Here is a 144,179-nt window from a genome sequence, read left to right as displayed (position 1 = left end):
TAGCTCAGCACATAAGAGGGACTCCATGAGTACAGAATGAATGAACAAATGAGAGAAAGAGATATGAGATTTGTCTTCAATAATAATACAGTGATAATAGCTAGCAAATAAGCACTTCACATATACTTTCTTACATAATATTTGTAACCACTGTATGACTTAGGTTTTAGCATCAGAACTAGATCAGAATCCAAACTCCTTGACTCACAAGTTGTGTAAACTTCAGCAAGGCACTTAACTTCCCTAAGCTTCAATTTCCTCATCAACAAAATAAATATAATAAAGCACTTACCTCATAATTTTTATGAAGATTAAATGAGATGTTTAAAGTGCTTGCCATAGTGCCTGACATAGCTAGCCATTTTTTATCATCATTCCCTTTTTGTAGTTGCAAGCCTAACTATTAAATGGTAGAGCTGGGGATCTCATTCTGATCTGTTATCCAAAGTCATTTCCGCTGCTGTTTGTCCACTCTGTCCTGCTGGACTCATAGTCCACAGTTTGATTCATAAAAGTGGGCAGAGTTTACCTTCATGGTGTTAGGGATGATTCAACTAAAATCTGAAATAGCGTCCTAGGTTTGGAATAGTTGGTGAAAAAACATCACATGCATAGGGACCCAAAAGAAAGATAAAGGGTCAGTAACCTTGCTGCAACAATCCCAAGAAGACAAATTCGAGAAGACAAATCTGAGACAAGTGTGGAAAGAATCCTGTATATATCAATGTATAGGAGGAAGGATTTTATAGGAACACTATGACTTTACCCAAGTGTGGGAAGGAAGCTGAGAAGGGCACTCTGAAACCCAGACTATACTGGTCCCATCAACCCACCATCTGGATTCACCATGCCCTAGAAGTCACACTGTACCCTCCAGACTGAACTTCCTCCCAGCGTATGTGATTCAATCTGATACCTCAGTGTTTGTCTCATCCTAGGGGTCAGGGCCTTCCAACCCTCCATTCTTGTACCAGAATCTGGACCACTGTTGATGACAACTCTAATACTATAACTATTCCTCTACTAATCTTTTAATTTCTTGGGTCATGGGGTCAGTGCATGGATAAGTACAGAAACAGGATTCTAAGACAGGCTATTTTGCCACTTACTGGTAGTGAAGTGTCTCCTATTGTATCTTCTTTTTCTGAAAATTATTTTCTCTCAGGAAAATATCGGACAACAACATAAAGGAGGGAAGGGTGGAGTTGTATAGGAGCAAAATTTCTACATGGTATTGAAGTTAAGGTCGTATCAACTGAAATAGACTGTTACAAATTTAGGATGCTAAATGGTAATCATAAAGAAATGGAATCATAAAGAAAATATCTAAAAAAGATACACAAAAAGAAATGAGAAAAAAATCAAAGCAGTTCACTACAAAACACAAACTAAACAGAAAATAGATAGTAATGGAGGAAATGGAGGACAAAAAAAGGTGTTAAGATATAGAAAACAAGTAGCAAAATGGCAGAAGTAGATTCTTCCTTATCAGTAATCACATTAAATATAACTAAGTTAAACCCTGTAATCATAAGGCATAGATTGGACAAAATAACATGAGACAGCTATATGCTGCCTATAAGAGAGTCGTTTTAGATCCAAAGATACAAAGAGATTGAAAGAAAAAGATGGAAACAAATATGCTGTGTAAACAGTACCCAAAAAAGATCTGGGGTGGCTATTCCAATATCAGACAAAACAGGCAAGTCAAAATTGCTATAAGAAACAAGGAAAGACACGTATACCGATTTTTAAAAGAGTCAATCCAGCAAAAACATATAATAATTATAAACAGATGCACCAAACAACAGAAGCCCAAAATACATGAAACAAACATCAAGAGAATTAAAGGAAGAAATAGACAGTTCTACAATAATAGTTGGAAACTTCAATACACCACTTTCAAATATGTATAAAACATCTAGACCAAATGTCACCAAAGAAATAAAAACTTAACAGTGTAAGCCAACTAGACCTAACAAACAAAAACAGAAGACCACCCATTCTTTTTAGGTGCTCATGGAACATTCTCCAGGATAGAACACTATTAAGCCACAAAATAAGACTCAATACATTTTTAAAAGATTGAAATTACACAAACTATTATCTCTCTTACCACAATGGAATGAAGCTAGAAATAAATAATGGGAGGAAAACTAAAAACAATTTAAATATATGGAATTTAAGCAATGTATTCTCAACAACCAAAAGTCAAAGAAGAAATCACAAAAGAAATTAGAAAATATCTTGAGGTGAATGAAAACAAAAACAAAACAGTAAGACTTAGAGAATGCAGTAAAAGTAGTGTTCAGAAGGAAATTTTTACCATATATGCCTACATTAAAAAGAAGAAAGATCTCAAATTAGTAACCTAATTTTTATACCCTGAGGAGTTATAAAAATAATAAAAATAAAAAGCAAAAGAGCAAACCAAACTAAACCAAAAGCTACCAGAGAAAGGAAATAATAAAGTTTGCAGAAGAAATAAATGAAATAGAAACAGGAAAAACAACACAAAAAAAAAAAATCATTGAAAGCAAAATTGGGTTCTCTGAAAAGATCAACAAAATTGACAAACTGTTAGTTAGACTAGCCAATAAAAAGAGAGAAGACTCTCACTCTTCCCTTCGGAGCACACAGCAACATAGATTAAAAGTAGTATCCAAGAATCAAAGTGCAGCTTGGAGGAAAACCACAAACTTGTCTCAGATAAGAGATGCTCTAGTTTGGATTTTCCCCAAAAACAGACTATGGAACAAGTAATTGTATACAGGTGGTTTAACTAGAAAATGATCCCAGGAAGCACAAGGGAGACAACTGGGAATTGAGAAAAGGGAAAGAAGAAGGCCCAATAAAGAAGTAATGGTATTGATCAGGTTACTGCTTTAGGCAATTGAGGCTTAAACATTTGGGACTTCCTGAGAAATAGTGTTGAATGCACATCAGAATTGTCCCACTGGAGGGCAAGACTAGGGCATCAAGAGTATCAACTCCCCCACACACAGTAGTAGGTGAACTCAGGTGGGTCAAGGGATACAGGGGATGCTATTAGCGGTATCTGCCAGTCACCATTCTTAGCAGTTCCCAGACCTGCTTGGGCCCCACCCTGATTCCACTCTTTTAATGATGCTTAGGGGTAAAAGCTGAAATCCCTGCTGCTGTAGCTAAGAGGGTTAATGGGGAAACCTGAAGTTCTTTTGGCTTCGGCTAGGCCCAAAGCAACTGGTTTTATTTCCTCCTTCCCCTTGCACCCATTCAAGTTTCATCTAACACTCAGTCAGAACTTTTGCCATCCTAGCTTGCTTTTCCTTGAGACAATGCAGACTTTCGTCTTTGACATGTCTGAATCCCTGGTATCCTTGACCTTGTCAATCCTTAGTTGATGAAACTGCCCTTCCTTCAGGCACAGAATTATCAGAGGTTCCCTGAAGGATCTACTGACTTTCAGACCATGCCCACTGTTACAACGAAAACATTAGATTCTCATGATTATCTTATCAATTACCACCACCAGCATGGTAACATTTTTTAGCCTGATGGTGTGTTGACATGAGAGCAACAGTCATAACTTTAGATTCGGTGGAACCCTAATTGTGTCCCCTGGTAGAAGGATTACTTCCTTGAAGATCAGGACCTTTAATTCTGTAGACCCTAAAGTTGTAGGAATAGAAAATAAAAACTCCCTAGTTGGGACAGTGATGGTGAGAGTGAGGGGAGTCACTTCAACTTCCACCCCTTGGTTCCACCCTTGTATTTTAGCTACCAAAGACAAAGCACCATATGATAGCCTATTGGGGACAAAGTACCATGTAACATACTTTAACCTTTAAAAGTGTTATTCTCCAAGCTGGAACCTCATCTGTGCCTTTAAGAAGACATTCTAATTTTTTATCATGCCAGCAGCTTCTAGGTGATGCAATATATGGTAGGACCAATAGATTCCATGGTCATTGCTCACTGTCACACCTCTTTAAGGTAAAGTAAATGTCTTGGTCCCTTGATCCAAGGCAATATAGGCAGGATCCTATATAAATCAGAAATTCTACCTTCAGTTAGTGGTGCTGGCCAAGATATTGTGGGCAGAGATGGCAAAACTGTGCCTGGAATACTTATCAATCTCAAGTAGAAAGAATTACTTTTCCTCTAGGGTGGAAGGGGTCCAATGTAAGCAACTTGCCACCAACTAGTTAGTTAGTGTCCTTGAAGGATAGTATCAGATCAAGTGCACAACATTATTTTCTGTGCTAACATGTTGGACATTGAGCAATGGCAATTACTAGATGAGCCTTAGTGAGAAAGAGCCCAACAACAGTTGGACCCATACAGAATATCTATACTTGACACCCTTGCTAAATTCTTCATGGGCCCATTGCATTGTGTAAGCAGTATGGTGGCAGAGGACAAACTGGCTGATCGCTAATGACTGAGTTGTCATGTCCACTTGTTCAGTATATTTTTTTGTGGTTGATACTCCCTGAGGACCATTTATTCATTGACTCCCATACCCTATCAGTTAAGTTTCCCCTAGAAGTAGTATTCTACCCATACTTTTGGACTGTGCTTGTACACAATCAAGCCAACTCCCATGTTATCAAAGAAGGGCTCCAGGCAGTAAAGAGGAGATGTGTAGGTGCTTGAGAAGGGAAGATGTCAGCATGCCAGGAACTGTCTGCAGCTGCTGGTAACTCAGATGAGAGGAGGGGACATGGGGTAGGGTATTAAAATTACCTTCTATAAATGGAATATGTGTCAAGTCTCATGCTATATTATAGAAAATAGACGTTTTGACAAAAGCTTCCCAGGCATAAGCAAGATTAAAAGAAATACATTAGAAACTATATAGAGATACAACAAAAAGAAGATAAAGAAATATACAAAAAGAGAAAGAAATGTGCAAAAAAACCCAAATGAATTACTAAAAGTGGAATAGACATCAATAAACAGAAGCAGATTCTTTTAGAATGTATACTATAGAAGAATTTAATAAGAGTATTGCTTCAATAAAATAAGAGTGCAAAGACAAGATGATATCACAACATGGCATGGAAAAGGAGGCAGAATGATTAAAGCATACTAAAAATACTCAAAAAAACCCTCACCGTTTATATCAGATAGGTAACCTAGATCTAGCAAAGGATGAAATAGATATACCTGAATTTTAAATTAACAGTAGGAAGGAACACCTTAAGATAAAAAGAGTGAATATATAAGAAAAAGAAAAGAAATGAAATGGATTAAGACAATATGATAGAAAGGACAAAGATAATTCAACCTAAAAATGTTTGTGTCCTTGAAGAAGAAAGAAACAATAGTAGGGAAAAAATGTGTTTGGAGATGTATAATCATATAAAATTTTCCTAAAATGAAGAACAGAATATGTAAACTTGAAAGAGCATACTACATACCAGGTAAAATTGATACTATATGACGCCATTACATATTCAGGAAAAAAGGTATCTCTGAAAGTGTATACCATATTTCATAATAAAATATGTAAATTAAAAAATAAATAAAGGAAGACTACCAGACAGGAAAAAAATGTCACAATAAGGACAAAAATTCAGGATGACCTCAGACTTGTACATAGAAAACTTAATTCCAGAAGACATTGGAATAATGTGCACCAAGTTCACAGATATACTCAGACAAAAAACACAGAAATTTTCAAACATGTAAAATCTTAGGCTTATTTAAAACATATCTTCCAAAAACCTACTTAATGATGAAATCTAGTCATGCAAGTAAGAGATCAAAACAGTTCAGAGCTTAGGAATCTGAAATGGTAAAAGTAAATGTAAAAAAGATTAGTGATATACTCCAAATCTATTTAAAGTAGCTCTAAGCAATTGGATAAATACTTTTGTTTCAGAGAAAAACATAAATATTGATTGAACAATTAAACAAAAGTCAGTAAGGACAAAATGGAGCTGAAAACACTACAAACCAACTTGACCTAATATATATAGAACGTTATATCCTATAATTTCAGAATATGTACTCTTTTCAGCCCATGTGGAATGTTTATGAAGAAAGACCATACACTAGGCTATAAAATAAAGCTCAGTAAAATGAAATGTACTAAGATCATACAGAGTAATATCTGTGGCCATAATGGACATAATTAGATACCATTAAAAGAAGATATATGAAAAATACCCAAATGTTTAGAATTAACATTTCTAAACCCTTAGGTAAAAGAATAAATCACAAAAGAAATTGGAAAATATTTTTTTTAATTTTCTTTTTTAACATTTATTTATTTTTGAGACAGAGACAGAACATGAACAGGGGAGGAGCAGAGAGAGAGGGAGACACAGAATCTGAAACAGGCTCCAGGCTCCGAGCTGTCAGCACAGAGCCGGATGCGGGGCTCGAACTCACGGACCGTGAGATCATGACCTGAGCCAAAGTCGGACGCTTAACCGACCAAGCCACCCAGGCGCCCCTGGAAAATATTTTTAATTCAATGAAAATGAAAAAAATAATACCACAAAATTTGTTGGTTGAAGCTAAAACAGTCTCACAAGATAATTTAAACAATATTAATTGTTTAATTATTTAAAAAAAAACTTCTAAAGTCAATGAGCAAAGCTTTAAGTAAAGCAAGGAAAAGAAGAAGAAATTAAATCCAAAGTAGAAGAAAAGGAATATTAAAGTTAAAAGCAGAAATTAGTGACATTACCAATAGAAAAATAACAGGGAAAAATCAATAAAAACAAAGTCTGATTCTTTGAAAGAGTAAAATTGATAACCCTGTGGCTAGAGACATTATAGCTATTAAAAAGCTAAGAAGGCAATATTACAAATAATTTGGATCCCATAAATTTGACAGATTAAATGAACAAATTCATTGAAATACACAAATTACCAAGACTTAGTCAAGAAAAAGTACAGGAATGCAAATTGGTATAGCCACTATGACAAATAGTATAGAGGTTCCTCAAAAAATTTAAAATAGAACTACCTTATGATCCAGCAATTTAATTTCTGGGTATTTATCTGAAGGAAATGAAAACACCAACTTGAAAAGATATCTGTACCTCCATGTTTATTGCAGCATTATTTACAATAGCCAAGCCATGGAAACAACTAAGTGTCCAACAATAGATGAATAAAGGAAATGTGGCATATACATACACACATATACACAATGGAATATTATCTAGTAATCTAAAAAAAGGAAATCTTGTCCTTTGTGACAACATGGGTATACCTTGAGGGCATTATGCTAAGTGAAATAAATCAGAAGAGAAAGACAAATACCATATGATCTTTATATGTGGGATCTAAAAAAACAAAACAACTCATAGACACAGAGAATGATTGTTGGTTGCCAGAGGCAGAGGACAGGGGGGTGGACAAAATGGGTAAAGGCGGTCAAAAGCTACAAATTTCCAGCTATAAAATAAATAAGTCCTCAGAATGTAATGTACAGCATTACATAATAGTACTGTGTTGTATATTTGAAAGTTGCTGTATTGTATTATATATTTGAAAGAGTCAGTCTTAAAAATTCTCATCACAAGAAAAAAAATTCATAAGTATGTGTGGTGATGGATGTTAATGAGACTTACTGGGGTGATTATTTCTCAATATGTACAAATATCAAATCATCGTGTTGTACAATTGAAGCTAGTAAAACGTTATACCTCAGTTATATCTTGATATTAAATACAAAGATAGATATCATACAAGGTATCTTCTCTGACTACAATAGGATGAAGTCAGACATAAATGAATAACAGAAGGAAAACTGGCAAATTCACAAATTTGTGGAAATTAAAGAGCACTCTCTTAAACAGCCAATGGATCACAGAAGACTTCACAAGAGAAATTAGGAAGTGCTTAGAAATGAATGAAAACAAATACACAATATACCAAAATGTACGAGACACAGCAAGAGCACTGTTAAGGGGACATGTATAGCTATAACTACTTACATTAAAAAACAAGAAAGATTTCAAATCAACAACCTAACTTTATAATTCAAGGAACTAGAAAAATAACAAATGTAGAGCAAAAGCTTCACAACATTGAATCTGACAATACCAAGGCACAGGTAACAGAAGAAAAAAATAAACACACTGGATTTCACGAAAATTTTTAAAATTTGTACCCTAAAAGATATCAACACAGTAAAAAGACAACCCACAGAATGGAAGAAAATGTTTGCAAATCAAATCTAATAAAGGTAATATCCAGAATAAATAGAGAACTTCTAAAACTTAACAACACAAAACAAGCATCTCAATTCAAAGACGGGCAAAGGACTTGAATAGTTCTCCCAAGACGATATACAAATGGCTAATAAGCACATGATAGGATATTCAAGATCACTAATCATTAGGGAAAGGCAAATCAAAACTACACTGAGATATCACCTCACACCAATGGGTGGCTACTATCAAAAACCCTGAAAAATAAGTGTTGAGAAAGATATAGAGTAATTGGAACCATTGTGCACTATTGGTGTGATGTAAAATGGTACAGTGCTATGGAAAACAGGATAGAAGTTCCTCAAAAAATTAAAAATAGGGGCACCTGGGTGGCTCAGTCAGTTGAGCATCCAACTTCGGCTCAGGTCATGATCTCACAGCTTGTGAGTTCAAGCCCCACGTCAGGCTCTGTGCTGACAGCTCGGAGCCTGGAGCCTACTTCTAGATTCTGCATCTCCCCCTCTCTCTACCTCTCCCCTGCTCACACTCTGTGTCTCTCAATAATAAATAAACATTTAAAAAATTTTAAATAAAAAACAAATTAAAAGTAGAGTTACTGTATGATCCAGCAATTCCACTTGTGGATATATACCCAAAGCAACTGAAAGCAAGATCGTAAATAGATATTTGCATACCCATGTTCATAGCAGCATTATTCACAATAGCTAAAACGTGTTAGCAACCTGAATGGCCATCAAAAGATAAATGGATAAAAGGCAACCTACTGAATTGAAGAAGATATTTACAAATGACTTATCCAATAAAGTGTTAGTATTCAAAATATATGAAGAACTTACACAACTCAACACCCAAAAAACAAATAATCCAGTTAAAACCTGGGCAGAAGACATGAATAGACATTTCTCCAAAGAAGATACACGGATGGCCAACAGACACACGAAAAGATGCTCAACATCACTCATCATCAGGGAAATGCAAATCAAAACCACAATGAGATATCACCTTACACCTGTCAGAATGACTAGAATCAAAAAGACAAGAAACAACAAGTGCTGATGAGGATGTAGAGGAAAAGGAATCCTCATGCACTGTTGGTAGGAATGCACACTGGTGCAGCCACTGTGGAAAACAGTATGGAGGTTCCTCAAAAAATTAAAAATAAAACTACCCTGTGGTCCAGTAATCACACTGCTGGGGAATACAAAAACACTAATTCAAAGGGATACATGCACCTCTGTGTTTACTGCAGCATTATTTACAATAGCCAAATTATGGAAGCAGCCCAAGTGTCCATCAATAGACGAATGGATAAAGAAGATATCGTCTATATACAATGGAATATTACTCAGCCGTAAAAACAAATGAAATCTTGCCATTTGCAACAACATGGATGGAGCTAGACAGTATAATGCTAGGTGAAATGAGTCGTTCAGAGAAAGACAAATACCATATGATTTCCCTCATATATGGAATTTAAGAAACAAAAAAAATGAACAAAGGAAAAAAAAAAGAGACGAAGTAAAAAACAGACTCAACTATAGAGAACAAATAGATGGTTATCAGAAGGGAGGTGGTTGGGGAGATGGGTGAAATAGGTGAAGGGGATTAAGAATGCACTTGTCTTGATGAGCACTGAATAATGTACAGATTTGGTGAATCACTATATTGACACCTGAAACTAATATAACACTGGTTTTTTAAATTTTTTTTAATCTTTATTTTTATTTTTGAGAGAGATACAGAGTGTGAGTGGAGGATGAACAGAGAGAGAGGGAGACACAGAATTTGAAGCAGTCTCCAGGCTCTGAGCTGTCAGCACAAAGCCCGACACGGGGCTTGAACTCACGAACTATGAGATCATGACCTGAGCTGAAGTTGGGCGTTTAACCGGCTGAGCTCCACAGGCACCCAACAGTGTATGTTAACTCTACAAGAAAAGAAAAGAAAAGAAAAGAAAAGAAAAGAAAAGAAAAGAAAAGAAAAGAAAAGAAAAGAAAAGAAAAGAAAAAGAAAAAAAGAAAGAAAGGAAGAGAGAGAAGAAGAAAGAAAGAAGAAAGAAAGAAAGAGAGAAAGACAGAAAGAAAGAGAAAGAGAGAGAGGAAGAAAGAAAGTGTTAAAGAATTCATCTTTCCTTTTTCATTCTTTTCACCTTTTTCTTCAAGCCCTTTTCCAATAATAACTTGGATGTAACTACTTCTAAATATTTCACATGACAGTGTTAGTGCTTGGCATGTATTTTCTTCCAGGTGTTAAATGAGTGGCATCCTGCAAGCTAGACAACCTGGTGCCTGCTTAGAATAAGCACAGACCAAGAGAAACCCATGTGTGCCCTCAAAAATTAAATGGTGGAATGAGGACACCTTTTTTATGGCTTGAGTCATGCAATTTTTTCTCCTTACCTAGAAATCTGAAGCAACTATTGTTCAATGTGGCATGAACATAAAAAAGTTTTTGGAAGAATTACAGCTTCTGTTGGCAAATACCTGAAACTCCATTATCTGATTAAAAGCTCCTCAGTTTCTTCCAGGTTTCACCTCTCTTTCTCTCCTGTGAAATCACTAGAAGTTTCTATTCCTTAATTTGTTGTGTCAAAATAAGAACTGTACTTTTTAGCATCTCTGTACCCTGAACATAGATAGCTTCTTGTCATAGTTTCTTCTCTCGACTTTTTCTTTTTCTTTTTTTAATGTTTATTCATTTTTAAGAGAGAATGGGAGAGAGAGCATGAGCAGAGAAGGGGCAGAGAGAGGGGGACAGATGATCTGAAGTGGGTTCTGCACTGACAGCAGAGAGCCCAACACAGGGGCTTGAACTCACAAACTGTGAAATCATGACCTGAACCGAAGTTGGACACTTAACCGAATGAGCCACCCAGGTGCTCCTCTTGACTTTTTCTTCTTTGTTTCTGATTGAAGGAAACTTCCAATATAGATGTGTATAAAGACTTTTTTTTTTTTAATGTTTAGTTAACTTTGAGAGAGAGAGAAAGCGCACAAGCAGGGGAGGGGCAGAGAGAGAGGAAGACACAGAATCAGAAGCAGGCTCCAGGCTCTGAGCTGTCAGCACAGAGCATGATGTGGGGCTCGAACCCACAGATTGTGAGATCGTGACCTGAGCTAAAGTCAGACACTCGACTGACTAAGCCACCCAGGTGCCCCAAAATGTCCATAAAGACTCTAACAAGGTACAAGATTCTCCTCCTCACAAGCCTGGGCCAACCTTTGGCCATTGAGGAACGTCTTCTATTTTGTGAGGTAGAAACAGAATAGGACACAATTCTTATTACTCTTGTCAAAGAAAAGTGGTGGATTTTCTACAGGATTCGGAGAAATAAAATGAACATGCCACAACATGCTAATACTTCAGTGGCTCAGCACCATTTGGAAATAAACTAGTTCACATAAGTACACTTCCCAGATAACTGAACATCGCCACTTTCCGGTGCAATTATTACATTTTGGTAAAATGTAAAGACGATCTCCATGCTCGTGAAGTTTGTGGGGTGAGAGTCCCCTTCAACCAGTAGCCTCACGCTCCACTGTTCCCTCCTTTCCTACTAGAGTCACCTCTCTCTAGCAGCACCCTACCTCCCTGTTCCAATTTGTTTCTATTTCTACTGTAGCATAGAAACCAGATGACCACACTTGTTGAATTGTGACCCAAATAAAAGCCTAGTGAAATTCTGGGACATGTTCCTTAGTTGTCCCCCTGTTATTGCTTTATGAGGTCTAAGGCCTCTTAAAATCTTTTTATCCTGAGTAGGGCTGCATAGGCAAAACACATCAATGTTTCATTCATTCATTCAACAAACAATTATCATATGCCTCCATGCTCCATTTACTATTCCAGCTACTGGACATACAGTAGCATACAGAGCAGACTCCAGTCTTTGGGTACACAGAGTTTAAAATCTAGTCAGGCAAAGGGATACCGTGAAGAGAGCTTCAAAAAACACTGTGAGACCATGGCACAGGGGAATTAATCCACCACACATAACTCAGAATTCAAATTTCAAAAAGAAAAAAACCCTACATTTCGAAAGGACAACTTTACAGCCAGGAAACCATAATAGTCCTATTAGAGGCATGAGTCAGAGGCTCTTCAGGGAATGAGTTGTTTCTGGCAGCAGGGGCCTGTTCTGGAAGCAGGTCTGGTCCCATGCACAGCTTTGCTCTCTGGGGCCCTAACAAGAGACCTACCCCCTGCCCCTCCCCCCCTTCCCAGCCTCCCCCTCAGCTGTTAGTCAAACACTCTACACAAGCCATGGAGTTATGGGGTCAGGATGTGAATAGTTGAGACATTTGGATTTGTATCCACAGCTGGCAGGAGAAAGACGCTCTGACGGGTAGCTTCTCCTCCAAGGAGTTACGGGAGTCGACCAGGAGCCTTGCTTTCAAGAATAAATAAAATGGGGGAATATGGAGCCCCCCTGGAACAGTTTGAAATTTGAAGAGACATTTAAGAAAGAGAAATATGGGCATTTCCATGAGATACGTATTATGGTCGCTGGTAGAAACATCAAGTTCGCAATTTAGTTTAGGAAAATCTGAACCAGTACTTTTATTCTTCTTCCTCTACAGTTCCAAATTTTGTGCCAGCAAAGTGAAAAGCCCCATTCTCCCCACCCTGCACCTCCCCAAACCTCCCACTTTGTGTTTGTGAAAAGAATATAAGCAGTTGGCTGCCTTTAATGATTCTTGACAATAAGCAGGGCAATGGGCTAGATTATTTAAAAATGAAAAAAAAAAATCTGTAAAAACATTTAACTGGTGGTTTCTGATGTGTTCCAAAATGAGAGGCACTAAAAAGAAAGGCCTCTCTGCTTCCCATTCAAGCAGGAACTGGAGATATCAAGTCCCAAACAAGGGCCCCTGGAGCAGTAAGATGAGGTCACAACTGACCACATGAGTGGACTTTATCCAAGAAAACTCTTTGAAGGTATCCCTTCTGGTGACTGAATAGATTGTCCCCTGAGACTGAAGCAAACACAGATTAAAAAAAAAAAAAAAAACACTTGGGAAAAGCCATTGCACATGGCACAGGGCTGATAAATGCCTGCTGGTTTCAGCTACTGACTGCAGGCTTCAGGCTATTTTTCCTCAACTCAGTCCTATACTTATCCAAAACTCCAGAACCTTCCATTGTGAAGAAGAGTCTGATGGTATCAAATGAGTTTGCTTATCAGGAAAATGATATGAAGGCTTCCCTCCACTTCATAAGAACCCAGGAATTGAAAATGCACATATAATCAGAGACTCCCAGCTCTCCATCCATCAGAATCATCTCCCCAAGACGTTGTGTTCACTACCCAATGATAAAAACCCTGCAATGTCTCCCTACCCCTCACATCAGATATAAGTACTTTATAAAGAGCCTCACTGACATGAGCCTTGTCCTGGACATAATACCCGTGTTCACTGGAGGCCAATTTCACACACTCCTTCAGCGTGTATCTTGTTGACCTCCACAGACTATCTACTCTGCTGGGTGCACCTGCTCATCCTCTTTCCACCTCAAGGTGAACTTGAGCCTTGTATTTTTCACACAGCCCTCTCCTCCAGAATTGGTAAACATTTGATTTCTACCCAGTTTTTCATAGATATCTTTACCGCAGGGAGCTAAGAACCTCTGAATCCCAAATAACACCAAGGTCATGGTGTCTGACCTAACAACCTGTAGAAAACTAGTTGCCTGAAACCTTGCCCATGTTTCAAGGTAAAGAGAAGGGGAGAGTATTCTCCACCAAACTTTTCACTCATGGCCAATCTTCTCACCCCTCCTAGAACCTGTGGACATGAGAGATTATTTAAAAATCTAGATCATAGTGTCAGCAATCCAGCTGATTCTTCCACTAAAAGAGGTGGTGAGTTCCCTCCCTCACCTATCCCCCCAGCCTGCCTTTGAAAAGTTTCCACAGCATGGTGATAATATGGCCACCTTTCCACATGGATGTGCCTCTATGAGGGGCTCTACCCTAGGTAATACCTTTGACCCAACCTATATCCACCCCCATACACTGTTACACTTCCCAGGTTTTGCCCTTGTTCTTCCTGGTACTTAGAACTCCCTTGTCCTCCTTTCCAATCCTGTAGACATCTCTCCAGCCTTTTCAAACTTTGGCTCAAATATAACTTCTTTCTTCATTTTCCTTTTCCTGAACTCTTAGACAATATTAACTACTCTCTCTTCCCTTATTCCCAAGGTAGATGATTTTTTGCTCTACTTTAGAACTTAGCAGTTGTATATAGTCAACTGTTTATACATATGTCACTCTTAGCCCATGGAGGGGAAGGAATGTCTTATTTAATTGTTATACCCTCAGTTCCTAACCTTGTGCCAACCACATAGTAGATGTTCCATTAATATGTGAGATCAAATGCAAATGTCTAGAGGTTCTTATTTTTTTTAACGTTTTATTTTTGAGAGACAGCACAAGCAGGGGAGGAGCAGAGAGAGAGAGGGAGACACAGAATCTGAAGCAGGCTCCAGGCTCTGAGCTGTCAGCACAGAACCTGACGCGGGGCTCGAACCCAGGAACCACAAGATCATGACCTGAGCTTAACCTACTGAGACACCCAGACACCCAGAAGCCCAGCCTAGAGCATTATTCTGCTGATTCCAATGCTGGCTAGTGACCCCTCCAATTTTCTCATACCAGCAAGTTATTTCTTCTTATTGCAGCTCTGACCCTCACTTCTGGTTATTCTTCTTCCACAGACCTACAGCAGGCCCACTTCTCCAGCTTTATTTTTGTGAACTGTCTGCACAAGCCAGGTGCTTGCCTGCCACCTCTAAATCTCAGTTTCCTTATCTGATAAACCTACTTGTAGCACTGTTGCATAAAGGAAAATAAAATGTATATGTAAAAAGTGTTTTGGGGGCTCCTGGGTGGCTCAATTGGTTAAGCATTCAACTTCAGCTCAAGTTATGATCTCAGGGTTTGTGGGTTTGAGCCCTGCATCAGGCTCTGATGCTGACAGGTTGGAGCTTACTTGGGATTCTGTGTCTCCCTCTCTCTCTCTGCTCCTCCCCTGCTTGCTCTCTGTCTCTGTCTCTCTCTCAAAAATAAATAAAAATCATTTAAAAAAAATTGTTTTGAACTGAGATATCAAACAATAATGGAAACAAAATATGGAATGCATATTTCACAGTAAAATATATTTCTAATAAAAAAATAGTAATGATACAAAAATAACTCACAGAATATTAATGCAAGGGAGCCAGGAATACATCTATGAGTGGCCAAAAAAAAGAATCAAGAAAATTATAACAATACAAGTATGACTGAAAAAATACACTGGACTGAAAAGTTACTGAGAATTACCAATTGTCAGAAGAAAAAACAAAAACCTTTCTCCTTTATTCGATGCTTAGAAATCTATTATTTTCTCCCCATAGACACCTCAAATCCAATGTGTTCAAAACTAAACTAGAATCTCTTACCTAAACACCTCCCCCACACTGTCCCTCGCTGACTAACTCGTTTCTATTCTTATATTCCTTCTCTTGGCAAGTGCCACCACTATCCATCAGTCTTTCAAGCCTGGGAGACCTCATCCTAACTCCTCCTGAGCCCTATTCCATCTGCCCACCCTCCATCCAAGCCAGTCCCAAGTCCTATGGAGTCTAAGTTCTAAAATAGCTTGTGTATTTCTCTCCTCTTATACAAATTCATTGCCCCCACTTTCAGGCCTTTACAATTTGTCACCTGTTCTTCTTCAGTTGTGTCTCATTAGATCTTCTGTCTACAGTTCATCCTCCGTAATGCCACTAGAGAGAGCTTTCAAAGACACGCACCTTACATGGCACTTACAAATATTCTGTGGCTCCTCATAATTCACACTAAAGATTGAATTCCTTAACATGTCATTCAAATTCTTTTATGACTTAGCCCCTATTTGTCTTTCAAATTATATTTCTGTGCTCTCTTACATATCTTCTAATATAGAAAATCTTCTCAGACCTTCTCCAGGCAAGCTTCCTCCCATATGCACCACAAGAGTGTGTGCTCACCTTAATTAGAGCATCGGGCTCACACATTGTCATCTCAAATTAGGTACCTTCCCTGTCAGACTGTACACTCTTTGCTTGTCACCGAAAATTTTTACAAGAAGATAGTGGAATTCTTCCATTGCCTCCTAATCCAGACAGGCAGTCCATGAGTGGAGTGTTAAAAACTAGAAGAGAACAAGAATGGGGGTGGGTGGAGGAATGAAGAAGAGGTTAGTCCTGACTTTGGAGGGAGAAAAGGAGAGAGCCTTGCAGCCACTGTTAGTGGGTGAAGAATGTAAAATACCGTATCCAGCGTAAGCTTGACAACATGACCCCGGCAAGGATCAAGGAGTTTAACCCTTGATATGAGTCATTATAAAACAATACAGACACCAAGTCTCCCTGCCAGGACTTTTGGGAAAGATGACCAAATACGCTTTTGCCTGATGGATATGGACTAATCCCACAACACAAATGTTTTCCTGTGAATTTTGTCTTGACCACATGCCAACAGGTGATTGCATTTAATGAACTACAGAATTTTTCAGAGTTCTTAAAATGTTCTCATCACTGAAATCTCCAAGGGCAGATAAACATTTCAGAATCAACACAATGGCCCAAACAGAGTAAAAACAGATCACAAAAATAATACTTGGTAAATTAAACTAGTTAAATTTAGTTCTCTGTGTTCCTCTCTCCACACAAACATCTTCATCACTGGTCTCAATATCTAACCAAGCCCAAATTTATAGAAAAAAAATAGGACATTCTAAATTCTACTTCTTTGGGAAAAAGACTTACACAAATTAAATGAGGATTTTGTTCACTTAGTCAATGCATTCTCAACCAAACTTTCTGCCCTAAAAGTATCAGTATTTATGTTCTTTATAAACACAGATAGTTAGTTCTAGTGTTATCGTTGACTTTGCTGTCTGCAGTTTTAGATGTACCTCTTTGGATGTATCTGTTTTGGTGACTTATAGGTCCCTTTTTCCTAATATGGGGTACAAAATAAAACTGTCTTTTTTTAATATTCAAATTAAATAACTGTGCATGCCACTCCTCTATTGTGAAAAAGTATGCCTACCTCTTTAGGTTGTCTCACCTCCCATGCCAAGAGAAAAAACCCAAGGAATCTTACTCGGTCCAGTCATTACCATCTTCACGATGGAAGAAAACTGAAAACCATGAAGAGTCCATCCACTGACAGGTGCCTGGATCTGCCACAGTTGGTGATGATGAAGTGTCTGTAGAAAGCAGGTAGTTTGATAGTGAGATACAATACTTGGTTATTGCTGCAAAAACAGTGGTAGGTCACAGTATCTATGTTGGCCACCAATCCTCTGAAGAAAGAGACCTTGGTCCCCAGTGCACAACTATGCCACTGGTCTGGCAAGAGTTTGTCAAAGGTAGAATATAGACAAATAGATGGATTAAGGTCAGCAGTACTCACTACACAACAAGGATACACTTAACTCATTACCTAGCTCATTCTCAACAATCATGCACAGCTGTTTCTCAGAGGTGCATCCACAGTTCCGGAAGAATGACATGTATATCAGCATTGCTCATCATGCATTTTGCAGACTTATGCCAATCTGTGAATATTTGTGGCTGAGCCACCGTGAGACAAGGACATATTGGAGTATGCATTTAGAAACCTTGAGAGCAATTTGATGCAGCCATAACACTCAAGTACATAATTGTAGACTCAGTTCATTAGAGAGCAAATGGAGCGGTGCAGGGGCTGTTGATCCAGGTGAATTGCAAGTGGCATGAGCTACATTCTAGTGATGATTTAATAGGCTCAGGTTAACACATGAGATATTTTAAGGTTAAGTTTGCCAAGTGTAACCCAAATATTTATACAAGCCTTTTTAAATCTTTAAAACATTTTATTTTTATAACGTATTGTTCTATTTCAATTGTTAATGATATTTATATAACATATTTTTCCTTTATTGGGTGAATTAGGGAATAGTATTTGTATTCCTACTCCCATATCTAATATTGACAAGGTAGCTTGTGTTTTCTACAGATAGTTATGAAAAAAAAAATTTAAACAACCATTTAAAGGCCCTGGAGAGCAATCAAAAGCAGTAGAAACTGGATGGTAGTCAATCTCTGAAAGAGAACTGAATTCAATAAAATCTGTGTTTATATAGTTTTTGCCTGAGACTTCTCCCCAGTCCACACAAGCCTAAAGCAATCACAGCATAAGCAGAAAGTCCCAGTCTTACTGGTTTGAGGAATCAGAGTATGGAGTTTGAAGAAAGGTTTAATGAATTTAACAATGGGTCAATAGAAATTATCCAACATAAAAAGAGAAAAATAAATAAATAAAAGATTTAAAGAAGATGAACAAAACATCAGGGACCTAGAAGACAACGTCAGCCAGACTAATATACTTGTAATTAGAGCCCCCAGAAGAAAATAAAAGAATGATATAAAAGAAAAAAAGACTATTTGAAGAAATAACAGCCAAAGGTTTACCAAATTTTTTGAAAAACAGCATACAGATGCAAAAAGATTAGCAACTCCCCAAGGAAAAATACGGACACACTCAGGCACATCCTAATCGAACAACTGAAAAACCAAAGATAAAAAGAAAATCTTGAAAGCATTAAGATAAAAGAGACATATGACTAAAAAGAGAACAATGATATTGATAATTGTAGACTACTCATCAGAAACAACAGAGGTAATAATATCAATCTTACACAAATTCGATAAAAAACTATGTCATCATCTAGCCACTGCAATACAGCCAGTAAAAGGGGGAAAAAAGACAAAAGGATTCAAAAAGAAGTAAAACTCTTCCCAATCACAGACATCACAAATGTTAAGTTGAAAGTTGTTAGGAAGCTACAAAACTATAAAACTTGTATGTGATTTTATCAAAATCACATGATAAAAAGTCAATATTTAAAACTCTATTGTGTAGGATTTCTACTCTTAGCAGCAAACAATTGAAAAATAAAGTTTAAGAAAACTCAATTTACAATTGCATCAAAAAAACATAAAATACTTAGGAATACATTTAGCAAGAATGTGCAAAACCTCTACACTCATAACCACAAAATACTCTGAGATAAAAATTAAAGACCTACATAAATGGAGAGATATGCTATGTTCATGGATGGGAAAACTCAATATTGTTAAAATGTCAATTCTCTACAAATTGATCTATAGACTCACAGCAATCCCAATTACAATTCCTGCAGGTACTTTTAGAGACATTGACAAGATAATGCTAACTGTATATGGCAAATGAGAAAAAAAAAAAAAAAAAAACTAGTGTAACCAAACTAATCTTAAACAAAAAAGGCACAAAGTTGGAGTACTTACAGTGCCTTATTTTAAGACTTAAATATAAGCTACAATAATCAAGACAGTGTGATAATAGCATATAGACAAATTTCAGTGGGAAAAAAAGAGTCCAGAAATACACTTAAACAATTACTTGATTATCAACACGGACGCCAAAGCAATGCAATGAGGACAAAAGGAAAGCCTTTTCAACATATGTACTAAAACAACTAGATACATGTATGAGGGAGAAATGGCACTTAACTCCTTCCTATTTTATCAGCTGCAAAACTTAATTTGATATAGATCATAGACCTGACAGTAAAAGTTAAAACTATAAAGCTTCTAGGAGAATCTAGGAGAGTATTTTCATGACCTTGTGTATGAAGTTCTAAAGCAGGTAAAACTAAATTCAGGTGGCTTTTAAAAATCAGAAAGGAAAAAAAAAATCACCTTTGAGTATGTGTATTACAGGAAGGACTTAAATGCTATGAAGGGGCAAGAAGAAACTCACTGGAGTGATAGAAATGCTCTTTATCTTGGTAAGGATTGTGTTTCACATGTATATCCATTTGAAAAATTCCATCACATTGTACACTTGAGATCCTACACTTCAGTGGACATATTTTTACCTAATAAAACTATAAATATATATTAAATTCTAGCTAGTCAGTTTGCTTTTCACAGTAGTATGGTTGAGCAATTGTGAAGCTACTTTCTGTATATTCCAGGCATGAACAAATGAGCACTTGTATATTATATAGAGAAGGGAGAAAATTAGAATGTATCCTGTGGTGTTGGATTGAATTGGATATCAGCATAAATTCATGGCTCTATACCCGTACATACAGAGAGAGAGAGAGAAGTTCATACATGTACATGCTTGCGTATACGTGTGTGTGTGTGTGTGTGTGTGTGTGTGTGTATCAGCACTACCATTATAAGCATTGATTCACATGTAACAAGAAGCACAACTAGTTGTCAGATCTTGGTTTATAAATACCACTCTTTACTAAAAAGCCAGGGATGTTTGGAGAAAAGGCTGATTCCAAACCTGAAGCAGTAAGGCTTCCTGTAACACCTCATGCTGAAAATTAAGGAAATGTTTAAAGAATAAGAGATCATCCCAAAAGAATAAGGAGCCATCTAGCTTGAAGGAATCCCATTGGTCCAATCTAGGACAATTAATAGAACCAACTGATACTAAGTATAGCGGGTAAAAATTTGATTTGTATGACCTCCAATTACTTCTTAGAAAATATATCTATGCCTTCAGGGGAGACATCTGCTGGACACCAACTTATCCAAATGATCTAAGTCAGTGTCACTAATATTGGGACAAACTGACACCATGTGCCTTCAGATGTGATGCACTGAGGACATATCACATTATCCCTGCCAAAAATGCATGGTCTGAAATTAATCATACCCAAACTGAGGGACAAAACAGCTAGCTTGTTCTTTTTAAAAATGTCAAGGTTAATTAAGTAGGGCAAAGAAAAACTGAGGAACTATTTCAGATTGAAGGGTACCAAAGAGACCTGACAACTGCTGCTATATGCAGTAACTACGTTGGGTCCTGGATGGGAAGAAAATAGCTACAAGGGACATTACTGAGATAAGAGGTGAACTTTGGATATGAACTATATAGTGTTATAGTAATGTTGAGTTTCCTGAATTCAATATCCTTACTTTCAGTAAAAACCACATGAAATGATTTTGTAGAAAAAGGGCAAGGGTGTCTTAAGCCCTCAAATGGTTCAGGAAAAAAAAAAAAAAAAAGATTTTATGTACACACACTGATAAAGGAGAGAGAAAGAGAAAAGGGAAAATGTTAAAGTAAATGGAACAAAATGGAAACATGAAGGAATGGACCTCCTTGTAATATTCTTGTAACTTTTCTGTAAGTTTGAAGTTATATCCAAATAAAAACTTAAGACAAATAACTAAAATTATATAACATTTTGGAACATTAAGTGACCAACAAACTGGTATTCTTTTATTGGAGAACTTACAAATTATTTTATTAAAATTTCTTCTCAGGGCACATGGGTGACTCAGTTGGTTGAGTGTCTGACTTCAGCTCAGGTCATGGTCTTACAGTTCGTGAGTTCAAGCCAGGTGTTGGGCTCTGTGCTGACAGCTTGGAGCCTGGAGCCTGCTTCAGATTCTGTGTCTCCCTTTCTCCCTGCCCCTCCCCTGCTCGTGCTCTGTCTGTCTCTCTCCCTCTCAAAAATAAACATTAAAAAAAATTATTATCAAAAATAAAATTATTTCTTAAAAAGTTAAAATTAATGTACCTGAGTATATTAGGATAAACTTTAAGTCTGAATGTAAATTATCTGAACATTAAAACTAATAAATGTGAAATAATTATCCTTGGTACACTTTCATGTTTTTAATAAATTTTTTAGCTTTATCTGTCTATAAGACCCTATCACTAGTATTTTTGTAAAGAATTTTTTGATATGTAATTATTATTTTTAATTTTCTCATAAATTTGCCTTCAGTATTATTCACAGTTGAATTTTATGATTAATATATTTGAAATTCATGACAGCTTCAATTGACCCCTTTCTTCTGACCATGTTTTTATCTAAGAGATCTAGATCAATCTCTGTACGGGTGCTGGGCACTCTCTAGGCAACTCTGAGCAAAGTCTGCTAAACAGAGCCTATTCTCAGATTTTAATTTTTGAACATCTGGGTTTTTTTTAAGTTTATTTATTTATTTTGAGAGAGACAGAGGCAGAGCGAGGGGCAGAGAGAGAGGGAGAGAGAGAGAATCCCAAGCAGGCTCTGCACAGTCAGCACGGAGCCTGATGTGGAGTTCAGACTCATCAACCGTGAGATCATGACCTGAGCCAAAACCAAGAGTCAGACGCTTAAGTGACTGAGCCACCCAGGTGCCCCTCAGATTTTAATTTTTAAATTAAGATCTGTTCATATTTCAACTTAAATATTTTTACAGGTACTTTTTTTTCCCCAGAGTATCTTCTTTAACAAATATTTTTTATAAGATAAAGTTCATTTTAAAAGGTGGTTTTTCATGATTTTTCTAAATAGTTCATCAAACATAGATTATACAAAATCACAGGTCCTCTCAGTTTCAATCCATTCCAGAATAGAATATAAACTTACCAAATTAAAAACCAAATCTTTATCAAAAGATTTTATTCTACATGTGGAGCTCTTTCCCCATTGGAGTTTTCTTTAATTAATGTGTTTGCTTCTTCCCTTGCTTTTGTATGGATAAACATCAATATCTCCCTGTTGCAAGCTTTGATTTTAATAATTACCGTTTGCTATAAACTTTAAGAACTAAAGATCTTGGTTGTTCCTTTGTTGAATAATTTGATTAAATACTTCCAACTGATTTTGGATAGAATGCAATCAAAATTTAGAGAAATTCTTCCGCATGGTTGATACTTAAGTTGATTTTGCAAGTAATTTTTCAAAAAGCTCAAACATTCATAAGATTCAATTGATGATGCGTGACTAAGAGAAAATACATACTGCTATGGTGAAGTTCTTGTAGCTTTACTGCACATACACGCAAAAATTGTAATCCATTACTTTGTGTATTTATATAAATATTTGTAAAATGTAACCATTATCAGTTTCTATTTTAACTGGTAAAATATTAAAGTTGGTTTCAATGCAATTAGGATTTGTTCATGGACCAAAATCCATTCCAATTATATTTCTTCTCCCCAGATATCATAATTAGAACACAGTTTTTATCATGTTGATATGCTCTGCAAAAACATATATTCATTAATATCTCCACAGCAAAAAAAAAATTTAATCTTCAATGTTAACTTTTTTACTAAATTTATCACAGTATTCACCATTATATCAGATGTTTTGCCTTCAACAGAAAATCTTCTGGAAGCTTTACTTTGACTTCACGAGTTGTCAGATGGAAAAAGAATTGAATCATTAATGGGAATTTAACTGGTCTGATTTCCTATTTGAAGTATCTGATGACCCTGACAGAAAACTGGAGTTATTTAACTGGTTGCAAAATTCTTCTATTGCTAATAGAGCGACACTTTAACATTGTTTTATAAATACACAAGAGATCTTGAAATTGAAAATGATTGAAATTAATTTAGAAGAACAGACATTTGATCTAAATGAAAAGTCACACTTCAAAGAGTGATGTGGAAACATACCTTTCCGCAACTGCACATGTTAAGTTGTTTTCTTTGGACACAATCCTCTTAAAATAACTTCTAACTTTGAAGTAGGTGCTGTTGCTTCTTCAGCAGATGTGTGTCTTTGCTTTTCATGTGTTTAATGATATCACTATACCCCTGAGGTCAACAAACATTTTGTGCAAGTTTTATATTCATCATCAACAGACTTGAGAAATGAACATTCAGGACCTTATTTTTCCTTAAATATACTCTTTCAGGTTTGGGGGTTTTGTTCTGTTTTATTGTTGTTTTTGTTTTTTAGCTTGTTTCTGCTGAAAGTCTTTATTGCAAAATTTTGAAATAGTTATCAAGTAACAAATGGCAAAATCATGATAGCAAGAGAGTTTATACTATTTTCTGTATATCTGTCTGTGTCAGGACTGTTCAACCTTTACATCCAGCAAGATTTTGCATATACCTAACTTGTAATTTCCTATGTTTCCCACTCATGGACAATTTCATGGCTGTGTGAATCTCGCTGGCCATGGCACACATCTGAGGACACCTGGCTGGTAGCCCCTGGCCAGCAGAGGCAACAGCTTGTCAGAGAGTAAAAGGAGTTAGCTCACATCGGGAACTGTTTCCTGTTAACAGCTAACCCCTCGCATGTTATTCTTGAAAAGGAGGGATTCATTACATCACATCTGGAAACAGTTGGGAAAGGAGATACGGGTTTTCATTAGTCCTCTGTCAGCTTTGGCCACATACTAAGGTAAAAACTCTGTCACTGCACTTACATCTTACATGTGACCATGGCAGAAGCTGAAAACACAAGTCAGGAAGAAAAGAAAAAGCTCAAGGTGGTGGCTGGGGAGGGGCAGGGCAGAGGGAAGCACAAGGTAGAGAATTACTCTGTCACTCTTCTGTGCTGCATAACAAATTTTCCTCATCCATAAAAGTGAAATGATAATAGATCTACTCATAACATTGTTGTAAGGTATAAAAGAGTTAATACATAAATAAGCCTGAGTCAAGGAAACTGTTTTATCAGAATTAGGTATTATTATAATAACCATTATTGCTTTCTAGAAAACAACTCCACTATGGTTCCTTCAGCAATTCCTTGTTGTTGAAATTGTTAGAAACGTATTTTCCAGACCCTTCACTGACACAAATTCTTAGTGTTCTATTCGTCCGTTCCTCCCTGTTATGGTTGTGTTTCTGCAGATTGCTGCAACCACAGCAATTAGCTTTCATGGGCAGCCATGTTATAGATTTGTTGGCTCATATTAAAATTAAATCTAAAAATGAAAAGAAAGAGGTGCACCTGGGTGGCTTAGTTGGTTAAGCATTCGACTCTCGATTTCAGCTCAGGTCATGATCTCATGGTTCGTGGGCCTGAGTCCCACATTGGGCTCTGCGCTGACAGTGTGGAGCCTGCTTGGGATTCTCTCTCTCTCTCTCTCTCTCTCTCTCTCTCTCTCTCTCTCTCTCCCCCTCTCCCTCTCTCCCTCTCTCCCTCTCTCCCTCTCTCCCTCTCTCTCCCTGCCTCTCCTCCACTCCCTCTCTCTCAAAATAAACAAACTTAAAAAAAAAAAGAAAAAAGAAAGGAAAAAGAAAAAAAGAAAAAGAAAACCTAAGCATATATCACATGATCTGTTATTAAGCCATATTTTGTCCATTTCAAACTCAAACAGCTGGTTTTATGAAGGTACATTCAGAATTTTCCATCTATCCCTATTTTATCTACTCCTGTTAGTTTTAGTCCACAGCTCTATTTCTTTTGAGATCTTTTTGATAATCTAAATTATTACCTTTGGATTCTTTGTCATTTAGAATATAGATTTGAATTCAAATAGTTCTAGGTTCTAGGTTTAAATACCAGCTGTACGCTTCATTAACTATGTGGACTTGAGCAATTTCAACCTTCTCATCTGTCAGATGGGAATAATAATAAATATTTTGTATCACAGGATCCTTGAGATAACTAAATGACATCATAGCTGGTATTCTCTCAACATTTTATTATAGAAATAAAATATTACTATAAATATGATATTTATTATAACAATATAACTTTAACATTAAATATTTTATAATTTATTATAATAATAAGCTATTATTATGGAAAACGATTCACCAGGATAAGAATGATTTCTGTGATATCCCAATAGAGACCTCCTTACATGTAGGCATATGACTATTTAACAGCTGCAAACTGACATATCAACCTATTTTATTTTATTTTATTTTTATTTTTATTTTATTTGTGAGAGAAAGGGTGCAAGTAAGTGAGAGGCAGAGAGAAAGAGAGAGAAAGAAGTGGGGCTTGAGCTCACCTGATGCGGGACTTGAACTCACAAACCATGACATCATGACCTGAGCCAAAGTAAGATGCTTAACCAACTGAGCCACCCAGGCACCACGACTTATCAACCAATTTTAAAACCCTACCAATAAGAAATGAGATTGCTCTGTTAAGATAGTAAGCACAAATTTTGGTTGGCTTTTTATGCTCACATCTTTTTTTTTTTAATTTAATTTTGTTTGTTTATTTATTTATTTATTTATTTATTTATTTATTTATTGGGTGGGGGATAGGGGCAGAAGAGAAGAGGAGAGAAAATCCCAAGCAGGCTTCATACTATCAGCAGGGAGCCTGATGGGGGGCTCAATTCCATGAACCATGAGATCATAACTTGAGCCAAAATCAAGTCAAACACAACTGACCGAGCCACCTGGGTGACCCACATCTTTATTTTTTGATGCATTATTTTTTGTGCCTGATTTCTCATTTTATTCTTCAATTCTTTGTGTCCAAATCAGTGCATCCACCCCAGAAAGTAAGTTACCAGGCGAAAAACAGGTCTTCAGTTGAGCACCATAAATAAGCATAAAACGTAGCATCATGGATACATAGGGATTCAGGAACTGTTTGATACGATGATTTTTCTGACAGCACTTAACATTGTTCGAATACCTTCTAAGCACCAGGTATTTTATAACAATGATAGCCAACACTTCATAGTTCTCATCACATGCCAAGCAGTCTCCTCAGTGCCTCACATGTGTAACCTGTCTAACCCTGTAACAGTCCACAGCTGATACTACTGTTATCCCATTTTACAAATGAGGAAACTGAGACCCAGGAAGGTTAAGTTCTCGCCCAAGTGGTAGAACTGGATTACAAATCCAGAGAGTGTAGCACCAGAGTCCATGTTTTTAACTGTTAGCTATGTTGTGATTGTGCTTGCATGAGAGATAGTGCATGCCTTACCCAGTGATATAACCAGGCACCTTCACTACGCTGGACAGAGCATGCTGGGAGACAAGGGAGCAGGCATAGGAAACACATTCTGAGATAACACATCCCAAATCCGGCAAATGCTATTCTGTTAAAAAAAAAAAAAAAAAAAAAAAAAAGCCGCCGATTTCAACTGCAGGCACAGAGCGGGCATTCCGTACATATGGAGATAACAGTCACCGCACTGCTTTGTGGATTCTCTCTCCTGTCCTGGTGCCTTGTGAAAGTGCCTTAGGATATCCTACATTTTCCCTTCTCTGAGCGCACTTCCGTTCCCTTCTGGATTGCTTTCAGAACACTCTACATCAAAATAAATCTCCCGCCTCTGTATCTCTCCCCCTCTCTGTCTGGGTGGACTTTGGGGGGGGGGGGGTGGGATGGAGGGGGGTTGGTGGAGAGGATCTCTTTGGCCTTTGCCATTATGTCTGAATTCTGAACAAAGCCCAACACTTCTCAGGGCATTTCTCCTTCACTGCACAACCCCAAACACTCAACCCAGATGTCTGTTCACTATTGTCCTGGCAACCCCTGCTTGGTTTATCTTTCCCTTGCCCTGCCTTTTTTTTTTTTTTTTTTTTTAAGTCCTTTCAGCATAGCTTTCCCCTTTGGAACACAACAAGGAGGGACAGAGATGGAGGGGTGCTAACCACTATTTGTCACATTCCCCATAGTGCTAGATGACTAGCACTTCAGAAGAAGTCACCCCACCCCCAGACCCTACCCTGCCTAAGTACCCCTTCCCTACTGGCACTTTGGCCAAGTCGGACTGAGATGTGGTCAGCTGGCCCTGTCCTCCTTCCCCTTTGCTCCATTTCCCTCTCCTGTGAGAGCTTTCACCACTGCCACACAGCATTAGGCCCCATGCCAGCAACTGCTCCTGGATGGTGCCCTTCTGCCGATGAGCACAACTCCCTGGTGAATGCCAAAATCTGCCTTAAAAAGTCTACTGGATAAGTCCGTTCTTCAAGACTCTAGTTCATATCCTCCTTCCAGAACCACAGTAATGCTCTAACATGTGCCAAATGCCCTCATACTCACTACTTCATCAATATTCCTTCAGGGGAAAATACTATTCACACATTTAAGATATATAAACAAAGACTAAAAGATTGGTGACCAGAGGAAGGGAGAAAGGAGCATCTTCTTCAGTGTCTGATACATACCCCAGCTCTAGGGGCATTATCTCCAGGTAAGTGTTCCTGGGTCTGTTTACTGATACAGCTATCAGGCAACTTATCCTAGATCCTGAAGCTACCTGTCCACTCTAACTCCAAAGCCAACATTGTTTTCAACAAGCCAGAAAGAACACCCCAGATCTCTCAGGAATAAAATTGCTCTGTCCATAACTTATTATTATTATTTCCATACTTAACTTTCCATACTGACCACTTCCATAGCCACCTTTTCCCATCCCTATTTAGGAGGTAAAGACAATGTCTTGTTCATTTTTGTAGTCAACTTCCCTTCTCTCATCTTGGAATTTCTTGGCAATATTTGCTTTATGGAGATGTTTTAAGATAATAATCTCATATCAAGAGAGCTTTCACTGATACTCAGAATCAGGCTCATACATAAAAGAGATTGGAGACAGGTTGCCTGTTTTCCTGGGTGATCCACTCCTAATCTGACCCACACACTCAGCACCATTAAAAACATAACAGATATCTCCTCCTTCTGTCCTTCCATGGGATTCAGCAATAGCCTCTATTATAGAACTTGTCGCAGTGTGTCAATATAATTGTCCTATTTCCCTACTAGACTGGGAGTTCCTCGAAGACTGGAGACCATTCACCTCTGTGACGGATGAATGGTAGATGTGGGATAAATGCTTCTGGAAAACATGTATTAACCAAAGATTGCACGAACTAAATTCTCCACTTGAAGTAAGAAGTGGAGTCTGTTGATATTAGATATGAGGTTGTCAGAGTCTTAGATTGAAGGATGCTAGCATTTAAAGGAACTTTAGAAGTGGAGTCCAACTCCTCATTTTATCCAAGAGGAAGCCCAGGGAAATTGAGTGACTTTCCCAACGTCACATACTTGGCCAGTGAGCTGTGGACATAGACCTCAGGTCTTCCCAGTTCAGTGAGTCCCAACCCTCTGAGAATTTGAAACAAAAAGGAGGGAAGGCAGAAATGTCCCAAAGGGTCTTCCTCTCTCCTTTAGCCCAGGCTCCTCTAGAAGCCAGCCCCAAGCTGCTCTCCTTTCTCAGAGGCCTTATGTGAGGAGGCTGAGCTGAGATCGATGAAGGAAACTCTACCTCCACTGATGTTCCGTTCCTTTTCCCCATCTATTCCTTCCACTTCCAGGGATTTACCTTCACATGAAAGGGAGACAGGTTTATATTCAAGGGACTTTCATCACAAAATTACTTATAACGCAAAAATCTTACCGAGTATGAATGTCCAAAATAGGGCAACAGTTGAATAAGTCACAATACAGTTATACAATGACATAACACACACTTGTTGAAAAGTCATACTTTGATGATATAATGAATTCATTCATGACATGAAAAAGTATTAGCTAACAGTTAATGAGTGCTTACCATATGTCAGGCACTAGCTAAGAGTGGGATGTATACTATCTTATTTAGTCCTGACAGCAATCTTGTGAAGGAGGTACTATTATCTCCATTTTACAGATGAGGATACTGAGGTTTACCGAGACTAAGTAACTATCCAAGCTAACACAACAAGTAAAAGCAGAGCTAAAATTTTTAGAAAAATGTTCATAATACTAGGCTTTAAAAATTGGATACACAACTTCATGAATTATATTATTCCAGCTATTCCAACTACCTATTTCATTAAAAGGAAATACCATCTAAGATAGTTTCCTAAGGATGCTCAGTAATTTTTAGGTGTTCAACAATGAATAAATATTTCTCTTGTTTATTTTATGACACAATAAAAGTTATTTTAAAGTAGTGCTCTTCAGAAAATAGCAACCACAACACCAGAATTTGGTGGGGGTAGGGGGGAAGAAAAGGAAAAGAGGGGATACCTTAGAAAAAGCAAAAGCTAGAGAGGCTGAGCCACCTTGGTGCCTGCACCCTGCTCCCACCTCCTCCAAGCCTGTTCCCCAAGCTCTAGCTCAGTTCTTGCCTTTATCAGGGAGAGTTTTCCAACTTAGGAAGGACCTAGAGGAGGGAGACAGGAGCTGCTTGCCTCATGTTACCAACCTCCCGAACACCTACCTTAGCGAGTTCATAAAGAATTTCCCCAGAAGCGCTCTGAACGAGAAATGCTGAAGTCTCCTTATTCTAAGCCGCATTTTTAATCTAAGAGTAGGAACCCAGCACACATTTCAGATCTCTTAACTCCGTGAACTCATCCAGCCCCTGTACTCAGATTTTCACATGATTGCACAAGGGGTATTATGGAAGAGGCCAGCAAGGTCAGAGGTAGACACAAGAATCCCTTGCTCATTTTCTTCTCTGAGAAATAGGCATGAAACAATTGTTTTTAGACTGTGGACAACTAGCATCAGAAAACTGTAACTCTTGGGGCACCTGGGTGGCTCACTCGGTTGAGCATCCAACTTCAGCTCAGGTCATGATCTCACAGTAGCTAACCTTAAAGGTATAAGACCAAAGATGTTGAACCTATATTAAATGTATACATACAGGGATGCCTGGGTGGCTCAGTCAGTTGAGCGTCTGACTTCAGCTCTGGTCATGATCTCATGGTTCGTAAGTTCGAGCCCTGAATAGGGCTCTGTGCTGACAGCTCAGAGACTGGAGCCTGCTTTGGAATCTGTGTCTCCCTCTCTCTCTCTGCCCCTCCCCTGCTCATGCTCTGTCTCACTCTCAAAAAATAAATAATCATTAAAAAATAATAATAAACAAGAAAACTGTAACTCCCCAGAGAAGGGAAACAAATGAAATTATTCTGATAATGACCCCTATAATATTTTTCTCTGAAGGCATTTACCAGACTCCAGGCCATGAAAGCAGAAAGCAAGCAGAGCACAGTGGTCTCACTGAGTGGATGAGATCTTCAATGAAGTTCACATAAGATAAGGTGGCTGAAATTTGCAGGGCAATGAAGACAGAACTGTGCAGAGATATAGCTTTAGAAATCTGTGTAGGGGTCTCTGAGTATTTGGCTGAATACCAACCTTGTGCATGCACAGGGTAATACTACATGAGACCAATCAAAGAAAAACAGAAACTTCACTGAATACCTGAGTTTGTTTTTGTTTGTTTGTTTGTTTCTTTGTTTTTCCTCACTCAAGACCCAATAAAGGGCAGGGCATAGAATTAGGGCCAAAATAATCCTAGAAGAAAAAAAAAAAAAGTTACTCTATACTTGTCCCTAACAAAAGCTTAAAAACTAGCCTCAGAATGATGAAGCTACTCTGTAAGTTAACTGCATGACAGAACAAATCTATCCACTCTTCCAGTAAAGAAAGATAAAAAGATCCAGACACTTAAATACACTGTCCAGCATCCAATCAAAAATACTAGGGGTGCCTGGGTGGCTCAGTAGGTTAAGCATCTGACTGCTGGTTTCAGCTCAAGTCATGATCTCACCATTCATGGGTTTGTGCCCCACACAGGGCTCCACACTGACAGCAGACAGCACAGCATGGAGCCTGTTTGGGATTCTCTCTCTCTCCCTCTCTCTCTGTCCTTCCACTGCTTGTGTGCACACACATGTGATCTCTCTCTCTCTCTCTCTCAAATTAAATAAACTAAAAAAAAAAAAAACCACTAAATATTTCAAGAAACAAGGAAATGTGACCCATAATTAGGAGAAAAATTACCCATAGAAATATACCCCTCAAAATGACAGAAATTATGGAATTCATGGATGATGGATTTAAAACAACTCCTTAAAATATCACAAATATGCTCAAGGATTTAGAGAAAAGCATGAACATAATGATTAGAGAAATGGAAGATATAAAAAAGAAACAAATAGAACTTCTACAGATGAAAAATACAATATCCAAAATGAAAAATTTACTGGATGAGATCAGTAACTGATGAACACTACAGAAGAAAAGACCAGTAAACTTGAAAACAGAGCAACAGAAACTACCCAAACTAAAGCACAAGTTAAGAGGGGCTTAAAAATATTATTAGAGCATCAGGGATATGCGGCACAATATCAATAATAGTCTAATATATGTGTAACTTGAGTCCTGGAGAGAATATGGAAGAAATATTTAAAGAAATAATGATCAAAATGTTACCAATTTTGATGAAAAATATAAACTCACACATCCCAGACACCCAACACATCCCAAAAGAATAAACAAAAAGAAAACCATGCCAAGGCACATCATAATAAAACTGCTAAAAATCAATGGAGAGAAAGATTATAAAAGCAGCAGAAGAGGAAATGCCCATTATACACAAGGAAATAAAAATTATCACTTATTTCTCATCAAAAATTATCACTTATCTCTTATTTCACAGAACAAAATGGACCAACATTTTTGAAGGTTTAAAGAGGGTGGTGGGTGGGATGGGGGAACCAGTCTAGAATTCTATATTTTTTTTAAAAATCCTTCAGGGGCTCCTGGGTGGCTCAGTTGGTTAAGTGTCCAACTTCAGCTCAGGTCATGATCTCGCAGTTTGTGAGTTTGAGCCCTACGTCGGGCTCTGTGCTGACAGCTCAGAGCCTGGAGCCTGCTTCACATTCTGGGTCTCCCTCTCTCTCTGCCCCTCCCCCACTCATACTCTGTCTCTCTCTCCCTCAAAAATAAACATTAAAAGAAATCTTTAAAAAAGATTTTTAAAAAATCCTTCAAAAATGAGGTTGAAATAAAGATACTTTCAGACAACAAAAACTGAGAGAATTCATTGCCATAAGCTATGTTTAAAAGTGCTTCAAGGTGAAAGACAATAATATCATATCGAAATTTAAACCCACATAAAATAATGACTATTACCATAAATGTAAATATACAGATAACTATAAAAGACACTCATTTTTCATTTGTTAAAGTGTTTAAACGCTTATTGGCCTTTAATACAAACACACAAACAAAAAAGTACTGTGAGGATTATACCTTACTGAGAAGTAAAACCTATTACAATAATAGACCAAAGAAAGGAGTGGGGGGAAGGAAGTATATCGCCATAAAAATTTTAAATTACACGGGAAGTAGCATAAAATCAACTTTTTACCTCACCCTCTTACACTCTCTGATTGCATCAAATCCGAACGCACCTAATCTTCGTCCTCATCATGATTTCTAATCTCTATTCTTCATCTGTACTAGCATTATTTCCTTGTCTTCTCTCTCACTCAGCAGGACCCTGTGGCCACAACATAGAATCCAGATGCTACAGTACTGACGGTTGGACGTTATCCACTGCACAACCCACACCTTACAGATAAGGAGAATTCAGACCTCCAGCTTCTTTTCCTGGAACAGTGCTCCTACCATGATCCTTCATTTCCATGATCAATGCCGTTCGCCTTGCCAATCCTCACACGATGCAAACATCGCCATTCAATTTCTCCAGCTTCATCTTTTTATACTCATTGCTGCAGCTGATTGCTTAAGAAACTAATTAAGAACATCAAGGGCCTCGATTGCCGTTTTCTGCACCCAGCCAACTTCAGCCAGGCTTTCAGCACTGCTCCTCACTCCTTTGTCCATTTGTAGCTCCTCAGTAGAATTCATAACTTCAATCTCAGATGCTTACCTTTCAGTTTTCCTATATCTTCATTTGTCCTCTTTCTTCCTGTGGTAAACATTTGCATCATTTTTTATTTCCAATACTGGAACTGTCTGCATACCTTCCTATATTTGGGGAATTTCCCATTGTGTTAGCAGACTTCTAAAATAGCCTCCAAGATTCCTAGCCCCTGCTGTACACATACCTCCCAGTTATTCAGACACAAATACTGTGAACTCCTAGTTATTCGAATATTAATTTCAGATGTAATGAAGTCCCCAAATCAATTGACCTTAAAATGGGAGATTATCCAGGTGAGCCTGACCTAATTACACTAGCCCTTTAAATCTGGATCTAGAGATCAGAGACAGAATGTGAGAGAGATTTGAAGCCTAAGAGAGGGATTCAATGAGAGAGAAATTCTCCATTGCTGGCTTTGAAGATGGAGGGGGTTACATGGCAAGAAATGCAGTCTCGTCTCTGAGAGTGACCCTTAGCTGACGGCCAGCAAGGAAACAGACTACAATATTACAACCACAAGGAACTGGATTTTTCCACGACCACATGAGTTTGAAGGAGGACCCTAAGCTCTAGATGAGAATGAAGTCTGACCAACACCTTGATTTGAGATTTACAAGACCCTAAGCAGAGCACCCAAGACTTCTTGCCTATAGAACTATGAGCTAACAAATGAGTGTTGTTTTAAGCCACTAAATTTGTGGTAATTTGTTATGCATCAGGGAAAAAAAAAAAAAAAAACCTGCTACACTCACCTTTTATGTTTGGGTAAAAGCAGAAAATAGTTCCTTGCAGGACCTAGGCATTTGGTTCAGGTATTGTCTCTGTTAAAAACAAGACAATAGGCCCAAAGTGGAATAGCTTATGCTAAGCCCCATGTCACCAAACTGAGACTTAACTTGATTACAGCTTGGGCTCTCCCAGAATGCAATTTAACTCAATCAGGAATCACCTGATCAGCACCAGTTAGGTAATCTGCCTGACAGAACCCTGCTGTTCCCTAAAGGAAAGTAACTTTGCAATAACCAACCCGCTTTTTGCCTCCAGTAACTCCCTTGTTCCTGCTCCCTTCTGCCTATAAGAGTTTTTCATTTTGTACTGCTCCTCGAAGTTCCTTTCTATCTGCTGGATTGGATGCTGCCCAATTCAAATCAATTTTTGCTCAACCTCTTAAAATTTTTAATATGCCTCAGTTTATCTTCTAACAGTTTTGGTATCAGAAGAGGGAACCGAGGAGACCCTAATGGTCCCCTGGAGCAGCAGAGCAACCAAACCTAGGTACCGGTGGAGCCCCTTGGGTTGGCTGCTTCCTCACTACCTCTGGAGGTGGGCTAGGTGGGAAACTGGCCGGAGTCAGACTGGATCCGACTTAGAAACTGGTCTGGGTCAAGCGGGGTCCAACTTAGGAACCAGAGCGGGTTTAGGGTGAGACCGGGTCTGACTTAGAAACCAGACTGGAGGAGCTTACACTAAGCCCCATGTCACCAAACTGAGAATTACAGTTTGAGCTCTCTGAGAAGTAGAATCTTAACTCAGTCAGTCAGGAATCACCTGATCAGCCACCAGGTAGGTAATCTGCCTGAAGGCACCCTGCTGAACCCTAAAGGAAAGTCACTTTGCAATAAACAACCCGCTTTTGTGCTTCATATAACTTCTTTCTTCCTGCTCCCTTCTGCCCTTAAAAGTCTTTCATTTTGTACAGCTCCTTGGAACTCCTTTCTATCTGCCAGATTGGGTGTTGCCCGTTCAAGCAGATTTTTGCAGAGTTTTAAGATAAACTCTTAAAATTATTAATATGCCTCAGTTTATCTTTTAACAGCTCTCAGATCCACTTGTGCCATACTCAGGAGCCAATAGCCCTATAAGAAGGGGATTGTAATGTTCTCACTCCCCCAGTAGTGTTAGTAATGGCTGCTGAAAATTGAGTCGCCCACATAGACATGGTGGCCATACAGGTGGCCAGCTAGTAACAAACAATAAAAGTCAATATTCCCTAGTCTTTATCATGAATAATCTGTGGTACTGAAACATGTTGATTTTTCTCTTCATTCACTTGTTCAACAAACTTTCATTGACCACACCACACACTACTTTTTCCTAAGCATTAGTAATATAGTGGTTTAAAAAAATGGCAGGATTAAGGCCCTGTCCTCACAGAATGTAGTAGCTTAAAACATGTCCACACATTTTTGCACATTCCTCCCATCAAGCCCTGAAATATGATTAGCCTTAGTAACTCACTTCTTTTTTAAAAAATTTTTTTAACATTTATTTATTTTTGAGAGAGCGAGACAGAGCACAAGTGAGGGAGGGGCAGAGAGAGAGGGAGACACAGAATCCAAAGCAGGCTCTAGGCTCTGAGGTGTTAGCACAGAGCCTGATGTGGGGCTCGAAATCATGGACTGCGAGATCGTGACCTAAGCCGAAGTCAGCCGCCCAGTCGACTGAGCCACCCAGGTGCCCCCTTAGTAACTCACTTCTAATGAACTGAATACAGTAGAAATGTTCTGAGTGACTCAGTGATAAACAGTAATACAGCTTCTCCTTGGCTTTCTCTAGGACATGTGTTCTTAGACCCCATTCACTGTGCTGTGAAGAAACCCAAGCCAATAGTCCCAGCTGAAGTCTCAGCTGATAGCCACTATCTACTACCAAGCATGTGAGTGTTTGAGATGATTCCACCTCCTCCCCTTGTCTGGCTTTAACTGAATGAGAGATGCTGAGTGATAATCACCTAGCTAAGTCTAGTCAACCCTCAGACCCATGAAAGATAGTAATAAATGACCTTTTTTGCTTGTTTCATGCCACAAAGTTTGAGATGGTTTTTTATGCAGCTATAGATGAGTTTACAGTCTAGTGGAGGTGAGCAGACATTAAAGAATTATCCAAAAAAATAAAAAATAAATTTAAATATATGGGTACCATGTTCTCTCTCCTTCACTGGCTCATAAGACATTACCCCGTCCTAGCTTTTCTCTCCCCTCTTCCTGGCTTTCCTGTCCTTTTTTTTTTTTTTTTAATGTTTATTTATTTATTTTTAGGAGGGGAGGGACAGAGAGGGGGAGAAAGAGAATCCCAAGCAGGCTCTGCACAGTCAGCGCAAAGCCGGATGTGGGGCTTAAACTCATGAACCGTGAGATCATGACCTAAGCTGAAATCCAGAGTCAGACACTCAATTGACTGAGCCACCAAGGCACCCCTTCCCTGTCCTTTTTAATGGCATCACTGTCCTGACAAAAACAAAGGCTGAGAACTTGGGGTCATTCTTGACCCATTTTCTTCACACCCATATTCAGTGGGTTCCCATATCCTATCAATTCTATTTCCAAAGGTGCCTCCCATCTGACTCTTTTAGCAATCTCACCACCACTTTAGCCCGGTTCAGGCCCTCAAAATCTTATCCCTGGTTTATTTAAATGACTTCTCCAATTGGTCATTCACCTCCTGCCTATTCATTGTTGTCACATACGTTCTTAAAGTACATTGCCTAATTTTCCCTCCCTTACTAAGGAAATCTGTACTATCTCTTCCCTGACTGGGAAAATACAGTACAAATGTCTCAGGCCCTTCATGAGCTACTGCTAACCTATGCTCTGGCTTTGCTTCCCACACAGCTCTGTTATTGCACACTACACCCCAGATAATCCAGACTTCTCAATATACTGTAAACAAATCCCCTCTTTGATGTCTCTGAGCTCTCTATCCCTCCATTAGAATGTTTTTTTTCCTTCTTCTTCTTCTTACCCCTGTGTCCAGGAGTCTACCTCCCATGATCTTCCAAGGCTCCTCCAGCAGTGACTGTCATGAGCCCTGTGAGTAGGTCATAATGATAGCTGTGGCTGGGATGGTTTGTGGCCCACCATCTCACACAACAGAAGTTATGAGTTTTAGCTAAACACATGGCCAACTAGACACTACAGTTCCCACCCTTCTAATGCAGCTTGACACAATCACATGACTAAGTTCTGGCAAATGGAATGTAACAAGAAATAGTGTGTGCCACTTCTGGGTTATACCTTTAAAAGCAATAAGCATACTCTCCTCTGACCTTCTCCTTCTCTTGCTGGCAGGGATGTGGTAAGAGCCAGAGCAACCATCTTGGTCTTGGAGATGAAGCTACATGTCAAAAGTGATAGAGATACCCTTATAGCCCTGCACCTCCCAGCTCTGGACAGAGAAATAAACCTCTACCATGCTATGCTACTGAATTTGGGGTGGGGTTTGTTTTCTGCATCGGCTTAATCGATGCCCTATAAGGCAGCTGATCTTTAGTTTGTTATGTGGCAGACTCTGTGCAGCACATGAGGAAACAAATGTTAGAGGTGAGGAAACTGAAGTTCAGAAAGGGTTTGCAACTTGCCCAAGGCCACACAGCTAGTAGGGAATGTTGACTTCATTCTGAAGACAGTTGACTTCAGAAACTGTACTTTCAATCACTACTTATCCTTTTGCTCTGATCCACATGCCTAAAGGCACAGACAGACCTCCCTGAGGTTTTCCAAGTGACCCCATAAACACTTAGAAACATGCTTTGTATGTAGTAGATACTCGATAAATGTTTGCTGGATGGATGATTGATAGGTGTTAGGAAAACAGGCTTTTTGAAGGTTCCTAACTAGCGTAATAGGATTCAGTTAACTGTTTCTGGTTACCCAGCAGCCCAGCAGTCCTATTTTATACAGAACACTTCTGGGTGCTTAATACCACTTTCCTCCCTGAAGAATATCATATATTGCAGCACATTTGGTCCATGTCTTTATCCATCTACACAATCAGCTGAGAGCCTATATGAGCTTAGCAGGCAGTTGGGGGAAAGCATTCAGCTCATTGCAGTTATCTGTATTTATTTACACAGCTGTTCTCCCCCTTGTTCAAGCAGAAGACTCTGGCCCAGAAATCAGAGATGGAAATAAAATTAGGGGGCTTTTTGAAGACTGCTGTGTAGCATCCTGCGTCCTGGGTTCTCAGCAGGGATGTGGGGTGCAGCGACTTTCAAAGTCTTCCTTTGTGCTGGGTCAAGGGTACTAGTACAAAGTGAATAGTGCTGGGAGCTTCAGGCTGTGGGAGAGGTTATTATAAAGTACTGACATCCTGCTGTGAGGCCTGGATGTGTTCCCTTCTTTGGGGCTGTTATCTGGAGCCCTTCGATAGAAAAGGAGAAGAACAGAACGCCTGAACTGTCCTATGGTTGCCTCCCACCCTCCCCTGGGAAAACTTTGAGCCGTAAACACAAATCAAGAGGAAACTAAAGAATAGTTTTTTAAGGGTCTTCAAATAGCCAGTCTTTATTTTTTCAAGTGGGGGTATGGTACTAAAAGACGAAATTAGAGCCAACTTTCTTTCTAATTAAGTTCCATGGACCTCCCAAACTTCAACACAGATACTGTGATGAACATTAACAAGCTCTTAAGTGGAGTGTGCTTGAACTCAGTAGCACAAAGATAGAGAATGAGTTTTAAAATGAAAGAAAGAAAAGAAAGAAAGAAAGAAAGAAAGAAAGAAAGAAAGAAAGAAAGAAAAGAAAAGAGAAGAAAGGCAAGGAAAGAAAACCACACACACACACACACACACACACACACACACACACACACAAAGGCCATGAAAGCTTTTTGTAATCATGACTTGCATTAGTTCTTTAGGAGGTTATGCAGTAAAGCTGAATTCTTTTTCAGCAGCACATTCAAAAATAAATTCACTCTTCTGATTCCAGTAATGACGTACATTTAAGATGATTCTTTCTCTTCCTATGGGCACCTACCATATTAACATAGCGATTTAAAAGTAAGCAGTATTTTGTTTCAGAACATATGTTTGGGAAGAAAGCCCCTGCTCTGGAATTCCACGGAACCATGTGTCTCAGGGTGGGGCACAAGAGTTGGAGGGCTAAGGGGGATCTACCACCTAGAAGAACATGTGGATTAGGAGGAGCTCAGTGATCCTTGAAGAGACATGTTCCATCCAAAAGGCAGGTCAGTTTTAGTGCAGCCAGATCTCATGGGGTTGTAGAACAGGTGTAGGGTAGATGAATGGCCCTGGATAATTCCAACTTCAAGTTCAGCAAACCAGAAGAGGTGCCAGTCTTCCTCTCCCAGTTTTAGGGTCCACAGCAATAATCCCATAGACACCATCAAGGATAAGAAAAACACTCTATGGAGAGTCACAACACAGCTGACATTGTCTTCTTCACGCGACTCTTACAGCCGTTTCTCTCTGGGCACAATGGCAACTCTTAAGAAAAAACTGATTGCACCAGTCACAGAAGAGGCAACTGTCCCAAACAATAAGATCACTATAGTGGGTGTTGGACAAGTTGGTATAGCATGTGCCATCAGCATTCTGGGAAAGTCTCTGGCTGATGAACTTGCCCTTGTGGATGTTTTGGAAAATAAACTCAAAGGAGAAAGGATGGATCTGCAACATGGGAACTAATTTCTTCAGACACCTAAAATTGTGGCAGATAGAGATTACTCCATGACCACCAATTCTAAGATTGTGGTGGTAACTGCAGGAGTCCACCAGTAGGAGGGAGAGAGCCGGCTCAACCTGGTGCAGAGGAATGTTAACGTCTTCAAATTCATTATTTCTCAGATAGTCAAGTGCAGGCCTGATTGTATCAGAGCTGTGGTCTCCAACCCAGTAGATATTCTTACATATGTTACCTGGAAGCTAAGTGCACTACCCAACCACCATGTGATTGGAAAGGATGTAATCTGGATTCTGCTAGATTTCTCTACCTTATGGCTGAAAAACTTGGCATTCATCCCAGCAGCTCCATAGATGGATTTTGGGAGAACATGGCGACTCAAGTGTGGCTGTGCAGAGTGGCGTGAATGGGGCAGGCATTTCTCTCCAGGAACTGAATCCAAACATGGGAACAGACAATGACAGTGAAAATTGGGGAAGGAAGTGCTTAAGATGGTGCCTACAAAGTCATCAAGCTGAAAAGGATACACCAGCTGGGCTATTGGATTAAGTGTGGCTGATCTCACTGAATCCATGTTGAAAAATCTATCCAGGATTCATCCAGTGTCAACCATGGTGAAGGGAATGGATGGCACTGAGAAGAAAGTCTTCCTGAGCTTTCCATGCATCCTGAACGCTCAGGGATTAACCAGTGTTATCAACCAGAAGCTGACAAATGATGAGGTTGCTCAGCTCAAGAAAAGTGCAAATACTTTGTGAGACATCCAGAAAGACCTAAAAGACCTGTGACTTCTGGCTTCTAAGCCATAGAAATTTAAAACTACAATGTGATTAACCATGAGCCTTTAGTTTTTCATCCATATACATGGATCACAGTTTGCTTTTATCCTCCTAAATATGTGAATCTGAATTGAAGCCATGCTTGGTTTAGTGGTTGCAATATGAGCCCTTGAACAAATAAAATTAACTATCCCAAAAAAATTTTAAAAAGAAAAGCACGATGGAGAGGGAACTATGCATGCAGGTTGGCATCACTTTGGGGTTAGTTAATTTGAGGTGAGTCAGACAGAGCCCAAACTGTGAGATAGCTGCCAAGAAAGATGCTATCTTGAAACAAGTACCCCTGGAAAAAGCTGAATTTAGTGTTGAAATTGCTACTGGAAGCAATTGAAGTTTGAATTAAGGATTATTCATGAGATTATATTAAAGATTATTTCTAAATCATTTCAATGAAGGAAAATACACCCAAAGCAATGGAGAAATTTATCTTTATAATTTCTCTCATATTTATGTTGGGGTGAGAGAATATTCCAAAATAATTAGTGTAGGGGATTTGTCGAAGGCAAGAAGGGCTTTGCCTATGGAATGAACTGAGGTAGAAGATAAAGATGTCTGTGTGACTTCTTAACATCTTATTATGCCTTTCATCTTAAAAAGTGGGATAATAATTTGCTCATACCAGCATCAAATTGTTAGAAAGGAAATCTTCAGTTTCCTTTTCTATGGAGGGGTAACTTTTAAGGTCTTGCTCCAACCCCTTAGTCACTCCTCCTTCTTGTCCTCTGACAAGTTTAAGAAGAATAAAATCGACCTTCTTGGCTGCTTCTTTCCTTCCTTTTTTTTTTTTTTTTTCGTTTTTTGCTTTTGCTTTTGTTTTTGTTTTGTTTTTTTTTTTTTTTTGGAAGTGAACAGACTACAGGAGCATGGTTCCAAAGTCTTACCGGGACAGCTCCCACCTTAAGAGGTAACCTCTGATTCGAGGGGAGCATATCTGTCTAATTCTAAGTTTCAGTTCACAAGCCTATTTGGAAGTATTCTTAGCTATCCAATTCAGCCTTGGTCTCTAATAAAAGTTATACTTTTATTTCCCATACGCCTAACTCTTTACATTTTTTCCCAATTTGTTCAAAACATGGACAGAGGGGGGAAAATGCTATATGTTGGTCTCCTCAGAAATCCCAACAAAATAATTAGATACTGGAATGTGTAAGCTAATTTTAAAGAATATATGGAAACAGGCATGCAAGAATAGCTGAGACAATCATGAAAAACAAGAGCAGTGGGAAAAAAAGGTCTTTATGTTATAAAGCTACAGTAGTTAAAACTGTGGTATTGACACATTGGATATGCAGACATATCAATGGAGCAGAGTAAAAAGGCAAAAAATATATGTGAAAATTTAATAGTTATAAAGACAGCATTTTAAATCAATGGAGAAAAGAAAGATTATTTAATAAATAGTGTTTGGGCAGCCAAATGGAAAAAAAAATTAGGTTGAATCCCTACTTTATGGCAAGATAATTTCAGGTAGATTAAATATTTAAATTCAAAGAATGAAATCATAAAAATCCAAGAAGAAATCATTGCAGTTTTTTATAATCCTGCAGTGGGGAAAACTTTAAAATTTTTTTTTATGTTTATTTATTTTTGACAGAGAAAGAGAGAGAGACAGAGCATGAGCGGGGGAGGGGCAGAGAGAGGGGGAGACACAGAATCCAACGCAGGCTCCAGGCTCCAAGCTGTCAGCACAGGGCCCAACGGCGGGCTGGAACTCACAGACCTCAAGATCATGACCCAAGCGGAAGTGAGACGCTCAACCGACTGAGCCACCCAGGCGCCCCGGGAAAACTGTTTTAAGTACCATAAAAACCTCCCCTACATTATAAAAGGAAATATTGATCATTTCAATTTTATAAATATCAGAATTTATGCACAACAAAACCCATAATAGCCTTAATCAAAAGATAAATGACAAACTGGTCAAAATTTTAGACAGTTAAATCGCAGAAGAAAAGCCAAAATGTCCTAATATATGCACTCTATAAATCAGAGAGAAAAAACTAACAACTCAATAGATGAAGAGGAAAAGTAGAAATGGCTCTTAAAGATATGAGAAAATGCCCAGTATCATTAATCAGAAGAAACATGTAAATAACTCTACAATGACTTGTCATTATTTTACCTATTAAATTGCTGAAAATAAAAATCCACATAGAACAATACATGGAGGAACCAGCACAATCAATACATTATTGGCGGGAGTGTAAATTGATAATCTTCTACTAAGAATAATGTGATCATATCAATTACCAATGTACATATGCTCTTATCCAACAATTCCTCTTCTAGAATTGTATTCTACCAATTGATTGCACATGCGTAAGATGACATATATACAGTATTCACTGCAGCGCTGTTTATAGTGGCAAAAGATTGAAAACCATCCAAATGTCCATTATCAAGAAACTCATTGTATAAATTATGATAGATCTCATTAGAATATAACCTCTGTGAGGGAAAGAATTTTTGTTTGTTTTTTCACTATATATCAGAGCTTAGAAAAGTACTTCATGTTTTCAATAAATATTTGTTGAGTATATCCATACAATAGAATTCTAAGAAGCAAAAGAGAATGAAAAAAAATTTTTTTAATATAGGTATAGAGGGCTCCTGGGTGGCTCAGTCCTTGATTTGTCTGACTCTTGATTTCAGCTCAGGTCATGATCTCATGGTTTATGAGTTCAAGTCCCACCTCGGGCACTGAACTGACAGCATGGAGGCTGCTTGGGATTCTCTCTCTCCCTCTATCTTTGCTCCTCCCACGTGTAAGCACATGCTCCTTCTCTTACTCTGTCTCTCAAAATAAATAAATTAATGTTAACAGATATATAAAATAAATAAATACACATAGGTATGGAATTATGTCCAAAATATATTAGTAAGGCAAAAATAGGAATATGAAAAACAATGTGTATTATATACTATTTTGTGTGTGTGTGTACAATACATACATTTGCTTATATATGCATAAATACTTCTATTTTTGAATAGTAAATCTTTTCCTCACTTACCATATTTTCAGCAACTTTACTAAGGTATAATCGCTATTTAATAATAAACATACCAGACGGAGCGCCCGTCTGGCTCGGTTGGTAGAACATGCGGACTCTTGATCTCAGAGTTGTGAGTTCAAGCTCCACATTGGGGGTAGAGTTTACTTAAAAAATAAGTTAAATTAAAAAAATAATAAATATAGCTATAAATAAACATCTCTATAAGGATACAAAAGAAACTAAAGACACTGATTGCCTCTAGAGAAGGAAATGAGCACTTAAGGCTGGAATTAGGTATGAGTAATGAAACTTTATAATAAAACATTTTATGTCATTAAATTTTCAACTATGTGAATGTGCTAACTATTCAAAAGATAAATAAAATTGAAGATATTAAGAAATAAGAGTAGTTCACTATCTTGATTGTGGTGATGGTTTCATGGGTATACACATATGTCAAAATGTATCCAATTGTATATTTTTAATAAGTTTATTGTATATCAATTATACCTCAGTAAAGCTTCTAAAAAATGGTAAATGAGAAAGAGATTGACTATTCAATAAATGGTTTTGAAACATTTAGCTATCATTGTAGGAGAACAAATTAAAAAGTTAGATCCTTATAGGGGCTCCTGGGTGGCTCAGTCAGTTAAGCGTCCTGACTTTGGCTCAGGTCATTGATCTTGTGGTTTGTGAGTTTGAGCTTTGCACCAAGTCCTGCATCAAGCTCTGTGCTGACAGCTCAGAGCTTTGAACCTGCTTCAGATTCTCTGTCTCCCTCTGTCTCTCTGCCCTACCCCCAATCACGCTGTCTTTCAAAAATGAATAAAAACGTCAAAATTTTTTTTGAAAAAGTTAGATCCTTGTATCTGTCAACCTTAAAAGTAAAACAGCCAGTTATTTTTACCAGCAAAATGGATTTATTTGGGCATAGCAGAGGAATTGCAATACAAGACTTATAGGCCATGGCAAACCATATGTGAGTCTAGAGGTCAAAAGAGAAGAAAGTTATGTTAGAGAGAAAAGGAGGACATTGGGAGAGGCTGCTTTGTATGAAAGTCCATTGGGAAAAAAGAGATAGTCCAGGTGGTGACAGTTTCTCGTTGGCTAAGTTGTAGTATTTTCTTATTGGCCGAACTTGTTACCAGGCAAGGAGAAAGTTTTTCTCCCTCCTGCTGGAGCAGGAAAGTAGGCCTCTTCCTGTTGGGGTCTGCAATTGGCAACAAGTTGCAGGGCATGAGAGTTCCCTCCTCCAACCTCCCTACTCCATTTTCAGTGAGGTTTCCCTTTATTCAGTTTCACACATCGCAACAGACATAAAAACGAATTCCAATTGGATTGAAGTGCTAGATGAAAAACAAAACAAAACCCTATAAAAATGTTGGAAGAAGGGGTGCCTGGGTGGCTCAGTCAGTTGAGCGAGCATTGGACTATTGATCTCAGGTCAGGTTCGAGCCCACGTTGGGCTCTGCATTGACAGTGCTGAGCTTGCTTGGGATTCTCTCTCCCTCTCTCTCTATCCTTTGCTTGCTCTCTCAGTCTCTTTCAAAATAAATAATCTTTTAAGAAAATTTTGGAGAGTACAATACTTTTATAACTTTGGAGTGGGGAAAGTGTCTCCAAGAAATACTCAAAACCTGGAAAAACCTCAAAAGCCATGGAGACAGAAGTAACAGTAGCAGACTTCACTACCTAAAGTGAAGGACTCTTGATTTCAGTTCAGGTCATGATCTCACAATTGTGAGATCGAGCCCCCCATCGGGCTCCATGCTCAGTGTGGAGCCCGCTTAAGATTTTGTCTCTCTCCTTCTCCCTCTGCCCCTCCCTCCACTCCCCCACATGCATTCTCTCCATATATATGACACAAAAATGAAAAATAAATAAAAATAAAATCTCAGATGAGAAAAGACACTGTGAACGAAGATATGTTATGCCCAGAATTCGTGATCCCCAAAGACCACTAGGGAGCCGAGTCCGATGCAAAAGCAAAAGAGCCTTTATTCAAGCTAGCTCGAGCTCAGTCCCCTACCTGCACCAACGCAGCGGTGAGATACCAGGGAGAGAGAGCGAGTTTCAAAAGCACAAAGGTTTTATAGGGGTCTAGGGGCAGTTGGTGAGGTAATGGCTGTGGCCTCAGCCGATTGGCTGGGGAAGGGTCGTGGCCTCAGCCGATTGGCTGGGGAAGGGTCGGAGTCCTGTTACACAGGTCGCTGGGCGTGTTTTGATCAGGAAGTTTGAACGGGTGAGCGGGAGGTTACTCAAGGGGAGGAGGCGTGGTCTAGGTGAAGGACACAGAACAAGATGGAGTCGGCCGGAGTAGGCCCACCCTTTCAGATACTGTCATTGGTCAAATCCCCAAGATAACCAGTAGCATATGATCACACCATCTTTAAGAGTTCTGTGGTGCTGAGAAGTGGGAAGTACATGCAAGGAATGCACCACACAGATCCAGACACCAGAGATACTCCACTTTTCTGCACCATTGTCCCCTTTGGCGGTCTCATAAAGTCCCTCCTCAAAATAAAATAAAAAAACATAAGTACATAAAATAAAAACCAAAAAAATTACAAAGGGAACCAATTATATTGAAATACAATTGCATGTATTTGTGCTTCATTACTAACAGTAAAAAAGATGTAGCATCAGGTCTAATAACTACACAATTTTGAAGTGAGGAGCATAGATGTCTGCAGCTTCTACATCATACCCTGCCAAAATCTCTGGTCGGTGGGCAACACTAATTAGCTGGAAATGTGTAACAGCAAGCATAATTCCAAAATAGTCCTTTGGGAAAGCAACCTTAACATTATTTGCATGACATAATTATTTCCAAAGGCAAGTGTCTATAGTCCTGGAGAAATTTAGAATTAAATTCAGAGACAATGGAAATCGAACCCATGGGACTCTATACTTGTGTTAATTTTAAAAGAACCTGTGACTATGTGATGGGTTAAGTACTTGTAATATTTAAGGTAATTTGGTATATTAGATAATACTTCTGCTTTCTCCTCCCTTACCTTACTGTCTGTCTTCCAATTCCTCCATATATTTTCCATTTCTAGACATTGGAGAGCCCACAGGAACAGTCCTTGATTCTCTTTTCTCTAGCTACACTCACCCCCTTGTAGACAACATCCATTCCTTTACTGCTGAAATAGCTTCAGACCCTATCTAGATGTTGATAACACCAAATTTAATCTCAAACCAGGCCTTTCCCCTGAATTCCTTCTTTTTTATCTAATAACCCATTCAACATCTCCATTTGATTATCTGAAGTTTTGATATCTTGCCCTGACCACACCCCACACAAATCTGTTCTGGATCATTCCCCCCAATCAGTACGTTACAACTACAGTCGTCCAATTTCTCAGGCCAAAAACCTTGGTGTCATCCTTTTTGAGCCAATAAATGCTTAATCAAATTTGGCTAACAATATGAGGGAGCATAATAGAGATTCATTTAGATATAACTCTAGCCTTTGTAATAGTGTTTGGTATACTAGCATGTATAATGTTAAATAAAATAACCTCAACTATTTAATTTTTAGTTATTCCATTCCATTTCAGTTATGAATCTTCTTGTCTTCACGTACTCTCACGCAGTCCCTGGGCATGCTTATGCCGCACTGCAGCTCTTAATTCCATGTGTCTGACAAGTTCCAAATGTGGAATTCTAGCTTTCGCTCTCTTGGATGCCATTGCCACCTAGACATCTCCATCTTGAGATCTGAGAGGATCCAAAACAGGACTCTTCATTCACTTACACCTAACCTGAACCTTAGGCTCTCCACTCCATTTCAATTAAACTTGATTTACCTGATTGTTCAATCCTAAAACCTTAGCTCCATCCTTCACTCTCTTTCTTTCATACCTTTGTCCAAATTATCATTAAATCCTGACAGTTTTTCTTTCAAAATACAACCCCAAAAGGGCCACTTCTCACCACATCTCTGTTAGTGACCTTAATCTAAGCCACCATCATTTCTCACTGGACTATTCCAGTAGCTTTCTAACTAGTCTCCATACAGCTAACCATTCTCCATGCAGCAACCAGTGTTAGCCTTTTAAAAGGCCATCACTCTTCTGCATGGAGCTAAGCCCTAAAATGCCTTCCTATCCACTCAGAGTGAGGTCCAAAGCCCTTTCTAGAAGCAGTGAGCATTTATTTGTATAGGGTCTGTCTCCTCCCAACCGGAATGTAAAGCTCCATGAGAGTGAAAACCTTCTCTTTTTTTTCATGACTTTACAGGGCTGGGCACAGAGCAGGGACTCAATATTTGTTGCATGAAGAGTGAACAAATGGGAGTGAAAATTGAGAGTGTGAAGCAGTGTAGAAAGGCAACACTAACAACTTTATATATTTTACTCTTTTGTAAAGAGAAGATATTTTTGAAGACTCAAGTCTTCAAAAATTTTAAAAGGAAAATATTTACTTATATGTGTCAACATTTACTTAAATGTGTCAAGGGCGCCTTGGTGGCTCAGTTGGTTAAGCCCTCAGTGCAGAGTCTGCTTAGAATTCTCTCTCTCTTTTCTCTCTCTGCCCCTCCCCCTGCTCTCTTTCTCTCTCAAAACAAATAAGTAAACACTTTTTAAGTATAAAGACTGAAAGGGCACTAGAATAAGGGAAAAATCTGTAGGGCCCATGCTGGTGGAGCTGAGGAATCTGAAAATGTTAAGTCAACATCAAGAGAAAGATCAGAAGAGAGCCTTCCTCTAGTCTACACTCCCTTTATAATGAGAATCAAAATCCCAGCTTTGGCCATAGCCTGTCTCATTCCTTTTGAAGATTATCTGTGCCCTTGTCCATTCTCTCATTTCTTCTTTTCCTCTTTCTCACCCTAATCACACAAATCACATCATGCAGTCAATGTGCATTTTTAAACCTCCAGGCAGCTCTCATCAACTCAAGACATGTCTATAGGAAGGATCTTCTTCCATAAAGCCCAATATCTCAAAGCCTGAAATCTCATCAAGAAGACCCAAGAAAACAGCTCTAAAAGGTCAGCAAGGTAGCATTGAATTGGGCGGGACACCTGGGTGGCTCAGTTGGTTAAGCCTCCGACTTCACCTCAGGTCGTGATCTCACAGTGTGTGAATTTGAGCCCTGCATCAGGCTCTCAGCTCTCAGTGTGGAGCCTGGAGCCTGGAGCCTGCTTCAGATCCTCTGTCCCCCTCCCTCTCTGCCCCTCCCACTCATTCTCTCTCTCTCTCAAAAAAAAAAAAAAAAAAAAAATCAGTCTTCAAAGATCTGATGATGAAATTGCTATGCTAAAATTCTAATTACCAGGCATACCTTCTTTAAAAAAAGAAGAAGTTGGGAAAACCAGATATTCCTGGTAGATAAAAGGAATGCCAGAGGGGTAGCTCCAGGATTGACAGGATTGCCTCATGGAATAGGGCCAGTCCCAGGAGGAGTAAGATTTGCCAGTGCTGGACTATAGTGATGAGATTATAGTGAAAAGTACAAAGGGTAGTCAACCTAGGGTAAACACGCCTCCTTTCCTTAATCCCATCTCCACACACTTTAACCCATGAGACTAGGCTTAGACTGGGACCACATTTTAATCACTAAACTGTTCTAGAACAAGAGGCTTCATGGCTCCAATGTCCTGGAAGAATTTGAAAATGGAACTAAAATTCTGAGTCCTGTTGGATTTGGTGGAGGAAAGATGCAAGTATAAGCAGCACTAGAGGAGGGAGGACTCCACCTACTGCCATGTCAAGGCCATAAGGAGTGAGTTCTGTCTTAAACATCACATGGGAAAAACATAGCACACACCTTAAAAGGGATTCCAACAGATTACCTAATAAAATCATTCATTTTCTCTACATCTGGTGAAAGCTGCTTTTTTTTCTAATCTTTTTTTTTTTGAAGCTTATTTATTTTTGAGAGAGAGCACACATGTGCACATGTGCGTGAGTGGGGGAGGGGCAGAAAGAGAGAGAATCCCAAGCAGTCTCCATGCTGTCAGTGCAGAGCCTGACTCAGGGCTCGAACTCACAAACCATGAGATCTTGACCTGAGCCAAAACCAAGAGTCAGATGCTTGAACCACCCAGGCACCCCTCTAATCTTTTCTGTCTGCCTTATAAATGTTAGCAACTACTATTTCTTGGTGAATCTATTGTCACTGAGACAGACCTTCCTCTAATGGAATAGAAGAAAACCAAGATTTTAACAAGAATGTGGATTGGGGTGAGGGTGGAGGGTGAGAAGCCATTGTTTCTGGTGATGGAGATCCTGGAATATGGAAGAGTGTTGGCCACCAGGGAGTAACTCCCACAGGGTCTTGTTATGGTTGGGTATATTCTTTTTGGCTCATGAAGATTGGGTAGTTCTTGGAAGGTTTTAGGGACTGATTTTGTTGTTGGTGGTGTTACTGCTTGTTATGCCAGATTCTAGAAAGAAAAAAAAAAAAAAGACTAGCATTCTGCAAAGTGCATTAGTACAAAGTTACCTTTGATATTGAACATTGCACCTAAAGACTTTCTCAACCTAAGACATGCTCTGAGTGCATCGTCAAGAACTCAAGGTATACACGTTGTTTCTACTTTCTTCCCACTTTTCTGCTTGTCCAAAACATGGTATACCGTATCTCTTTGGTCTTTTCTCCATCCGTTAGCCATGCATGGAACACCCATCTAAGGTCCTTGCTCATGCCCCCCACACCACTCCATGTCTTTCACCTAGACACCTCCATTCCTCCATCTAGAATGACTCTCCTAAGATATTCTTAACTGTGGAAAAAAACTTCCTCGTCTTTAGAGTTCCATGTAAAATACTGTCTCTTCCATGAAACTCTTTTTCCCCACAACTGGAATTAATCTCTCTCATGTCTACAGAAATTTATTTTTAATCTTTTCAGGTTTTATTTTGTCATCTATTTCATTGTGCATTTATTCTCTCCACTGTGTTGTAACCTCCTTGAGGACTGCAGCCATTTTGCCCCTTTCTGTATATTCCACTTTCCCTCCAGCGCCTTTAAACATGGTGGGAATTTGTAGAATTCTGAGGGCAGTATTTTCATTGGGAGTGTAAGTTCCAGCAACAAGAATTGTGTGGCCTTTAAGTGCCTAAACTTTGAATGCAAGTGGCCTGGGGTGGAATCCCAGTCCAACCACTTAACCAGCTTGTGACCTTGGCTGGTTGCTAATTCTCTCTGAACCTCGATTCCTTCATTTTTAAAGTGGGAATAATAACACTTAGTAACAATAGAGTTGTTGTGACAAGCAAATGAGGCAAATGTAAAGTACGTGGCACAGTGCCCAGCACATAGAAAAGACTCAACTAATGGTAGCTGTTTTTATTAGTAGTAGTATTACCACTAGCATTAAACCTTTGTGCAGAAACCAATATTCTCATCTTATGTTAATCTATTTAATTTTTTTTCTTCTTTTTTTTTTTTTTTTTTTAATTTTTTTAACGTTTATTTATTTTTGAGACAGAGAGAGACAGAGCATGAATGGGAGAGGGTCAGAGAGAGGGAGACACAGAATCTGAAACAGGCTCCAGGCTCTAAGCTGTCAGCACAGAGCCCGACGCGGGGCTCGAACTCACGGACTGTGAGATCATGACCTGAGCCGAAGCCGGCCGCTCAACCGACTGAGCCACCCAGGCGCCCCTATTTAATTTTTTTTTAATGTTTATTTATTTTTTGAGAGAGACAGAGCACGACAGGAGAGGGGCAGAGAGAGAGGGAGACACAGAATCTGAAGCAGGCTCCAGGCTCTGAGCTGCCAGCACAGAGCCCGATGCAGGGCTCAAACTCACGAACTGTGAGATCATGACCTGAGCTGAAGTAGGACACCCAACTGACTGAGCCACCCAGGCGCCCTGTTAATCTATTTAAATAAATTGGGAGGAAATAGGCTAGAGAGGAGATTTTGCCAGCCAGCCCTGCCAATTCCAAGGACTCCTCCATAAACAGCAAGGACTCCTCTATAAAGAATAATCATTTTATAACAGTGCTGTCCAGTAGAAATACAATGTGAGTCCCATATGTAATTTAAAATGTTCTACTAGTCACATTAAAAAAAGCAAAAAGAACAGATAAATTGATTTTAATATATTTTAATATATTTTATTTAACCCAATACCTAAAATATTATTATAGCATAAATCAATACAAATATTTATTAATGAGAACCTTTAACGTTTTTTGGATCAAGTTTTCAAAGCTCAATGTGTACTTTACCCTTGCAGCACATCTCAGTTTGCACTAGCCTCATTCAAGTGCTCAATAGCTATATGTCTCTGGTGGCTACCATACTGGAAAACTCAGATTTATAACACTGGATTTTAAAACATTGGTCTTACTAGTGAGTCATATCACACAAGGCTTTCACTGAATGTAATTGGTATAACAGAACAATATACTTTTCTGGAAATACTTAGAGCTAAGAGTGAACACTGGGTTCTGGTCTTGACTTTGACATTCATCTGGTTGATTTGGGCAAACCATTCATTTTGCTGTGCTTTATTTCTCACATCTGTCCTGGGGCTTAGCTAGGTCACAAGGCCATAAAAAATGTGACCAGTCCCTCACTCAGGTCAATCTCATCACCACCAAAACCCCTAGACCTAAGCCTGAGACCTGAAACACATACACCTACACATCTTACCTATGGTGGAATTTACTAGATCAAGTCAGCCTCTATAAAATTTATTAACTGAGGCATTACTAAAACTTGGGTTCTTAGAGTTTACTTTATGCCTTTGGTCTTTTCCTCAGAGTTTAGGCCTGCTTATCAGAGTGTTATTCTTAGAATTTGAGTAACACCTGATTTAGTTGTTTACATATCTTGCCCTGGGAACCAACTCAGGGTCCAGATGCTGGCAGCGGGCACAAGGAAACGGGAGGGAAAGCAAGAGGAAGGGCCAATCTAGTGGCTCTGGCAACCCCACATTAGGCTTATTCTTGATGTGCCACATTGCTGTTGGTTTCATGGTTGAGATTTTACTTGAACAAAGGGTTAAAAAAAAGTTTGAAACCCAGCTCTCCTCTTGCCTTTCATGTGGAGGGGAGGACTACAATATTTGCCCAAGGTTTCACAGCCCAACCCCAGTTTTAGTGTATTTTTCACCAATGCCATATTATCTCCCCTAGTTTCACCTGTTGATGTTAAGAGTTTTGGTTGTTTGGGGGTTTTTTTTCCTTCTTTTTTGGAAGAACTTAGTGGATTTATGCCGTTCTCATAGAAACACCTTTTCACAACTGAGGCCTGTTGACAGGAATGAACTGGTCACCCTGAGTTCATTTCACTTCAGCAGCTGTGATCTTGTGAGGGGAAGCAGCTGGGCAAGGAAGGAGGCTTGCCTTTGCCTCTTCTGTGACCCACAGGTGAATAGAAGTCACCAGGTGACAGCAGTTCCCTGCCCAGCCGAGAAAAATGGGATCCATGAGCATTCTGGTGGCTTTCCTCCCTAGTCTTTCTACTCAGAATCAATCCATAAACACAGCATTAGCAGAAGACAGATATTCACTCAGGCGCACAGCACCAATCTTGAATGTATGTTTTAAAGCATAAAATAACTTTATTCTGACCTTACCCCAGATTGCTAGAACAGCATCCAATGACCAAAAATGATTTCAGCAGCTAAGGTTGATTTGTGTTCAAGGCCCAGACAGTTTCCACCATTCACCCTGTTTTCTCAACTCAAAGCTGCATTTTCTCTTGCTTAAAAAATTTGCATATTTTCTCAGTGCCTGTTTCTGACTCACAATAAACAATGCCCAGACCTCCTGCCAAAAAAATGTCCAAATGCGAAATAGTTGCTATAATAGTCGTTTTTGTGATGGCAACTTTGAGCTGTGTGCTTTTAAATTATAATTACTTTTTTTTCCCTTACAAAAGATGTGTATCTGTCTTGATTGCTGTAATTATGATTCTATACCAGCAAACAGTTATAAAAGATTCATGTCATCACTGTGCTTCATAAAACCCATGCCCTTCAATAAGCTTCCTTTGGTGACTGTTTATGTGTTTGTGTTTAATTTGTGGCAGAGAAATCTAATGAGAAGCCATTAATCATTGAGTGCATATAAAAATCTGTGTCTTTAAATAGGCAGACGTGGATAAGGCAAGCCCATTATTGGCATGACATGATTTAGAATCACAGAATCTTAATAGGGAAAGCAACTTGAGAAAAATAATGTAGTCCAACCTCATCTTACAGATGACATTCAAAATTGTGAGGGGAGTAACATGTGGCTTAGTGATTGAGAATGGGAACACGAATGGGGGACCAAGTTCTAATCCTGAACCTGGCCCTAAAGAACAATGGCGCAAACCAACCTGACTTCCTCATGCATCCTTGTTTTCAAGGATGATGGATGGAATCCATGGTTTGCTGAGGTGCCTCAGGGGCCTACCTAAGGAGGAGAAAAGAGGGACACAAAGATAGACCATGACACCCACCTCCTACCCATTCAATTAGAGCAGTTCTACTTGAATCTGGTAATGATTTAAAAGGGAATTCATTGGCTTTGTTCCCCCACTTTTTAAAGTTTAATGTTTACTGATGTCCTTTCTCCAAGTCTTAGGATTGGAGTGAATTGATGAAATCTCTTATCTGCGGCTTGCTGTGTCCCTTTTTTCATGCAGCAACTCTTCACTGAGCACCTTCTGTGCTGGTTACTGAGTATGCAGTGGTTATAAACACAGGCTCTGCACTCAAAGAGCCCACAGTCTGTTGCAGAAGAGAGTGGTGATCACTTTGGAGAGTTAAGCCCAGGGAGCCCTAGGAACAAATAGGAGGGGCAATCAATCTGTCAGAGATTGGAGGAGGAAGAGAGGGTGGGCCTTCCTTTTAATGTTCTTTACTTTCTTTTCTGTCTTTAATAAAAGCTACCAGGAACTTCTTTTAGAAAAAGATGAGAAACTAAAGATTTTTTTTTTAATACTTTATCTATTTTTTAAAAAATAGGCTCCTTACCCATCATGGAGCTTAAACTCACAACCCCAAGATCAAGAGTCGCATGCTCTACCCACTGAGCCAGCTAGGCACCCCAAGAAACTAAAGTTCTCAGAAAATTGTTACAAACTCTTGTCACTCGCTGACTGTAACCCTAAGCAAACTGCATAATCCATATGAAACTCCACGCCAATATCTGGATATACAAGACTAGTAATAATAAAATGTACCTCAAAGCATTGTAACAAAGATTAAATTAGATGATGTATGATACAGCACTTATAAAACCATAAAGCACCATAAAAATGTTGACTGTTATTGTTGCTAGCACTTGGCTGAAGGCTTTAATTCCAATTAACCTACATGATCTTTCTCCACTAAACCAAGATTCTGGTCCTTCAGAGATTTGGCTCATGGTGAGCAACTGGGGAAAATGCCATTTCACAATATGTCACAATTAATAGCAATAACACTTTTGAAATCTTCACTAAAAGCAGATCGTCTTGAGTTTTAGTATAAAGAAAATGTGTTCGATTTCCTTCAACCACCATTATATCCAACTCTTGGCTGACTTATGATCAAATGGTTGGCATAACTTCTCACTGTTTGTGGGTCTATTTAGAGGGTTCCTCGTGTTCTTCCTTCCTTTTACGTTGGGGTTCTCCAGACCTCTGCCCTTGCTCAAACCCCACCAAAGGTCAAAACATCAGAATACATTAAAGATAACTAAAACAAGTGAAGTGGGCAGGCCAGTGAAGGGGGAGTACATACCTCATCTGTTGCAGGAGGTCTCGCTCAATGCCAGCCTTCCCTTGAAGGGCCTTGGTATCATGAGATCGTCTGTATTTTTCAATGGAATCTAATTTTTTTTTGATGTGGGTGTGAATTATCCCAGTTTGTAAATGCTCCACCTTTCCTCCACTTCCTAACTCAAGTCTTTTTCACTTAAAGGATTTGGATCAACTCAAAATTTAAAATCACTCTTGTGCTTAAATCCTGTGCCTCCCTCTTGCCTAGGAATAGAGTTCAAGTTCTTTAATTTGACATCTTGGATCTTCTGGACATACAATGTCCAGACCACTAGCCAGGCACAGCTCCTTCAAGAAGCTCTCAGTCTCTTTGGGAGAACCTGGTAGAAACAGGCCCCAGCACAGAATTCCCAAAGCTGCCTGTGGGGTTCTCCCCTTGCCCACTGCAGAAGGATTGCAGACATGTGTGTTGGTGGACTCTTTGAGGAAAGGGACGGGTGTTTGGAGCACAATACTTGCTCAAGATTTGCTGAATGAATGAATGAATGAATGAATGAATATGATAAAGGTTAATTATAAGCCACCCCTAGAGTTGGGTTTTTCAGGCTTCATCTGGGTTTAAAATAAATCCAGTCAGGGGCGCCTGGGTGGCTCAGTCAGTTAATCATCTGACTCTTGATTTCGGCTCAGGTCATGATGTCACAGTTCGTGGGTTCAAGCCCCACATCAGGCTCCATGCTGACAGCACATAGCCTGCTCGGGATTCTCTCTCTCTCCCATTCTCTCTCTGCCCCTCCCATGTTCTTCCTCTGTCTCTGTCTCTCTCTCTCAAAAATAAATAAAATAAACTTTAAAAATTTTCTTTAAAAATAATATCCAAGTAACCACAATTCACACCAGTTTTTTTGTTGTTTTGCTTTTTACATTCAAACCTAAGAAAGAAAAAAATTCAAGACAAAACAAAAGACCAAATACCAGTTCTACCTCTACTGTTACTATATCTCTGGTATTTCTATCAGGGTTAAATCAGGTCCCATTCATTGTCTTAACATTCTATAATTTCCAAATTGTAGGAGAACTGACACTCCTTATGAGGATCCTTAAAACATAAGCTATTTGAATAAAGGATGATAAAATCTCTTATGAAACATGAAATTAAAAATAAAAGTGGAGGGGCGCCTGGGTGGGTCGGTTGGTTAAGCGGCCGACTTCGGCTCAGGTCGTGATCTCACAGTTTGTGTGTTCGAGCCCCACGCCAGCTGGGGTTGACAGTTCAGAGACTGGAGTCTGCTTCAGATTCTGTGTCTCCCTCTCTCTCTGCCCCTCCCCTGCTTACGCTCTGTCTCTCTCTGTCTTTCAATAATAAATAAACGTTAAAAAAAATAAAATAAATAAATAAAAGTGGAAAACATTTGATAAAGGTTAAAAGATTTTCTAATCCATTTCCTTTTCCAAATTCCAGAATATCCTTTCCTTGAGTGCTGAAATTTAACCGCTCTGTACTATGTTACAGCACTTACTTGTTAGTCATGATCCTTCATACATCAAACTAATGAATGGAAACAGTCCATTTAAGAATAAGTTAGATTTGGTGGTCGTTACGGTGACATTTTTCTCAAAAAAAAAAAAAATAATAATAATACGTATAGCATACTTTGTTAATAGTATGTTCAAAGAGGATTCCTGGAAGATTTTTCAAAAGGAGTGGTGTTGCTACATGTGGTTTGTTTGTTTGTTTGTTTGTTTTTCACTCTGGAATACCAAAATTAATATGATTCCCTGGTTCTGTGTCTCCTACCCAGAGTAGCTTTAAACGAAATCTGGCTTATAGAGGTTTATTCATAACTTCTTGATCTTTCACTTATTGCATATTTCTATGAAGGAAAAAGCCATTTTAACACTTAAGAGTCTTATTTATGAAATATGGGAAAAGGTAGAAATATGTGCTGAGGAGACCCAAGTTGCCCCAAGGGCATTATTGCTGCAGATTTCCCAAAGAGAAAGTGGGACTTAAAATAAGCAATTCTCAATATTTCCCCCAGACTTAAAACCTTGTAATTCAGATGAACTCTGAACTGAGACTCTTTGCATCTCATTTTCTCATTAGGTTTTATTACAGCCAACAAAACTTTCAGTGGTGAATTACTTCCTTCTCAGGGCTATACCAGACTCCCATCATGTCTGTACAAACTAAAATAATGAAATGGTTTATAACCAAGCCTTAGGAAAAAAAAAAAAAAAGAAGAAGAAGAAAAAAAAAAAAAAAAAAGAAGAAAAAAAAAAAAAAAGAAGAAAAAAAAAAAAAGAAAGGGCAGTAGGGCCTTCTTATCTCTATGCTAACCTAAGTGTGGTTTTTCTAGTCCTTTTACTTGCCTATTGAAAAAACAGAATTAAAAAATGGAAATGCCACTTGGCTTGAAACACCATTTAAAATCATTTAAAGATTTCTCTTTTAAGTTCCCTTAAAAGACAAGTCACTTCCACAAGAAATATGGACAAATTAGTCTTAAACCCATGGCTCAGATAGGACTTAAGGTAGTAAATACATGCTTTCAAATGTGGTCATGGTGTTAAGAAATGATGTCTGTTCCACGCACCTAGTTCGGAAGAGCCAGCATAAAAACAAATACTTTTGTTTTAACACAGAAGGTTGAAAAGCATTTTGTTTCATACTTTTACGTTACGTTCTGCATTTATAAGAGCTATTTCATGTTTACTATGTATCAAGCATAGGACTGGTTCTTGCCCTCAAAGAACTTATAATTCAGTTGAGAAGCCAAAGCTTAACATGATTTTAAAAAGAAAGGATTAGCAGAAAACAGAGTGTAATTAAGTGTTAAACAATGTGGTACAGATGCTAAGTGACCTAGGAGATCAGAGGAAGAGAAAGATGGCTGTGGGCTGGGACTGTCAAGAGTATATATTTTCCATAAACTCTTAAAATTATGCCACGTTTAAAAGTTGTTATGATTGCTGCTCATTTGTAATTTTAAATCATTTGCATGATTCACCATTGCTTTCCAACCAGTAGCTGTTCGAAAGGGCTTAAAAGAAACAGTTGATGTTGGCAGGAGACGTATCTTTAGCAAATCTCCTGGATTTGCCAATGAGGGAAAAACATACCTTCCTGTTGGATAACAGACACGAGAACTAAGCAGATCTTGCATGGAGAATATGCGATTTAATGAGCAGGAATACAGAACTCTGGCTGCAATTTTTGGTATGCATTTTTGTCTCTATTAAACTTTTTTTCTTCATGCTAAACAACTTCTAAGTTTTGGAGCTGAGTTGAGCTTTTTCCTTGTTTAGATCTATTTTCACAATATATTTTTATTTCTAAGAAGAGTGAACTAAAACTGCAATGAGAATTTTCTAATTCCTAAAAATAATGGCACTTGAGGGGACGGGTGTGAGGGGAGTGGGGGCAGTGGGGGCAGTGGGGGGGGGGTGGACAAGGAGGATGTTTAGCTTCCTTTAAAATTGAAGCATCAATCTGCACAGGAACTTATCTTTTGAAATCACAAAGCTTCAAGTGTGCATTTATACTCTTGGTCCTAAAATGCTTTTTACTTTATAGTTCAGCAAAGATCCTGGTCTCTGTGCGTTGCTTTTTCAGTCTTTGCAATGCAAAGTTGGAGCTAAATTAGATTTGTTATAACAGAATTTAAACTGCTAACATAGAGGCATGTCTCATCTTGTGTTTTGAGTAACTTTAGGCAAGTTTAGAGAATAGTAGCAAGCACTTTTTCCCCTCCATACTTGTTGCGTTCTGGGTCTTCCCAAGAAATGTCAGTTATTTCCCCCAATTCTGAAAAGAGGGACTCTTTCATAACAGTGTACAACCAGGCAAAAGAGCACTCTCGTGTTTCCTTCAGGGGGAGGAAACCTGTAATAATGCGAGATAATTAAATTTCGTCTTAGAAGAGTCTTCTTTGAAACGTTCTAATCAAGACTTCCAGCTTTCTGAGTGTGTGTGAGCTTTATTTTGCAATTCTTCCTGGTCCCGGTTCTGCATTCCTAATGAAAGTGAACTGACAAAGCGTGAAAGTGGTCTAAGGAGCAAAACAGAGCCAGCAAGCATGCTTCTGGTGAGCCAAGATTAATCAGTATTCCAGAAACCTCGGGTTTGCGCCCTCCTTCCCTGTGGTGTTTTCATTTTTCCCCACTCCCCCTGTCCCGGGCGCAGACTCCTCCCCTTTTCTTAAGTTGCCCCGATAGTAACTTGCAGTTTCAGAGCGCATGCATGCCGGGCTCGTGGCGTTCGTTACTCTTCCGTACCTGCTGCGGAATTCACCTTGTCATTGCCTGGGGTACCTTCCACCCGTTACAAAATCCGAAAAGGTAAGTCTGACGTCCTGTCTTGCCGCCGGGCTTCCCCTCTCCATGCACGTCTCCGCCGATGGATTTTGTTTCGCGAGCAGAGGAGCAGCGAGAGTGAAAAGCTAGCCATTTTGGTAGATAAAGTCCACGTTAGTAATTTAATGTAATGAGCGCATGGTGTCCGCTTATGCCGTGTCCGCTCTTAACTCGGAGTTGAGTCATTCAGGGTGGACTGGGGGTAGATTGTGGTTCGGGAGCTAGAAAAGAATCAAGGCTGAGCTGGTCTGTTTAAAAGTGACTGGAAAGGGAACCAGAGGCTAGTTTAAAAAAAAAAAAAAAAAAAAAAAAAAAAAAACTGGTCTCTCGTCTGTCCCCTTCCTCACTTCTCCCTAAACTTCTAATCTGCCGTGACGTCTTCAACAAGCCGTAGGTCTTATTATCACTGTCCCCAAGCTGCAATTTTATTTAAAAGTCAAAACTGTTAAGACGAGTCTCTTTTTCCACACTTGGATTTGCCAAAAGCTCCGGAGGAGTCTTTTGCTTCCCAGTTACCTCCCCCGCGGACGCACACGCTGGCTGTTGGCGTTGCCATATACACACGTCCACAGGCACCACTGATTTTTACTTGGATTGATCTCGGGAAAGATTGTGGATTACAAACCTTATACAACCGGAGGAATCCTTTGATTTTTTTCAAAAGAACCGATTTCCACCCGGGAGAGATTGACTTAGATATTTGAATAACCTAGGAGCGCTTTAAAGAAACTAGAAACCACACGCTGTAATGTTTGGAATGAAAATTGGATTCGCCTCATCTGTTCTAGAAATTCTAAAATTTTGAAATACCCAGAAGTCGGTGATGGTTTCCTCAGGAGACTCCGATATGATTGCCACAAAGACAAATGCTACTTTGTACTTATACTTGTGATAAAAATGGAAATAAATGAATTACGATTACAGATAATGCATAGATAGGCTCAGAGAATTTGGCTTGTTTCAGAGAAAAAATTAAAAAGTTACCCTGCAAAATAGTCAAATATATTTCCCAAGTCCTGTGCATATGTTCTTTTCATTGCGTTCTTTTCATGATCATATTTATTAGCTGATATTATCGTGGTTTTTTTTTTCCTTAATGAAGAAAATCTTTATCATTTAAAACAGAAAGCCCTGAGGATGAAATATCAATATCTTAATTCATTTTATTGACCTGGTTACGCCTTCACCGGGTACACAACATAAGCCAGCAAGTAATTATTGAGCGCTTCCTGTGCGTTCAATTCAATTAGACATTTATTGAGGGTGAACATTGTGCAAAAAGCACTTGGCTGGTTCTGGGGGAGACTGAGGGGGTGGGGGCTGCTTAGTCACACTCGGCTCCGATGAACCCTTTTACAGCCTCATTGGAATAGGAAGGGCAAATTTTTAAAAATAGAACACACATTTCTGCTGGTAGATTCTGAATTGATGCACATTTCCCACACGTGGTCCTGTAGAATATGCACCTCCCACCCAGCCTTGAAACCTGGCATTGCGGCTCTCTAGCTCTTGATTCCTACTGAGATTATGCAGCGTGCCAACAGCTTGCCCTGCTGTGGGGCAGCCCTGATTTCTCACCCCTGCAGGCTGTAACTCTTGTCTCTCCTCTCCTTGTTCTAGTTGTGTTCTCTAACACCAAAGAGGTCTGGCTTTCCGGGGGTGATTCCGAGACGTTGAAGTGCAAAGAAAAGACATTCCTACAGAAGTAAAATATGACTAAAACCAACGGAGAAGAGCCCAGGATGGGGGGCAGGATGGAGAGATTCCAGCGAGGAGTTCGTAAGCGCACACTCTTGGCCAAGAGGAAAGTGCAGAGCATCACAAAGGAGGATGTTAAAAGTTACCTTTTTCGGAATGCTTTTGTACTGCTCACTGTCACTGCAGTCATTGTGGGTAAGTCACTTGATAACAACCGAAAAAAAAAAAAAAAAAGGATCTTGTTTCTCTGGGGCATCTGGCTCCCTGGGCGTATTATCAGATGGACGGATGGTAGGTATTCAAAATAATAGTCTAGGCTTTTTTCTCCCACTAAATGACAGTCTGTTGGCATGTTTGAAGCAATATATGGTAAACACACCAGAATCTGAAAGAAGCATCATTTGGCATTATGCAAATCAATCGATTGTGTGGAGAAGAGAAACAAATCAAATGCTTTCCCATCTCATGGAAGCATAAAAGAGTGACAATTTAATCATTAGGCCTGAGCAGTTAAATAACAATAAAAACAAGCAAACATATGCTAGATTTGGCCCAAATGTAATCATACAATGTCGCTTTCACTTAAAGCTAATTTATGCAATTAGTACATGAGATACAGGTTCCTAATACTAATTATATTCTAACCATTCTAATGGGTGCTGACTTGAAACTGGGTATCATGCCTAGAGGTAGAGACTTTTACGTGTTTGCATCTCCCATCCAGTGACTGGAAAAGGTAAATTGAGACAAATGTTACCACAGATCTTTTTCATTCATTTCTTGCCATAAATAACTATCCCTTCTCTGCATCATTGCAGCCTCTTACAAACTTAGCATTGTTAACAGCAACCTGTACTAATAAAACTTTGTTTTGTTTGATTTATTGGAATCTGAAATTATTGTTTATTATTTATGGGTGGAAGATAGCTGAAAAAACTACTTACTGGGAAATTTTGACTGAACAAATACAGAAATCTTTAGGCTGGTAAACGTGCAAGCTAATGCCATGTTATAAAAAATTAAATTTCTACTAATCCGACCCAAAAGGGGGAGGGGGCATTAGTGTACAATTTTAATCTCTGTCTTGGAGTTTGCCAAGGTCTCTATCAAATATAAAGAGGTAATGACAATAAAAACTAAGACAATTTTGTGGCATGTAAATATAACTGTATTCAAAAAGATAGGATTCTTAAATTGCAAATAGGAATACGACAGAATAGTTTGTCGCAAGACTTTCAATATATTCCATCTCAATATCTTTTGCTCCTTTTAGTAATTGTTGGTCATCAATGACAGTTCAATTCATTTTAGAGATGTTCAAAGAGAAAATGTCCTGATTGACTCAGGGACATAATGGCTTTCTTTAGTAGGTTCCCAGGTTTAAATACATTCCTGAAGGAAGTATTTCAGTGCTTTGTCGTTGTCTTGGAAGTTGATGTAACACTCGGCAAGCTCAATTCATTTTTTGCTTTGAATTACAGTCGTTGCCAAGCCAAACAATAGCTGCCAAATAATAATAATAGTGAACGCTGATGGAGTACTGTTACAGCTGCTTAAGTAGTGTTTTGCCTAGATTAGCTTACTTCATCCTCAAACAAGCCTATGAGTGAATGGGCAGGAATGATTAGTATGATCCTTGTTTTAGAGATGAGAATACTGAGCATGGAGAGATCAAACAACTTGCCCAAAGTCATGCAGATAGTAAACGCTAGAGCTCAAAGTCAGACTCAAGCTATCTAGGCCCGGGGCCATTCTCTTAACCACTTTGCCATCCTGCCTTTGTGCTCTGCAAACTAGTTGGCATCTTGTGAGAGATTCCAGGAAGAGAAATGCTGCTATGTCTTGGTAGAGGCCAATTAGCAAGCAGTGCTACATGCATTCACATAGCATTGTCATTTTACTATATGATTTACCCAGTCAAACCCACAGAAAACTTAGAATTCTCCTACAGATGATTAAGCCACATCCCTGTCATGCATTTAGCAAATACTCATTTATTCTACAATCCTGTACACATAATAATAGAGCTCAGTGATACTGGAGTATGTTTGGAAAAGATGCAGAAACATTTATTCAACATGGTGTTCCAAACACAAGAAGAGTTCAATTTCTAGAACAGAAATGTTTCAGTTAAAGAATAAAGGAATGGAAAGTAATAAAACCTGCACATGGAAAGCAGATTGATGGAGAAGCAAGTTCCTAAGTGATTACAAAGACATATCTCTAATAGAAGGAAGATAATGCCAGGACTTAATGGTCCATTTTCTCTATGAGTTCTGGGATCATTTCCTAGCCCAGCGAGGACTTTCCTAAGATTTGTGAGAGTTGCAGTGAGTTGGCTGAGCTGGGGTAGATAACTTGGCAGGATGTCCTCATGGTTGGCTTTACTAATGGAAACTGAAGAGGTAGAAGTAATAAGAAGGCACTAACAAAGAAACAAATAAAAAGAGCTCATTGACAGTCAGAGAGACCACTGAGTCTACACCAAAGACTTGGAATGGCCAATAGACCACTTGGTAGCAAACAGACTTAGGAGAGAAGGAAGAACCCTTCAGTTATCTCTTGGTGTGTCTTCCATTGAGGGCCCAATGAAAACAAAGGCTCCATTTAGCTTGTCACTGGGTACCATGTCTACATCAGCCCTAAAAGAATAATAAGAGCATGTCTGGACTTCAGCTCTCTAATTCATTTGCTGCAGCATTGGACAAAAAATGGAAAGATGCTCTCAAGGAAGAAGAAAAGTTCTTTTCCTCAAAGAAGAGATGAGAAGAACCAAATTCTTAGGTTTTAATAATTTTTTTAATACAATTTTTAATACAAAAAAAAAGCCCTATATATTGGGTAAATTTTTTATTCCATCTGTTTTCTTTTGTCTTTTTGGAAAAAAATAAATGTGCATTTAGTATGTTGAAGTGGAAACTAGAAAAGTATTACAGAGGAGGAGTAGAGACATGTGAATCCATATAGTCAGATTAAAGTAGAGAATTATAAATATTTCAGTATTAATTCCTCTACAAGCACAGGCCTAGAACCATGTGTGCAGTTTGTGACATTCCCAATGCCATTTCTAAGTCGTGTCACAGTCCGAATGTGCCATGCTATGTCAAAGCCACATAATGAAAGCAAATTAGCAACCTGAGAGAAGGCAACACCAAGTGTTAAGTCTCTTTAAGGGGGTTCATTACTAAAGCATTAGATAAAGTGTCTCCCAGGGCTGTTGCAGACATCTGTCTAACAAAAACCACACTGAGAAGAGTGGTTACTATCTTTCTTCCTCCAGGAAGCACTTTCTCATTTCAAACTGTGGTAAATGGTATGAGAGTGACCTCAGACATCTCGCTGAAAGAAAGGGAAAGTCCTTTGTCATGTTTAAGTCATAGAATGCCCATCTTTCCACATCCAGGGAGCAAAAAGCACAATAAAAATGAAATCTCAGGCTAAAAATTTTTGAAGAAATGGGTCATAACATCAGCTACGAGGGGAAGGAAACTAAATAGAATTGCATAGAACTGGATGGTGGTTTTACCTGAGGGAGTTCACAAACAGCAACTAGCATCTTTCTCTGCACACACACACACACACGCATGCACACGCACACACGCACCTTTTATGTTTGGGTTGTCCTTTATATGGGTTTGAGAAAAATTGGTGACTTTTCAGAAAAGAAAACATACTGGCTACATGTGTATAAAGCATTTCTCATCATTACCTTATAATCTTTGGCAATGAATGTAAATGGCACTACAATTCAGCGCAATTCGATACTATCTCTGAAGGATATACAAGAAACTGGTCATTGTGGCTGCTTCTGGGATGAGAGCTGGGTGTCCGGTAATGGGATGGAAGGAATATTACTTTCCTCTAAGTTTTTGTATGGTTTGAAGGCTTTTCACCACATTCGTATATTATCTACTATTATCTATTATCTGCTGAATAATTTTTTTTTTTAAAGAAAGATTCAGTGCTATTCAGCAATTTAACACATACTAAATGTTGGGTATCTGGTCTGTGCTATGCAATAGAGAATCTTAGCCCTCGGGTAGTTTAGTAGAAGAGATAAAAATGGGATGACAAAGGAATAGACAAATTTCAGAGGTAGTAATAAGGAGTTTTTTGTTTTGGTGAGGTTTTTAATTATGTCAACATTTTTTAAGTGAAATCATATCCATACTGTTGTATATAATATATGATCTTTGTGTTGATACTTTAGAGGTTGTACTTTTCTTGTTAACAACCTAGATGTACCATGTGGGAAAAAAGAATACGGCTTTTGATGAAGCATCGACTGGATTTATATGTGAACTGTATTATTTAATACCTATATGATCCTAGAGAAGGCGTTTAACTGCTCTGTGCCTCGGTTTCCTCATATATCGTTACACATATAATATACATTGCAAACACTAACACTGTGCCAAGCACTGTTGTACGTGCTGTTAATACATTGGCTTTATTTAATTCTCAGAACAAATAAGGCAGGGAGGTATTCTTATTCTTATTTCACAGATAAGGAAACAGCTCACCAACTGGGATGCAAATCCACTGTTCTGGCTGGAAGTTTATACTCTTAACCACCACACTCTTCTGAGTGCTGGTCCCTGCCCTTGGGGCATGTCCATTCTTGTTTTATGACATCAGTTAGCTGAGGGTGTGCACTGACCCAACAACAGAAGCGATGGAAAGGACACATGGAATTGAGACCTCAGTCCCAGGGGCACCCTGCATCTTGACGATTGATTGATGGCACGTGAGCATTGACAGAAGAGCCGGACTGCAGCCTGTTGGGTTGGTCCAGTTGCTGACTCGGGTGACCGAGGGTGCTGGTGCTCCCAGTAAAGGTAGAATACAGGAAGACTGGGGGAGTGGGAGGGATGATTTCAGTTTTTTGGACATGTTGATTTGGGAATGTAAACGTTACAACGGGAATACAGTGCAAGAGGCTCAGGGTACATAGAGATTTTGAAGGTATTCTTTTGATGTCGAGACTGAACAAGGACAGTTCTGTCTTTGAAGGTTAAATGGATAATGATCCATGAATCGGGTTATCCTCCTGCATCAGCTACTCTGTAAGTGAGACCATTCTCAGAACACAGTTAACTCTTCTTTATGAGTAAAGCAGTAACCTCCCAGCAAGGCCAGGTATTTTGTACCTTCCACACGTACGCAGTATCTGGCCGAGTCAGCCAGTTCAGTCAGACAAGTTTACCGATGTGGTTAGCCATCCGCTGCTGCACTCAAGTGATCAGTGATGGGACCAAACGAGCCAAGGGCTTGAGTGGGTGGTGCGGGTGTAGAGCGGCACCCATGCACCCGTGCGGGCAGCCTCTCAGCTCACCAAAAGAAAGGAGTCTCCACACAGTTGAACAACAGGAACCCAAAGAATGGTGAATGATTCCCAGGCTGGGATTTATGGTTCCTTCCACACTTCCTGGAAGTGAGAAGAGAGAGAGGGAGCTTCAGGAAGCTTCTAGAAAGGGTGGCTCCTGAGGCAGGCGCTCCCCGGGTGCTGAGCTCCTCTCAGAGGCCCCTGGGGACAGAGGGCTGGGAGGGAAGTGTCAGGCCTAAGGAGCTCAGAAGCAGTGGATTCACAGTGCCATGCTCTGGAGAAGGGACACAAGGATAGGGTGTAGGGACTAGTGATGTTCCTCTGTTTTGTCTTCTCCCCCAGGGAGCAGAAACAGAAAAATTGTCAGGGGCAGCTATAACAACTACCTGACATGTGCTTACAGCTCACTTGGATCCCAGCCCTCAGTTTCATTCTCAAAAAGCATTCCAGGGAGCTGCCTCCTATCCTGGGGTTTAAGTCTGGCACACTATAGGGGAGTGGATCAGAGCTATGGACTCTGGAGTCAGACACTTTGAGGTTTATTTATGTCCCAGTTCTGGAGCGGAGCCTCCGTTCCTTCATGTATAAAATAGAATAATTGTAACTCCTCTCTGCCAGGATTTATGTTCCAATTCTGCCGCTTACAACCATGTAACTTTTAATAATTTCCCTAAGGGCTTGGCAGGTAGAGTATCCACACAAACTGTAAACCCCTCATCTTTTGCTTGTGCCTTTGCTCAGGCACCAAGTGGAAATGCACACCGATTCGCTGATGCTTTCTGCTACAGGACTGAGACCCAGCGATGGGGGTGGGGGTGGGGGGACAGGGACTAGGAAGGGGAGAAGAGAAGATGGTCACCTGGTTTATGGGTAGGAGAAGCGGCTTCTATTTCCTTGGCCAGAGAAGAGAGCCAAGCAGAGTTGTAGGAAGAGATTTAGCAGTTGTAAAGGGCTTTGAGAGGCAGAGCTGAAAGCCTCAGAGAAAGTAATACTGTCATTATCTGTCCCTTACCCACCTGGCCTCCGAGCTGAAGCGGAAAGTAATCCCCTGGCACAGCCCTTATCATAATACCAACTGCTCGATGGAAGGAGTACCTGGCAGTAGATGTCTTTCTCAGGAAAGTAAACTTGCTGAGAAAATGTTTTCAGTCAATGTTTGAACCTTCTCGGTAGCGCACTTTGTTCATGCCACTTGGGACCAATCTGAGAGTCAGGCACCTCCCGGGTTTCTCCTTTTTTCCAGCATTTTGGTGTCTGCCACTCCTTAACTGCCACCCCTACCAGAGTTGGGCAGGCCAGATGAAGTCTTCTGGAAACCCGGGAGGAGTGTTGCTGGTTTCTAACAGAGTTGGTCAACATTCTTCTGAAGTATGGGGCAGAGGGGTTGATTTGTTCTAAGATTGTCTCTGGATTTTTACTTTGCTGTCTTCTTCCTGTTCATTCAGATAATGAGGAAACTGAGCAGGCAATTTCAAATTTGTTTCTCTTTCAAGTAGGTGATCAAATAAGCAGGTGTGCTCAGAACAATTACCTGCAGTAATAACACCTTCCACCGCGGCAGTGTTACGGTTTACAAAGTGCTTCCAGGGTTCTCTCTCTAGCACCGCAATCCAGGGCCAGTCCATCCTCCTTCTGAGTAGTGTCTGCACAGGTCTGTGAAGCAGCTGAGAAAGCACTGAGAGTCTCAAAGTCCTGGTGACAGAGCCAGCTCTGCCATCCACTCACTCACTTTGTGATTTAGGACAAATCGCTGGGCCTCATATTTCTTCATCAGCAAATTACATTTGGACTAATGTCTGCTTCCAGCTCCACAGTTCTATCACTGAACATCTGATTTGCCCTTCTCTAAAGCAGAATGAAGGGAATAAGATACATCAGTGTTCCCTTTCTACTTCTTGATGCCATACAATGGCAGAGACCTTTTTCCTCTACTGTTGACCTCCCAACCCATCCTCGCCAGTCAGTCTTTCCCATCAACAAGCAGCTAAATTCTTGAGGACCCTGGAGTTCCTGAACTCTGGGTGTGATAAACCCGTGTCGGAGCACACAAATGAGGCATGTCGCTGCAGAAGCCACCTCTGCCCAGCACTCTTCTGACCGTCTCTCATAAATCAGAGGAGGAGAGCTGTGAGTCCCTGTCCTTGCTACAGAGACAGCAGAGCTATGAAGAGCCTACGGTATCTGGAAAAGGCAACTGGAATGAAAGCAGTCTTTTCCAAGTTGTACATTCCAGGTGTTAGAGTACTTGATATTTATTTATGGAACACTGGGGTGCTATCATTCATCAACTATTTGGTCTGGCAGCTAGGTGAGCTGTATCATTGCTACGAGATGAGGAAACGCACAGAGCACTTCAGGGCACAGAGTTTAGCCATTGTGCTCACCAAGTATAAAAATTAAGCGTTTTAGGTCAAGCTTCAGTGCTGTCAATGTTGCCCAGAGCTCACTCCCTAACCCAAGAATATTTCCATCACTATGCCCAATCAAGAGAGGTCCTGGAGTGGTTTTGAAAACAAAAAGAGAAGAACAAAACCCCCAAGACTAGATAAAGGAAGATATTCCCTTTGAATTAAGACAAGCGGGGAAAAGGCACTCCTTTTTCACTCTGTGTATCATATCAAAGATTCAAAGGTAAATTAAGGAGCAGCTAGTTAAAAGGCACACTTAAGTTTTGAATTTCAAGACTGAGTTTCTGTCTCCAGAAGGGACAACTCCATTCTTCTTGTACCCAAAGAGACTTCTCCAGTTCTGCAACAATGATTCCAGGCCATAAACTGCTTCTGCTTCCCAGAGAGAAAACAATGGGCTATTAGCGAAAGATTTTCTATTCAGAATCTTGTAAGATGAAGCTCATTTGTCCCTAATGAGAGTAGAAATGGACAATTGCTGCCCTTCACATACTGAAAAGAAGGCCCCTGCCTTTAGACACATTGCATCCCTTGAAATTTCATCTTTAAAGCAAGTAAGGCAAAACCCCAGGGATATACGTGTGCTTGCTGGCACCTTCAGCTTGTTGATGAATGTGAAGGTAAAGGCATCAAAAAGAAAACTGTGAGTCTTTTAACAGACTGCCTATGACCAAAGTTATCTTTTTGTTTATTTATTTACTTTTGTCTCCTCGAATTTGCTTTTTTAAGGCAAATGACATAGTCATATAAAAAAGCCAAGATTCAGTGAACTTTGTAAATTCTGACACTGCGATGCTTCACACAGTATGTTGGATGATGAAAGAGTATGATGTGAAAGAGCTTTACACAGTATGATGGATGTTACCTTTGTCTGGTAGTTTCCAACGTGACTTTGCCGCTTTGGTGTACTTGTAACTCCAAGGGCTAATGCGTTGAAGCAAACATGATCCTATAATGGTGGAGTTCAAAGTTTTTTCAGATTCACTTCCTTGTCTCCAGGAAAAAAAGAACTGTTGGGTCAGAAAGTGATCCACTCACTAGAAATCTGAACGCAACTAGCGACTTTCCTCTCCATGGCCCAGATGAAGTACACTCACTGTTAGAGCAAATTAGAGCAAGGTTGAGGAGAAACCAACCCAGACCCAAAGTGAATTTTTAGAAACATCCAGGCATCCAGCAGAAATGATGTGGTTTAGAATTCAGTCAAAAAAATTTTTTTAAGTCTTATTTTTATTTATTTAAGCAATCTGTACGCCCAACATGGGACTCGAACTCATGATTGCAAGTTCAAGAGTCGCATGCCCTTCCAACTGAGCCAGCCAGGTGCCCTGAATTCAGTCAGATTTAAAGATAAAAAATGTGAGCCAAATTTTTTGCTTATGTATTTTGTTATTTTACTTATGAAATACACTTACATTGCCCAAAATAAAAAATTACAAAAGGATATAAATACCTTGCTATCAGTTTCTTGTGTGCCTTTAGAATTATGAGTATAAAAATAAATACATATCCCGTTTTGTTTTTTTTTTTTGGCTTTTGTATACAAATGCTGGCATAGATTATATAGTCTGCTTTATACCTTACTTTTTTGACTTTACAATATGCCTTGGACATCATTCCTTATTAGCACAAAAAGAACCTCCTCATTCTCTCTTGGGGGCACACTCTATGCATGTACCCTCATTTATTGAAGCCAATTCCTAATTGATGGCCACTTAGATTGTTTCCAACTTTTAGATATTTGTTAAATGGTATAAAGAATAATCCTGTACAAAAGTGATTTCCCCCAGGTATAGTGTATCTGTGGGGTATTATGCCCAGAATTCAAATTGCATTCATGGTTTCTATTTACTCATAACTATTTTATTTTTTACCAGAAAGGAAAGCAACGGGTGTTAATGATTTTAGTGGGATATTTTTTCAACGAGCATGAGGTGGACATTTAAAAGATCTGTAGGATTATTTGTAAGTTTAGTTAGCATTTCGCATAGCCTATGTCAGTGCGCTTTTAGGAAGAAAGCACCAGGCTTTTCAGAGCTCCTCAGGTTCTTCTGATACGGTTGTCTGCCAGAGTTGTATGCCGTGTGGACTTGGGTCTGCGTTAGTTACCCAGAGCTGGTTGTCTGGGCTCCGCTGGCAGAACAAGGCTGGAGCAGGTATTTCCACCTCCAGCAACAGGAAATACCAAAGGACAAAAGACTGAACCAAGCCAGGGGACCAACTCTCTGAAGGATGTGGAAACAGAGGGGTGGGGGAGGGTCGAAAGGTTGCCTCAAACCCAGTAGCTTCTCACCAGGAAATGCCTGGAAGTTTGGGGTGAAACGGAAGACCAAGACCAGCAGACCTCTTGGGCAGGTAAATTCACCATTATGCCCTTGCCCTTCTTGTTAAAAATAAACTAATGGGACTTTATGTCCACCAGCTTCGGCAGGTTTGCACGAGACGGACTCACGACTTCTCCGGCTTGGGCTACACGCTAGCCAAGTTCTAAAATAGAAACTTTTATTTGATCTTTAAGAATTATTTATTGTCTACCTGCCGCAATAACTGTAATGGCCAAGTTGACAAAGCATTTTTTGATGTATTAAAAAATGCTGTCATATGCATTATCCAGGACGTTGGAATTCGTTAGAAGAAACGAGATGAATTCATAGTAAAGCAGTTAAGATTTATAATGCTTTTGGTTTACATGGTTCTTGTAAAATCAGAACCTTTAGGCGAGAATATTAAAGGTCACGAGAATTTTATTTTTTTATTTTTTTATTATTTTTTTAATGTTTGTTTTTGACAGAGAGAGAGAGACAGAGCACAAGTGGGGGAGGGGCAGAGAGAGAGGGAGACACAGAATCCGAAACAGGCTCCAGGCTGTGAGCTGTCAGCACAGAGCCCGACATGGGGCTTGAACTTACAGACTGCGAGGTCATGACCTGAGCCGAAGTCAGATGCTCAGCTGACTGGGCCACCCAGACACCCCAAGAGGATTTTAGATATTGCCTTTTCTGACCTATCTCTCCCGTTTTGTGACAAAAAAAAAAAAAAAAGAGGTCCAAAGAGATTATATGATTTGAAGATGTGGGCTGTGGAAATAGGCAGGCCTAAGTTTCAAACCCCATTCTGCCAACATCAGTTACTGGTCATGTCGCCTGGAACAAGTGGCTTACTCTTTCTCGGGTTCAGTCTCCACATCTGTAAGATGGTGCTATTAAATCCTGTAGCTTTGATATGAAGATTAAATCTTTAAAGTACCGACTGACATAATTTGCTGGCAGCGTCAGGCCCAGAACCTCATCCCAGATTCTCAGTCCATGAACTTTCTACCGCCTCACATCCACTGTCTTTTATATTCAAAAAAACAAGCCTTGTGAGAGAAACAGGAATCAGGAGCTATGGCTCCTAGTTTGTGAATCTAAAAACCTAAGCCATAGGGGCACCTGGGTGGCTCAGTCGGTTGGGTGTCCGACTTCAGCTCAGGTCATGATCTTGCGGTCCATGAGTTCGAGCCCCGCATCGGGCTCTGTGCTGACAGCTCAGAGCCTGGAGCCTGTTTCAGATTCTGTGTCTCCCTCTCTCTCAGACCCTCCCCCGTTCATGCTCTGTCTCTCTCTGTCTCAAAAATAAATAAACGTTAAAAAAAAAAAAATTAAAAAAAAATAAACTTAAGCCATATGAGAAATCGTAGCTCCGTTGAGATCCAGTTCCACAGGTCACGACAGAGTAATCACAGTTTGGAGGAGAGGATGTTCCTGAGGGTAGGCTTCTCTGCTCACAGAATGCAGTGGGGAATGGCATTTGCTGCAAAGCACAGAGTGAAGCGATTCCTCCATTCAGAAATGTGTTCAACACGGTTCAACGCGAGCCAGGCCCAGCGCTGCTGGGCACTGGTCATCTGAAAGAGAATTAACTCATGCTCTTTGTTTATTCGTTCATCAATATACTGAGCACCTACTGTGTGCCAGGAACTGTTTTCAGGGGCTTGATATATATCAGTGAACATACAGCAGGAAAACCAATCTTGATCTCTCCGAACTTATATTCTAGGAGGCAGAGACAACAATGAACAACAAGCATAATAAGTTAGAAAATTATACTGTGTTTTGGAAGGTAATAAGAACTACTGAAACAAATTAAGGTGGCTGAGGGAGAAATTCAGGGTCAGTTCCAATAAGAAGATGACATTTGCACTAAGTCTGGAAGCAAACCTTGGAATCTCTGAGAGGGGCATTCCAGGCAGAAAGAAGAGCCAGCACCAGGGCCAGAAAGTGGGATCATGTCCGAGGTGGTGGAGTGACAACAAGGAGGCAAATGTTCTCGTTCTGGCTAAAGATCTGCAGGCCACGCTTATTCTGGATGGGGGTTTGAATGTCCTCTGACTGGTTTGCAGTGTCAATGTTAGAAGAGCTAGTTAGCTCATCCTGGGTGGGCATTTGGTGGTATTCATATGGTGGCCTCAGAATATAAAGTCTTCCTCTAAAATCAGTGCCACTGTTACTTTTAGATACCCTTTTGTTATCTGAGCTCTTTGGGGACATCATATCTTCTTCTGAAGAATTTAGTATTGTGAGTAGTAATTCTAGAAAGCTGTGGTCTGCCAATCTGTTCATGACAGTTTGGAAACAGGGTAGAAACTCGAGTAAAATTTTACTATTTCAAACTGCAACATTTACCAAAAGGTAAATTGGGTGAATTGCTCCGAATTTTACTTCAACTTGTGCCACGTTTTTCTACTCTTAAATATTTTCTGGCTTAATATTTTCTGTAATTTTATCAGATTAAATATGGACCCAATTCTTTAAAACAGGTCTTTAGCTTTTAACGTGCTGTGCGTGTTTGGCCTTCAAAAGGAAGCCTGTGGTGGTGTTCTTTCTGAGGCTCTAGTGTGGACCTTGTGTCTTTAGAAAAGTGAAGTGGTATTTAATCTTCCAAAGAAGTGTTTGTTGTATAGGCTCTCTAGGGGAAACAGTGAACCCCTGAAGAAGTCACTTCTTGAGCTTTCTGTGTTAGAAGAAAGTATTTAAATAAAAATGCATCTTGGTTTATAGCATTCAACCAGCACTGTTAATTTTGATCACCTTAAACATTCCAGTTAAGATATTCCCTAGATTCCAGAAATCTTGTAAAATACCAAAACAGGAATGCTAGAAGACTCTTGACTGAGAATGAGCAATCTGAATTGAATTGTGACATCTGTGTTTTCTTTAATGTCACCAAGATGCAGATTGCAAAGTTCCCTTCAGCTGTAACAAACCCTTGGGAAGTTATTCTGATTTTTATGGTTATTTTTGCAGAGTAATCAATAATAAAGAATCTATTCTTTTGCATTAAAGGTCTGGAGGCCATAAAGGTTTTGATTAGCTCTGGGAACATCAATCAATGGGCTTCAAGTAAGACAGAGTCCTCAGCTCTGTAAAGGCAGTGAGCGGCTTTACCCAAGTGAAGAAAACCACCCCCCCCTTGCTACCTCTAATTGGTCAGAAGGGCAGAGAGTAGAGGGCTCTGAGAAGTCTGTTCTTCAGGATGTGAGGATGGTTCAGGGAAGGCTTTTTATCGTTGCTGGGCTGTGTAATCAGAAACCTGAACTGCTTACCCAAAAAAGCATCTTCACGTTCAGAGCATTTCCTCTGTATTTGACACTGAGAGCTGGCTGACCTTATCACACTGGCCTCACCTCTAATATTGCCCAGCAGAGCAAAAGCTGAAGAAAAATGTCTTCTGTTTATTTATTCAACAAATGAACTGCAAAAAGCTAGATGTTGACTTCATTAAGCAAAATCAACAAAACCTTTGCCCAACTTAGGCTCTATCTCAGTTAAACTAACTCAAAATGGAATGAAAAGATAGGCAAAATATTGTGTACTAACTTAGGCTCTTTGAATTAGTACCATGACTGTTGAGAGGCCATGAGTACAGCATAGTAAGTAAGAGTCTGGGCTTGGAGCTGAACAGCGTGGGTATGAAGTCCACCTCAGCCATCCCCCTGACATTGGGGAAGCGGCTTGACTGCTCCCTGCATTGACCGTGGCCCCAACCTCTACTAGCTGTGAGGTTTCGGCAGTTTACCTACCCTCTCGATGACTCCAGTTCTTCATGAGAAGTGAAGTGTAGGCTCTACTAGTCCTGGCTTCCATGGTCCTGTGAGGCAGTGTGCTTGGAGGGCTTGGCATCTTGCATGTACCCAATGACTGCTGGCTGTCGTCATTAAGCGTGGGACCCTGAAGCATGTTTTCATTTAATGTCCTCTCCAGCTTTGTTACTGATGGTTTCCAAGGATTAAAATGTGTGCGGTGGGGCAAAAGAGGCAAGCTATTTTAATTAAAAGTTTTATATAAGTTTAGTTAAATCATTCCAAAGAGAGGGATTCAGTGTCACCATTTTAAACAGTGACTTAGCACTATGGTAACCATATTGTAAAGGGACCTGTGAAGGGTTCCAACATGTACTGGGTGCTTCTGGGACATTTCTAGCAGATCCGAGATTATTACTCAAGTGCTTCTAGAGTTTAGGGATTAGAGCTGCTGAAGACCCGGGAGCCAGGGTCTGTCCTCAGGCCTTGGCTACAAGGGTATATCTGTGTTTGAGAGGCATTAAAGTGTAGTAGAAAGAGAAGTGGGTTTTCTTTAGAATTCCCAAATCAATCACTTACTAACTCTGTAGACTTGAGCAAGTTCACTAGCTTTGAGCATCAGTGTATTCATTTTTGAAAATAGACATGATCATATCTACCCTCATAAAGTTGTGATGAGGATCATGCCACCTTGATTGAGCCCATTAAGGGTTCAATCAGTATTGCCCCTCCCAACATAACCTCTTCTTTCCTAGGAGTAGAAATGGCTCACTTGGTAAACCCTGAGATAGTAAACATACCAAAACATAGTCAGGGGCATCACTGACTCAAAGAGTATTTGCAGTGTGCTATCCCTCTAAACAACCCTTCTCTTCAAAGCTTTTGACCTGAAGCTATCCCTTTTCAACATATAAATGGTGACTCCTGTGTGCTTTCCCCCTATAAAGAAGAACTTTTAGAAAATGTGGGTTCCGTATTAGAGAATGCAAAGAAACTGAGACATTCTAGAGGAGCTGATGTCAGAACTACACTTCCAAGCAAGATCAGCTTATTGACTAGAAAAGCCTTTTGAGACTTTGCCTCCTGGCTGTTTTTCTGCTGCTCTGTTAGGCATGTATCTCCCTGGTAGACTGGAGTTAAGAGATGTCATCCGCCCACTGCCCAGGACTCACTCACTGAGCTGGCTTACTTTCCCTCCTAGCACCTAGATGAAAATTGGTGGCACTGAGTAAATGTGGGATTTGATGGGGGAAAAGGGGAGGAGGTACATGGAACTCCCAAGGAGAGAGTGTCTGGATACAGCTGGTGTGGCTGTAAGAGAGAATATAGTCAGGTTGGCAAGAGTTAGACTTTGGGAAATGGGGTCTAATGCACATAGGTTTAGAAAGAATAATCCCTTCCTTCATCTACACTGGCTTGTGTCTACCTGTATCGTTGATAGAGCAGCTGCTCTACCGGTTTTTTCCTAAATGATAAATAATGTAAATTTCTTAAACAACTTAATAATTTAATTAATAAATAACTTTCGGACTAGCCAGGATCCTACCCATCTATGGAAATATTGTTGTTTTTGAGTTAATGCATTTCTTTTTTTTTTTTTAATTTTTTTTTTTTAACGTTTATTTATTTTTGAGACAGGGAGAGACAGAGCATGAATGGGGGAGGGGCAGAGAGAGAGGGAGACACAGAATCGGAAACAGGCTCCAGGCTCTGAGCCATCAGCCCAGAGCCTGACGCGGGGCTGGAACTCACGGACCGCGAGATCGTGACCTGAGCTGAAGTCGGACGCTTAACCGACTGAGCCACCCAGGCGCCCCGAGTTAATGCATTTCTAATAACAAACAGCCAACTTAGAAGTGAAGCTTGTAAAACCAAGTCTGGTCTTGTCATTTGGGAGATGTCTAAAATTCCTAATAGCTTGATATGGTCAAATTCCAGGTGACCAAAATGAGTATCTTGTGTTTATTGCACCCATTTTATGTTATAATTGAATGACAAATGTTTAAATGTGTTTTAAAAAAAGATCAGAAAACAATCAATTCCAGTGAAATTACATTTGATTGGAAGTAAAGTAAGATTTATAAATATTTATTTATTTACTTATTATAAGATGAAGCACTTATTTCAGTGTGATTTGGCCTTTATATGAACAAGCAGGAAAGCACCAGATATTACCAGAGCCTTTTTATAATTCCTATGTGCTGGTGAGGATACTGTGTTGAATAATGCACACCAAAAATTGGAACTAAATGCCTTACCTCAAACCAAGTTCCAGGAAGATTAAAGGTTCAATATTTTCAAACAAAGCAAGCGACCAGTCAAAGAAGGAAAAAGGAATTAAATATTTATCAAATTTGGGAGGAGGGAAATTAAAGTTTATAACTCTCGAAAAAATGACCTAATAAAAAAGGTATGTGGACCATATTTTATAAAAATGCAAAATACCTGTATATTTTAGAGTATTAGAAAAATAGTTATAGCAAATATGTTACACATAGGCAAAGGATAATTATCTTTATTATGTAAAGAATTTATATCAGATACATACACACACACACAACACACACACATGCACACATAAATTCTTAAACTACTAGAATTTTTAAATGCTTGGAGAAAATACAATTAGGAGAAATGGTCAACATCATTAGATATTAAGTAAATTGAAAGGAAATAAAAAATACATACTATATACTCATCACACTCACAAATGTTATTTGTTTTAATAGTTGTTATGATAATTCTCCCCATATAGATAATATTAAAGCCTTCTCATCCACTAACAGAACATTAAACTGTTGGGCCAACCCACTAGAAAAACAATTTGATAACATGAATCAAGGTAGTGATATTCTTTAATGCACTGGTTTCCTTTCTCTAAACTACACTAAAAAATATTTCTAGTTATAAAACAGCCTTCATATATTTATCATAGTGCTCTTCATAAAAGCAAAAAAATGCTAACCAACCTAACTGTTCAACAACAAAGGAAGTATTAAGTAAATTATGGTACAATCATTAGATCTGGTATCATGAACCCTAAAAGTGATGCTTATGATAACTACATATGGAAAAGTATATTCTGTGTGATTCCCATATATTTAACTCTGTGTGAGAACATTCTGGAAAGAAACTCACAGAAGCACCAACAGCGCTTGTCTTTGCTCTATTGGAGACGTAGGAAGTACGTGTGAAGGTCACAAATGTGAGCTCTGAGTCCGAATGCCTGGGTTTAAATCCCAGCTCTGTCACTTGAGTAACTTTTTGACTTTGATACTGAGTGGCTATTGGAGTCCAGCAAGTTTGAAGTTCACCATAATTAGATTTCCCCATCAGTACACTGGTGGTAAAATAGTACCTACCTCCAGGGGTTTTTGTGAGGATTAAATATAATAACGCAAGTAAAGCACTGACAATGGCTGGCATGTGGTAAGAGCTCGGTAAGCATTAGCTATTTGCTATTTAAGTGAGAGAATCAATAGAGGCAGGCTTCTGCCTTTTCTTTTGCGTATCTTCCAAATCACCTTTTTCTGTCTTGAACATATTACTGTTACATTGGGAGAAAAGCAATAACTATTTTCCTAAAGGCCCTGAAAACTGGATCAGCCAGATTTTCTAGTCACGTAGATTCAGACTCTTAATTGCAGTATCACAGTATATAATCAAAGAATGGATACTTCACAGTTGCTGAGACCCAAGAAATGAAATTAGGGTTGCTGTAATACTTGAAATGAACTTTGTGTCTCATTTCCTAAGAGAAGGAGCCCATTTCATAAGAAGTTAGGATGAGCCTGTTTCCTTAAAGGACTGCTTGCTTCCTTTGGAAAAACGTAGGTTCACCCAGTGTTCTCTCCCCCTACATCGACCTCCAGCTTCTAGATAACTCAGTATTTCTCTATAAGGCACATGTTTTAGTAACAGCAGGGCAAAAATTTAGAAAATATTTACAATAATGGAATAAATAAATTTTCCTGGACAAGGAAAGTAAATTTGGGAGAGGCGGGGGGGAGTACATTGATTCAGTAGGTCTGTTGATTTCCAAACACTTCGAAAGCTACTGTGTGTAATTCAATTTACATTTTACAATTTACTGTGTACAATTTACAAAATACAATTTACTGTGTGTAATTCAATTTACATATAAAGTTATTTTTAAAATATATTTTAAAGTCCCAGGAGCAGAAGGAAAATGAAGGGGAAAATTGCTTTCTCTTTCTCTTATTTCCCCCCCCCTCCCCCCCCCCCCCCCCCCCCCCCCCCCCCCCCCCCCGTTAGTGTTCAGGGAAAAGTTTTGGAAAAAGGTCTCTGCTCATTTTGGAGTCTTCTCTTGCCGGCAAGTAACAAGTCTGTACAATACAGTTGCCAAGGCAATATCGAGACCATGTAGACAGAAAGCATGGTGTACAGACAGGGAGGTGATGGAAATGGATTAACAATGTGAGCAAGAGGAATTTTTTTAATTGGAAAAAAATAAAATCATACTGCCCTTTAATAAGTGCTTGTGCTAGCCGTCCTAATATCCGTTGTTACCAAGGAAATTCATTATAGTAAGAGGGTTTTTTTCTACATTGCCTTGTTCATGGATACATGATTTGTCTCCCAGTTATGCCCCTATCTTTGTAACTCTGTACCGAGCCACGTCAAACTTGGTTCTACTGCATTTAAGTTAGACAAAGACATTTTTCATTTGCTAAAGCCAGAGACGTTTTTTCTTTAAGTCCTACTTGAAGCCCTGGATTCAGCCAGACCCTGGCAGACGGAAGAGACAGGCACACCCCTTGCTCCTAAAGCAGCACCAATATTTGCTGCTTAAATAAATGTACTCTCGTCAGACAGGAGTGACCACCAGCCAAATACTTCTTCATTCTCCTAGGACTGTTACTTCAGTTTTTAAAAGGGCTCAAGTTTTCTCCATCTTTTCTTTCCCCCTTCAGGTACAATCCTGGGATTTACCCTCCGACCATACAAAATGAGCTACCGAGAAGTCAAGTACTTCTCTTTCCCTGGGGAACTTCTGATGAGGATGTTACAGATGCTGGTGTTACCACTTATAATCTCCAGTCTTGTCACAGGTACCATATGCAGTGTTGTTTTTTTGTTCATTTGTTTGTCTGTTTGTTTTTTAAGTGTGCTTATTGCAAAAGATCGCTTAGAAAAGCAAATGCTTTAGGTTTCTGCTGGATGCATGCTCTGTTCTAGAAAAAAAAAAAAGTCCCTTCAAAAATGATGGAAAGGAGGCTTTAGTAATGCATGAATGATTATAACTCTCGTATTTTACCAATCACAAGAGGAAACGGATTTAAACAACCACGTAATCTAGTCTGCCTCACTACAAAAGAGGCACCCTGCTAAACCCTACACAACCAGCCTTCTCTGACCACAGCGATATAGTTGACAACAGCGTACAACAGGTCTGTTTTCTCACCCTCTTATCCCACCCAGATAACATCTGGTTGGACAGCCTATTAGCTATTGATGCAAGAATGCTTGTTCTCAGAGCCACCAGGACTTGAGCGGGAGCCTTCTTGGAAGCCTCATCAAGAGGTAATACCCACAACGCACTCACCAATTCTGCTGCCACCAACACTTTATCTTTTCCTGGTGAACCCGCATGATTTCATTTCCTTCTCCAGTTGTCCCCCACCCCCGTTACCTATGAGGCTGGTGGGAGAATGGGGAGGGGGCAGGGGATTTCCCCATCTGGATATTTTTGTCAGCTGACACTTGGATTCTCGAGGAGTGGAAGCTTTGCAGGGTAGGATCTATTTTCTGTGACAGTAAGATAACAATCGACTCCTCCATGGGAAATGCTTCAAGACTCATTTGCACACGTGACTGGGGAATACAAATGGAGCCAAAAAGAAAAAAAAAAAAAGGTTACTATACATTCCTTCCTGCCCACTCTTCTCTTTCCCCACAGCACACCTCTGACATGAAGAAAGAATGTCCATAGACACCGTCCCAGCAGGATGGTTTCTAGGTTTGTAGCTAAAGCCCAGAACTCAGGTATTACTGACCCTGTTCTCTTCTCCACCCGTGGCTCACTGTCCCTCCATGGGTACATCTCTCCACCTCTATGTGAGCTGGCTCCAAGCATCTTTCCCCTCCCAGGGAGTCCTCAAGGATATTTATAATCTCTTCTCTAGATCTCTGTGTAGTAAGAATTTCATAGCACAACTCAAAAGTCATAGGGCAAGATTCTGACTGCTGCATGCCTGCGAGGGCTGGCCTAACTTGGACAGGAACTATATCAGCTCTTCCCCCAATGCCTTGCGGATCTCTACTGGCTTCCACTTGTTCAGGTCTTTAAACAAGTGATTGCATGTACAGGAGGCTCCCATTGGAGGGTGAACTGCCCATAAAGCAATCATGTAGGCAGGATGATTGGGATGCTTGTTTCTGAAACAACCTGGTCCATTGCTGACCAGGGGGTAATCCTAGCAGTCCCAATTCTTATCACCAAAGCTAGATTCATGCTGACAGGACCTTACATTCTCATTTTATTATCCACGTGTTGACATTTTTCTGCGAAGCAAGTTCTTGCAGTAGCTCTTAGAGGACAGAACTCACATGCGCCATTTTATTCAGTGGGCAAGTGTCCCTCTTCATCATCCCTACTGGCCAGTGTCTGACTTGAGTCCCTACAGTCTTCCTGGATGCAAACTTGAGGGGTTCTGGATTCCTTTATACTGTCTTTCAGTATAGTATCTAAGTCCCAGTATCTAAATATTGGGACCAGTATTTAGAGGTTTCTGCTTTCTGATATCTGTGCTGAAAACCCACATGTTACCCTTCCAAGAGGAAAGCCCTCATTTGGCCCAATTAGAGAAAATATTATTTCCCCTTAATAGCGATCTTGCTCGACAATTACCTCCAAGTGGAATTTCCTGATATTTCTAATACTTAGTACATCAGCTTCGTTGAAGGAATACAAGCTGTCACTGAATAATTGTGCAGGAAAAAAAACCATGATGCAGTCTCTTTGCATGGTTAAAAAGAAATTTGTGGGAAAACCTTGGAAAAACTAGCAACATTTATAATATTGAAAGGAATTATAAGCTGCAAGCAACCAATATAAAATAAACTTTTAAAATGTAACCTACTTGTACGTTGGGGATGCTGCCGCTTGGGACCAGTAAGAGAGTCTCAGCCCTTTTCCAGGACTATGTTAAGGCAAAGGATATATGGGCACTGGGTGGCTCAGTTGTTTGCGCATCCGAGTTTTGATTTCGGTTCAGGTCGTCATCCCAGGGTCTTGGGATCAAGCCACGGTGAGTGTGGAGACTGCTTGAGATTCTCTCCCCGCCCTCCCCCCTACCTCGTCCTTCTCCCCAATGTGTGTACTCTCTCTCTCTCTCTCTCAAAAAAGAGAAAAAAAGGGCGGGGGGGGGATATAATTTAGTTTGCCAAAGATCTTTGTAAGGTATTAATCTCAAAGATTAATTTCCAAGCTACATAATATTTTGGATACTTATGATCAATTACAATGAACGATTGATTCAATAAGACTTTCCTTTAGGGTTTTAAATACGGTGATTCCAAACCAAAAAGGGGGCAGGGGGTATGTATGACCCTTTGGGAATGAGGAGGAAGAAGAGCCTCTACAAATTACATACATCCCTGGAGGACCCCTGTGTGTGTTGGGAGAAGCTCCTGGAGAATGTGTTGTCTAGGGAGGAAACAGAGTCAGGTCCATTATTTTAGAATGGAAAGGCATATTCAAATGCCTCCTGTGGCCAAGCAGGTGATGATTATATATGAAGCTGCCCTTTCAGGGTACTTTTTATTTTCTTTCTATGATAGAGAGAAATATCTTGTGTGTGTGACAGGGGAAGTAACAGGGACAAGTGTGATGACGAGTGGAAAGTGATCCCGCTGCACAATCGGATAGACAATGGGAGGCAAGGAGACTGTGGTGACCTGAAAAGTATCCGCTTCAGCCGATTGTTGCTCTGTGTCAACAAGGGCCAAATCTTCTGATTTTTTTAAGAGGGTCCAGAAATCTAAAAAAACTTAAGAACCTCCTAATTTTTCGATGTTGATACAATTCACAGAACAAAACACTGCAAGCCAAACAAAGCTCCTCTGCAGGCCAAGTCCAACTCTTGGGCTACCAATATAAGAACTCAGGTGTGAATGTCGGTGTCATTCATTGTAAGAAATGCACTGCTGAGCTGGGGCACCCATAGAGCTCTCACTGGGTTTCCCTTATGGCCTTATTCAAGTGTTGACAGTTCACGCCAGAGCTCGAGTCAGTGTGCTGTCACGAAACATCACATTTATTGACGCTTAAACAAATAGCTATTGGAAAACCTGTCCTCTCCATCTTCTGTGTCACAGTTGTGCTGATCTTTCCTGCACCTGATAGGAACACCAGAATAAGAACTCGGGGGTGATGCTCCCACAGAAAGTATTTCCCAATGGGAAAATGTTTGACAGACTTAATGTTTTTAAGTCAACAAGTCCCAGGGTCTTGACAGACAGAGATAGAAATGCATGAAGCCCTTACTACATGTGTTGGATTAGGTATTCTGTTTTAGAAGACTCTGTGCATTTTATTGTGCTAAAGTCACATTTAAACTCAGAAATCTAGGGGTGGCTGGATGGCTCAGTCAGTTAAGTGTCTGACTTCGGCTCAAGTCATGATCTCACAGCTTGTGAGTTTGAACCCCACATTGGGCTCTGTGCTGACAGCCTGCTTCAGATTCTGTGTCTCCCTCTCTCTCTCTGCCCCTCCCTCTCTCTCTCTCTCTCTCCCCCTCAGAAATAAATAAACATCAAAAAAAATTAAATTCCAAAATCTAAGTTAGGTTTTCGTATTTGAAACATTTGTGTTTGTGAATTGTGGCTCTAAAGCTCCCATAAGCCATGCTCTCCTTTCCCAAATTCGAAATTCCAATCGTTCCAAATATCCTTGGTGTGTATTAGCAATTCCAGAAGCTGCCAGAGAGAAGCTGGGAGCGAGCCTAATGGCTAGATTTGTACTCAAGTACCTGTGTTTTTGAAGAGGAAGAGTAAGTCTGTGCCAACACACCACACAATAAAATGGGGGGTTGGCACCAATTTCTATTGATTTGGTCAGCAGAGGCAGCCAAACTAGATATTTCATGCCAGAAATATGAGTTGGTTTGGCTGCCTTAGCCTGATTAAATTCACTAGATAATAATTAAACTCCATTTCAGGTTGTACTTTGTAGACATAACTATCAGACACCTAGTGCTTTCTTCTTTTCTCATCTCTTCTTTTCCTCCTCAATCACTTACCTCGGAGGGAATCTTTTGTGTCTCCAGTTTTCTGGAAGCCGGGAGCACCACTCGACCAACGATCTCTGTGAGTTGGGTAAGAGTGTAAGTAAAGGGGAGTGGTAGGGGAATGTCACCAACAGTAGCAGCAGGGTCTGGGGCCTGGGGTAGGACACCCTGGATTTGAGATTATAAAACAGGTGAAGTTTATCTTTTCTCACTCATTCGTCCATTAATAGCTATTTTTTGAGTTCTCGCTATGTCAGACACTGAGCTAGGCACAAGAGATACATGAATACAAAGATATCGTCCCCAAGAGGATATATGTTGGGTGGAGAGGGAGAGCTTCCCTGCCTCTCTTAAATCACACAATATACGTAAGCAAATCCTGATTCCAACTGTAAGGGGGTAAGGCTGGTCCTCTGTTAGGTGACCTCTTGTTAGGTGGCCACAGGCTGCACTCTGAGCCACCAGTTTGCTGCAGCTGATACAACGCCTGACCCAAACCCGGCCCGTATTAGCAAAGGGCTGGCTCCAGGTCACTGTCTGTACTTAGTCACGTGACATCTGGAGCACTGGGTGCAATTCTGGGAGTGGAATAACAAGGGAGGGCAGCCAGGGCAACGAGAAAGACATTTGACTGATTTTAGGAACATGATTCCAGATCTGATATTTCAAGTCATGGCATCTCCATCCCAAAGTTACATGGGTCCCACTCCTATTCTCATTTACTTAGAATGTTCTTGAAATCCACGTGCGTGCTTTTCTTCCAATGTTTCTAATCATTACAGAAAGTGGAAACCTGTTACCAGTCTAGTGAAGGAGATAATAAATTACAATGTAATAAAGTTCTGGATTGCTTCTGTGCCTGCCAAAGGTCTTGGGAGCCTGAGATCTGTGCTCTCATTGTTTAAAAAGGTGTGTGTTTTGGAGGGGGGGGGGTGTTAATGAGGTGTTAAATGCATTTTAGCACCACAATAAGACTTGTCTTTCCTGTAACGCAAAGACTAAGAGAGAATTGAAAGAATGACTTTCTCACTATGTGATTTAATATTAATTAAGGAGGGGTTTCTATCCCACCAGAACAAATAAATACCACTGTATTTATCCCACTTTGGAAAACACTGCTTCGGTCCGTCTAGCCTCACAGTATCTCCTCCAATTTATTGTCTACCTTCTGCCTAGACATTCCCAAGGACAAGGGGTGCCTGGGTGGCTCAGTTGGGTAAGCATCCGACTTCGGCTCAGGTCATGATCTCACAGTTTGTGAGTTTGAGCCCCGTGTCGGGCTCTGTGCTGACAGCTCAGAGCCGGAGGCCTGCTTTGGATTCTGTGTCTCCTTCTTTCTCTGCCCCCTCCCGACTTATGCTCTGTCTCTCAAAAATAAATACATGTAAAAAAAATTTCTTTTAACTTTCCCAAGGACAAAAGATCTTTGGAACCCATTCGTCCTTGGAAAACTAACAATTCTTTTTGTATGCAAAATCAAACTTTTTTTTTTTTTTTTTTTTTTTTTTTTTGAGAAAGAGAGAGAGTGCAAGCAGGGAGAGGGGCAGACGGAGACAGAGAGAGGGAGAATGAGAATCCTAAGCAGACTCCATGCTCAACATGGAGCCTGACGCAGACTCAATCGCACGACCCTGGAATCATGACCTGACCTCAAATCAAGAGTTAAGAATTGGACATTCAACCGACTGAGCTACCCAGTCACCGCCCCCCCCCTCCTCCAAACAAATAGTTTTAAATCCAGAAAAACAAAACATCACCTGCCTGCTTGTAATTCCTCATCTGTGTGATAAGCTCTGTGACATAACTCTGTCACATATTCCTTAGGCAGCATCCTTCCAAATCTGTTGACCAATGTACTTGGTGGAACATGGGACTTAACTATAGTTAAGGCCAAGAAGCTGCCATCACCAGCAAAGGACTCTTTTGCCTGAGAGAATAAAAGAACGATAAATGTACCTCAAAGTATATCCTTTCGGTTTCAGACAAATGGCAGGTACAATAAGAATAACCTAAAGTTTTATCATTTCTTTGAACGTGAGAGGGCAAAAACTGAGCTAGACAATGCTTAATCAGTTACTTGGGCATATGAAGGGTTTGTCAAGAGCTTGCAAAAATGAAAGCCAAAATGACTTAAGAAAAATTCAACATTTTGGGGCGCCTGGGTGGCTCAGTCGGTTAAGCGTCTGACTTCGGCTCAGGTCATGATCTCGCGGTCCGTGAGTTTGAGCCCCTCGTCCGGCTCTGTGCTGACAGCTCAGAGCCTGGAGCCTGTTTCAGATCCTGTGTCTCCCTCCCTCTGACCCTCCCCCGTTCATGCTTTGTGTTTCTCTGTCTCAAAAATACATAAACGTTAAAAAAAAATTTTTTTTTTTAAAAGAAAAATTCAACATTTTAAACTATTGATTGTCATGGCTCTGGGTATAGATGATGCCTGTTTGAAATACCCCAGGCATTAATGTATGAGAAAAGGGACTGTAGATGTCTCCCTTTTTCCCCACGCGTACATTTTGTGGAAGAAACAAAAGTGCCTGTCTTGGGTGGGGAGGAGGTTCTTGGGGCCTCCCTTTCATTCTCTGTAAAATGAAGGTGATAACAGTACCTATGTCATGGGTACCTATGTTGTGAGCATTTACGCCTGGCACATAGCATGTGCTCAATTAGTGGAAGCTTTTGGCAGTAATAGCATCAGTGAGAGCTGTTCTGGTGGTCTGCTTTGTATAAATCAAAATTCTAGGGCAAGAAGAGACAGTTTCAGTCAGAGGCAGGTAACTAAGCCTCCAGATTGCACATGTCTCATGTGTGATCCTTCCAGCCATCACTTTCCTATTAAAGGTAAATTGAAGAGGGGCACGTGGGTGGCTCAGTCAGTTAGGCGTCTGACTTCGGGCTCAGGTTATGATGTCACCTCTTTTGAGTTCAAACCCTGCATCAGGCTCTGTGCTGACAGCTCAGAGCCTAGAGCCTGCTTCGGATTCTGTGTCTCCCTCTCTCTCTGATCCTCCCCCACTCACACTTTGTCTCTCTCTCCCAAAAATAAACATTAAAAAAATATTAAAAATAAATAAATAAATAAAGGTAAATGGAAGAAACCATGAAGTTAATCGAGTAACAACATGGGAGCCAGAGAGAATTCCTTCCTCACCGCTGGAGGGGATTACTTTCTGCCCTGCAGCATGGGATGTGATTACCTTATCACAGCTGCATAATTCTAAATATTTTCATTGGTTATACAACTCTCCATCCCAGTCTTTCCTGAGACACTGGGGCCCAGTGTGTGGCACTCTGGAATCCACAGGGCAGCGAATTCCACACGCAGTAAGCAGAGCTTTTCCTGCAAACTAGACCTTTAGACAAACTGAGTCTCTGTCTCAACACGTGAAAAGTCTTTGTGGTGGCCTTGAAACAAGCCAGCCAGAAAGAAGCTTCAGCCCAGCTCATCTGAAGCCAATAGGCTGGTCCTGCTTTATTTTCTGTCTAGAGCTGCTTAGAAACATTGGAAAGTAGGCAAGTAATGTCCATCTAGAAAAGAAAGTGGTAGAGTAAAATGGGAAGACCCATCCATGGGGTAGAGATCACCTGGCCTTTTTTTTTTTTTTTTTTTTTTTTTTTTTTTTTTTTTTTTGGCACCATATTGAAAGGAAACCTGAGTAATTATTTTTAAAAACTTATTTTAAAAAATGTTAGTGGATTTGGGGTTTTGTTGAGATGTAGACCAAATCATTTAAGTCTGGCTACCTCAGAAAAAGTCTACCTTTCTATTACAGACAGCTTCATCCAGTAAGCATTTGTAGAGGCTTTTTATGTGCCAGCCACTTTTCTAGGACCTAAAGATACCAAAATGAAGACGACAAGGCCCCTGACTTCAAGAAGTTCAAAGTCTGGTTGGGAGATAGACTTGTGACTGCAATATGAGGAGGCAGTGGTGACCCAGGCAGGATGAGCCCAAAGTATGCAGGGAGCAATGGGAGCATCCCTGTTCCAGACTCTCCGGTGTTCCAGAAACAAGTGCTCCCTAGCAGGAAACCAGTGCTCCCTGGCAGGAAACAACTCTGTCAGCCGGAGAGAAGGAGCATTTGTTAATTGTTGCTCCTCATTGTTTTCCTCACACCTGACTCTTGCACCGTTAAATGCAGTAAGAGCCAGGGGTGGGGCCCTGTGGGTTTCCCAGTAAAAATCACCCCCTGGGAATGTGGCCTCACAGATGGGAAGTCTGAGAGAAGAGTCTCCTGACAGGGTTTTGACCAGAAAAACTTTCCCTTTCAGAGGGGAGCCGTTCAGTTTACAGGAGGCGAGCCAGGAGACCTGAAGCTGTCCTAGCTGGAAGGCAGGCAGAGGGGACACCATACAGCCTGGCACCCAGGGTGGGAATCCCCCCTCCACACCTCCAGAAGGTGGCTGTCAGCTGCCACCTGAACATTCCACTCTCAGATGGTCCAACCTGTTGAGCTAAAATCTGTCTCCTGTGAGGTCTGCCCACTAGTCCTAATTGTGCCACATGGAAAAATGAAGGATGAGAGTTCTTCCAGTCAAAAGACCCCTAAACACAGGCCAAGTGTCCCAATTCTTCACCACTCTGGTTGCCCTCCCTTGGACCCCACCCACTCCCAGACTTGAACTCAGTGCTCCACATGTCATATGACTGGGTAGGGACAGGGACATGGACCTAACCCTCTGATCATACTGGCTGGGTTTTGTTCAGCTGTTGTATCAAACCATTGGCCCAGAAGAGTTCAGCCTGTGATCACCTAACCCCTCAGAAATGAATGCCTGTGAAAATATGTTTGTGGTAAAAATGGAACAGTTCTTGAGCTGAAAGATCAGAGGCCACAGGCTCAAGGCTCTGTGTCAGATGCAACTTTCCAGAAGGCTTGGGTCTGCATGAGGTGGGAGCTCTTATCTATAAATTGCAGCATTTTCAACTTAACCTGTGGTTTTGATCAGTTCTGTGTTGTAGGAAGTTTTTGAAAGTCTCTTTTAAAAAAAATTAAAAAGAAGGAAATTTTAAAAGCTTCCTTTAAAATTGAACCATTCTCTAAGAAAAATAAGATTTTTCCCCCTTATATTACCAATCTAATGATTTCCTCAAACCACTGTAGAACTATAGATCTGTGGGAGGCGTTGGGAATAGATGTTTTTCTTCTGTTCATGCGATCAATAATGGCTTCCAAGAGAGTAAGTTACCAGATAAATGCTGACTGGAGATTTATGGTCAAGGACTGGAAGTCATGGGTGGGGGCTGGGGGCAGGGGTGTGTCCACAGCGACATGCCATCTTATGCACCTCTCACTTCTGCAGTTCACATTCTGAGAGTCTGTACTGTCCCATCCAGGTTAATTACACTACACGGGACGTAGTCCCCTGGCCATCACCCACCCCTACCCTCCCCCCAGATTCTTCAATTAATTGGTCTGAAACGGGGCTTGAGAATTGATGTTTCTCTATAGTGCTCCAGGTGATTTTACTGGGCACCCAGGGTTGAGGACCACCACTTTACAGTTTTTCTAGAATCGTTCTTTGCAGGTATGACCACTGAGGCTATACCTTATTAGTTCAGATACCCCATCTTCCAGGAAGCTCTTTCTGGTTTTTCCCTCACCCCTACTAATGCATGCTCCCAAAGGCATTATTTATTCATTATTCCATTTATTTATTCATTTATTCCATTATTTATTCATTATTTATTCCATATGATTTTAGTTAAACTCATTTAAATAAAATGAATGCTTACCATTTGTATGAGCAAAACAATATAGAAATATACAGAGCAAAACATGAAAGTACTCCCAAACACAAAGACACTCAGTCTATTGATTCTCATTTGAATAGACTTCTGCTAGGAGAACCGCATACCCTGAAAATGTTTGGGTACCTGTGTTCCATTATGAAAGACTTGTCTGTGTCCCAGAAAGCCAAGTAAAAAGATGCTGGAATGTCTATCAACAGACACACACACACACACACACACACACACACACAGAATTTCTACAGCCAGACAAGACTTTCTGTGACAATGTCATGGATTGTATGTCTCCAGGGCACGCTAAGTATCCTGTCATCTCTCTGTTCAGTGTTTAGAGAGCATCTCCTGATAAGCAGAAAGAAGATTTTGTGATGGGATTACTCTCTGCTGGAGGATTGATCTGCCGGAATTATCTAGCCAATTTTGTTTCTGGCTGGAATCTAGGTTTTTACGTTTTAAAACCTTTTTAAAACTTTTTAGCTGCCTCATGGAGAAAATGTTTGCAATAGTCTCAGATCCCCAGGTTGCAAGGCAGCACACAACCATGATCACACTTGTCTTACTAACCCATCAATATCTACAATATCTGTGTAACACTGTTTTCAAATGTTTGTTTCCAGGACTTCCTCATGTGGGGAAAGAGGTTTTGCCATCTGTGTATGTATGTATGTATGTATGTATGTATGTATGTATGTATGTTTGTATGTATGTATGTATGTATGTATTTTAAACAATTGCTTGAGTTTCTTCTACCCAAGTTTTCTTCAGAGGAAAGAAAATTCCTCTAAATTACTAAGAGGGTTTCCTTTCACAGGGTACTGCAGGAAAGGTGGCCAGTGTCTGAGTTCTTTGATTCTAGAGATGAGTAAACAAATCAGAAGGAGCTGTTGGCTAATGTCTTAGGAAGAATTCTATAGGAAGAGCAAGATAGGTCTCCTAGATCCAGCCTGCTAAGACAGCATCCATATTACCAGAACTTGTCAGTACTTTCCAGAAAAAATATCTGTATATATACACACACAATCTTGTTTCATCTGTAATATCCCTGAATCCCCTCCCCGATCTACACTCTGTCCCACTACTGGATTATTTTGAAGCACATGCCAGAAATTTCATTACATTTCTGAAAGCAAAGAAGACATAAGACAGGTATAATATTTTAAGATGATACATATTTTATGTTTCTTTAATGTCCTATGCCATCCCTCAACATACACACATATACCCCAAGAGCTGTCAATCACTTGAAGACAGTTTTGCCAACCAAGCTCTTTACTTTCCTTCCATTCGTGGTACAGACTTCTCTACCGGTGTTTTACATGAATTACCAAAACGCTTCTGCAGACAGAGCATGACACGTCTTTAGTAGGGGATGATGCAGTAGATGCTTATGCTATGAAATTTGGGGGCACAATTTTTCCTTAGAGCACAATATGAACACAATATGTGTACGTGCACACATAGCTTTGTATGTTTGTTCTTTTTTCCGAAGTCCTTCTAACTCAAAAAAGTACTGTAGTCTTACAGTGCCTCAACTGTTGCTAACTCTTTTAATTTACAACTTTTCCAGAATTTGTTTTTCTACTAGGTTATTTGTAAGTAAGCTGTAATGTGAATGCAGTGTTCTTAAAGGTGTTTGTGCTAAGAGGTGAAGTTTCATTATTTTAAAGCCATTTACCTAAAAGTATGTCACAAAAGTTTCCCAAATTATAATATAGGGATACATAACAAGAAAAAAATCCTTAATATCAGTGTACACACTAAATATTTAAGAAAAAATGGAAACATTAGTAGCTTCCATCCTGGACTCTTGCCATGTTTTTTTGTTTGTTTTAGAATCAACTTCAGGAGTCTTCTCTTGAGACATATGCTTAATGACATATCTGCAAGCATTCCTTTTTGGCATGGACTCTGAACATAGTTTTAGAGCCAGGCAATGTAGTAGTTCTTAATCACATTTAGAAATAACAAAACGAAAATTCATAACGCTTTTATGGGTACATGAAAAATGTTTACATATTAAATTCTATATGATATAGGAACACATTTACTATGAGATAGTGTGACTCTTATGCAGTATAAGGGAAAAACTGTATGGGGCGCCTGGGTGGCTCAGTTGGTTAAGGGTCTGACTTTTGGTTTCAGCTCAGGTCATGAACTCACGGTTCGAGCCCCACGTTGGGCTCTGTGCTGGCAGTGCAGAGCCTGCTTGGGATTGTCTCTTTCCCTCTCTCTCTGCCCCTCTCCCACTTGTGCTATCTCTGTCACTCTCAAAATAAATAAATAAATAAACTTAAAAAAATTTTTTAATAAAAAATAAAAACTAACAACATATTTCCATGTACAGTATAAGCTATTAAACCTAAGCATGATTGGCAATTTTAAATCCTCTAATACCATATAGATATAATAGTTTATGGTTTTCAAGCCCTTTTATCTGCTAGCATTCAGATCAGTAGAAGTTAAGAAAGGCTTAAGAAAACTTTTTGGCGGAAAATCTTAAAACTGAGAGAATTCAACCTGTGGACTTTAATCTGTTCATTGCTTTTCCCTTTGAATTGAGCACCCAGCAGCATTTGATTTTAGGAGAAAACATTCGGGTTTAGCTTACAACACAGGTATCCAATGGGAACATGGCTTGAAGTCTCTATATAATTTCCTATCAAATAAACATCTGAACAGTAATTTAACAACTACCAAGTGAGGTTAGGTGCCTGAGAAGTGCTGCATATACACGTACGCACACTTTGCTTATGTGAAAGACAGTTACATCACAACGTGTTATCAGACTTTCAACTGCTAGAGACTCTTGCTGCAAAACATTACCACCCACCACTAACCTTCTCCTTGTTCCTTAGAATGAGAGAAGCTAGGGGCATCTGGCTGGGTAAGTTGGAGGAGCATGTAACTCTTGATGTGGGGGTCGTGAGTCTGAGCCCCATGTTGGGTGTAGAGATTACATACATACATGCGTACTTATATACATAAAATGATAGAAGCCATTTTATGAAGGGGGTTCTTTTACTTCTATGAAGCCCCTAAAATTACTTATTGGTATTGGTAGATTTATGCTTATCTTATTTCAAAGTGGCACTTACTGTTGTTTTTTTTTTTTTTTTTAAGATTTTATTTTTAAGTAATCTCTACACCCAACATGGGGCTTGAACTCATGACTCCAAGATCAGGAGTCGTGTGCTCTTCTGACTGAACCAGCCTAGCGCCCCTTTTAAGATGGCACTAATTTTTTTTAATAGTTTTATTGAGATGCAGTTCATATGCATGCACTTTGTGTGTGTAATTCAATGGCTTTTAGTGTATTCAGAGTTGTGCATCTATCACCATAATCCATTTTAGAACATTTCATCACTCCAAAAAGAAACCCCACACTCCTTAGCCATCATCCCCTAATTATCCCATTTCCCCAGCCCTAGGAAACACCAATCTATTTTCTTTCTCTACAGATCTGTGTATTCAAGACATTTCGTCTACATGGAATTTTACAGTATATGGTCCTCTGTGACTGGCTTCTTTCACTTAGTATATCTTCAAAGTTCGTCCATGTTGTCACGTGTATTAGTATTTCATTCCCTTTTATGGCCACATAATATCCCATTATATGGACATACCACAGTGTCTTTATCCATTTATTAGTTGGTGGACATTTGAGTTGTTCGCTTTTTTTTTTTTTTTTTTTTTTTTTGCTATAATGAATAATGTTGCTAACGACATTTATGGGCATATGTTTTTATTTCTCTTGGGTATATACCTTGAAGCAGAATTGCTAAATCATATGGTAACTCTGCTTGATCTTTTGAAAAACTGTCAGACTGTGTTCTGTATTAGTTGCACTATTTCACATCCCCGCCAACAGTGTATGAGAGTTCTAATTACTCCACATTCTTGTCAGCATTTGCTATTCCTTGGGTTGAGGGGGTGGGTTTTTTTGGGGTTTTTTTGTTTTTTGGGGTTTTTTGTTGTTTTTTGCTTTTACCTGTAAAGATTCATATTTTAGCTAAAACTTTTGAAGTCCTAAGATATGTAGTCTGGGCATTATAATTATGCGTTTTCATTTCAAAAAGAGAAAAATTCAAATATTAAGTCTTTGGCTATGTTAAAATATTATTGAAATCCCTTAAAATGTATGTAGACTAATCAGTTATAACTTTTGGCTACATTAAAATATAATGTGTTAATTTCTTGAGTTACAGTGAATAAAAATAAAGTTAATTTTTAAAATGTCAGGTGACACAACAATGTGAATATACTTAACACGACTGAACTATACATTTTCAAAGAGTTAAGATGGTAAATTCTATATGATTTTTAACACAATTTAAATTTTTTCTTAAATCAGGTGTAACCTTGTAATGTCAATTCTTTTGGAAGACGCACTCTAAACGGTTGTTTGCTCCTTGTTCTAACCTACCACGGCTAGAGTTTTAACACAAAGCTTTCAACAGACTGCTTGGGTCAGAGAACTTTCTCCCCATGCCTAATTTTCACTTTTGGAGATATGGAGTATAGATACTCGGGTGAGCAGAATGTAAGTTCTCCAAGGCAGTGATCAGATAATCTCTCTAAATCGACACATTCCTCAGCCGCCCCAGTGGTTGTGCTGAAGGCGTGGTTGGGGGTGAGGTTGAGGAAGACACAGACTGAAGCAAGAGAACCTCTGGATGACAGAGTCGAGCCCCAACCCCCCCCCACCCCTCTCCCCACCGACTCAAGGAGCGCGGACGCCAAGACGGAGGTGCTGACACAACCCCCTAGTGTCAGTGGCCTGGTACATCTTGATTTACAGAATGGCCTCCTGCCCCGGTGGTGAGAATTCTGTTCAGATCTTTTACAATACTATTGAATTACATATTTCTTATCATTCTTTTGACTGTGAGCTATAATTCCAGGTGAATTGTTTTCCATTCAGAAAGTAAATGTTTGCTCTCCTGAGGTGTCTGCACTTGGGGGATGCAACAAGAGTCCCTGTAATTGTGTTTTGGGGGCACCCCGCTTTGTCAAGCACTAGTGAGATCTCAAATCCAAATCTTAACTCTGCATCTTTGAAGAATTACTTCTCCTGCCTCTTGACCTGGAAGAGCCAGAATGAAGTTTGCAACTGGCCATTCTCAGTCACTTGGAAGATTGTTTCATTCAGCTTCCACCTAATTTCTTGAATTCCCAGCAGTGAGTTTTACTTTTGCTTGATGAGCTGATTTGTCATGATCCTGATTATTGCTAACTTTTATGCCTGAACAGGGTTACAGCCCAAGCAACTTCTTGTGTTGATGTTGACATCCTTTTACAGATGTAGACATAATGTATGAGTTAGTTGTAAGTCATTCCTTTGTGTTTCATTAAAGAAACCCCCTGAAGACTCTTTGGTATAAGTTAAATTTAAGCCACTGAACACTTTTTACAAAAGAATAAAACGATATTATTCAAGGAAAACGAAAGATGGTTGGGTCTTTTGAAGTTACCAGCAAGAAGGGCAACATGGGTGCTGCTGCTGGACACAGGGTGGATTTTTGGTCTGACCAAAGGAACTCTGGAATTGTAAAGAACACCGATAGAGTATTACATGAACTATCCTTGATAACAAGGGCTGGGTTTTTTTCACTAACAATTGGTTTCCTCTGTTTATTTTGCTGTTTCAGATTATCCTTTCTGTGTTGAAATCCACACAAGGGGCATAAGATTAAAACCCTCGAAAAATAAACAAAATATCCCAAGCTTTTTGGAAATCTAAATGTTAGACATTGTTCAGTAATGTCTGCCCCCTGTGGTTGGACAAAACCACACTCTGGTATGTGTGTTGGCTTTATTCTCCTGCCCTGTGATTTGCTTTTGGTGGCTCAGAGCCAGAGTGGCCTCTCCAAATGCAAGCTTCATGAAGGCAGACAGTGTGCCTCCACTTTGATTAAGCTGCGTAGTCAGCCTCCTCTGTAGGTGTCCCCAGCCCCACTCCCCCACACAGTGCTGTGGAGCAGTTGTCCACGTTGACAATGACAATCTAACCTGCCTACTGGGAAAGGGGAATTGGATATTAGAAGGAAAACAATTTGTGGCATCATATTTGTGGTCTCTTTAAGGAGAAAATTCCACCGAGTGGTTCCTAAGTCTTTGAAAACTTTCTACTTCAATATTTTTTATTTCAAGAAATAGAAATTACTCACTTTACTCATGAATACTGCTCAAAAAAGGAATTTTTGAGGGAAAAAAAGATCTCTTGAAACTCTGCAGGTACAAGTAATTCCTGCAAGGGGGAGTACAAATAGTGTCCGCGAGGGAAGCAGAGGCAAAGGCAAAAATTTTAAAGAACCACAGATCACCCCGTGTTCATTGTGCTATTGGGATAAAAGACTTAGGGATAGAACTGGTCCCATGGGGTGTTTCTCACTGAAGTCATCTCTGTCCACAGCCCAAAACGCATCTATTCTGATAAACTATACATCCCAGATGACATCATGTTATAAAATACGTATTTGTCAAGAATTGTGATGGAATTAGACTCTGCCCACATCATACTCACACAAGAGATGCAAAGAAAGCTGCATGATTCTGCATGGCTAAGGTTTAACTTTCATTTGTTTTCTTTAATTAGCCTATTGGAAAAATGTAGTTCTTCCGTGGTAGTTTCAAGTAAGAATCTAATTTGATCATTTTCCTCTTAAAATATTTTATGAATCCTGTGAGTACTCAGCAAACACTCACTGTTAACCAATTTCCATTTTCAGCCACATGCCAATCATAATACAACTTTTTAAGGGGACTTGAATGAAATAATTTAATTAATTTTAATGCACAAAAGGCAAAATTAGCTGCCATGAATTTCTCTGGAGCAAAGCATACTCAATCCTTCCAAATAAATGTTTTCATTTTTGACATTCAACCAAGATACACTCAAATTCAAACGTATCTTTTATTAAGTAAACATTTTCTTTGGCATTCAGAATTCCAAACTTTGCTCAGCAAAGAGAGAGAGAGATGAGAGAGAGAGGAACAGAGATCAAATCCATTAAAGCAAATTTAATCAATTTTACTTTGGTACAGTATTCCTGCCAATCTACCCATTTGGTCTACTTACACTGAAGAATATATAAAAATTAAGGTAAAATCAGTGCTTCTTTCATGGAAAGAGATTTTTGGTCAGCACCAGAAAAAGGCAGATTGTGGTCAAATTTTGACCGAAAGGCTATTTTCTTAACAAACATCCAGACTCCAATTATCCATTTTATTTTATTTTTACAACTGAAATCAGTTTTTGAGAAAAGGCAGCAGTCATAACCATTATTATGTGGTACAAGAGAGTGGTTTCTTTTATCACAATGTATCACAGTAACTTCATGGCTTTTTTTGTTTCTTGTTTTTAATTCATGCCAGCCTTTATGTGGAGAAGGCTAAAATAGGCTCTGAGAGCTATGGGTTTATGGTGAGCATTTAGAATCCTGCTATTTGAATTGTCTATTATTTTCTATAGCGTTATAAAATTAGGATTAATGTATGATATTCTGCATTTCTGTATGATCGCTTAGAATTTTCTTTCAATTAAGGCATTAATCAACTTCAGACTTACCATTTGGTTTGTATTTATCCTTTTTTATTTTGAGGATCAAACACATAGATATGTAGGAAATAGTATTTTATTCCTCTAAATACCTTTCCATCATTAAGTTTCTAAAAATTAATGCACTGTCTCCATGTTGAAATTTTAAAAGATCTGTATATTTGATCATTTTATATACAGACGAGACTAGCCACTCTGAGCAACAAATTTAAGTTTCAAAAATTTAATTTAGAAACTTTTCAAGGAATTTTGAGTTTTGTGTCAAGACATTTTTACTGATGACTAATATAATTTGGAACACAGTTCTTAAATCAATTTGAGCCTGCAAAATCTACCATTTTTGCTCCCCATAATTAATCAGATCTTAGAACAACCTCCCAATGTTTTCTGTACTGTAGCTCATACTGTCTCCCCCTCTGTGCAATCTGAGTGTTTGGCTTTTACAGTGTTTGGTTCCCCTGAGAAGGTATTCATGGTTTCTATGGGCTTTGTTCACAATCATGGCATTCTTGGAGGATAAACCCTTTGGCCTTCTTGTGACACTGAGCTACTGATACCAGCCTCCCACATGTACAGATAGCTGAAATCCACATTCAAAAAGTGCGACCTCATCAGGAAGGGGGCTTGAAAAGAACTTCTTTAAGCATGAGCAGGCCCACTGTGTTGCTGGTCTTTACAGACGAGTATTCTCTCTCTTCTTCCTTTCAACCACATACATTGTCGAAAGACTCAATGTCGAAAGTGCAGGATTTGATCTCTCATGACTCCAGCTGCATAAATGACCTGTGGTTCAAGGGTTACTAAGATTTCAACAGAAGGAAAAAATATGAAAACAAAAAACCATTCAAAAGAAACACCGCAAATATACACTTTTACATACATATAATGAACAGCCCTAATTGTACAGTTCAGTTATTATAGTCTTTATGTGTGTTTAATTATAAAAGTCACCAAGTCAATCCTAGCTGAACGAACTTATCTGATGAGCTCATGGGTAAAAGAGTCTCTGTATTTTTTATCTCTATCAGGAAAAATGGACAATTGGCTTAAATTCCTATTTTAAGGATTCTCGAAGAAAAAAACAATCCTATCTTCTGTTGATTCCTAAGATCGAGACCGAAAAGTGTCACAAAGAACAGGGCTCTAGCCTATCTGTAGTTCATTATTTGTTAAAAAAAAAAAATATATATATATATATACATACACACACACACACACACACACACACACACACACACACACACACACATATATATTCCTCCTATCTCCTTCAGGAACTTCATTCCAGTAGATTTGTTCTAAAACAATTTCCGACTGTTGAAAGATCAAGGTAGAGTTCACTTGGAAAAAAATATCCTAAAGGAAAGTCCAGATGAATGGTTCTCAAAATCTGTCCAGTTCCAACCTACTTGAGGGATAAAACTCGCTCTTCTTAGTGATTAATAGTAGCTAATATATTTGTTTGTTTTGTTGTGTCTGTTTTTGGTGTGGGGGGAGCAGAAGGAGCTATGTAAACTTGTGTAGTTTAAAAGGGCCCTAAAGATTTTTCTGATACCGTGATACTCATTTTCTCCTCTTCCCAACCCTTGAGAAAGATGTGCCTTCCCAATTGAGAATAACTGTGCATTTTTCAAAACTAATGAATTATAAAATGCTCCATCATGGATTACTGTAGTGCATTTAAAATTTACTTCAAAGCCTTTAGGGTTATTGATTTCACTTTCAGTTTCTTTTCAGGAATAAACTACTGGGTAAACTGAAAGTCAAGTCTAGGAATGTCAGCCTACCTCACTGTTTTTATATGGGGCATGCAAGTCTTAGTGCAGAGACAGGTGGGGAAATAAGATTAAATGTTAAATGAACTGGTTCACTTTTTCTACCTTGACCTCTAGCTCTGGGATGAGAACGAAAGACTTTTCTCCTTGATACAGGATAGGGACTTTCTATAGTGTGAGGGAAAGTAGTTTCCGGTAGAATCACTTATGTCTAAAAAAGAGAGTTCTTTGCCCAAAACATAGTAATGCCCATTATCATTTGTTTAGAAATTAACAATAATCTCTTAATAATATTATCTAGTCCATTTTCAAATAGCCCCATTTCTTTTCTCCCTTTCTTTTTCCAGTTTATTAATTTGAATCAAGCCACGTCTTATGTTGGAAATGTTTTGTATCCTTTAGATTTGTTTTTTATGTTTATTTGTTTTTGAGAGAGAGAGAGAGAGAGAGCGCGCGTGTGCATGCACATGCACACGAGTGGGGTAGGGACAGAAAGAGGGAGACAGAGAATCCAAAGTGGGCTCTGTGCTGACAGTAGAGAGCCTGATGCAGGGCTCGAACCCGGGAGCCCGGAGATCATGACCTGAGCTGAAGTTGGACATTTAGCCGGCTGAGCCACCCAGGCTCCCCTGTTTTGTATCTTTTAAATCTCTTGATCTATAGTTTCTCTCTCTCTCTCTCTTCACCACTCTCTCTCACTCTCTCCCACTCTTTTCTTTTGCAATTTGTTTGTTGAAGAGACTAGATGGTTTGTCATGTAACATTAGCTTTCCACATCTGAATTTTGCTGATCATATCTGTCTAGTGTTTTTGACTTCTTTCTCTGTCTCTCAGACCATGATTTTAGGTCAAGAGATTCACAAACAGGTACAAGCACTAGAAGTCTATAACACAATAGAGACCTTGAAGAGCCTTAGTGACCATAGCTCTTAGGAGCTGGTAGAACTCAGTTGGCCAGAGAATATTGAGTTAGGCAGGGCTACCCTTTGAGAATGGGATTCTTTCATTTGTTTCAAAGTGGGCATGAGATGGGGCTCAGCCACCTGGGTGGCTCAGGTCATGACCTCACAGTTTGTGAGTTCAAGCCCCTCATGGGGCTCTGTGCTGACTGCACAGAGACTGCTTGGGATCTCTCTCTCTCTGCCTCCCTCTGCCCCTCCCCCGCCTGCACACAAACGTGTGCATGTGCTCTCTCTCCTCTCTCTCTCTCAAAACTAAATAAATAAAACTTAAAAAAAAAAAATGGGCATAGGCTACAGAATGAGTTACCAGGTATGTGCATAACTAGAACTGTATACAAAATAAACTTAAAGGCCCAGTAAAGACCTCATAATTCTAAGCTCTCCTCTCTGCCTAGAAAGGACCCACAGGTCCCTTCCAAGTTACTAAGATTTTAAAACGGCTGGTTCATTATTATGAAGATGGTGAGTTCATGTAGAATAAATTTATTCCTGGGGGAAGAATGTAAATATTGGAGGGGGAATTCAGCAATTTTCAATTTAGAAAGAAAGAGAAGGAAAACTATTATAAAGGGGTTTTGCTGTTGTTGTTTTATCAAAGTGAAATGTAGAAACCAGAAGCTACGGCAGAAACTTAGTCTCCTCCTCTGGTTCCTCCCCATCCCCAGGCTTGTGGATTCTACCTCCTTAACTCTGACTTCTGCCTCTGGCCTCCGCCCCTGCCCTAGCCCAGACAAAACCGGCTCAGTCCTAATCTACAGTATCAATTCCCCTGCTCTGTCCCCCTGCCTGCTTTTTTGCATGAAGACTATAGAGTCTAACTAAAGAGTTGAGTAACTCTGAGCTTACCCCTCACATTGCTTTTGGAATAAAGGTCAGTTGTGCGTATGTCTTCTGTGGCTTCTGCCTATCCCTTTCCATCTCATTTCTCACCTCCCGTGTCAAATCTTCTCCAGCCTCTTCACCTGAAAGCCCTCCTTACCTTCAGGACTTACCTGGGATGTCACTTCCTCCAGAAACCTTTCCTACCCTTGCAGTGTGACCAACTGGCCCCACTGTCATTCCCCACTTCCTCCAGCCAACTGTAAGTTTTATGGAAGCAAGGAATCATTTTGTTTGGTCCTCATCCCCTGGGAGGCTGGCAACAATCATTTTCGGAGATCCCAGAGTTTTTTCAGTTGTGTTAGAAAGTGTCATGAAAGTCTCCATTTTCATGTGAAAAAGGGTTATGCATTGTATGTTTTTTGGAGATGTCAACATAGAAGGGAAGAAGGGTCAAAATTCCCAGGTGACCTAGCTGTTCCAGAAACTCATTACGCTGCTTTCTTGAGTAGTGTCAGAACAGAAAAGCCAACATTTGGACTCTTGACAGAGAAATATTGCACCACCCAACTGCCAATTTATGAAGTTGGCTTTCTTTTCTTTCTTTCTTTCTTTCTTTCTTTCTTTCTTTCTTTCTTTCCTTTCTTTCTTTCTCTCTTTCTTTCTCTTTCTTTCTTTCTTTCTTTCTTTCTTTCTAAAAAGGCAGAGTTCTTTGCCATGCTATTCCTGGAAAGATTCACTGATTCTATCTTTCAGTTAACATTTGGTGGAGAGCCTGCTAACGCCATGGCATGCGGTTCTGCCCTAGGACACGAGAGCGTGTGCCGGCTGAGACAGTGAACATTACATGAGACTTTTCTGGTTGCCAGCTAGTTCGCTCCCCTGATAGGCATTTCCGGATGTGAGGAAAGATTTATTCTGGCACCTCCAGCCCCCACTGGTATGCACGCGCATACACACACACACACACACACACACACACATGCTGCATATTCCCTCTCTCTCCTCTATCTTGGAAGTTGGGAAATAGAGTTTACACTACAGCAGGATAGTTGGCTCTTGGTAACTTTCAAGGGGAGAAAGGGCACTTTCCTCCCCTGGAACTGAGTACAACAGCTTAAAAATAGAACAATGTGTGTTTGGTGTTTTCTTTTCATCCTCTGCATCAATAACAGGTGTACAGTTACAGACACAAAGAGCTAGATTCACGTCTTCTGCACGCCTCCGGAGAATTCCCAGAGTTACCCAGGGAGTAAAACTGGGCCTAAAACGTTCAGTAAAAAGAAAGTAACCCAATATAGCTGTGTGTTACTAACACTGCTGCATCACATGGTTTTTTAATTCTCCTCCCATAGTGACTCTACAAGTAGATGCACAGTGGAAGAAAATGTCACCAAAAACGATTCTTAGGAACCAGCGAACGAAGTTAAAACCTCTAAAAGCTGGATTCGGGAAACTGACAAAGCTACTGTAAATTGCAGGCTTTGAAATGGATAGAGAGAGGGTACTGAAAATTGAGCAAAGGTTCAGCTCCATAAACCAAATGAGACAAGTCAGGCTGATGTCCTTGTTGGCTTTTTAGTGCATTTAGTACCTTTTGTAAGATGTACTTCTCAAATTGTTTTACCACCTCTTAGAAGCATTGACCTCACATGTGCTTTGTGAGCGAGTGCATCGTCCATTCTGCGGCATGTCTGTGGTCAGCAGTGGTGTTACTTAATGAAGAAGGTCACACATAAATTTACGGCACGAACGTGGCATCCCTTGCAAGCACACTTCTTGGCAGCTTCTTGCAATTCTTTCACGTTCCCTCCCTGAGGGAATGGCTCATAATAGATTTGAACAGATGCTAGGTGTTTGGCAGCCTTGTGAGGGGTACTCGTTTTCAAAATTCGGGTTATTTCATGTCTCATAATTAGAATTTCAACAGCCTTTATGCCTTCGGTGTGTTCCAGTGTTCACATAAATACCTAACCTCTGACCACATTTACCCCTCGCGAGTTCTCCTAACCCATTCATTGGTTCTGACAACATCACTACTAAATCCTTGGCTCTCAGAGTCCGAACCGGTAAACATGCACAGGCAGATTTGATTTGGCAGTAAAATTGCTCCTTCTCCCTAAATGTGCTTTTCAAGTTGTCCCCGACAGCAAAGTTAAGTGTTGCCAGAACTCTGGCTTATAGGTTATTACTATTTCCCAAATCCTTTTTCTCCAGGGTCCCTCTCTTCTTGTGCCTCACACCCATCCCTTCTTTCCCAGCCCCCGGTCTGAGGCTCACCCAACACTGCCCTGCCTGCCCCGTGAGCATTGAGAGCAAGCACGAGGTTGTATTTCCCTCTGTAGTTCTGTGCCTGGCATTTACTAAGTGTTCAATAAATTTATCTCAAGTTGGCCAAGCATGGTTAGCTAAGAGAAAGGAAAATGTTCATTATTTTCTTTTTAATCTGCTTTGATGTCAGCCTCCGGCTCTGAGGGGGTTCTTACGGCCCTGCAGGGGCTGCTAGGGAGCACACAGAAAATTGTGCGTATAGAAAATCCACAATGAGCTGGAAAAGCCGGTGAAAATGTTGTCATGCCTCAAAACACTCAGGGGTAGGGGAAGGGGTGTGTTTGTGTTTCTTCCATACCGACTCCCCAACTCCCCGTGGATGGTTCTCCCATGCACCTCATGTCTTTGCAGAGTTTATCTCCCTACTTGAAACATTTTACACCTCTACACATTGGAGAGTTACTCCACAAGTATTCATGAGGCATTTACATGTGCTGTGGCCTCTGTAAGAGCATCGATACACAGGGGCACAGACTGCACCGTGTCTTTTATTTCCCTTGTCAAGCCTTGTACAGCTCTGTGCTTTCACTGCGTACGCATTAAATAGTGCTGACAGCCTCTGCCATATGTTTTCATGCTTCATTCCCTCCCTCGTCCGCATGGCATTTGTGCTCCCGAGTCATGCACAGCCGCTATTGTCGAATTGAGGTTGTTGATTCATTCAGTGTTGAGCTCCCTCGGTCAGCCGTGCTGGGTGCCAGCAAAGGCAGTCGCAGAGCTGTTACACGCAGACCCCGGGCCCTGGATCTCCTCCTCTGCAAGGACGAAATGTTTACACTGAGAAGTTGAAGAGGGGCCAGCTGAGTAGGGCAGAGCGTCTGATCAGAGAAGAGGAGCCTCGCTCTGCCTTTATGTATTTGTGGTGATCCCTGTGTGGTTCTGAAGAACACAAACCCGACTCGTTTCTATACCAGTCACGGTACTAACTCGCTGTGGGGAAGTTGCTTTGGCGCTCACGGCTCGTCTGTGGAGTGGAAATCGTAGTAGTGATAGTAATAGAAATATTTGCTATCTGTGCCACCCCAGGGGACCCCAGGAGAGCTCGGCTCAGATGGTGGCTGTGAGCATGCTTTACGTGAATTGTAGGCACTAGGCTCACGTTAGTGAGCGCCACCCCTCAGATTCGGCTTCGCTACTATCAACATCAACTTCGAAGGCCCTTTTGGCTTCCTTGGTGGGGAGTGTCAGGTGCAAAGCCCTTCCTTGCTTGTGCTTAGAGGGTCTGCCCAGAGAGGATCATTTCCTCAGTGTTGGCCCAGGTCATCTGAGACATCCTCATCCACGACACCTTGGCTTTGTCACTAAACGGTAACCAGTTTCGGAGCTCCTGTCACACGTGACCTCACCTCTTTTCAGCTGACTGGCTGCTTCCTACATCATGCCCTCAGAAACGCTTCTCTGCGTTTCTGAATGAGAAAACTGCCTGTGGGTGAGCCTGAGTAAGCAATTGAAATCCCTCTATTTTCTATGTTAAAATAAAAAACCCACTTGCCAAAAAAGGTCATGACCTTCCAAGATGGGGAAAATGTGATGTGTTATAAACGGAGTTTCAAGTTGGTGTGCTATATGGCAGAGCTTTAAGCCGTGTCGCATTAACAGAAGGCCTGGTGAAACTGTCATTCTGCGCTGGCCTCACCACTAACCAGTAATGGCATTTTGTACCTCACATGTATAAATCTTGGTTTCTTGGCCTCACTCACCAAACCTGGAGGTCCTCAGCTATGACTTAAGCCCCAGTTTTAGGCATTTAATTTTGGCTTTTTGATAACAGACTTGGTTTCCAAGGTTGTTTGCAGATCCCCTGTGGGATTACATTCTCTACAATCAAGTTTCCATAGCATTAAGATGTGTGTAAATTAGAGGCAATGCTACATGGTTTACTTAGCCTGGGACAGAGCCGGGCACTTGGTAACTCCTCAATAATTAGCTAAATAATGTGTGGTTTACACGCTAAGCTGAAAATATCTGAGAACATTGATTGCATCATCTTTCAAATTGTGTTTACTCTCACCTTAAAGTGATAAAATGATTGTCTGCATTGCAGATTTATTCTTTGATTCATCAGTGACAATTTTTATTATACCTGCCATAATAATGACTAGCAGTTATTGATTATGAAAGACACAGCAGGCATTGAACACACATATTTGTTATCCCTTCTGCAAGGTCGTTACTACTATCTCCATTGTACGGACCAGGAAACTTCCCAAGGTTCCCCTGCTAGCAAGTAGCTGAACCTGTGTTCAAACTCAGATCCATTTGTCACGAAAGCCCCCTCTCTGTAGTGCCTTGTGGCCCCTATTGCAGGGTGGCCTCTACATTTGTACTGGATCAATTTATAATGCTAAAGTGTTTCTGTTGCCTTGATTTTACAGCTTACGATAAAGTCTTTACATGAACTGAACATTTTCCACAATTTTCCCATTCTTGTGCATTTAATTCTTTATGTCATATATGGTTGAACATTTGATTATTTGGTGAGAATATGACTTGTTTACTCAACAGAAGATCTCCTTGGGCTTAGGAACTACTGTTTATACATCTGCATCCCAGGACCCATTGCAGTGATGAGCTCCCGTTATAGTAGATGTTACATAAATAACTTCTTGATTTGTGGATGGAGTACAGTTGCTTATTCTCACCTACTGAATTTGCAGACTATGTCATTCATCATTCATCATTCATTCACCAAATATCTATCGAGTCTCGACTCTGGTAGCCACAGGGCATATAGCAATAAATGTGGGCCACTGTGTATATTCATAATTGAAAGATGATAACCTGGAAAATCACAAGCTGATATGTTATCATGGAAGAAGTAAAAGCAAAGATGAATTAAAGGCACTCAGATAAGGAACCTTTCGATGGTCAGTAGAGCACATCCAGAATTTTTTTCCCGATGAACTATCCAATAAACTTTCCTGAAGCTTAAAATAATTATTATATCTTTCTCATATGAACAACTCATGTTTGTATTAATTCTTGGTGTGTTTTATCTCTCCCCAAATAATATTACATTCCCATTTAGTAGAGAAAGATATTTATCAGTATATACCTTTCTAGATTGATACCACTGACCCTTTCAGGAAAAGAGAGTTATTTCCTAAAGCTACGAAGTCAGGTTTACTGGATTCCCAGAAAACAGTTTGTAATAGTTGCATGTTCTACAAGGAATATATTGTGGAATTACTCCCTTCCTATAATAACGTTTAGTGTGGAATTCCTGTCACAATTTGTTTGGGTTGTTCTCAAATTTTTTGAATCTCTAGTACTACTTTTGACAATAAAATAGGACCTAATAAGACAGTGAAATCAGTTTGAAACTGGCTGAACATTTACACCTAAAGAGTGTTTAGGACCCCATATCAAGCTGGAAAACCCTAGTGAAGTGCAGTGTTGTACTTTTTAAAAGCCCTCTCCTGTTCACATTTTTATCAACAACTTAAAGACCTAGAAGGCACCTACACTGGGTTTTCAGATGACATAAGCCCCAGAAGAATGGCTTCTACCACATAGGCCTAAGATCATGATTCAAAATGACTTCAGTTGGCTGCAGGGCTGGATGGAAACCAACAAAATGAAGTTGAGCAGGGGATAAATGTATATTTCTGCTTTCAGATTCAAAAGGCAATTGTGCAATTACAGGATGGGGAGAGACTGAGCTTGGCACCAGTTCATGTGACTAAAAGCTTAATATGAACCAACAGTAGGATGTGGTGGCGAAAAAAGAATGAATATAGTCGTGTTTACTCAGATATAATTATTAATAGTTCACTGTACTCTGCGCTGGTCACACTGCATCAGGAGTAATTTGTTAATTCTGAGCACATTCAGGAGTGACTTTGACAAAGCAAAGTAGCTATTAAGAGGGTGCTGAATCCATTCCAAGACACATTTATTGGGCTCCTGTTTTGGGCAGGCACTGTGCTAACCAATGTGGGGAATAAAGGTATGAAGAGACATTGCCAGTCTCTAGCCTCAAGGAGTTGAACATTTAAATGGAGAGCATAGGGGTGCCTGGGTGGCTCAGTTGGTCCAACTCTTGATCTCAGTTCAGGTCTTGATCTCAGTGTCATGAGTTCAAGGCCCCATGCATGACTGTAAAACAAAATCGACTATGAAACTCAAGGCTCAGCTAAGGAACACAGAATTCTAAGTTGCCTGGAAGAATGGGGTAGGCCTGGGCAGGCAAGAAAGCTGGGCCAAGAAGGTTTGGACCAGAGCATGAGGGCATTGACTGGTAAGCAGTGAGAGGGATTACAGGTTGGCAATCATCTGGAAATAATGGTACATGAGGATCCGTTGGAGAAATGATGAGTATTTAGTCTGGAGAAAAAAGCCCAATGTCCCTCTGATAAATGTGAACCAGACTTGCTCTGTATTCCTCCAGAAGGAAAATTTATCTCAAGAGAAAAGGGTTATAAGGAACCAGATTTTGCTTCTTCCTAACCACCATTTTTTAAAATTCAAACCTACCCAATAGAGAAGAGCTAGCCAAGGAGATGGTGAGTGCCATCATGGATAGACTCAGAGAAAGTTCCATAACTGATACTCCAAAGGGAATGGGTGGGGGGGTGGGGGGGGGACGGTGCAGCTTCACCAAGAGACATGAGAGTTCTAGGAATTTCCTAAGGCCTTTGCAGTGTGAAATTATCCATGGTTGAGTGTTCCTCCTTTCTCCTTTGATTTAAAATGTACAATGGTATATCAACTTCTGAATAAAGCCTGCATGTTAGGACTCCCCAGTTCAATGAGATCTCAGACTAATTCTAATGAAGGCTGCTCAGTGCTTGGACAGTAGCCATTCATCACCATTGCTTGACTTTTCAACATGTGCATGATCCTTTTTTGTTGTGATGTAGAGCATCCATTCAAATATGAATTTAACAGATTTTTGCCAGAGTTCCCCACTTAGGTGAATCAAATGCAAGTCAACAATTGATACAAGTCCAGTGCAAAGACTTTATCTCACAAAGAATCTCCAGGGCTGTCAATGTAGGGATTAAACAGGGAGTTCTGGAGGCAAGGAAACTTGAGTTCACATGCCAGCAATGCCACTTTTACTAACTGTGTGATCCTGAGCAAGAGATTTAACCTCCCTGTGTCCTAATCTGTAAATGGGGTTGACCATTATTATGACCATTATTAACCTTTCGGGTTTGGGAGGATTTAATGAGATAAAGCACTTAGCAGGTGCCTAGCAGGATGGGGTCTGATTTTACTGATGGAGTTCTCACATTTTATAGTCATGTTCCAAGGAACCCTTCAGAGTTAAAAATATTTTTATAAAACAAAAACATATGCGTCGTCATCATCGTGGCTAACTTATATGTGTCAGATATCTTTCTAAGGCATCGTACATCAAACTCATTTATTCCTTGGAATGACCCTGGGAAGTAAATACCATTATTATCCTTCATTTACTAAGACACTGAGAGGTTACATATCTTGACCAGTCACAAGTGATGGAGCCAGGATTCAAAGCAAACAAACTCCGGAGTTTATTACAACCATTTCCTTCTAATACGTATCAACAGATTTCCCCGTTTTCCTCCCAATTCCATTCCAAATCATTCTGCTGGATAATTTATGCATTTTACTTGTTCAGGGCTGTTTCACAAAAATATATTTTAAAATTTTACGTCTACTAAAATGCATGAGGACCCTATCAATCATGTCTTTGGCCAGAGTATTGAGAAGGTCCTTCATAAAAGTTGAATAAATGCATGAATAAGTGAAAATTTTTTAATTGTAGAAGCAATGACTATAGCCACTTTTAAAAGAAGCAAGATGGGGTGCATGGGTGGCTCAGTCAGTTAAGCATCCAACTCTTGACCTCAGCTCAGGTCTTGGTCTCTCAGGCATGATCACCATGGTCCTGGTGGTGAGATCAAGTTATCCTTACTATATCCTTACTATCCTTACTATAACTTCACTGCCTTACTACCTCTTTCCATTATTTGCGATGGGGCCATTGTAGCTATTTGAATCATTCATTTGAAATCATTCATTTGAATTCAGCTTTTTTTTTTAAGTTTATTTATTTATTTTGAGAGGGAGGGAGGGAGAGAGGCAGTGGGAGAGAGAGAGAGAGAGAGAGAGAGAGAGAGAGAGAAAGAGAGAGAATCCCAGTCTCCACACTGTCTAAGCAGAGCCCAACATGGGGCTTGAAATCACGAACCGTGAGATCATGACCTGAGCCGAAATCAGGAGCTTAACCAATTGAGCCACCCAGACTTCCCATATTGAATTCAGTTTTTCACCCTGCTTTCACTTACCTTATTTATAAATATTTTATCTCATCCCCTTTTTAACAATGTTGCCAGTTCACTCTCCCCTCTCTTTGTGTTTTTTGTTCGTTTGTTTTTGGTTTTGGTTTTTGTTTTTTGCCATCTAATGTTACCAGATTTTACTCAATGACCCATCCAGTAGTTGTTTTTTCCAAACACTGGCAACTGCATTGTTACCCACCCTATCCTCATTTTCCAAGTTAAAGAATAATTTTTACAATCCAATCCATGCAACATCAGTGTCAAATCAACCACACACCATCTCCACTCCCTGTCTCTGCACCCTCCTGGATATCCCTGAAGTCTATTCAGGATAAGTGGAGTTAGACGGAAGGGGCTGCCCCTAATTTTCTTTGGAGAACATGTGGGAATTTCTAAATACCTCTTTAAAAAACATCAAAATATGAAACTGAGAAGCACACAGAAACTATGTACAAAGGTTGCAAAACTAAGGTAGAATATGCAGAAACAACTCCCTTTTGTAGAAGGGAAAAGCTGCAAAAGTCTTGCACCACTGCTGGTGGAATATATCAGGAATAATTAAGTTCCATTGTCGCCCTTGGCCCTGGGGGCAAAAATGCAGCTTTTCCTGTTTCAAGGAGAGACTGTTCTCTTACTATACTTAAGGCAGATGTAAGGGAAGCCAACCCATTCTAGAGTTTGCCACAGTCTTTTTCACTGGGTGAAGTGATACTGCTTTATTGTTTAGGTCAGGTAGCCGGGAGCATAATCTCCCCCTCCTTGGGTGCGACTATTCCTTTATAGATTAGATAAGAACAACTGATGAAGTTTTAAATGCTGAGAAAATTAATCAGAACTGAAAAGGGGTGTGTTGGCCACTGCCCAAGAAATATGCTGACTGAGATAAAGCACCTACTGAACTTTTTCTCCATCCCATGCTTCTCTGCTTGGTGGTCTCCCTTCTCGTCTTTCTGTCTTCTCTCCTTCTGTCATTCTCTCAACCCTTGTCTCCATAATTTTCTCTTCCTTCTCTGTTCAACCCCAGCTCTGTCCCCAAAGACTTAACTGTCACATTCTTTTAACTGGCCAGAACATGGACTGAAATTTTTGAAAATTTATTCTTGTATATAGTATATAAGGTCCTACATCCTAGATTTAATTTCGAGAATAGCTAAAGTGAACACATTTTATTCTTAATTATTTCTTTTTTTATATATAAGAAATGTATCTTTTTAGAATATGTTCATTTCAGTTTCAATAAACAAACTTAACCTCGGTCCATTTCCAAGTTCTCAGAGTGGTGATGATTCCAGAATCTTTTGATGGCAAGGAATGGGATGGATGTCAAGTTGCAACCGTGGGTATGGCTGCTTTGGCCCCAGGAATCTCTGCTGCTTCCCAACCTCATTTCAGCGGGTGGAGACACACTCCTGCCTCAACTGTTCTGGGAAGCTGGGCCAGGTCGAACTGGTTTTTAATGTCCATATGTTGCTTTCAATTTCCATGCGGCTTTCAATTCCTTTTCTTCTGTGAGGGACAGGCCTTCCGTGGGAAGAAAGGGAACCCCTTGAGTCTGACATGTTCTGCAGTCAGCTTGAGATGCCTTTGGATTAACTTTGAACGAGTCTGGCCCAGTTGTGGAATTTAGTCCCACTCAGCATTCTGCCAGCAGGGAAACATGCTGTCTTGACCATCATCTTCCGAAGAAAGTCGCATGGGACACAGGACATAAAGGTCTTTTCCACAGCCAGTAATTCAAAGTAAAGAGGCTGCTTTGGAAATTGCAAGCTACTCATCTAGTGATTGGTTGTAAATCATGATTCTTTTGGGGAAAAGGCAGAAGGGGCTGGAGCTCTGGCCCTCAAAGAACTTCCTGTCATTAAGCTGAAGTAATTTGCTGCTCTCCACACACTCTTTCTACTGTGAGGGAAGTCACCTACTTTCCCTGGTCACATAGGTGGCCCTGGTGGGTGCTGTTGATGGCTGACTGCATGTTGGCACATCTTGGTACATGATAGAGGTTTCTTTTCAAAGCCAAGCTTCACAGGTATAACCAGGAGTTGGTCTGATCAGCCCCTTGTCTCCATGGCCCAACCCACGCTTTTTCTTTTAGCTGCTATTTTCTGTGGTCCTGGGTTTCTAAATCTTGGCGAGAAGACAATCATTCCTTTGTGCTCGGCTGTTACAATGAGGTAACCAAAGAAAGGGTCTTGGTCTGAGGCTGTCAGCTGTTACTAATCACTACTCCCCAGCTCATCATGGGTCCTGCTCGCCTCTCCCTCTTGCTCTGCTTAGCACACATAAAGAAGATGAATTACTCCCTGGTTCCTCTTCAGAAAAGCATATTGTGCAGCACATTCCAATATCGTGAGCAAAGGATGGGCTAATGTGAAGGGTAAATGGGTATCTAAATCACCTCTCAGTGGGTCTTGTGCCGGCAGCTTGTGGGCCTGTGAGAAGTGAATCTCAGAGCTGGCTCTTCAGAGGTTTTCTTGAAACCTTGCTGAGAGAGAGAGGAAGTCCCCATGGCAGGTTCCCCGGCAGACCGTGTCACTGGAATGATCACAGGGCTGTGCTAGGCTGTAATGAGAGTCTGATGGATGGTTAAGACTAGTGTAGAGAAGAGCGACCTTGACCACTCAGAGGACCTCACCAGCTGGTAATCCAGGAGAAGTATTCCCAACCAGAGGTCAAGGAGGCCACTGGAAGGCCTTTGATATTGGAGGTAGCAGCAGTGAAAGCTGGGTCTCAATTTCCCCTCACTGCTTCCCCGTTTGAAAGTTCATTTTCAGAGGATGACTATAGCCAGAGGAAAGGGATGGCTGCTTTGTCCTAGAAGACTGGGGATAAAAGGTGATTTGTGTGACTTTTTCTTCCACTAAATAATATTGTCTGTTCCTTTGAGTTTACTCTTTACCCATCTTTCAGAATAGAACATTTCCCTTTTGCCTTTCCACACTTCATTTTACTAGTAAACTGTAGAACTCGAAGAAAGACTTTTGTTGACAGTTTTAAGGGTCGAATTAAAAATCAATTTGCCTGACAAATTATATGCCATCACAAGCAATAAATTTGTAAAGAAGCTTCCTTGTCATTCTCATGCAATATAACCTCATAAAATGAAGTGGTATTATAGGTGAATGAAATATGAAGTTTTGTGATATTATGAACAGCTACATGGGAAGGAAACTTTGGCCAAGGTGGAAACCCCTGGGAAGATACTTGTGATTTACTTGACTGTGAATTTCACAAAATTGTTCTCAGCTGCTTATAGAGGTGGTTTGACTCTTCTTCACTAAGAATCACCGATGAAAGTAAATGCCTCTTTGCTCAAAGTTGCATGAAGCTAAATCTCTTCTCAAAAATGTCCCCTTCTTAACAACGTCTGCAGAATTTCTGTTCATTTCAACTGACCGTATGTTAGAGATCAGCACCCTTGTCTCCTTCGTCTCCACTAGCAAGATGACATACATTTTTGGGTGCTGTGGGCAGCCCAAGGTCATAGGAAGTGAAGATGACAATGATGGAGTCCTGACTCCTTTTTTAAACATCTACTATTAACTGAATGGGGACATCTACCAATGTTTGGAAGCTACTTTTTTTTTTTTTACTAGAACCTACAAATAAAATACAAATCTATTCCTATTTGGGTGCCCCCTTCAAAAAAACAGGAAGAAAAGATACAAATGAATTTTATATTGGGACCTGGCCACACACACACACACACACACACACACACACAGCTGAAAAAAGATCCACAAAATAATACTTAACTTTATCACAGGCGACACCTTTAATATTTTCTATTCTGTCCTCTTTCACTATTGGAAAAAAATACTAGTCATAACCCACTGAATTGATTTCATGACCTGCATCATTAGCACTTGTCAGACCCCATCTCTCTCTTCCATTCCCTTTTCTATGTTTATGTTTTCATTTATTCACTCGTTGTTCTGTTAACATGTGGACAGATAGGACTTCAGCAGTTACTTATCTAGGCTCATCTGCAAGACTGCATCATGTTAGTAAAAGATGGAAAATTATATAGGAGTGGGAGAGGAAGGGAAAGAGGAAGGGTGCTCCTGGTAGTGAATAGTAGAGGTGTGCCAGCCTTCCACCTTCCTGACTATCCCAGGGACACCTTGCTGTGAATGACCCCCCAGTTCTGGAAATGAAGCTCCCAGGTAACACTCAGCCACTCTTTCCCCACCAGATCTGTCTCTCCCTCTTCAAGATAGAATGAACCTCACTATTTTGGATTAGTTGGGGGAAGAGAAACTAAAATTGATGAATCAGAATTACAGAGTATTTTAAACAAAAAGCAACTTTAGTACTTGTAAGTCACAGTAACCTAACCTAAATGTTAAAAAAAAAAAAATGTGTGTGGCCGCTACCCTGCATAACAACAATAACGGTGATAAGAATGATTATTCGAGTATTTATGGGATACCTTCCGGTGCAGGCACTGTTCTAGGCACTGAGGCTACATCAGTGAATAAAACAGATGGTTCTGCCTTCTTGGTACTAAAATTCTTGTAGAGAAAGACACATAATGATCATAACTAGCATTTATCAAGAAGCTGCTTTGTCTGGATTCTTTATATAAGTTTTCCCTAAGCTTGCAAATTTTACAAATATTATTAGCTTCTTGTCTAGATGAAATAGAGACTTAGAGAGGGCAAATAATACTTAGGGAATAGATTGCTTATTACTTATAAGCTTAATTAATAATAGCAGCTAACATTTGTTGAGTCCTTACTATGTGCCAGGCACTATGCTAAGTGCTTTCAGTATGGAAGTCCCTTTAATGCCAATGAAAACCCAGTAAGGGAGCTTTCGTTATTCCCATACTACAGTTGAGGAAACTGAGGCTTACAGAGGCTTACAGAGGTCATATGCTACCAGAGCCAGAAGTGAAATCCAGGTCTTCTCACATGAAAGCCTAAACTCTTAATCACTGAACTATAATTTTTTTTAAAAAAGAATATGTTTCCAAAATACCTGAGGTTGGCCTTAAGCAGTTTGAACTATTGTTTACTTACTGGTTGTGATTCAAAAATTGTAATACAATCATTACCAACCTTTTCTAACCTTTTATTGGAAAAAAAAAACTTTTTAAAGATTCCTTTAAAGATTCTTTGTCCCAGAACCTGTAGAATCATAGAACTTTACTTTTAACTTTTTACTTTTTAAAGATTCTTTAAAGATTCTTTTAAAGATTCTTTTGTCCCAGAACCTATAGAATCGTAGAACTTTACTTTTTTTTTTCAACAAACTAGTCTGTAAAGGGGCCAGAAGGAAATACTTTAGGGAAGAAAAATGTAACATAGTTTTAGATTTAAAGTGATTTACTTTATCCTTACTCCCCACCCCCACCAACCTCCCCCTGCCTTTCCTCTGAGCTTTTGGACCCTTTTGCTCACTCTCTTTTCAGAGGGTTCCAGCGTGCCCCTGCTCCAGTGGTGGGTGGCTGCTTTATGACACAAGAGATCATTTTTCAATCTATAAATATGAAGTATATTGTGCTCTTAGAATTTAACTTTCTTATTAACAATTCATCACCTTTAGTCTAATGACTATGGTACATGCTGGAGCTCATCCTTGGTTTCCTTGTTGTAAGTGTGCCCATTTTGAAATTCTAGGAGGATGGAGAACAGGCGGCTTTCATTAGATGAGTATTTGAGAAGCCCACTGTGGAGAAGGAGTGCATCTAAAATAAAATAAAAACTGAAACAGACAATATTCCTGAATCAGCACTTACCATCCCCCGCCTCTTCCGTTCTTTCTGGGCCTGATCCAGCAGCCCTGGAAGAACAATGAAACACCATGAGAATGAGTAGTAAGACAATTCATCACAGAAGTCTTCTTCCTTAAATTTCAGTTTTTAAAAGCAGAGACAGGAGTTATTGGGGGCAGTATAAAAAGACACATGAATGGATAAGACACAGATTTTTAGCAGATGGGAGAATAAAATCCATGCAAATAATAGAGCCTTGAGAATTGACATTATTTATATGTTATCCTTTATACTTGGCTTTATACATACTTCATTTATCCAAGAAGTCATACCAAATAATATACCAAAAGAAATCTAATTTACAACATAGACGTATAGAGTTCTACATACATATTTATGAAACACTCCCTCCCCCCTCCATCCCCCAAAACCATGAATTTGGTGCATGTTTGTTAATGTTAACTGATTACCAAAAGACTGTCTTTATAAACAAAGAGGTAAATGCGTATTTACCTATTTGCTAAGAAACTCTTTTCTTCCTTCCTCTCTGTTCAAAGTGACTGCTGCCTAAAATACTCAGGTATCTGAAGCAAAGTCTTAATCTTCTACATTCTAAAAAACATCTTATTTGATCTCTTTTATTTTTTAAGTGTTCATTTATTTATTTTGAGAGAGAGCTTGAGCAGGAGGAGGGGCAGAGAGAGAGGTGAGAGAGAATCCCAAGCAGGCCCTGAGCCGTCAGTGCAGAGTGCAGTGCGGGGCTCAAACTCACGAACTGAACCGTGATATCACAACCAGAGCTGAAATCAAGAGTAGGACCCCCAACTGACTGAGCCACCCAGGAGCCCCTCGTTTGATCCCTTTTAGATGCTTACCTCATTGGTGAAAATGTAATAGGCAGAAATGATCAATGGATTGCTATCTTGATGGCTGATTCTTGATGGGTTGGTTTTTAGAAAGGAAAATAAGATTCACATACCCACAGCCAGCAAGTATCCATGACCCTTTACATTCCATTAGAACATGCTCTTGGCTGCTTTTCTAGGAATGGTGAGAAATGTGTACTAATTGATTAATTCTCTAGCTAGTCCTTCCGTGACCAGTGTCACCCACTTCCTCTTAAGGTAGGGAATGCCGAGTAACGTGCCAGAGTGTCTCCACAGTTACCTACCTCCACAGAATTTTCCTCCAGCCAGTTGGCTCATCTCAACATTGAACCCAGATGCAAGAGAGTTAGAGAAAGCTAGCATGGATAACAAGCAAACGAAATGTGGGTGACTCCTAGCTTGTCCATAAGAAGAGAGGTATAGTGGAAAGAGTGATCCCTTGGGAGTGTGGGTTCGAATTCTGCTACTGCCATTTACTAGCTATGCAACACTGGACAAGTTACTTAACTTCTCTGACCTCCTGTATCTTTACCTTCGGAATGATATCAACGACATCTACAACATAGAGTTGATATGAAATTAGATGAATATCTGCCATTGATTGGGGGTGGGGTTTTGTGAGTAAGTTAGTGAATTAGCACCAAAGTTAATTCAAAATATATAAAGCATATAAACATAACAAACACGTCTTTATCATAAGAAGACCAGTCATGGTGCTTGTAGCAATTGTACGATATAGTATTTCTTGGGTTTCAAGAAGGTCTCAATTCTGATGGCAGAATTGCCATTCATAATAAAGATGTAAAGATGTCTTGAATGGGTCTGGTTTTGCTAAACCCAGCTCTAATGAAGAAAAAGAGACCAGTTGAGATCAGTATCTTTACTACTTGCTCAGGAATGTGTTTCTCAAATGTATGTTTAGACAAACGCATAGTTGTTGTAACACAGTCCCATCAGTACCTACATACCCGAGTGACCTCCTGTCTCCCTTGCCCTGGTGCCTTTTACTTCCACATATTTTGAAGTGACAAGGTTCAGTTAAAACTTTCTCTTTCCAAACATGTAGGGCACTTCCTGCCAGAGTTTCCTTTTCTACAAAGTGATTTAGTACTTTACCCTTGCCCCCAGATGATCTGACATGTGTGTATAGTCTCTGATGTAGAGCTTTGTCTCAGATTTCAGGAGGCTGGGGAACAGAGATGGTCACAGAGTTTGGGTAAGGGAGAGAAAGAGTGACACTGCCCATATTGGGTTTTGTCTTCCAGAGCTCGTCCTCCATTTTCCTGGTTCCACCAGTATCGGGGCTATTCCCTGCGTGTGGCACACTGTCCACATCCGTCCTGCTTTTGCCCTCCTGACGGTGTGTGGCCTTGTCCCCAGTCCCCTTTAGTTTTACAAGCCTGTCTCAGGGGAAGGGGAATGGTCAGGGCTGGTGGGTGGTGAGGAGGAGATGGAGGACCAGGGGCAGAGGTGGGAAGGCCAGGCCCCCTTTTCGGAAAGGACCTACCTGGAGAATTGGCTAATGAAGACACTCCCCTCACCCCAACACATACACAACCCTCTTTCCTTGGCTGAAATAATAGCAGCTGCTGCTTTATCCTCTTTCAAAGGAAAAGGGCCAATATACAGAGGTGGGTGAGGCCTCTCATTTGACTGTGGATTCTCCTTCTGGGCTCACTGCTAAAAAAATGCCTTGGTGGTTGTCTTCAGCTATTTCCGAATTTAAAAGTATGGAGAAAATACTTTTACATTGGTTTTCATTTTTAAATTAAAAAAAAAATCCTATAAATAATACTCATTTCTTTGAGTTGATAGCCTTGTAGCTGTGGATTCCGGGATAACTTCAACCCCTACCCCATGGTGGGAGGGAGGGAGATTTAAGCCCCCTCCTTTGTTTGCCACTTTGGTTTCCAGTGCTCTGCCTTGACCACTTAGCGCTCTCTCTGAATAGCTATAGGTCGGGAATAGTGGGCAGGAACGTCAGAGAAGCGTTGGCATGAGAACGGAACAGCACTACAGAATAGAAGGCAAGAGGGAAAGAAAGCATCTCAGAGGAAGAAAATACCGCTGCCTGGTACCCCCTAGCAGAGATATCCGGCCTATTGTGCCCACACCACTTGCTGCAGAAGAATTTCAGGCTTCAGTGGTGACAAGCTCAGGCTATAATGGGCAAGAGAGCAGGCCCCTTCTGAGAGAAATTATTTCAGGCACAGGAAGCCAAAATATTTGAGATGTGATTCAGACCTGAGGATGAAAATGGTGGGACGGGACACTTTGAGAACAGATTGGATTGGCCCATTTTGAAGGTTGGCGAAAGTGTTGAAGTGGCCTCATCTCAATAAATGGACACTCAGCCCTGGGTGTCTTGAAATGCGTGGGGAGGAGAAGTTAAATTCATGCATTAAAGCCAAAGTTGGCCTTGCTGTTTGTGGGAGCTGCAAGTGGTTTTCTCAGAGGCAGAAAGTACAGGAAGATTATTTACATAAAAGCAAAGTTCAAGTTCCCACTCCATTTTATTTGTTGTTAACCAAGACCTGAGACAGTCACTTAAGTGTTTTTAAATCTGTGTTACAGGTTGTTGTTAAAAATAAGAACGTATCATAAGCATGATAATAAGTGTTTATTATGAACGACAGGGTTCAAATACAAATGAAATTATAAATTGAAAGCTCTGGCCTCAGTTCCCACATCAGCTCATTACCACTCTATCATGTTTTTTTGGGCAAACCCAGCCAGTTATCTGGCAACTGTTGATACTATTTTTTCCAATACTTAACCTTACTCTAAATATGTTGGTATGAACAGGGTCACTACCTAAAGATTGAACCACTATTAGAATCTGATACTGATCATTGGGATACAGTATAACCTTTTAGTACAATTTATAAAAACACAATTTTAAATAGTAAAGAAAATAGGCCCAATTCATTATAATTGGATTGTACTATAATTGGATTTTAGAGTTTTAGTGCGATTCAGGAGGGGAAAGAAAGAGGAAAAGTGGGGAAATAACTAATGAAACAGAAGAGCTCATATTATTATAATCTAATCTTCTGAGGGGTTTGTATCATTTCCAATTTTTTTCCATCCAAGAGGCATTAAGATGTGTTCCATTTGCTAGAGTAGTAAGGGAAATCTTGAAAGTCACGCCTCCTTTTTTACCTAGGATAACACCTCGCCTGAGGTAGACTTTGAAGAATGTCCTGAAAACAAGGGGGTGAAGATGTTTAACATGAGATGAGGTACTCCATGCCCAGGGGATGAGGTGGAAACATGAGAAGAACCCTACCAAAATAAAAAAAAAATTTTTTTTTGTAATTTTGATGAGATGAAATGAAATGAAACCACAGAAAAACTGTTTGAGAACTTTGGCTTTATAACATAATGTCTAATTTAAATTAAATGCAAGTTGAAGCTAAGTTAGTAGGTGATCAGAATAATGGCTTCAATTTTGCATAAAGACATCAAAAAAGAGCTCCCAAGTACTTATATAAAATAATAATTCTTGGAAGAATATTTAGTGCCAGTTAATCCTTGCGAGACACCACAGTGAGTTGAAATATGCTCAAGTTATCCTGCCAGAAAATTGTTCTAAGTAACTCTTCATCTACAGATACACACACGCTACTCGCTATGTACACTCATAGCCTCCCCATCCAGTAATAACGTAGGAGACAATTTAATGTCCCTTTCATATTATTAGAGAGCCATGTGAAATCAACTCTTGAGGCAAGAAAAGGGTGATCAGGTGTTTGCTGACACAGCTGATGACTAGCTATTCTATGGCGCTTTTTTTTTCACCTTTTATGATGCCTTGAGTAAAAATGATGCCAAGTTCTCATAACTTATGTAAAATCCCATTGCCGGGTGGAATGAGGGCAGGGGGTTGTAGAAGGAAATACTGTTCCCGTTACCCTCCACTGGAGAATTCCTTGGACTGACTTCCTGAAAATCTCCTTCTGTTTGCCTTCACCAGGAATGGCGGCCCTAGATAGTAAGGCGTCAGGGAAGATGGGAATGCGAGCTGTAGTCTATTACATGACTACGACCATCATTGCCGTGGTGATTGGCATAATCATTGTCATCATCATCCACCCCGGGAAAGGCACAAAGGAAAATATGCACAGAGAAGGCAAAATTGTACAAGTGACAGCTGCAGACGCCTTCCTGGACCTGATCAGGTACGTCCTTGCAAGCCCATCCTTTGGGTATGTTTTGACCACCCAACCCCTCATTTGGGGGAGCTAATCAAACCACAAAACAGGTGTCTAACTGAACCAGCCTTGCTGGGCTTTGCAATGAAGGTCACATCTTTACTTCTTTCTAATAGAAATTAAAGTAAATTTTTATTTTCTGATCTAATGGGAAAGAGGTGAGAAGAACAGAGAGAGGATATAGATTTTGAGTGCCCTGTTTTGAGGATTCACTGATCACTGATCACTCTGTTCTCTGATCACTCGGTTCTCCTTTCAGCTGTGCTGCTTACCTTGGAATATTAATAAGCCTTATCCTACTTTTTTCCAGTTTTGCTGTTTAAGGTTAGCTTGTGTTCAAGTATAGCCTGTGGATTGGACTCTTCTAATTTAGAATTTGTCATCTGTATCATCATCCATTATACACAACAATTTCTGTCCAGAAGGGACTTTAAAGATCATCTGGTCATACTTGTTCTAAGGTTTTCCTTTTATACCATTTATGAAGAAAGGATTTGGCAGAGCAGCAAGAAAAAATTAAAGGGTGGCTTCTTTGGCATTGTTTTGTATACAAACCATACACCGATTGCAAATGAGTCTTATCTGATTCTTGAAAGGGACTTGATGGCAGAGTCATCTCACACAGAACTGTGAAGTAAACCAAGGTTTGATCCTGACACCTTCCTGTTTGTTCTCTCTACACACCTTCGCTTGCATCAGTCAGATCCTGGCTGGAAGCACATTGCATATTCAAAAGGATCCCTGAGAGGGCTTTGCAAAGGTACAGACAGGGTTAAGGGAGCCTACAAGGGGTGGTAAGGCACCAGGGGACTGAAGGCAATAGGAAGGTGTTTTGTTGCCACCCCAGCTCTGAGGGGCAAAGAGAGGAATTCAGGAAGAGCTGTGGTCCTGGGAAAAGGCTCTGTGACAAGAATAATAGCTCTAATTTAGAGGGAGAGCACTGCTGCCCAACCTGTCAAAGAGAGAGCTGAAGAATGTGCATATCCACTTCCATGTCCCACTACCCTGTCATCTGTTGGCACATCCCACTGTACAAACCCAAAAGGAAGCCGGAAGGCAAGAGAGCCCACGTGCTACAACCCAAGGGGCCAGACTCCCAGAGTACAGAGCAGGATGGACAGTGGGTCTAGAAAGACAAATGGAAGATACCCCAGCACAGGCCTCTATATTTCCCACCTGCTTGGCATTCCTCCACCATGTAGCCTTCCCAACCTATCCTCCCCAAACCTGGCCCTTTCCTCCCTACTATACAACTTTCTTACAAAGCGACTGGTTTGCCAATCCTAGATGCCTACCCCAAAGGGTCGCCCGTTGATCATCTGAAAGAAAGTCTTCCTAGGCACTTGATTTCACATGCCATCTCAAGGGATGGCTCTGTGTCAGGTAGATTTAGCAGAGATTTGAGCAACAAAGGCTCTCTTCAGCAGCATTTCTGAATTTCTACCATGAATGACTTTGTACCATCTGTTTGAGAGAACAACCCAGCCCCATAGATCCTCTTCTTAAAAGCCCTTTTTAGGAGTTAATCACAAATATCTGAAGGTAAGAAGCCACCCTATATAACATTATTTTATACCAAGTTGTTACCTGATAGCTATGATTTTATTCAGTTCAGAAAATTAATTAAGGCTTTTCACCATTTTTTCACGAACTTTACCATTAGGTAGGTTAGGAGTATTTTATTATATTCTCTTTCTGTATAATTTCTACTCCTTGTTTAAAGAATTGGGATCTTGTCATCCCAATTCTGGTTGATCCATCTGAATGCTGTGTGTTTCTGCCTCTCCTTGCCCACCCCACTGGTAGGCCTGTGTATGACTAACCTATCCCCACCCAGTCACTTGGCTTGAGCATTTTTCCTGAAATCTCCCGAACCCACATTTCTATCAAGATTTATAAAAACAGACTCACAGAGCATAGATAGGAAGGAAAAGCAAATAGGATGGTCTAGGCAGTAAGAAGAAAGGGACTAGAGTTTTTAACCTTAAAATATGACTTTGATAGCACACAACTGCTGGGATCTCCGGGCTCTGCAACTGCCTGGGCCATGTCTCCTCCCACAGTCTTCAACCTTGGAGTCCTAATGACAGTTTAATCCAGTCTCCTCCTCAACAGATAAATCAACTAAAACCTGAATAGGTGCAGTGACTTGGCCAAGGTCACACAGCTGGTTAGAGACTCTCCAGCTAGATTGTTGTCCCTTGAACTCTACCATGAACTCAAACACTGCTCTGAGAAAGTGACAAACTTTGCCACATGTACCACAAGTTTAAGTTTTGTGGGCCGTCTCCCTGTTGGTTACCAAGGAGCCTCAGAAGCTCCAGTAATTCAAAGTAAATATCCCATCCCCCAGAGGGCCTTTGGGAGGACTCTGTAGAGAACAAAATTCCACAGTCTGGCCATGGCATATGATTCAGAACATTCACTCCCTGGACACATGGCACAAAACCAAAATGGCCACTATTCAATAATACCTCAGTTTACCAGAACATGTGTAGCCAAAGCTGTTTCCATTCTCACTTTGGTTCTTCCTGGGAGCGGGATTTGAAGATACAATGATGAAGTGAAAAATCCCATTGTCTGACAAAAGGACAGAGGAGTTGAATTTGAGATTTCCCTGGAAAATATGAACTACATGGGCCCCACTTAAGGATGACCATATGTCCCATTACAAGACATAAAATCCACCAACACCTTTCTTTTTTTCCCATATGCTACTTAGTTCAATACAATCTTTACCTTAGACACAATGAAAAAGTGTTTAAGAAACAAACTTATTATTTGAGAACTTTTTCAAGTGACCATTATTTTCTTTGCAGGAATATGTTCCCTCCAAATCTGGTGGAAGCCTGCTTTAAACAGGTAAACACTCTATAGCCACTAATTCGCTTTTGAAATTCCTCTTTGGCATACCAAACAGAGTGGGACCTCCTTAACCATTTTGTTTTATTTTTTTTCCATTTCTCTGCAGTAAGAAACACTCTTTTGCCAACCAGATGGAAAGCACTAGGGTTTTCTGGGGGATTTGTAGGGTGTGGGGAGGTCTTACCCTGTACTAAAGGCTTATTAGTTACCGGGTACTAAATGTGTCGCATACGAATAGCTCATCGAGTCTCTGTTAATTGTTAAAAAGGCCAATCAGGAGACTCCCTCCCTCTTCTTGTCCCCACATTCCACACACAAAAGCCCACCAAGCAAACAAATTCTAGTAGAAGATACATTTACAATTTGCTTTAAACATTAGAGAGATTATTCAAGTTTCTGGGTTTAATGTAAAAAGTGAATGGGTTGTTTTTTTTAAAGTCTCCTAAGAGCCTTATGGATTCTATGTGCCAAGCACTAATGTTATATTCAGTCCTCACATGAATATGATGGGTATCATTGTCTCCATTTCATTGATGAGGAAACTCGTCTATGATAATTCAGGATTGTCTAATAGGCACAAGATCTTACAAGTAATAAATGGTAGATCCAGAATCCAAACCTACTGTGCTGACTCCAAATTCTATCCTCTTTCTGCTCCTACATTCTGCTTCCTGGAAAGGTTTGAGACACCTCCCTGGAGGCTATAGTGAGGTCCAGTTTCTTTTCCTTTTCGCCCATATCCAAACAGTTCTTGGCTGTCTGTGTTGTGGATACAAATATACTTTGCTGCTAGGGATTAAAGTTCATTCTAACTTCACCTGAATAAAAAAAGCTTTGTGGCCCAAAACATTAAAAGGAAAACACTTAGACATTCTGGGTTAAATAATAGTTCCAAAACATTTCTCCAGATGGTGTTACTTGACCCTAGTTGTAATTCCCTAACCCTATCTGCAAAACAAACAAAATAAAACCCCAGCCTCGTGGAGGACTAAATTTTACACATACAAGTCACCCTTTGTCCCCCCACTTTTTAAAATTTTTGTTGACTATTTTTAATAGGTAATATGTGCACACACTGCAAGATTCAAACAGAATCCTTTCTTTAAAAAAAAGTTTAAGAAGCCCAAATCGAACTTTCTGTATTCAAAACCAACAATAACCATAAATAATAAACCCCTTTCAATCCAACAAGCCAACCCCAGCACCATGGGGCTGACTATTCCAGTTAGTCAGCTGGCACTGGACAACATCAAAAATGCTGATTTCTAGCAGCACCAGGAAAAGTGCAGACTTAAGCAGATTTATTGTATTTGGTTTGGGATTGCATTTACAGGATTTTGAAAGGGAAGCAAAAGTATCTTCCCAGATCTATTTGTCTTAGGCCAGAATGCAAACGAGGTTGCTATTTCTGTAGGCTACAAACTGTGTCTAAGGGGAAAGAGTTGGAGGCTTAGGAAAGGCTAACCAGGATTGGAAATCTACCCTAGACAATCCATAAAATGCATAAGCATCCTGATGAAATAGAGATTTGAGAGTTGACGGGAATAGGACACCAAAAAGGGCCAGTTTCTTTGTTACTTAGAATTACAAGCAGTATCACTGGTTGTTCAGAGATGTGTCCACAGTATTGACAGCTGGCTGTCCTTGTTTGAGAGTAGTGGTTTCCTACTGGACAAAAAAGTGTCCCATTCACTCTTGGTAGAGAAATGGCCCAGCACTTCATGTACAGCTGTGAGAACCAGTCAACATCCATACATTATTACTCTCCCTGATCCTTGACTACCATCAATACAAAGGCCAGGAATTCTGCTCTCATTAAAATCATAGATGGATGGGCTTAATTGTTTTATATGGTCACAATCATATGCTCACATCTTCTGTCTGGGGCATCTACGCAGAAGCTATTGGGAAAACACCATATCTTGAATACGAAGAGAAATTCCTTTGTTGACCTGAGAGTTAGGGTGTCATCCTCAGCTATTAATGAAACATCTATTCTTAAGAATAATATTATCAAAAGTGCCTAGAAGACCTTTGTTGGGGAATTTTTAAATTGTTTTAAATTTTGTTAAGTTTTTAAATTAATTCCAGTTTAGTTAACATACAGTGTTTATTAGTTTCAGGTATACAATATAGTGATTCAACAATTCTATACATTATTCAATGCTCATCATGATAAATTCTCTCTTTAATTCCCATCACCTATTTAATCCATCCTCCCACCTACCTCCCCTCTGGTAACCATCAGTTTGTTCTCCATAGTTAAGAGTCTGTCTCTTGGTTTCTCTCTCTCTCTTTTCCCTTTGTTCATTTATTTTGTTTCTTAAATTCCACATATGAATAAAATCATATGGTATTTGTCTTTCTCTGACTGACTTATGTCACCTAGCATTATACCCTCTAGCTCCATCCATGTTGTTGCAAATAGCAAGATTTCATTCTTTTTATGGTTGAGTAATATTCCATTGTATATATGTACCCCGCATCTTCTTTATCCGTTCATCAGTAAACAGTCACATGGGCTGCTTTTATAATTTGGCTATTGTAAATAATGCTGCTATAAACATTGGGGTGCATATGGCATTTAAAAATTTTACTATTCAATGAAATCCCCAGCTAAGTCTAGTCCCTAAAGGGTTTTGTTATTGAGCACCATTAGCCAATAGTAGTGTAGTACTTTAAAATTTACAAGATGTTCTCATATATTCTGCTTAATTTGATCACAACAACCCTGTGAGGTAGAACCACCATAGTTCTTTCTGTTTCACAGCTGCAGAACATGAGCTGAAGGATGTTCAGTGATTTGTCCATGATCTCATAGCATGATCCTATAGACAGTAAAGGGACTATTGTGAATGTTTGGATTTATAGTTCTTAAAAGCCCATTATAGTCATTTTATTAGGGTTTCAAAAAAAAAAAACAAACCCCTACTTCAACGTCTTCAGCCAGATACCTCCTTCCTGTTAAGATATGCTTTATATTTGAGTGTGTGTGTGTCTGTCTGTGCTGAGGAACTGGTAGGGGTTCGTCACAGATTAGATGGATAGATGATAGATACCTTCTATAACACTATTCTCTGAATGCAAGGTATTGTATATGATTATAGAAAATTTGGACAACAGAAAAGTTAAAAACAGAAAACAAAAATCACCTTTAATCCCTGTTGTGCCTTTTCTTTTAAAGTTTAAAACCAACTATGAGAAGAGAAGCTTTAAAGTGCCCATCCAGTCCAATGAAACACTCGTGAGCGCCGTGATAAACAATGTGTCGGAGGCCATGGAGACTCTTACAAGGATCACAGAGGAGCTGGTCCCAGTTCCAGGGTCTGTGAATGGGGTCAATGCCCTTGGACTAGTTGTCTTCTCCATGTGCTTTGGATTTGTGATTGGAAACATGAAAGAGCAGGGGCAAGCCCTGAGAGAGTTCTTTGATTCTCTTAACGAAGCCATCATGAGATTGGTAGCAGTGATAATGTGGTACGTATTTCCATTGGCTACATATGCTGTATCCAGATGCTTATTACCATCAACATGTGTTCTGTACTGAGGAAGATGCCACCAGGCAGGATAGCCAATTGCAACAATTCCACGTGGGTAAACACAAGAAAATCAATGATTTTCTGGGCCTGTAGTGGCCTTGAACCTGTCTGCAAGCCTCTCTTAATAAGTTTGCTTCCTTGTTTTTGAAAGGTGTCTACTTCTTCAGTCCGGTGCTGATGGGATCCCATTCCTCATTCCTTCATTTTATATCTATTTAGTCTATATCTATTCAATATATGTTCATTAAGTGTCTACTATATGCCAAGCATATAATGCCAGGTACTCTGGACATAGCAATGAAGAAAACAGACGAGGATGTCCTAGAGCTTGTATTCTTTTAAGGGACATAGAAAATAAACACACAAATCCACCATGTGCTTTAGTAACAAATACTGTGAAAAAATAAATAAAACAGCAGATTTTCTTTTGTGTGATCTGATATGATAAAAGGCAACTGGGGAAGAAGCATAAAATTTGCCTTGGATGGTTTGGATGGTGCACAAAGGCCTCTGAGGAGGTGACTTTGTTGCTAAGATCTGACTGACTAGGAGAAGCTAGCCATTCAAAGTGCCAGGGGAAGAGCATTCCCAGTGGAGGGAAAAGCAAACACAGAGGCCCCTTGACCTTCAGAAAAAGTGAGATTGCCTCTCCTCCGTTTCAGCCCTAAGAAAGAGACATCAAATGGCAATTTGGTGGACCGCCTGAAGGACTCATGGGAAGCATTATAGAATGCCAATCCACAGTTTATAACAAAACTTCCTTCAAATAAAGTTGAGAGTAGGGTACAAATGAAAACACTAAATCTGCAAAGGAACATTGACCTTGGAAAGTAAATTCTCGCCAGCTGGGAGAGAACCATTTGATTGGTTTAGGCCTCATGTAGGGGTTACTTTCCCTTTGGCTTTTATTTTTAATCCAGACTCCTTCTTGGCACTGGAGAGATGGAGGCATCCATTTCTAAGAAAAGCCCTCGCCAACATGATTAAAAATACCCTTTGTCTTTATTGCCTCCAAAGCCCAGAGAAATCCATTTTTCAGGAGCTTGTACAAGGTGGATGTGAACTTGGGCACGAAGACTGATCAGAATGTGGTCTCCACAGGAGCCCTTGATTGAAATCCTGGGGCCCCTCCTTTGAAATCCTGGCAGAGCTGAAAGTGGACATTTATCTTCATATTATGAAAATGCCTCCACCTTTCACCTCTTTTATGAAAGAAGCCCATTCAAGGCTGCTGAATGAACCTCACATGTAGCTTTTCTAGCTGTACATTTGCCTGCACATTCAGCCTTGAGTTATTACATTTCTGAAAACAGGTACTCTTATAATTTCCTGGCCTGTGTTTTTAAAGGACGTTTAAAAGAAGCATTGTATTTTTCAACTTGAAATAAGACCTCCACAGTTCCCAGCAGACCCTTCTCCTTCAGGGTGATTGGCCCCTCTGTTTTTGGTAACGTGAGTTTGGGCGGAGTTCACTGCATACATCAAAGGGAGTTGAAAGCAGGGCAGAGGGATCTTGATGCAACAGGGGTTGCTATACATACAAGTTGTTTTGTGTCTCGTTTGTTCATTCTTGCCAGGCTACAGGGGAAGATCACAAATGTCAGTAGCAGCGGGTGGGTGACAATTACTTAACTAGAACATCTGTAACCTGATCGTGGCGGTACCTGCATGCACATTGTTAATTTGAATAGCTTTGGATTGATTATATGGTTGCCTTCGATCTGTGGGAAATGGTACTAGTTTTCCATTGCCACTATAACATGAAATTTACTCAGTAAATTTATTTAAAAGCTGATTTGAAGACTAATACTGAGTGATAGTGTAAGTGGTATGTAATATGGGGAAAAAGTAATAAAAACGGACTTCGATTAAGAGAGATGACTGCAAATCTAAAACACTGAAATGGCATTGTGTGTCTTGCTTTAAGTTGGAACGCAGGCTCTGATGTGGGAAACCCTCCCAAAGTCTGGATATTGGTTCAGTGGATTCTGGCTGTGCAGGGTGAGGTGTTCTCTTAGAAAGAGAACAAAAGGCAGGGGGAGTTGGGTGGCATCTGAGGACCACAAAAGTGACTCAGATGAGGTGAAAGGAGAATGATCTAGAAAAAGAGGGGAGAAAAAAAACAAAAAACAAAAAACAATAAAAACCCCATAAAACCTCTGTACCTGTCTTTTATCATAGGCTAAGGAGAAAAAAAAAATTGTGGCCTAGCGAAATTCTGAGAGGAAAGCCTGATTATGCGCTATTTATATTTAAATTTATATTTAAAAAAGAAAAGAAAAGGGGCGCCTGGGTGGCTCAGTCATTTGAGCATCCGATTTCAGCTCAGGTCCTGATCTCCTGGTCCGTGAGTTGGAGCCCCACATCCAGCTCCGTGCTGACAGCTCAGAGCCTGGAGCCTGCTTTTGATTCTATGTCTCCCTGTCTCTCTCTCTGCCTCTCCCCCACTCATGCCATGTCTCCCCCCCTTTCTCTCTCTCTCTCTCTCTCTCTCTCTCTCAAAAATAAATAAATAAATTTTAAAGAAAAGAAGTTCACAGTTTCTGCAAGTTCTAATAGTCTCCTGGGCACAAAAAGCGTGGAAATAACCCTCACGTTTTCTTGTCACGTGGTAGTTTCTTTGGAATAGCTCATTGGAGATCAGGCTTCCGACTGTGCGTATGTTGCTTCTACATAGGTACGCCCCTCTGGGCATCCTCTTCCTGATTGCAGGGAAAATTGTTGAGATGGAAGACATGGGAGTGATTGGGGGGCAGCTTGCCATGTACACGGTGACGGTCATCGTCGGCCTGCTCATTCACGCAGTCATTGTCCTGCCCCTCCTCTACTTCTTGGTAACTCGGAAAAACCCTTGGGTTTTTATTGGAGGGTTGCTGCAGGCACTCATCACAGCCCTAGGAACCTCGTCCAGGTATGTATGGATATATGTGTGGCTTATTCCTATCAAGAAGTGTAGCTCAAACTTAACTTTAATCCAGAACCCTGGAGGGCGGGGGGGGGGGGGGGGGGGGGCAGGGGGTGCGGTTCTGGGTTTTACACTTCCAGGCATATGAATATATGAATTGACCTTTTCACTCAGGTGCTAATCAGACCTAGTTGGGATTGAGGGAATGGTTGGCTCTCCTTTGGGGAGACAAACATATCAGCTATTCCCTTCCTGTCCACTGTCATCTCTCTCTTCCAGTTGACCTTTGCCTGAGGGAAAGATGGCAGAGTCACTCGGCACAGGCCATGAGGATAGGGGATAATCACAAGTGATGCCTCACAGAAGAACCCAGGAGCAGGAGAGCTGCAAATAACCCAGTGAGGGGACCCACACTGTTGCTAACCCTAATCCCCTATTTATACAAGTGCTGACTTAGTTCCCTTTAAATTAGGACATGGGAGAGGAAGGAACTCTGTCCAAAGTACTAAACACAGGGTCATGGTCTAAACCATCTGGACGATCAGCTGACACACCTTTTTTTTTTTTTTTTTTACCATTCTCAGTTCTGCTACCCTACCCATCACCTTCAAGTGCTTGGAAGAGAACAATGGTGTGGACAAACGAGTCACCAGATTTGTGCTCCCAGTGGGGGCAACCATTAACATGGATGGGACTGCACTCTATGAGGCTTTGGCTGCCATTTTCATCGCTCAAGTTAACAACTTTGAGCTGAACTTTGGACAGATTATTACAATCAGGTATGAGGAAAGTTCTACACAACATTTGCTTAAGAATGACTCTACATGATGAGACGGTGATCAGGGATTGGATAAAGAAACTTGTTGGAAAGCAGATCATACATAAACCGGAGGTTGGGATTTGTGGCAATAGCTTTACTTTTGATATTTAGATATTTTTATTAGTTTTTTTAAATTACAGATGTACACATTTATTAATAATGAAATTCTAATAATATAGAAATGTAGATAGTAAGAAGTGTAACTTACCTGCCACTATCACCCCCCCATCTTTCCATAGGTGACCACTGTTAATGTTTGGGGTACAAAAACCATTTCTAGTGCCTAGACACACACACACACACACACACTTTTTTGTAATTAATGGAATCATACCATGCATACTGCTTGCCACTGGATTGATTTATTTATCAATGTACCATCGATAAAACATCTAACTCTTATAAAATCTACAGAATACATAGCATGGATATTTCTTTTTTAAAAATGTTAGATTATACTCCAGTTTTAAATAGCATTAAAATGTGTTAGCTTTTACTGACAGTATTAAAAAAAATACACTTGAAAAACTGGATTAACATTTTGTCTTGGGTTAATTTTTAGGCACTATAAAATAGAGGAGAGGCCACAAATAGATTGAGAATTTTATTTCCGTGGACTATTTTTTAACTATTACATTTGAGGTATCTGGTGAAAGGTAATTTTCCTTTCCACACCTTCCCCTAATTTTTTAGTTTCCTTCTCCAGAGGCAACCACTGTGGCTTGCTAATTTCTTTTATATTCTTCTGGCACTAGCCCATGCATATCCACGTGCATATGTGATTGTAATCCCCCATTTTTACTCATTGACAGTCAGTTATGCACAACAGACCAATAAGTGACTGCAAGAGAGACTCACAATCCAGATCAGACCCTCCTCTTCAGTGTGTGTGTGTGTGTGTGTGTGTGTGTGCGCGCGCGCGCACGTGCGTGTGTGAATTATCATCAGCAATTTGTTTTGGATATCAAAATAGTTTTTTTCACTTTTCATTATAAAAACTATCTTACAAATGGGAAAGTTGAAATAAAATGATGACAGACATCTACCCAAATCCAACGATTAACATTTTACCATTTTTTGCCTCTTTCTCTGCCTTCATTACATTTCACATATACAGAGTCCAACATAGATCTCCTGAGAATAAGAGTCATTTTCTACATAACCACAATAGTAGGAATCTTTAAAATACTTCCAGAATACCCACTCTGTATCCAAATTTCCCCAGTTGCCCCAAAAATATCTTGTGTAGCTTTTTCCCCTAGACCACAATATAATCCATATCTATGGCTTGCATTTGGTTTTCATGTCATTTTAGTCTGTTTTCAATCTCTCAATTCCCCCACCTTTTGTGTGTGTGCACACATATGTCTATTTGGAAGTAAGTTATGTTAGACTCCATATATATGTTTTGAGTTACTGGAAAATAATAATAGTCGTAGGATGCGTGATGATTAAAAAATGAGGCCGATCATGGCCAGAAGTGAGTGTCCTGGGGGTTCTGGGAGGCCTGAGCACAGTCTGACCACACTGGGACTGGGAGGTCAGTATCTCAGCTCACCATAACCTATTCTTGGGCATACTCTGGTATACTAGTTGAAAATCCCTGAGTTATAAACAAAGGTTCAGTTGCATGTGGCAGAGTAAAAAAATAATAATAACAATAAGAGTGACTTCAAGACAGAACTGCATTTTTTCCTCATGTGGAACAGCTCTGTTCCACAAAGCCCTCAAGGCTGGTAGTGTTCTACAGTGTAAGGGACTGGGGTGTCGTTTCCATCGTCTCTGGGGTGTCACCCTCATCCAAGTGGTCCAGGATGGCTTATCACCACCTCCAAATCTTAGCCACTGGGAAGAGGAGGAGGGCATAGCGTGCAAGGTACTTGGTCACTTTCATCCATATTTCATTGGCCAGAACTTAAGCTCCAAGGGAGGCTGGGAAACGTAGTCTTCATTCTGAACAGCCATTTACCAACTAAATATTCTAGTACCACAGAAGAGGGACAATATGAGGGAACCATATAGTCTCCTCCACAGACATACTGCTTCATTAATTCCACTTTATATCTAGGTAATACTTTACTATTTATAAAACATTTTCCACAGTGTCACATCAGCCTGAATCAAATGGGTATTTAACAGAGTCCTAGACAGGTTGTATGCCTTACAAATCAGGTCTACACTGCCTCCATAAAAAATATTTATAGTCATTAATAACTTTGATTTGTTTTTCTGACCACATTAACCTTACAAGTTCAGTAACTTTACAATCCTCTACTTGGACAGAATTATTGGAAACAAATTGTTATTGTAACTATGCAGTCTTTTAGACCTTGGAAAATATTTTCAGGTATGTGCAAAAGTACATAGCTACCAATTTCTTCATTTAAAAATGGCTGTAGTTGGGGCGCCTGGGTGGCTCAGTCGGTTAAGCGTCCGACTTCGGCTCAGGTCATGATCTCACCGTCTGTGAGTTCAAGCCCCGCGTCGGGCTCTGTGCTGACAGCTCGGAGCCTGGAGCCTGCTTCAGATTCTGTGACTCCCTCTCTCTCTGACCCTCCCCGTTCATGCTCTGTCTCTCTCTGTCTCAAAAATAAATAAATGTTAAAAATAAAATAAAATTAAAAAAAAAAAGAACCTCTTCATAAATACTGGTTAACGTTATTGTTAGCTCTGCGGGTTTTTTACACTCTCATCTATCTAAAGGTTTCTAAAGCACGTCCTCTTCTGTTAACTTGGCAAGTCAGACATCGCCGCTGTGCATGGTTTTTCCGGGGCCTATCATTTGGGGAGATGTGTACAAATGTTTTACGTTTGGGGAATTCTTTTAACAGCATCACAGCCACAGCCGCCAGTATCGGGGCAGCTGGGATTCCTCAGGCGGGTCTGGTCACCATGGTCATCGTGCTGACATCCGTGGGCCTGCCCACCGACGACATCACGCTCATCATCGCCGTGGACTGGTTTCTGTGAGTATGCTCTGACTGCCTCCCGGCTTGCTGTCGCAGGGACTCCCTCTGTCTTCCTAAGGAACCTGGCAGCTGGGCACTCCCGCCAAAAGGGCTCCAAGAGCAGGGGCAGCTTGGCGTGTAATTGAATTGTCCTCACCGCCTGGTCCCTGCCCTTATCTGGAGGCCAAGTCCCAGACGCCAAGCGCTCTCGCTCCCTTATCAGCCCAGGGGGCACATCTGGCAACTACACTTCTCACTCCATAAAGCCATCCGGCGATTGGGAAACCGGCTGTCTGAAAGCCGACATAAATCAGCAAGGCATTTTCTGAATTGCACAACACGTCCCCGTGGTGGTGAGAACAGAACTACAGGCCCCACACACTGGCTCAGGCCCTTTTCCTTGTGCTTCCCATTCCAATGGCGTAATGCAGCACAGATGTGCACGTCCAAACCCAGCGGGGAGAGGGGCAGCCGTGCAGTGGGAGAACTAGTGAAGCAGAAATGACTTTTGGCTCTGGGAAAAAGGCACCCCCCATCCCCTCAGACCCTAATTTGGGGGGCCCAGCCCTCTCCCATGTTCCCCTCACCCTTCCAGCTGACATATCTGCCTCTTTTCTCTCATAAATTCCCTTTCCGTTGCAAAAACATCTTTTCACAGGCTGCCCAAAGCGAATGCCTAGAAGGACACAGTAGATGCTGGAGTCAACTGTATGTTGTCTTCACTAGAAGGGTCACGAGGAGCTGACGGGTGTGCTCAAGGCATGATAGGTGGGAGCAGGGTAGGCAGTTGAGAGCATGAGTCCCACAGTCACTTGGATCTGTGTTTGCATCCCAGCCCGGTGTGACATTGGGCAACCTCACCAGCCACCCCAGTTTCCGCCTCTGTAAAATGGAGATGATAATGCCATCCACCACCCCCTGGGGTTTCGAGGATTAACTGCAATGATGCACGGAAGGCATTCAGCCCACTGTTGGGCCCACGGTTGGCACTCAACTCCTTGAGGACTTTTATAGTGTAAAACTGTGATTCTCAAAGCTTTTAGCCTCAGGACCCCTTTATACTTAAAAACTACGGAGGACCCCAAAAGTTTTTATCTATATGGATTCTATCAATATTTATCATATTAGGAAAACAGTTTTTTAATTTTTTTATGCTTTTATTTTATTTTTGAGAGAGAGACAGAGTGCGAGCGGAGGAGGGGCGGAGAGAGAGGGAGACATAGAATCCAAAGCAGCCTCCAGACCCTGAGCTGTCCGCACAGAGCCTGACTAGGGGCTTGAAGTCATAGACCATGAGATCATGACCTGAGCTGAAGTTGGATGCTTAACTGACTGAGCCCCCCAGGCGCCCCGAAAACAGACATTTTTAAGTGCTAAATTCATTTAAAGGTTATAATAATAAATTCATTACATCCTAACATAAATAATATTTTTGCAAAAAAATGTCATTTACCAAACTAAAAATTTTGGGAAAAGAATGATACCCTTTTATTTTATTTTTGGAAATCTCCTTAGTGTCTGGCTTAATGCAAGACAGCTGGGGTCTCCTAACTGCTTCTGCATTGAATCTGTTGTGGTATCTTTTGTGTTATGTTGTAGTCTTTACAAAACCCCACTAGGCTTTCATGAAAAAATGAGAACAAAAAAGGGCAAATAACATCTAGCATTATCACGAAAATAGTTTTGGGGCACCTGGGTGGCTCAGTTGGTTAAGCATCTGGGTGGGCTCAGGTCATGATTTCATGGTGGGTGAGTTCGAGCCCCAAATCGGGCTCACTGCTGTCAGCGCAGAGCCTGTTTTCAGATCCTCTGTTCCCCTCTCTCTCTCTGCCCCTCCCTGTTCGTGCTCTCCTCTCTCTCTGTCTCTCTCAAAAATAAATAAACATTAAAAAATAAAATAAAATAGTTTTGACCACAGGCACCCCCAGGGGTCTCTGGATCACACTTTGAGAACTGTGGATATAAAGGAAGGTGAATTGTAGGAAAGAGAGGCAACGAGAAATTTTAAATAAAAGGAGAAAGGGAAGGGTCATTACCCACTGTTAGGACTGGAACTAGTAACTGAAGATTGGTAATCTATATATCCTTATAACTTTTAGTAACTACTATTATAAATATTATGTGTATTATGTGATGTTGCAATTGGTGGATACACCAAGCAGAATTTTAAAAAGATGCCTCTAAAGACTTAGCAGCCGGTTCACAATATGAGCTGAGATCACATGATGTTCACAGGAGCCCCGTTTTTCCTCCCCCACACCCACACCCCCAGGGACCGCCTACGCACCACCACCAACGTGCTGGGAGATTCTCTTGGAGCCGGCATTGTGGAGCACTTGTCAAGACACGAACTGAAGAACCGAGACGTAGAAATGGGTAACTCGGTCATCGAAGAGAATGAAATGAAGAAACCCTATCAGCTGATTGCCCAGGAAAGCGAAAGTGAGAAACCCATGGACAGTGAAACCAAGATGTAGACTAACACACAAAATGCTTTCTTGAGCAGCAGGTGTTTGCAAACCATTGTAAAATGTTTCCATCTCGTTACAACTCATTCTGTCCAGTAAGCCCCTTACCTCCCTTGTCCTGCGTAATACACTGATAGGATTGGGAAGTATTCATCCAAAAACAAGGGAGGATTTTGCGAGTCGGATCAGATCTTACAAGTTTATGTGGCACATACAAAACTGTAAATGTGGTTCTTTTATAAGGTGGAGAGTCAAACAAATAGTAGGCTAAAACATGCTTTTAAATCAACCTGCAAAGTTTAAAAATCCTTCAGAATACAATTCAGTTTTAGTATCAAAACAAAACAACTTGATAAACCACAATCGGTTATCAAATGGGACAGTAGAAGGGTTTGTTCCCCTTTCTCTGCCGATTTGTGTTTTGATTTTATTAATAGCAAGACAATATGAATACTCACCTAGTGCACCTGTGAGGAGGCACATAAAAGTGAAATTTCCATGTGGCCATGGGCACGTTACATCTCCTCTCTAGGCCTCAGTGTTCTCATCCGTAAAATCAAATGAGTTCCCCAGATGCCTTTATGGTCTCTTCTAGCCCAAACATCCTGTGACATCACGAAGAGCCTCCCCTCTATTTTCCCTTGGAACATCCTGTCCCAAGCAGGTATGATTCCATGGACCATGGGACTTTCAGAAAGGACGTTTACTAGGAATGAACATTTCTAAGTAGGGGACGGATGGCTGTGCGGTTTAACCAGGTCCTGTGGCCGAATATCAGTCATGCAAGTCACCAGGCTGGAGGCCATTTCGGGAGCGGAATTATTCACGAAACTCTGCTCGGTCCTTCCCAGTACGGGAAATAGGCCCTTCTTTCCTATTCTTCCCAAACCGAAGGGACTTCTCTGGGCAGGATGTCTCCTACCACTCCTCAACTGACTATGGACTTTTAGGAAGTAAAATGTAAGACTAGCAACTAGCAGGCATGCTCATAGTCTTACTACGGAACACTAAAGAGCCAGGTAGGAAAGAACGGAGCATGGTTGACGTTACACAGGGGATTTTGAGACACCAAGATTTATAGATGATCTTTAAGGAAGAATTTAAAAGGAGAGGTTCTTTTTTTTTTTTTTTTTTTAACCTGAAACACTTTGTCTCTTCAGTTCAAAATCATCCCCCAAGGAGGTCTGCATATGAAAATATGAGGTCACTTCTTATATATAAAGAAGTCAAATGAATGAGCTCTCTCTCTAATAGAGGTCCGTGAGCTGGGTGGGTGGTCTCTTATTTGAAAAAAGTTTTTGCCTATAATCAGAAGTTCTTAGAATAAGAGCAACAAGATATTTCTTTGTGTAAGAATTCCACTTACCAAGTCATTCAAACCCTTCGGCCGGAGTGGGGTTTGGTTTTATTTTGTTTGTGTCCCTGAGAGAGATGGTAGAAGATGAATCAGTATAAAGACACGGTCAATGGGGTTCCAAGAAAAAAACAGCAGGGGCATTAGTTTCAGGCGAGGCAGCTCCCAGGTTTAGAGGAGATTAATTTTTTACCCCCTAAGGAGTATTCATTCAGTCAAAGACATGAAGTGGGAACTGTCAGACAATACCAGCTGTGTTTGAGTCTCTGACCGAAAATGGTGAAGAATGGGTTTAATTATGCTAACAGACTGGATATCTAGACATACACCCTCTGATATACAGTTAGAGACATTTTTTCTAGAGATTGTGAGCATCACGTGTGTACAAAAGTTAACGTTAGGCTGTGGTGGAATAACCATTTAATGCCGAGGCCTTATTTGGGAGATACACTCTGAAAGTTAATGTATGTGGCTGTCGTCTCACGACACCAGTAGAGCAAAAATTAATCATGTCAAATTAATTCTGTTATGCCGTGTGATCTTTTTTTTTTTTTAATACTAACCATTTCTTATGGAAAGTAAATCCTCTAGGATGATCCTCTCGCCAGCCCATCACAGGCTCTGCATATAACATGCACCCCGTGTGGACTGAGAAGCATTACTTTGTAGATGTATTTTCAATAAAGAAAAAAAAATAGTTTTACATTATAATTTTGTATGTTGTTATTATTCCCATAAAGTTCCCATTCGTGGAAGTATTGCAGTAGTCTCAGGGCAATGCCGGGAAGGGATCCCCTCCAGATCTCTGTAGATTTTTACTAGGCAAAAGCTTGGGAGGACCAGCTGGGGGAGCCAGTCACAAGAAAATGAGGAAGGACGCCTGCTCTCCCGCCCAAGTCCTAGAACTAGGCTTGGTGAGGGAAGCACTTTGCAGTAACAGCCCGCCCTTACTTGTCCACATAAATTTCTCAGAGAAATTGAATCATTTCCACGTGGGGATTAGAAAAGTGTAATGCCACCGTTGATTCTCCCCAAAAAGTAATTTCCTGCCTGGCCTTCAAATTAGGTAGATTTATCTATGTGATTACTGCTGCCATTTGTGAAAAGAGCTGAATAAGATCTCAAGGGATGTTTCAGAAGCAGCCCCCGTGCTAGTAAACCCTTCTTTTCATAAAGAACAACTTGTGGACTACTGCTTTTTCCCCCTCGGGCTTTTTAATAAAAAAAAAAAAAAAAATTGGCAGACAGTATTATGGAATGCCCAGGTTGAGGTTGTGTGTGGAGACTCTTAAATGTGACCCTCTACCTGTAGGTAACAGTCAGAGGAGAGGCTCTTAAGTAGGGTCTGGAAACCCTTAGGTCATGGGTTTCCATGTGAAGACCTCAGTGGGTTTGCATGGCCCTTGAAACTGTAGGGAAGGCTTTGTGCATTTTCTTTTTTCTGGGGTAGAAACTTTAATTTCCATCTGTTTCTCTGAAGCCTCTTTTGACCAAAAAATTTACAAATCAGCGTTTGATCAATAATACAACCTAACTTATTTCAAGGTATCTGTGGTATTCAAATAGCTAATTGGGGAGGTTCACAGCCCAAGGGAACCAAACCAGCGCTGGCCACCTTGAGGGGACCCATATCTGGACATGTGTGAGGACATTCTGGGCACAGAAGCATTCAGGGAAGTGCCACAAAAGATCAATCCAATACTAGGAAATGCTTCCTCCTGCAATCACCAGGCTTTTTCTCACTTCTGCAGTCTAAGCTGGGTTTTGCACCCTTTCCAGAGTGCAAGCCTGAGAAGCTGGTCATCCTCCTGTGGGAGGTCTGTGGAGACATAGCAGCTCGGTCAAGGTGTGACTGTATGGCCTGTTTTGGGGGGCGGGGTGGGGTGGGGATGCAGAAGATGATGGGGAAGGAAAACATAGATCGTTAGGCGTGGTCATCACAGATCTGTTCACAATATGAACATTTTTCAGGTGAATTTCTTAAAAATGTTCCTGATAAGTAAATACATTTCTAACAAAGTTTTTAAATCCTACGCTTTGAGAAGCTGGGCCGGGGGTGGGGGTGGGGGGGTGTCTGTGTGTTCCCTTTCTCCTATTTATCCTTTCACCACCACTGTCTTGCCCCAAGCAGGATTCCCTTTCCCAAGTTAAAAAAGTCTCACTCTCCAAGTAAAATCCTTTTTTGTTGTCTTTATTCATAGGCACCACGTCGAAAACAGGGATTTTCGTGCTGCTAATTGCGTGGGTCTGAAGGGAGCTTAGAGGAAGGGTTCATTTCCTTGGGAGCCGAGTGAGGAGCGTCCTGAGGGGCGGTGGGGAGGGGGGGGAGGTGTGGAGGAAGAGGGGGGTGGGGGCCGGGAGCCCTCTTTCCGGGCCGCCTCTGGGCACTTGACCCGAGGCTGCTGTCAATCATCCGGCCTCCGCCGCGGGCTCGCAGCCTCAGCTCCCACCCGGGTGGTCCCCCGAGCTGGGGCAACAATGACCAGCTCTGTGTGGCCTGTTCCCGGGCGCCAGAACAGTTGGGAGGTGTCACGTCGAAAGCAGGCTCCGAATGAATAAATAAACCGACGGAAAAAGAGCAAGGCAGGAAGAGCGAAGGAAGCTGATGGGGAGCTTGTTAAGAGAGAAAGTGGGAGATGAGAAATCTCTGGGTTATAAGAGGCCGGGGCTGGGGGAGCGATACCCAAGACAGCCAACAGGGGGAGCCCGGAGCTCTTTGCGGGACGGCGGGGGGTGGGGGGTAAGGACTGAACTTCCTCTTAGAACTTGCTTGGATAAGCACCTAAGGAATTCCAAGGTCTACAGAGCAGAGGGAGGATAAGTATAAGAAAGTCATCCAGCTGTTTAAAAGTTTTCAATGCCCCCATTTCTGTTTTCGCTCTAGTCTTTCTGCTTCTCCAATAGCCTCTCCCCCAGGAACCCCTTCCTTTCTGGGTATTCTTTTGGTCTCCGTGTGTCCTGCCTCTCTCCCCTCCCAACGCCTTTTTTGCCATCCTGTTCTGAATTCTCATCTTCCTTTTCCGTCACTTATGCTTCCCAGGCACAGAAAGGAACTCGGAAAGCGTGATGGTAACATTTTCCAGCTGATCTTTCCTCATCGTGACCACAGAACTCTTTGTCTCAAACTTCAATTTGGAAAGTCACGTTTACTGAATCTGCACACACAAGTAGGGTGGTCGGATAAAATAAAAGACGCCCAGTTAAATTTGAATTTCAGATAAGTAACAATGTCTTAGTATAAGTATTAAATAACAATGTTTTAGTGTGGGTACATCACAAATATTGCATGGGGTAACCTGTAATTTTATTTGTGAATCTAATAACCCTACATACAAATGAAATGAAGAATTCAAGACAGTTTACGTTTGCCTCAATTAAGTGATACTACAGATAAAAGTTTGTGTGATTACTAAAAATAATCATCCTAACTTTAATTTCTCTCTACAAACAACACGCTTTAAAAGGCAGTCCAGACCTGGGATATTTCCCACTATTTATTTGCTTTGGGGACATTATCACTCATTACGTGATTGTAAATCTTGTGGCTGCATTTTAAAAGCCTGATCAATCACCTTTTAGACTTCACAGAATAGTCTTAAATAAATTAAACAGTATTTCAGCTATCCATGCTTGAAATATTTTAAGATTCACATCTGTTTTTCTTTTCTTCTCATTCCTTTTTTCTCTCCTTTCTTTTTCTCAATCCTTCCTCCTGACCACCGCCCCCCCCCCCCCAAACAAAATATTTTCTGTAATCCATTACAGGGCTGAAAAATTTGGCATCCACATACTGTTTTCCACTGGTGAACACATTTTTTTCATTTGGGGTGCTCCTTTTAGGAAAGCGCCCATATTTTTTTCATATTGAGCTATTCAAAGGCCATCACTTTGCAGTCATTGTAAACTTGGGAATGAGGCATTTCTCAAAGGTTTTTTCAGGGAACTTCCCCATCCGTGGATGGGCACCATTCCTACAAAAGCCCTTCTTTAAACCCAGGCTGAAGCATATGAAAAGCAGGGCCCAACTGATACTGCAGAAGGACAAAATATGCCCCTAAAAATCATAAACTGTTTCCCAATAATTGCATATGCGCATGTTAAAGACAGCAGTGAGTCTCAGAGAAGATGGTGTCAGATGACTTTTTCAACTCTGCAGGTTCAGGGGATCCTAAGAAGGCCTGAAGGCAGCCAGCCTGGAGTTTACAGACACTGCAGGAGAAAATAAAGACCATCCAGGAAGTCAGCTAAGCCACTAAAGGAACTGATGATGAGTCTGCCCTGGGGAGAACTTAGCACTTAAAGATTCTGTCACCAAATCCCACTGCCTTGGCACCACAGGGCCTCTGTGAAGCATTGTTTCATTTAAGCTGATGATGAGCTATTTGCCAAAGAGGTAGAAAACAAACTGGAGAAAGTCCACGCTCCACGTGGGAATTAGAAAACTAACACAAATAGACTAAAACTAGCTGCGCGTGTCCTAAAACCCAAAGGCCTTCAGCTTCAGAGTGGTGGTTGAACCTAAACTTGTCCGCAGCACTGGGCTGAATCCACACTTGTTACACCTGAATCCTCGAGCAGTTTCCCCAGGGTCCCAGGATCGTCTTCGTCAACCCTGGAACGTAATCTATTGACTTCGTGGTAATGGCAGTTCTAGAACAGCTTCACTGGACAGGTCAAGTGGAAAGCAGACTTAGGGGAAAAGGAGGTTTAGTCTCTCACTTGCTTTTAACCACCTGTGGTTCCTTGACCTGATCGTCCAGCGCCCTCATCTGTACATGTGGGGGACTGGATGAAACCTGCAGTCTTCAAAGCAATGTTGGTATCAGGTTTCTACACGTTGGCAGAGGTGTCACAGCGGGCTTCTGGGGTCAACTAAACTTGACGCACGAGAGATTAACCTTCAGCTTCCTCATCCTCAATGAATATAAGAATACTGTCTTCATGAGGATGTAAGGAAAATGAAACAGATGATAATAGAAAACCCCCAGCACGGTTTCTGGCACTTAGAAAGATTCTTAAGATGTTTAGAACAAAACCGGCTCAGTGAAGGAGGAAGAGAGTGGGGGTGACGCTGCAGAAGGGGGGAGTGTTTCCCAGCTCCATCTGTGGGCAGGACGGAGGCCAGGAGGCCAGGAGGCCGCAGACCTACATCTTCTGGGAGGGGGGCTGTCGCCCCTGGAAACCGGCATCATGAGAAACCCGCGGGCCTCCTCACGGAGGGGCCGGGGCCTCTGCGCCCGGGCGGACCAGCAGCCCTGCCAGTCTCCTCCGAGGGCTTTTGTTAGGCTGGGCTCCCGGGAGCACCGCACTGCATGGCGGTTTTGTGCATGGCACAATTTGACACTCTGAGGAGACCACCCAGCTTCCTCCTGAGTCTCTCAGAGAACAAAACTGCCCCTCTGTGTGCCAGTGACCTCCCCTTCTGCTAGGCCCCCTTCCATCCTCTGCCTCCCTGCCAAGGGGAACCAGAGAGGCGGTCAGGCCCTGGCTCTGTGGGAACCCAGGGGATGCTGTGCTAATGAGCTGGCCCCAGCAAGGACAGACGTTGTACCTGCGGTGCTGCTGCCACCCCGTGGCAAAGGTCTCTCTCCGGGCTCCTCGTGGCCACTCCAGACCAGGCTACGTGGAAACAGCACTTGCCTGAAACTTGTTACTCAGTGACGAAAGCAAGGGCCACAGAGACAGAAAATAGTTCAGAAAGCTGAAGCAAAAAAGGAAATTGAAGCATTCTATGTCTACAGCAGTGATGCCCAAGGTGTGGTCCCCACACCAGAAGTATCAACATCCCTTGGGAACTTACTAGAAATGCACATTCTCAGATTCCCACCCTAGGCCTACCTAATCAGAAACTCAGAGGGTTTAAGACCGAGCCCTGCCATCGGTCTTAATAAGCCCTCCAGGTCGTTCTGCTGTGCACCAAAGTTTGAGAACCACTGGTCTAGAGTCCAAAAAGAAACAGACTTTGGCGTTGACAGACTGTCCTAATCCTGGCTGGGCCTATGAGCTGTGTGACCTTGGGCGAGTTACTTAACCTCTCCACGCTTCAATTTGCCCAATAATCAATCCTATTTTCTAGGATTGTTGAAGGCTAGAAAAGAAACAAAGGTAAAGTCACTGACATATACACATGCTTGATAAATGGTGCTAGTTTGGGGTGTTATTATAATGGGAATACATGTATTCACAGTACCACTAGAATACACAGAGAAAATGAAGTTCTTTCCTCTATTTAACATATATTTATAGAGCACCAGCCATAGTAATGGGTAATGTAGTCACATGGATGTACAAATAAAGTCCCTCCATTCATAGAGTTATATTCCAATAAACATGCACTATGGACTAAAGAGTGTACCCTCCAAAATTCATGTGTTGAAACCCTAACTTCCAATATGACATAT

The 144,179-nt window shown here is 40.5% G+C and overlaps 1 protein-coding gene and 1 pseudogene across 4 annotated transcripts; both read left to right on the top strand.

The window, feature by feature from the left end:
• Positions 1–39,800: 39,800 nt before the first annotated feature.
• LOC122201942 lies at positions 39,801–40,793 on the top strand (annotated as a pseudogene).
• Positions 40,794–59,567: 18,774 nt separating this feature from the next.
• SLC1A3 (solute carrier family 1 member 3) lies at positions 59,568–136,510 on the top strand. 4 transcript variants are annotated; one of them, XM_042951900.1, is made up of 10 exons: positions 59,568–59,843; positions 61,479–61,751; positions 80,286–80,423; positions 120,642–120,846; positions 123,699–123,741; positions 126,929–127,221; positions 129,961–130,194; positions 130,773–130,967; positions 133,840–133,974; positions 136,229–136,510. In XM_042951900.1, the coding sequence occupies exons 2-10, from the start codon at positions 61,571–61,573 to the stop codon at positions 136,431–136,433; spliced, it is 1,629 nt and encodes a 542-aa protein (XP_042807834.1). In that variant the 5' UTR covers positions 59,568–59,843; positions 61,479–61,570; the 3' UTR covers positions 136,434–136,510. The 4 variants fall into 4 exon arrangements, with proteins under 4 accessions (XP_042807834.1, XP_042807838.1, XP_042807842.1 ...); XM_042951904.1 differs by lacking the exons at positions 59,568–59,843; positions 61,479–61,751 and adding an exon at positions 66,216–66,394; XM_042951908.1 differs by lacking the exons at positions 59,568–59,843; positions 61,479–61,751; positions 80,286–80,423 and adding an exon at positions 80,813–80,895.
• Positions 136,511–144,179: the final 7,669 nt, after the last annotated feature.

This window comes from Panthera leo, chromosome A1, assembly GCF_018350215.1.
Source record: "Panthera leo isolate Ple1 chromosome A1, P.leo_Ple1_pat1.1, whole genome shotgun sequence".
NCBI classification, from domain to species: domain Eukaryota; kingdom Metazoa; phylum Chordata; class Mammalia; order Carnivora; family Felidae; genus Panthera; species Panthera leo.
This window is presented reverse-complemented; position numbering and strand designations above follow the sequence as displayed.

Bases quoted from the DNA above. Each gene is read 5' to 3' on its own strand.
- SLC1A3 (XM_042951900.1), top strand. From the start codon at position 61,571: ATGACTAAAACCAACGGAGAAGAGCCCAGGATGGGGGGCAGGATGGAG. The intron at 61,752-80,285 runs GTAAGTCACTTG...TTCCCCCTTCAG, and splicing joins TGTCACTGCAGTCATTGTGG to GTACAATCCTGGGATTTACC. The intron at 80,424-120,641 runs GTACCATATGCA...TGCCTTCACCAG, and splicing joins AATCTCCAGTCTTGTCACAG to GAATGGCGGCCCTAGATAGT.